The sequence below is a fragment of the Lithobates pipiens genome, unplaced genomic scaffold (assembly GCF_037356315.1).
Source record: "Lithobates pipiens isolate NorthernLeopardFrog02 unplaced genomic scaffold, aLitPip1_a1.2 Scaffold_27, whole genome shotgun sequence".
Taxonomy (NCBI): Eukaryota; Metazoa; Chordata; class Amphibia; order Anura; family Ranidae; genus Lithobates; species Lithobates pipiens.
This window is the reverse complement of record NW_027507788.1, coordinates 132578713-132721203: the sequence shown is the minus strand read 5'-3', so window position 1 is coordinate 132721203 and position 142491 is coordinate 132578713. Positions and strand designations below refer to the sequence as shown.

The window sequence follows — 142491 nt, the reverse complement described above, 5'->3', positions numbered from 1 at the left end:
CGTGCCAGAGGGGGCCCCAAGAAGAGAAGCAGGGCTACTCTGTGCAAAACAATTGCACAGAGACAATAAGCATAACGTTTATTTTTTTATTTTAAAAATTTAGTCTAAGGTCTAATACCACTTTAAAGAGGAAATAAACCCTGATGAGTTTACTTCCTCTTTCATTCCCTGCAAAGGCAAATCATAATGGACTACTATGCATTGCATAGTAGCCCATTATGTGTCACTTACCTGACACAGGAGCCAGCGAAGTCACCGCTGTCCCCTGTAGTCCGCCGCATCCATCTTCTCGGTGGGTCTCGCAGCTTCGCTGCTGTCATTCGGCGAAGCATGCGCACGGGAGCCGAGACGCGCGGCATTGCGTGGCATCTTCGTTATTGAGGATGCCACGCTCAGTGCGCCTGCGCGCCGCTGTCTACGGTGCCCGTCTTCGGGCAAATATCTCCTAAACCGTATAGGTTTGGGAGATATTTCTTGGACCTACAGGTAAGCCTTAATCTAGGCTTACCTGTAGGTCAAAGTGGTTTGTAAGGGTTTACAACCACTTTAAACATTTCCCAACATTAGAACGCCCATGGTTGTCCTTGGGTTGAAGTGGTTATACCGGGAGGATGCCTGCAGCTACAGGAATAATTCCAGTATCAAAATTTGCCACCAGCGACTCCCTGTAAAGTAGAAGTGATTGAGTGGCTGAACACCCCACCACCACTGCCGCCTTTCCTGGGCTCTCCCATATGTTCTTCTCTGTGACCCCAGAAACTGGCTCTTTGTTCGCCTGCCCGTTCGTGGCCAGGAAAGCAGCCAATCAGACCAATCTGTCTCTAATTGGCTGCATTGGAGGCCAGAGGAAACATCCGTAAAAAGGATCTGTCACTGCCCATGCTGTCACAAGCGATGTTGTTCATCCCTTGTGATAGCAAAGTTAATTTAAAAAAAATAACAGTAAAAAAACTGTAAAAGTTTTAGATAAAATAAATAGTAATAATAAAAAAATTAAAGCGCCCCTGTCTCCTCATGCTTATGCACAAATGCAAACACATACGTAAGTCCTGTATGCATATGTAAAGGTGATCGCATCACGCTTGTGCGGTATCGTCGCAAATGTCAGAGCGAGAGCAATAATTGCAGCTGCCGGTTCGCTTGATCAAATACCTGTTTGTTCAGCCATTCACACAGGATTCTCCATGGATTGTATATAGTGCCCTCATAGTATTTCCCAGCTGGTTGAATGTTCTTAGACTATAGAGTTAGGCTATTTTCTCTATTGGTGAATAATAACTGTAAAGAAAGGCATTCTGTGCACAGGCTAAAACAGATTCCATCTCGTGCTCGTAAGAATTGGGCATTGGCTAATACATATGCACGTGCACACGAGCCACGGCGCATTCTCATGTGCAACGGCACACACGTGCACCTGTGACAAATGTTGGTGCCAACCGGTCTATTTAAACTCAGCCAGGGCTCAGGTTCAGTGCTGCTTTGTCTTTCAACCATCTGTGTATCCTGTGTCCCTGTTATCCTGTATCCTGATTCCAGTTACTGACCCAACTTGTCTGACCACTCTCTGAATTCCATCTGCACTGACCCCCACTTGTCTTTGACCTCCACTTCTGTCTGCTCCATTGGCTTCTATTGCATGGATTGGCTTCTGACCTGGCTTGTATCCAGACCAGGCTATTGTCTGCTCTTCTGTACCTGATCTGTCCTGCCAGTGTATGACCCGGCTTGCCTGACTCTGCTTCCGGACACATCCTGCTGTGCCTGCTATTCTTCAGTCTGCAACCAGTGCATGCCTTGTCTGCCTGCTGTATCCAGTACAAGCCTGCTTCAGTCTGCTCACCTGCTTACCTGCTTGTTGGAGCCATTTGAATTCCCCTGCCCTGCTGCTAGCAAGACTTACAGGCACTTGTGCCACTTTGCACTCCTGCGCCTCCTTTCTACACTATCAGGGTCCCGAGTCAGATGTGTAAGAGAGGCCTTCCTCATCGTATCAGGCTCTGCTACCAGGTAAGTGATAACTCTCATGGCTGAATGTTCTTAAGTCTGTTTTTCTCTTATGCTGCGTACATACGAGCGGACTTTTCAACAGCAAAGGTCCGACAGAATGAATCCGTCTGACAATTTGACCGTGTGTAGGCTTCATCGGACCTTTGCTGTCTAAAAATCAGATGAACTTTAGATTTAGAACATGTTTCAAATCTTTCAGACGGACTCAAGTCTGGTTGAAAAATCTGTTCGTCTGTATGCTAGTTCGACGGACAAAAACCTAGAGCAGCTATTGGCTACTGGCTATAAACTTCCTTGTTCTAGTCTGGTTGTACATCATCACATTCAAATCCGTCAGACTTTGGTGTGCTTGTGTGTGGCCAAGTCCGTTCATTTGGAAAGTCAGTCGGAACGCCGCCGAAAGTCCGTCGGGAAGACCATCAAAGTCTGGTCGTGTGTACGCGGCATAAGGGTTGAACATTAGGAATGTTAGACCTGCTCAGCAAAAGGCAACAAAGAAACAATTAGACACATTGTGGCAGACCTAACCAGGGCAGGTCCTTTTTTAGAGAGGACTAGGAGCAAGCCTCTTAGCCACTTACTATGGGCCCTGGCTTTTAAGGGAACACTACTCTTTGGGAGGTGTATGCCTGGGGGTCCCTTGGAGTAATGTTACTTTGGATTCAAGTCCATGTTCCCCCAAGACACACAGACTCTGCGAAGCTAGGCCCTATTCTCTGCAGCCGAGAATGGACATAATTTGTCCTAGTATATATGGGCCCTGGCTTTTAAGGGAACACTACTCTTTGGGAGGTGTATGCCTGGGGGTCCCTTGGAGTAATGTTACTTTGGATTCAAGTCCATGTTCCCCCAAGACACACAGACTCTGGGAAGCTAGGCCCTATTCTCTGCAGCCGAGAATGGACATAACTTGTCCTAGTATATACCAGCAACCTGGAAGGCTCCAAACCAGAGCTCCACCCAAATCTGCTGCCTGAGCTCCAGGTATTGATCCGCAGACACAGTCCTAGGGTATACTGAAAGGGCGATCTACAGCATCCCCTCAAACTCTAATGCCAGGTCCATATCTTCACAGGGGCGACCAAAATCTGCTATCCTGATTTTGGTGGTTTGGACATGTTCACAGCAAGGAAGCACTATCCCATCGCTGACACCAAATGTAATGGAACCGATTGGCACCCTGATTAGGTGCTTCCTGCCCCCCAAACCGAGCAGACCGAGAGCTAACACCAGCCCTTTTTACCCCAAACATCGTACACAGACAAGAGGTGAGATAAAATCAAATAGAATGGCTGTTTTGTCAGGTCACCTGAGACCAGGTGACAGATGCACTCCGTAGGAGTCGGAAGTGCACCGCTAGGTAGTGGACCTTAGGACTGACTGCTGCGGATTGTACCCAGGGAGATTCAGGACACAGGTCTACAGGATCACTAGCACAGATCCCAATGGGAGCTGGAGCATAGATTCCCCATGGTGCGGAGTCTAAGAGCCAGCGGGTGTTCGCCAGAGCCTCCAGTGGTGAGGATGGACTTCAATGCAGTCTGGCTCCAGGTTGCAGCCCCTAGGGTCTCACAGCTCATGCTCACAGTAGACTACAGGAGAAGGAAGCAGCAGGCTGGAATGACAAGGATGGTAAGGGGATACGGCAGAGGTCAGGGCAACTAGCAGACAGGAACAACAGAGTTCACGCCAAAGGTCCAGGGTCACAGGCAGACAGGGATGGTCAGGGACATGCAAAGGTCAAGGTCACAAGCAGACAGGAATCGTTGAGAACACACCAAGGTCAGTAACAGAGTCAAACATAGAGCACACGGCAAGCAGGAACCAGGAAGCGAAACACACAATGAATACACAATGGTTGTTCAGCACTGTTGGCTTGCAGTGCACAGGTTAATATAGGGTTCCCTGATAGGGCCTGGGGTGGAGCCATGCTTAGAGGAGAGGTTATAAAAACCACCAGGTGGAAGTGGCTGGCCTCTTAGCCAGAACACATGAGGGGAGGTAAGCAACCAGAGGAAGGTCACTGCATAACCATGACAGTACCCTCCCTCTTACGAGGCCTTCCCCTCCCCCGCCTGGATCCAGGCTTAAAGGGAAACTCCAGATAGAACCTCCTCAACAGACGAGGAGCAAGGACCTCAGATGCAGCGATCCAAGACCTCTCCTTAGGGCCAAACCCTTTCCAGTGTACGAGGTACTGAAAAATGCCTTTACGGAGCCGGGAATCCAAAACTTGACTAACCTCGTATTTTAGATTATCCTCAGAGACCGGAACTGAGGTAGGGAGAGGACGAGAGGACTTGAGGACTAAAGGCTTTTTAGGAATGGGTAAGGGCATGAGAAGATCAGGAGTCTGAGCAGGGTCATCCAGCACAGGACCATCAGACTGGGCAGGGGTCAGTGGATCCCTGAGGTCAGGTTGGTTAGAAGGTGACATGTCACAAGAGTCAAGCTGGATAGCTGAAACACAAACAAAATGCAGAGAGCCCTGAGAAAAAGATTGAAAACCCCACCTGGCCGGATGAGGCAGTCTATCCAAAGGATGGATTGAGCCTCTTAAACGGGTTTGAACGGACATAGTAGCAGTAGGGTGAGGCCAGGTTACAGAAGGTCCTGAACAAGAAGCAGGAAGCTCATTGGGCATGGGCTAGACTGGCATAACTGGTGCAGAGGCCGACTGAATAGTATTGTCAGGTGTAGCGACCATCTGAATCGCATCACAGGGCATAGCGACTCTGGAACTTGCAGACAAGTTAGCCTGGCTGTGCGTCCAAGGGAGATTAGGGACAGGCAAAGGTAAATGGCCATGCAAACTGGAGTGAAAGATCGACTCAGGTTCACAGGTGGGCCCCTCATCCAGAGTACCACATGACCCAGAGAGTGCACCAGTCCGACTATTGCAGGACACATCCCAGAGATCGCTATATACAGCGGGAAGAGCAGAAGATACTGGGATGGTGGCAACAGGAAGTTTCTCTTTTGGGGTACCCTTGAGTAGGCAGAAAGACCAGTAGACCAGTCAACGTGTGGAGAATGGAGCCGTAACCAAGGAAGACCCAATATGATAGGAGATGAAGCCTTAGGTAAGACAAGGAAGAATATCCACTCCTGGTGGAGTGTCCCTACTGACATCTTAGCAGGAAGGGTCTGGAAGCAGATAGGGCCCCCTGGGAGAACAGTGCCATCAATCACCAAGACCACCAATGGCGTTGTAAGGGGCAAAAGGGTAAGTTTCATGGAGGATGCAGTTTCCCAATCCATGAAATTGGCAGCGGCTCCGGAATCCAGATGTGCTGAGACCGAACGAGAGGAAACACCGACATAAAGCAACACAGAAAAAAGAAGACGAGACGGTGAAGGTGATATTTCAGGGTCTAATACTCCACCTTCCAGATATATTAGCCCTGAGCGTTTTTCCGGACGAAGAGAACAAGTGTCACGGAAATGACCTTTGGCCCCACAATAGAGGCATAGGCCCAGAGTTCTGCGCCTAGCGCGTTCTTCGGGAGATAACTTGGTCCAGCCCAACTGCATAGGTTCCTCAGCAGGCAGGGGGTGCTCCTCGGCTCGAAGAGAAGGGACTGGGAGCTCAGGCTGCCTAAAGAACGGGGAGTGCTGGTGTCGTTTTTCCAGGGCCCTCTCCTGAAAGCGAATAACGATCTGGTTACACAAGGTGGTCATCCTATCACTCTATCAGAGAGGCCATGTAAAAAGGTTGCAACTAGGGCCTCATTATTCCAGCTCAATTCAGCTGTGAGGATACGGAACTGAAGAGCATACTGTCCCACAGAAGCGGACTCTTGACGGAGACGTAAAAGAGCGCTAGCCGCTGAGGAAACACGACCCAGTTCCTCGAAGATATTCCGAAAAAGTTTCAAGAAATCAGACAGGCTAGAAACCACTGGATCATTCAGTTCCCACAGAGGGGCAGCCCAAGCTAGCGCCTCACCGGACAGGAGGGATATAATATATGCTACTTTCGCCCGATCGGACAGGAAGTTTTGGGGCTGAAGTTCAAAATGAATTGTGCACTGGCTAAGGAACCCCCTGCAAGCCTTGGAGTCCCCAGAGAAACGGGCCGGAGCTGGTAATTGTAATGAATGTGTAGCTGCGACTGATGCGATAGGTGCATCGGCAGATAGCGGTTGAGGTTGTTGAACCGAGGGTCCTAATGAGGCCTGAACCTGTTCAACACGGGATGCCAAATCCTGAAGGAATCGCATCACCTGGGTCTGATGCGATTCTTGGGTCTCAAGTCTGCGAACGAAACCCTGCAATGGATCATCTGCGGGTAGCGGCACATCAGCTGGGTCCATGGCTGATCAAACTTTCAGGTCACCCGAGACCAGGTGACAGATGCACTCTGTAGGAGTCGGAAGTGCACTGCTAGGTAGTGGACCTTAGGACTGACTGCTGCGGATTGTACCCAGGGAGACTCAGGACACAGGTCTACAGGATCACTAGCACAGATCCCAATGGGAGCTGGGGCATAGATTCCCCAGGGCGCGGAGTCTAAGAGCCAGCGGGTGTTCGCCAGAGCCTCCAGTGGTGAGGATGGACTTCAATGCAGTCTGGCTCCAGGTTGCAGCCCCTAGGGTCTCACAGCTCATGCTCACAGTAGACTACAGGAGAAGGAAGCAGCAGGCTGGAATGACAAGGATGGTAAGGGGATACGGCAGAGGTCAGGGCAACTAGCAGACAGGAACAACAGAGTTCACGCCAAAGGTCCAGGGTCACAGGCAGACAGGGATGGTCAGGGACATGCAAAGGTCAAGGTCACAACCAGACAGGAATCGTTGAGAACACACCAAGGTCAGTAACAGAGTCAAACATAGAGCACACGGCGAGCAGGAACCAGGAAGCCAAACACACAATGAATACACAATGGTTGTTCAGCACTGTTGGCTTGCAGTGCACAGGTTAATATAGGGTTCCCTGATAGGGCCTGGGGTGGAGCCATGCTTAGAGGAGAGGTTATAAAAACCACCAGGTGGAAGTGGCTGGCCTCTTAGTCAGAACACATAAGGGGAGGTAAGCAACCAGAGGAAGATCACTGAATAACCATGACATGTTTATTGAAACTCAGACACATACTTTATACCCCACAGAAAGATATTCACCTCCTAATCATTTTATCCTAACAATACAAACTGTAAACAGGAATATAACTACCATAGCTAAATGTAGCGGATGACATTTTGGACAAAATTTCATATGAATGTAAATTTAGTTTTTGCCTCAGAACAGTAGGGATTCTGAGGGTTGATTACATAGGTTGGCCTTAACATCAGTCTGGCCAGGCTGTGTTAGGAAGTTCTGCCTGGTCATGTGAACGGTAAGGTGCACATGACAGGCCAGAACCAGGCCTGGTTGGATGTTTAGGTATCAGCCTTCTCGGGAACCAATCAGTGGGAGTGCTGGGGCCCGCTGAGGAGTCTAGGAAGGCGTACTTAAGAGGTGTGGGTCACGTGTTTAAAGGAGAGGAGTTTGTGAGACCCATGTGGTCTGTTCTGGTTCCAGGACTGGGGTAGCCTGTGAGGGGTCCTGGTCATGGGGTGACCCCCGCAACATGTTCCTGTTGAAGGCCCCTGATAGACCCGTTTGGTCTGGGGTAGGGATCCATCTGTTCCCGAGTCTCGGACCAGGCTGGTCCGAGGCGCAGTAACTGAGGGAGGATTTAAGGTGTCCAGGTGTACTCTCGGCTTGGAGAGGCAACACAGCTTGTGGAAGTGACCGGGGGAGGACTCTTCGGAGGAGGGCCAGCAAGTGGCATCCTGGGAAGTGCCTGGTTACTGAGTTGGGAAGGACATTGACAAATTCACGCTTTTCCAGTACCATTGAGGAGACGGGAAATGTTCCAGGTACTGAGGAAGAGGTTCCTGTTCACCTTCAGTTACAACTCGTCCACGTTAATAGGATTGCTTCAAGTTTTTGAGTCAATGTGCTGACTGCCATGATCTCTGGCTAGAGATCTGTTCAGCCTTGAGGCACCCAGCTGCGAGTGGCTACTCTCTGGGTGGATTTGGAGACTTTGCTAGACCTGCAGTTCAAGGTGCCTGAGTTCTTCACCCGTGGCCTCTATTCCCACAAGAGACTGTGTTATTGGATGTTATTACTGCAAAATAAAACCTTTGTTAAAGGACTTCGTCTGTGTCAGTGTTCAAGTTGTTGGGTATCAACCCTGGGAACCCCTAGACCTGGAAGAGCAGGCCGAGAGAAGGTAACTGGTAAGCCCAACAAGTCAAGGCCGCCTAGCAAGGGTGGTGGCCACTACATAAACAACAGCCAACATAAATTATGCTTTCCCTCTAGCATCTAATAACTTACAGTGATATACTAAACACAAGCTAATTAACTAGTCACTTAAACCAGCCTAGATGACCAGACTATTTGGCCCCTACAATACTGAATACACAGTACTGTACAATACAGATTATTCCAAGTATAAACATATCCCACAATAGTTTGCTAGCAGACAGACAAAAACAACAAAGGTCTTAATTAACACAATTAACCATTTTAGGACTGGGCCTCTTTTTTAGATGTGGTGTTTACAAGTTAAAGACATTTTTTTTGCTAGAAAATTACTTAGAACCCCCAAACATTATACATTTTTTTTCTAACATCCTAGAGAGTAAAATGGCAGTCTTTGCAATACTTTCTGCCACACTGTATTTGTGCAGTGGTCTTACAAGCACACTTTTTTTTCAAAAAATACACTTTTTTGAATTAAAACATAAGACAACAGTAAAGTTAGCCCAATTTTTTTTATATTGTGAAAGATAATGTTACGCAGAGTAAACTGATTCCCACCATGTCACGCTTCAAAATTGCGCCCACTTGTGGATTGGCGACAACCTTTTACTCTTAAAAATCTCCATAGGCGACATTTAAAAAATTCTACCAGTTGCATGTTTTGCGCTACAGAGGAGGTCTAGGGCTAGAATTATTGCTCTCACTCTACCGGTGATACCTCACATGTGTGGTTTGTACACCGTTTTCATATGCGAGTGCTACTCACGTATGCGTTCGCTTCTGCACACGAGCACTGGGGGCGTGTTTAAAAAAATAATTCTTATTTATTTTACCTTTTACTTTTTATTTTTATACTACTTTAAAAAAAAACTGTCACTTTTATTCCTATTACAAGGAATGTAAACATCCCTTGTAATAGAAAAAAAGCATGACAGGACCTCTTAAATATGAAATCCTGGGTCAAAAAGTCCTCAGATCTCATATTTACACTAAAATGCAAAAAAAAAATAAAAAATGTTGTCATTCAAAAAAATAAAAAAAATAAAATGCACCTAAGAGCTATGGGCGGAAGTGACGTTATGATGTCGCTTTCACCCTGCAGGGTCATGGAGATGGGTGTAGATAGGTGGCCATAGATAAAAGTGATAACCAAGCCTCCTTCTCAATCCAACATTTCTATGGCAACCCTGCTTCCCTGTTCATAGTTGACTTGTTTTATTTCATAGTATTTACTTGTCCCGATTATCTAGTGTTTGCCTTTGTCAGTCTTAGCAGCTTCAGCTGATAAGACTGCAGTAATGCTGTCCGATGCCCTGGTTTACACTCCAGTGTGAGGGCTTTCACACTGGAGTGGTGCGCTTGAAGGACAGTCAAAAAGGTCCTGCAAACTGCATCTTAGCAGCACTATAGGAGCGGTGTATTCACAAAAACAATGGGGCAGCGCTGCAAACCCGCCAGCAAAGCGCCACTGCAGCAACGCTTTGCGGGGGGTTTTAACCCTTTTTCAGCCATTAGCAGGGGTTAAAACCACCCCGCTAGTGGCCGAATAATGCCGCTAAAATGACGGTAAAGTGGAGCTAAAAATAGCGCTGCTTTACCGCCAGTGTAGGGATTGGAGGAGAGGGTTGGCAGACACTGAGCAGTTGGTAAGGTGGATAAGTCTGGCAGCAGCATTCATGATAGACTGAAGAGGGGATAGCCTATGAAGAGGCAGGTCAATGAGAAGGGAGTTGCAATAGTCAAGGCGAGATATAACAAGGGAGTGAATGAGGAGCTTGATGGTTTCATTTGTTAAAAAGGGGCGAATTTTGGAGATGTTACGGAGGTGAAATCTACAAACTTTTGACAACAATTGTACTTGGGGCTGAAATGACAAGTCAGAGTCAAGGGTTACACCTATTACCCTAGCGTGAGGGGAGGGCCTGATGGTTGCATTGTTGATTTTGATGGAAAAGTCATGGAGGGGGGCATGTGCAGGGGGGAATATTAACCCTTTCCCGCCGAGCGTACGCACATCTGCGTACTCGGCTTCCGAGGGTTATACCGGGATGATGCCCGCACCTGCAGGCATCATCCCGGTACCGTTTTTTACAGCAGGCGATTGGCTATCCAGGCATAACAACCGATGCGGCTAAAAGCCGCTCGGCTGTTATGCCGGAGGAGCGGGAGGGGACGTCCCCCCCTCCCGCCGCCTCTCGCCGCTGTTACCGGTGCTCCCGCTCGATCGGGAGCACCGATTTGCGATCCGTCGGCTCTGGCTGCTGGGGAGGAACTGGAACGAAGCCGTAATCGGCTTCGTTCCAGTCTCCTCATCGTAAACACGGAAGCGACGTCATGACGTCACTTCCCGTTTACTCGGCTGCCAATGGCGCCGGTTTTAAAAAAATATCCGGTATTCAGAATCGCCGTTTTCGGCGATCTGAATACATTGAAGTGTAAAGGAGGGGTGGGGGGTCTTTTAGACCCCCGATCCCTCCATAAAGAGTACCTGTCACCACCTATTACTGTCACAAGGGATGTTTACATTCCTTGTGACAGCAATAAAAGTGATCAAATTTTTTATTTTTTTTTTTAAACAATTTAGTCATTTAAAAATAAATAAAAAAAAAAAAAAAATAAAAAAAAAAATTTCAAAGCGCCCGCCGTCCCCGCGAGCTCGCGAAGCAAAGAAAACGCATACGGAAGTCGCGCCCGCGTATGTAAACGGTGTTCAAATCACACATGTGAGGTATCGCCGCGATCGTCAGAGCGAGAGCAATAATTCTAGCAGTAGACCTCCTCTGTAACGCTAACCTGGTAACCGTAAAAAAATTTTAAAGCGTCGCCTATTGAGATTTTTAGGTACCGTACTTTGTCGTCAATCTACAAGTGCGCGCAATTATAAAGTGTGACATGTTTGGTATCTATTTACTCGGCGTAACATTATCTTTCACATTTCGCAAAAAAATTGGGCTAATTTTACTGTTTTGTTTTTTTTTTATTCATGAAAGTGTCCCTTTTCCCAAAAAGTTGCGTTTAAAACACCACTGCGCAAATACCGTGTGACATAAAATATTGCAACAATCGCCGTTTTATTCTCTAGAGCCTCTGCTAAAAAAATATATATAATGTTTGGGGGTTCCAAGTAATTTTCTAGCAAAAAATATGGATTTTAACTTGTAAACACCAAATTCCAAAAATAGGCTTAGTCATGAAAGGGTTAATAGCTCAGTTTTAGAGAGGTTTAGTTTAAGGAAGTGGTGTGACATCCATGCTGATATGTCAGTTAGCAGGTTGGTAATGCGAGAGGAGACTGAAGGAGTGAGGTGAGGAGTAGACAGATAGATTTGGGTGTCATCGGCGTATAAGTGGTATTGGAAGCTGTGGGCGGTTATCAAGTGACCAAGGGAGGAGGTGTAAATAGAGAAGAGAAGGAGTCCAAGAACAGAGCCTTGGGGGACCCCCACAGAAAGAGGCAATGGAGAGGAGGAGACAGAGTTGTACGTGACACTGAAGGAGCGCTGTGATAGATAGGCAGAGAACCAGGAAAGAGCAGAATCTCTGAGGTCAAGGGAATGTAGTTTGTAGAGATAATTTAATAATAAGAAATTTTTGTATAAAAGTGGGTACTCACAAAATGCAACTGACAAAAGGCCATAAATACAGTGCATGGACATACACAGAACACAGGGTACAGATAACGCATTTCGAGGCACACCCACTTCCTCAGAGCTAGGCTAGTCTCATACACTATGGGCAAGCGCTTTTATAGGGAGTGATGGAATTGAAAATTTTGTGTCAAAAAGAGCCATGCACTCAAAGGGGCGGGGAAGACAACAGAAACCATATCAAAAACCTATATCCAACACATCATATGTTCCATATCCAATATTTGGAATGCAATATTTGGAATGCAAAATTCTGCAGTTACTGACAAAGCTAATAAGGACTAGGCCAGCTCCTCACATCCCAATTGCTTCAATAGGATGTTGTCCATTGATATTCATCTTTTAAAGGAAACCCATTGTGAGTTAAATATAAGTACAGCCATTGCTGATCTCCTTCTGAAAATGTTAGCTTCATGGATATCATGATGGTGAGTCACTGGCCTCAGACAAATATGCAGGACAGGACTTCTGACTTCACCTGCTGCATGCTTGCCCATGGCACAGGCGATGAGCTAACAGGCCAACCAGATGAAAACACAATGGTCTCATCTCATGTGTATGTGCACAACCACTGGCCAACTGCTCTTGGATGAGATAATTTATTGGGCAGGTTAGAAAACCTAACTTGATAGCTAACTGTAATAATAATCATTTCCCAGCAACCCCCTTCCTCCTCCTCTGTCCAATCACATTGCACACATATTCACATATTTTTGCTGAACCTGTGAAAGAACACAGAACATGCATGAACACTTGTCAAAGGAAGCCTATGGCCAATTTAAGACATTAAAAAAGAAATAAGATCTAATACAATAATGTCTACAACAAAGTTTTCAACAACGATCACATTTCCTGAGCCTATATTTACAGTAAATCAATACTATGGGCATTGCGGGTGAGCAAATGGTTGTACAATGTGATAACGCAGATAAGATGAGGCTGATTTAACAAAAAAGCTGAGAATTTTCCCACAACAAATTATTATAATCATGCAAACACGCAGGGCTTTTTTTCTTGGAGAAAAGATGCAGGATTTCACCCTTCCCCAGGTCACACTTGTCTCTGCCCCTAGAGCCTCCCCCTTTATAGAACAGGGAACCAAGTATAATTTAGGGGGCTAGCATGAGCCCTCAGAGTCTGTTATTGAAGAAACATCCCCAATCTAGCAAAGAGATCCCCATGGGATCAGCATGGGGCACAGAAGCTGCATATGGTGGGCACAGAAGCTGCATATGGTGGGCACAGAAGCCGCACATAATGAGAACAATGGCTGCACATGATGGGCACAGAAGCTGCATATGATGGGCACAGAAGCTGCATATGGTGGGAACAGAAGCTGCATATAATGGGCACAGGCTTCATATGATGGGCACAGAAGCTGCATATGGTGGGCACAGAAGCTTCATATGATGGGTACAGAGGTTGCATATGGTGGACACTGAAGCTGCATATGGTGGGCACAGAGGTTCCATATGATGGGCACAGAGGCTGTATATCATGGGCACAATGGCTATATATGATGGGCACAGAGGCTGCATATGATGGGCACAGTGGCCTAGTAAGGCTGCAATTGATGGTTTTTTTTTCAGTGTTTTTCAGAATTTCTCAGTTTGTTTGCGCCCCCCCCCCCCCAAAAAAAGAAAAAATTTTGAGCACCAGTCGCCACTGTTATCCAGTGATGTCCACGGGTGCCTCAGCCATCCAGGATTGGCTGAGACACAGCAGCGGCGCCATTGTCTCCCACTGCTGTCAATAACAGTCAGTTGGCCAGTGAGGAGAGAGAGGGGTTGGAGCCAAACCACGACTCCAATTCTGAATGGATATAGGAGAGCCGAAGAGGGACCCGAGAATAGGAGGATCCGGGCTTCCCTATGCAAATCTACTACACAGAGCAAGTAAGTATAACATGTTATTCACTACACAACACTTGTATTTAAAGCGGGAGTCCGCCGTTTTTTTTTTTTTTTTAAAGCCAGCAGCTACAAATACTGCAGCTGCTGACTTTTAAAATAATGACACTTACCCGCCCAGCGCGGCCGCGATGTCAGCACCCGAAACCGATCGTCTCTCGGGTGCTGCCGCCGCCATCTTGGGTATGGGAATCAGGAAGTGGAGCCTTTCGGCTTCATTTCCCGGTTCCCTACTGCGCATGCGCGAGTCGCGCTTCGCAATAAGGATGGTCCCCGCTGTCTCTGGGATCCGTGTGTTTCCCAGCAGGCAGCGGGGGACCTTCGGAAAGGGGCGTAGATTCTGCAGAAAGGGGCGTACCTTCTGCAGAATCTACGCTGGAAGTGGGTGCAGATACCTGTACTGTACAGGTACCTGCACCCCCTCCCCCCTGAAAGGTGCCAATTGTGGCGCCGGAGGGGGGGGAGGGTTCCAATGAGCGGAAGGTCCACTTTAGGGTGGACCTCCGCTTTAACACTGGATTGCATGAAATCTAAATGTCACTTAATTTGAAGAACTATTCCTGCACTTTATAAAGAACTTTATTCACCTTTTGTGTGGTTCACACAGCACTGGATCTTGGATGCGCTGCCCCTTAGGGCTCACATGAACTGATAACCATTTTTTTGAGCATTGTTAATGGATATATTATTTATATATTATGTTTTAAATATTATTTTATGTAAATGTTATATGTTACTAACTGGGAATCTATGTAGGTGTTCAAGCACTTTTTTGTGTTTTATTATTAAATAGTATGGATTTATTCTAGGATTTAGCGCCACTTCATTCATGTTATAACTATTTATCGAGTATGTGGTGACACTTAGCCCCTGCACACACGGTCGGAAATTTCGACAACCAAATCCGTCGGATTTTGTCCGTCGGATTTTGTCCATCGGATCTTGTCCGCAACTGTTGCATACACACGGTCAGACTAAGTTGTCGAATAATCCAATCATTCAGAACGTGATGACGTAATTTCGTTACGACGGGACTACGTTCACGCTAGTAGCCAATAGCTTTGATGTAGGAATTTGATCTGAGCATGCGTGGCACTTGGTCCGATCAAAATTCTCTACACATGATCGGAGTATGTCCGATCGAACCAGTTGGTCGGGAAATATTTCCAACATGTTGGAAAATTGGGTCCGACGGATATTCCGACGGAATCAGTCCGATGCATACCACACACAGTCGGATTATCCGACAACACGGTCCGATAGGACACATTCTGACGGATTGTCCGACCGTGTGTACAAGGGCTTACAGGTGTTGACAGCATTATCTGTTTATCAGTTAGGTCTCTATTTTCATTGCTTGTGATATTTCTTTTCACATTTTCACTTCATTTGTTTATATTTCTTATTCCTTGGCACACATTTACTATTATTATAACACAGTGTAGCGCATGAGTTATAATACTCCTCTATCTTTTTACTGTATATGCTGCATACCACAAAAAAAAAAAAAACACAGGGTAAAAAGCCTAATGCCGTGTACACACGGTCGTAATTCCGGCCAGAAAAAGACCGATGAGAGCTTTTCATTGGAAAATGCGACCGTGTGTATACTCCATTGGAACTTAGCTGTCAGAATTTCTGCCAGCCAAAAATTGATAGCATGTTCTCAATTTTCCAGACGGAAAAACTTTCTATCGGTAATTCCGATCGTGTGTATGACACTCCAAAAAATCACGCATGCTCAGATTCAACTACGAGACAGAAGCTATTGGCTACTGGCTATTGAACTTCTAGTCATGTCGTAAGTGTTGTACGTCACCATGTTCTAAATTATCGGAATTTGGTGTGAACGTGTGTAGGCAAGACAGCTTGAGCGGAATTCAGTCGGGAAAACCATCAGAGCTTCTTCCGACGAGAATTCCGATCGTGTGTACGCGGCATTAGAAAAGAAAACGGTTGCAGCCACCACATCTACTGGTATGTTTCAATATATTACATTTTTGGTTTTGTGTTTAATACAACTTTAAGCTTCAAATATAGTTTAATTTTATGTTTTTGAGTGTAGATATACTTTAAGAAATTTATTGGTGTTTTTATCTTCCTGCAACCTGACTGGTCAGTGAAGGAAAGGCAGCATACTAATAAGCTTCTCTCTCGTTCTCTCTCTGTGGTGTAATAGAACCTGGCTGACTGATGACTGATAAAACGGGTAATTGTAGTTATTCGGTGGATTTCTTTGTGTTTAATTGCAGTGGCCACACATGGATCGAACTTTATCTAGTCACTGCTGAACTAGCGATTTTTTGATCCATCTATGGCCACTTTTAAATCATGATTCAAATAGACCCTTAGCCCTTGTACACACTGTCGGACATTCCGACAACAAAATCCATCGGATTTTGTCCGAAACTTGTGTTCCATACACACGGTCGGACAGAGTTGTCGGAAAATCCGATCGTATGTAACGTGATGACGTTATTTTGTTACGACGGGACTACATTCAGGCTAGTAGCCAATAGCTTTGGTCTAGGAATTTGATCTAGGAATTTGATCTGAGCATGCGTGCGGAATTCTCTACACACAATCGGACAAAGTCCGATCGGATCATGTTGTCGGAAAGTTTTATAGCCCAGTTCTAAAGCTTTGTCCGTCGGATATTCCGACGGAAACAGTCCGATGGAGCCCACACACAGTCGGATTATCCGACAACACGGTCCGATCGGACATTTTCCATTGAAATGTCTGACCGTGTGTACAAGGGCTTACAGATAAAGGTGATGAACTAATTATACATCAGATTGAAATGGTGTATTTATTTCCATGGTTTGAATGAAAAGTGGGAAGTGGGGCAAAACTGTCCCCCCAACCACCTATGGGAACGAGTCAGGCATTAAAAAATGAATTTGATAGGCTAAAATTTTAATTGATTTTATTGGTTTAATTTTTAATACTTAATTTAAATATAAACGGTTCAGCTTGTGCAAGAGGGTATAAAAGCTACTGAATTAACTGAAAATTTGCAGACGACGCTACTACACAGAAGAAGATCGTTGATTGCAACTGATTACCTTACAGATGGAATCCATGCTGCGTCAACTAATGGAGCGGGCTGGTTTGGCGGGCGGCGAAGAGTGGATGAGGCAATGTTTAGCGTTGCACTGCCTGTGTTACCGGTTTCTCCCCCTGCATTTTCTAAGGCTGAGGCTGTTCCTGCATTGTTCGTGGGGCCCGTTTCATCTGAGCATTTGTTCCGTCCCGCTGGACTGCTTCCTTTTCCGGGCCAAGCAATGAGCATTGATTGTACTGCGCAAGCTCCACTTGCGGCTGTCAATCAAGAGACTTTCACTGGACATCGGAGACTGTCGCCACAGCGGAACACGGACGCATGCGCAGTTGCGCAGTCTAATCTATGGAGTTCAACAAAGAGACCACGTAGGTTTGAACCCTGGTCACCACCTAAGGTATTGAAAAAACACATATGGCAAAGGAGAAAATTCCATAAAAATTCTGCTCCAGTGCAAAAAACCTTTAAAAGTAAAAAAATCGAATTTTACATTGGATAATGCTCACACTGGGGATGTTATTATACCTGTGGAGCCCCCTGTACTGGCAAGAAATGTGTGTGACAAGACTGTGTCTGTTGATGTGGTTACTGATGATAATGCTGTTGCCGTGGAAGCACAAGCTCTGCCTGTAAATGCAGTGGCGTTGCCGGCCAATTTACCGCTTGATGCTGCTACGTCATCTATTACGGCGGTGTCAGCTGAGTCTGTTGCTATTACTATGTTGTGTGACTTGGCTAAACAATTTAATACGATTGTTGATAAGTTGAAATCACCTGTTAATGATACTGCGGTTGCGTCAGCATGGCGAATTGAGCCTTCTCATTCCTCGCTGGCTCAACCTGTTCATTATATTGCTTTGTCTGCATCTGATGTTCGTCCGTCTGTATCTATGTTGTCCATCAATGAATGTTCTACGCAAGTGCCTGAAAGTTGTTTGAAAGAAGCATTGTCTTACGAGATTTCACCTTTAGGTTTTCATCTTAGTGCTGCTTGTAAAGACAAGATCTGGAGAGGTGAATATATAGATATATTTTCCTTACTGCCTTTGTCATCAGAACATCGTTTTCATTAAAAAAAATAAAAAAATGGTTGTAGTAAGGAATTCCTCTGTGCCAAGATCATTCAATAATTGGTTACAATCTTTTTGCATTTACGCTAGTGTTCTTGGTGAAAAATGTCCTGATCGCTGTAGCGGGCTTTTCCGCCATGTAGAGATTATTTTGGAGGCCTATAAAAAAATTTATGGACAAGCTAATTATTATTACGATGAGTTGTTTAGACAGAAATTGGCAGTCTATGGTTCCCTTAAATGGGGGATGAAAGATGTGGGTCTCTGGTTTAATTTATTATTGCCGCAAAAACAGCAGTTTTCTAAACCTAATGTTGCAAGCCCTGTTGGGTTTCGTAAGGGTTTCTGCTTTAATTTTAATGATGGTCAGTGTAAATGGCCTGTCACTTGTAAATACAAACAATAGTGTGCGTTTTGCTCTGGTGCTCATTCTGCTGCTCGGTGTTTCAAAAAGATGAATATTGCTGACAATGTCCCTACTAAGGAGTCCTTTCTTAAAAGCAGCGACTCCTGTGAGGTTAGAAAAAATGCTGCCGTGGCTTATTCGTTACCCAAACAGAATGTCAGCGGAGTTTCTAATTGATGGTTTTAAGGAAGGTTTTCCATTACCTACATTTTCAGGTTTTGGCTGCACCATTTATGAAAATTTGTCTTCAGTTAATATTTATGAAGATGTGGTTTATGACAAATTGATGAATGAAGTTGATGCAGATTGCATGGAAGGCCCTTTTTCAGAGCCTCCGTTTATTAATTTTCGTATTTCCCTGTTAGGGGTTATTCCCAAAAAGGTAGCTAATTCTTTTAGACTGATTCACCATCTGTCATACCCGATTGGTATGTCTTTAAATGATGAAATAGATCCAGAGTTTTGTTCAGTATCTTATTCTACATTTGATGATGCCTTAGCCCTTGTACACACGGTCGGAGAATCCGTCGGAATGTGCCCTATCGGACCGTGTTGTCGGATAATCCGACTGTGTGTGGTATGCATCGGACTGATTCCGTCGGAATATCCATCTGACCCAATTTTCCAACTTGTTGGAAATATATTTTCCGACCAACTGGTTCGATCGGACATACTCCAATCATGTGTAGAGAATTTTGATCGGACCAAGTGCCACGCATGCTCAGATCAAATTCCTACATCAAAGCTATTGGCTACTAGCCTGAACGTAGTTCTATCGTAACGAAATTACGTCATCACGTTCTGAATGATCGGATTTTTCGACAACTTAGTCCGACCGTGTGTATGCAACAGTTTCGGACAAGATCCGACGGAAAAAATCCGACGGACAAAATCCAACGGATTTGATTGTCGAAATCTCCGACCGTGTGTACAGGGGCTTAGACATTATTAGGTCTGTGGGTGGCTCTCCTCTTTTAGCTAAGGCTGATATAAAATCGGCTTTTAGATTATTGCCGATTCATCCAACGGCATTCAATTTGTTAGGTATTTATTTTCAAGGGCATTTCTATTTTGATAAGTGCCTACCTATGGGCTGTTCATTGTCGTGTAGGTATTTTGAATTGTTTTCTAAGTTTTTGGAGTGGGTCGTTAGTTCGCAGTCAGGCTCTGTGCATTTACTACATTATTTGGATGATTTTGTATTTGTGGGCAAGGATAATTCTTTGGATTGTTTTTATCTGTTTACTGAATTTAAAATTATTTGTAATAATTTTGGGGTCCCACTGGCGCCTGAAAAATTAGTCCCTCCTATGCATTGTTTGGAATTTTTGGGAGTTACTATAGACACTAAGCGTATGGAATTTCGCCTGCCTTTAGCTAAAGTTCAGAAGCTTTGTTTTTTGATAAACTTTGTCCTTTCTAAACAAAAAGTTTGTTTGCGGACAGTTCAGTCTTTATTGGGTCTTTTGGCGTTTGCTTCCAGGGTTATCCCTATGGGTAAGGTTTTTTTCCAAACGTTTATACAGGGCTACTGCTGGAGTTGCTTCTCCGTGGCATTTCGTGCATTTAACAGTGTCTATTAAAGAGGATTTATCTATTTGGAAGCGTTTTTGGGGTTTGTTTAATGGGCACTCTGCTTGGCAGACCCCTTTTTGTTCGTCTTCTGCTTTGAATTTATTCACTGATGCATCTGGGGAAATTGGTTATGGTGCTTTTTGGCATGGTAAATGGTCAGCGGAATCTTGGCCCTTGGGTTGGCGTGCTAAAGAATTTACGAATATTATAGTTCTCCTGGAATTATTCCCTGTTGTGGTGGCATTGGAATTGTGGGGTGAGTTTTTTCGTAATCATCGCATTTTGCTTCATTCAGATAAGAAAGGCGTAGTCTATGAAATAAATTGTTTGTCTTCAAAGTCCTTGCCTGTCATTGCTTTGTTGCGTCACTTAGTTTTTAAGTGTTTAACATTGAATATATGGTTGAAAGCTGAATATATTCCCAGTACTTTTAATAATGTGGCTGACGCATTGTCACGTTTACAGTTGGATCGGTTTCGTGCTTTGGTGCTGGAGGCGGATGTGGATGGTACCCCTTGCCCGGATTTTGGCTGTTCGGCTGTTCGTAATTCTGTTGCTAAAAGTACGTGGGCAGGTTATGAAGCCGCGTGGTCTCTATGGATTTGTTTTTTGAACAACTCTGGTAATTTAAGTGCTTTATTTTCAGAAAATCTGGTGTTGACATTTTTGGATTATTTATTATCTTGTAATTATTTCTATTCTCATGTGTATAAGACATGGTGTGGTGTTTCATTTTTCTTAAAGTTGAAAGGTTTTCCTTCTTGTCAGATTAAAAAAATTTTCGGTCCAACAGGTGTTGAAAGGATATCGCAAAAATATTGTTGTCTCTGACCTTTTGGGTCGTCTTTTTTTGGCTACGGAATCTATTTGTTATTCTAGCTACGAATCCCTGCTGTTTAACCACTTCAATACCGGGCACTTAAACACCTTCCTGCCCAGGCCAATTTTGAGCTTTCAGCGCTGTCGCACTTTGAATGACAATTGCGCGGTCATGCTACACTGTACCCAAATGAAATTTTTATCATTTTTTTCCCACAAATAGAGCTTTCTTTTGGTGGTATTTGATCACCTCTACGGTTTTTTTTTTTGCGCTACAAATAAAAAAATACCGAAAATTTTGAAAAAAAATGTTTTTTTTGGTTTCAGTTTCAAAACTTTGTAAATAAGTATGTTTTCTCCTTCACTGATGGGCACTGATGGGGCTACACTGATGGGCACTGATAAGGCGGCACTGATGGGCATCAATGATGTGGCACCAGTGAAGTGGCACTGATGAGTTGGCATTGATGGACACTGATAGGCGGCACTGACAGACGGCACTGATGGGCGACACGGATGGGCGACACGGATGGACACTGATAGGTGGCACAAATTGGCACTGATAGCTGGCATGGATTGGCATGGATGGGCGGCACAGATGGGCATGGATAGGCGGCACAGATGGGCATGGATAGGCGACACAGATGGGCATGGGTGGGCACTGATAGGCGGCACAGGTGGGCACTGATAGGCGGCACAGGTGGGCACTGATAGGCAGCATTGGTGTTATACTGTACTAATGGATGCCAATCAGTGCCAAACAATAATGCATGCCAATCAGTGATGCCCATTGTGGGCACCGATTGGCATCCATTATGGGCACTGATTGGCATCCATTGTGCTGACTGGCATCCCTGGTGGTCTAGGGAGGATTACCTTTTGCTTAGCATCCCTGGTGGTCTGGTGGCGTCCCTGGTGGTCCAGTGTGGGCATCCTCGGGGGGGCTGTGCTGATAATCGATCAGCACAGACCCTCCTGTCAGAGGAGCAGCCGATCGGCTCTCCTCTACTCGCGTCTGACAGACGCGAGTGAGGAAAAGCCAATCACCGGCTCTTCCTATTTACACTGTGATCAGCCGTGATTGGACGCGGCTGATCACGTGGTAAAGAGTCTCCGTCGGAGACTCTTTACCGAGATCGTAGTTGCCGGGTGTCAGACTGACACCCCGCAACAACGATCGCCGCGATGCGCGCCCCCAGGGGCGCTCAGCGGCTCATAATCCTGATCACGTCATATGACGTCCGATCAGGATTATGAAACCACTTTGCCACCGTCAATTTGTAATAGGGCGGACGGCAAGTGGTTAAATCTGCGTTTAGTCTTTGTTTGTTTTTTGTGCTTTCAGGGTATCTGAATTGGTGCCTCATTCTCCTTGGGATGCATTAGGGTTATTATTTGAGGATTTGTTGTGGGGTCAGGATGGTTTTAATGTTTTTCTTTGACGTAGTAAAACAGATCAATTGGGTAGAGGTCGTTGGATCATGATCTGTAGGATTTCTAATCCACTTATATGTGCTGTTTCATTGATTCAGCAATTTCTGTCAGTTAGGGATTGTTCGTCTAAGCATTTGTTCTTGCACCAATCCTCTTTACCTTTGACTGTTTTTCAATTTAAGTCTGTGCTGAAGAAATGTTTACAATTTCTTCAGCTCGGCCACCTTTATATCGCATCGCATTCGTTTAGAATCGGTGCTGCTACTGAGGCGGTCGAATTGGGTTTCTCTAGTTCTGACAAACAATTGGGTAGATGGAAATCGGATTGTTATTTATCCTATGTATGCCCTAATGTTTCATTTTGATTCACAGGTTCCAAATTACATGTTTGGGTGGTTGGACATTCGTATATATATTGGTCGCACCATTGAGCATGCAGGAGGATTTACGGATCTAATTTAGGTTTTCCATTATCTGACTTTCAAATTTGGTGGTATGGTAAATGGGGTATGAGATGGTCCTCTTTGAAAGAAACTTTGTCTTTGTTGTACTCTTCTTGGCCCTCTCCTAACATCATTGTTTTGCATCTGTCTGGCAATGATGTCAGTCGTTTAAAGACATTTGATCTTATTTCTCAAATTAGACTTGATTTCGTGCCTGTTCATTCAGTTTTTCCTGAACCAATCTTGGTCTTTTCTGAGATTGTTCCTTGATTGAATTGGCTGATTTCGCAGGAAGTCAAGTTTTGTGATAAAATTAGGAAACAAATTAATAGAGCGATTGCAAAATTTATTCCTTCTGTGAATGGCATGTCTTTTAGACATGTTGATCTGGAAGCTGGCTTTCCTGGATTTTATAGATCGGATGGTACTCATCTATCTGATATCGCTTTGGACATATTTAATTTGGATCTACAGACTTGTATTGAATTAGCCTCATTGAAGGTGGGGAGGTGCCAGGATCCTAAGTGATCCTGGCGTATGGATTGACTTCGTTACCATGAAAAGTGGGAAGTGGGGCAAAACTGTCCCCACATCCACCTACGGGAGTCAGGCATTAAAAAATTTATTTGATAGGCTAAAATTTTAATTGATTTTATTGGTTTAATTTTAATACTTAATTTAAATATAAACGGTTCAGCTCGTGCAAGAAGGTATAAAAGCTACTGAATTAACTGAAACTTTGCAGACGACGCTACTACACAGAAGAAGATCGTCCCCCCTCCCTGTCACAGTTGGTTTATGAGGCGGTGTGTCTCTCACGTTTGAGAGGCGATTGTTATTGTATGTGGATTGATATTATATTTCTTTATAACCTGAGCTTGGATAGCTAGGTTAATATTTAAATTTATTATTATTATTATTATTATTATTATTAGGTATTGTAATGTTGAACGAATTCAGTTATTTATATATAGTATAGATTATTAAAATATATAAGTTATTATTAAGCCTATAAATAAAACTGCAGCGTTATTCAATCCAAGTCAATGTGTCTATAGTAATTTATTTAATTTAATAGCTATAGTTATACAGTCCTGACTTCGTTACCATTAACAAAATATAAGAGTAAATGCACCCTTACATTTACCATTAGTTCAAATCCATATTAAGTGCAAATTACTAGAACAGGTGGAACCTGTGTTATTTATACCACAAGTATCTAGGGTCCTGTTTTCTTTTACTATTGACATGTGTGGTGTAATAATACCAGGATCAGTAGAACTCTCTAAGGCCCTGAGAAAATAAATTGTAGATAAGTATGAATCGGGCAAGGGGTTTTAAAAAAAACACCAAATTATTTCAAATCAATCATTCCATTGCAAGAAAAATAGTCTACAAGTGAAATAGATTTCAAACAGCTGCTAATTTGTCAAGGACTGACCAGCCCAACAAATTTATCCCAAGACCAGACTGACTGTATGATGCTAAAAATGTCTCCAAAAAGCCCAAAATCTCATTGTAGGTGTTCAGGTAAGTTTTGCAACAGTTGGGTCACAGTGCACACATCTACAATTAGAAAGAGATTGTTCTAATTCAACCTGCTCTAGAGCTATGTTAAAATGCCCTTGCTGTCCAAAAAGAGCATTATTACAGTTTGCTACTGAACATTGGGGCAAAGACCAGGCCTTCTGGAACAATGTACCTGTAGCCAGGGGCAGTCTACTTTCTCCACTGTAGGTGGCGCTCAGCCACAGCAGCATTGAAGAGGGAGAGGAATTTGAGAGGAACATGGTTCCGCTATGGTTTTCTGGGTCACGCAGGAAGCCATCTAACTGGATACTTGTGGCCCATGTGACTCTGACAGCCATCTTGGGTAGGGCAAAATTTATTTAGGAGCCTGGCCCCCAGGCTTGGCGCAATTTAGGGACAGGCCCCCCCCCCCCCTATCTGTCAGGTACAATAATTAAAGGCAGGGAGAGGGACAGGCCATCCTTCTTGAAAGCCTCCCTGTATGGGTACGGACCAGCCAAGCCACATTCCACCCTTCAAGACAGATGCTGTCGATACACCTGAGGCCTACTGCAATACTCTTCTGTGAGTGGGCCTGGTCAAGGTTGTCTTCCCACTGGGTAGTTGTGCCTTACTGAACTTTAACTTCAATACAGTATTGTTACTGCAACTGGACTGAGTGTTTACTGCCACCGCACCTCCTCACATGCTGATCAAAGATAGAGCTTTGAGTCACAAAAGAGTAGACAGGTTTGCAGCAAACTGAAAACTGTATTCCAGGATTTTTTTCATTTTTTTTTATTGGATGTGTTTTATAGCAGAAAGTAGAAAATGTTTTTTTTTTTCAAAGCTGTCGCTCTTTTTTTTTGTTCATAGCGCATAAAATAAAAACCACAGAGCTGAGCAAATACCACCAAAACAAAGCTCTATTTGGGTAAAAAAAAAAAAGGACATGCATTTTATTTGGGTACATCGTCGCACAACTGAGCAATTAAAGTGGTTCTGCACCTAAAATAAAAATATTAAAAGCCAGCAGCTACTAATATTGCAGCTGCTGACTTTTAATAAATGGACACTTACCTGTCCCAGGGTCCAGCGATGTCAGCGGCAGATGACGAGCGATCGCTCGTCTCACTGCTGCCCCCGCCGCCATCTTCTGTCAGGGAATCGGGAAGTGAAGCATTACAGCTTCACTGCCCGGTTCCCTACTGCGCATGCGCGAGTCACGCTGCGCGTCTCTTATGGTCCCCCGCTGTGTCTCTGGGAACTGTGTGTTTCCCAGAACACAAGGGGGGGGCGGGGCGTCTGCGGGGGTCTGCGGCAGTCTGGCCGGAAGTGGATGCAGTTACCTGGATTATCCAGGTAACTGCACCCCCCTCCCCCCTGAAAGGTGCCGATTGTGGCACCGGAGGGGGGGAGGGATCAGATTAGCGGAACTTCCCCTTTAGGGTGAAGAACCGCTTTAAAATAACGCAGTGCATCCTGCTCATTAAGAGGGAAAAACCTTTTCGGAGCTGCAGTGGTTAAGGTAAAAAAAATCTACCTTTAGACCCCTTTCACGCTGCCAGTGTTTTTCAGGCATTACATCGCTAAAAATAGCACCTGCATAGCGCCTGAAAGCAGCTCCTTTCACTCCAGTGTGAAAGCCAGAGGGCTTTCACACTGGAGCAGTGCGCTGGCAGGGCATCACAAAAAGTCCTGCTAGCAGCTTCTTTGGAGCGGTGAAGGAGCGGTGAATTCACCGCTCCTCTATCACTGCTCCCCATTGAAATGATTGGGGCAGCGATGCGATACCGATGGCAAAGCGCTGCTCAGTGTGAAAGGGCTCTTAGAATCACTTTAATTTACTAAGGGTAAATAGACTGTTCACTTTGCAAGGGAAGTTGCACTTTGCAAGGAAATTTGCGCCAGGGCTTAATGAATGTGGTGAAATTGCACTTTGCAAAGAATACCCAATCATAGCCAAGGAAAAAAAAACATGTTTTGCTTGCACATGATTGGATGACAGAAGTCTGCAGAGCTTCACCTCATTCACTCCAGACACTTCTTGAATGAAAAAGAGATGTTTATTTCTCTTTCAAACTTTTATGGGGAAAAGAGGGTTAGGGCCAGGACACCCTTAAGTAGTTGCAAGTTCAATTAGCAGACTCCGAGACTTCAATAGGAAGACAGCTGTGCAGGGGAAGGCCTCCAGCAAGATGCCACATATTCATGTGCAGGAATGCTGTCTCCTATGGCAACAGTCTTGAACAGTTCCTAACACAGAGCGTAACAGTTCCTTTTCCTTCTCTACAACTTCTCCTTGTAGTTCTTCAGCACACTGAGTGACAGGTCTCTCACTAGACCTTCTGATTCACTGACACGGAATCTCTTGAGCTCCTGCAATCTTCACGGTGGTATCTTCCTCAAGCATCACCCCCTGTTTCTCTGCTGGGTCCCTAACTTGGCACTCAAGATACCTCTCAAGCTGGCCTGCTCAGTCCCTGGCTTGACACACAAGGCTGTTCTGCAAACTTCACCTCCATTGGCTGGGTCCCTGACTTGAATCCCACTGAAGTCTCCCGATTTTTCACCATCCCCGGTTGGTGAGAATACTAATCCAGTACTTGCTTCAGTTACTCACTGTGGTCCCTGGTAATAAGGTGGTTGGTCCCTTAGTGGAAACAGCTTCCCCTCTACCTCCGACCATGACAGGTTCTCCGGCCAACAGAACCGTCGCTTTTGTTTGGATTGCCAGACGCATTTCCAACCCTGTGCTGCTCTCTTGCTTCTGGATAGGCCCTAAGACAGCCTAGCAGCCGGATTTGCCCCATCTCCGGTCTAGCAGCCTGGGCAAAATGATGCACGTAAACCCAGACAGCCATCCAGTTGGCACAGAACATCGATCACTTGACTTCCCCCAAATATATAGGCCAATCCATGTAGACCATGGGATTCAAAGAACCCCTTGCCCATTGGCTGAGATACCCACATACCCATAACTTGACCTTGCGTTGCCCTTCTCATATCTAGTACCACCAAGTACCCGGCCACCTAGTGGTAGTAGAGACAAGTGCAACCAGGCCAAACTTAGGGAGGAATCAGTAGATCCCTAACAATCAACCAGGGCAACTACTCCTGGCAAGTAGATTTGTGAGGAGCATCCCTGCCTAAACTCCACGGTGCTACAAAAGCATGGCTGCTATACCTCCTGGTATTTTCTCTACTGTTTTTTATATCGATTGTGTACCCTAGTGTAAAACATAAACGTATAGATATGTAGTGCTATATACCCCGATTTTCCATTTTAAAATTGTCCCTATTTATACTTGTGCATGTGTTGTCACAATATTGTCAATTTATTTTTATTATTTCAGCGCAGTGCAAGGCATGTGTTCTTTATTACATTGGTCCATATACTGTACGTGAATTAAGCTGCCATTGAAAATGTGAATGATAACACACTGCCATGCACATATGCCATGCGTTAACACACATAACAGTGTGAATGTAGTGTGAACAGCCATACCTTGTAATGAGTATGAAAATAATGACACAGACAAAGATTCCTCTGCCTGCATCTGATGAAAGTGAAAACAGCTCTCTCAGGGGAGACAGGCTTCAATATATAATTCTAGTTCAGGTCCCCAGAGGTGAACCGTCTCTCCAAATCTGTGGTCATAAGGGGGTGTAAAGTATAAAGAAATAAATATGACATGTATCCACTTATGCACCTGTTGTGTACTTTTGAGATCAGCATAGGTGTGCCCCCAGAAAGCATATTTATAGCTCTCACTACAGGATGCTCTTAAGGCTTTTAGTCTTCTCTACCATGTAAACCATAGATTCCAATGAGAGCCCACAAGCCAGAAACAACTGCTGGCCACAGCAACATAAAGAAATAGATTACATGTCTCCTCTTGCAAAAAATGAATATCCTTGTTCTTTGGATTTGGATGGAAATTCTGCTGCAGTGCTTTAGGCCTCATCCACACTAGGCATCAAAAATGCCGCTTTTAACTGCTTCCCTACCGCTTCACGCACATACACTGCTGCAGAATCAAAAATGCCACTTTTAACTGCTTCCCTACCGCTTCACGCACATACAGGCAGAATCATGTACCTGTATGTTGCCCTTTAAGAAGCAGCTTGCGGGAGCGCGCCCGCCGCAAGCTCCGTGAGTGTGATTGCGGGTCCCGCAGACTCGATATCCGTGGGGGATACCCACGATAATCTCACGGAGAGGAAGAACAGGGAAATGCTAATGTAAACAAGCATTTCCCTGTTCTACCTACTGACACCGATCACAGCTCCCTGTAATCAGGAACGGTGATCAGTGTCATGTCACACATAGCCCCTCCCCCCCACAGTTAGAATCACCCCCTAGGACACACTTAACCCCTACAGAGCCACCTAGTGGTTAACCCCTTCACTGCCAGTCACATTTACACAGTAATCAGTGCATTTTTAATTGCACTGATCGCTGTATAAATGTTAATGGTCCCAAAATCGTGCTTAAAGTGTCAGATCTGTCCGCCATAATGTCGCAGTCATGAAAAAAATCGCTGATCGCCGCCATTACTAGTAAAAAAAAAATATTAATAAAAATGCCATAGAACTATCCCCTATATTTGTAGATGCTATAACTTTTGTGCAAACCAATCAATAAACGCGTACTTTACCAAAAATATGTAGAAGAATATATATCGGCCCGAACTGAGGAAAAAACATTTTTTATATATATTTTTGGGGGATATTTATTATAGCAAAAAGTAAAAAATAATGTGTTTTTTTTTTTTCAAAATTGGCGCTATTTTTTGTTTATAGTGCAAAAAATAAAAACCGCAGAGGTGATCAAATACCATCAAAAGAAAGTTCTATTTGTGGGGAAAAAAGGACGTTTGTTTAGGAGACCGCGCAATTGTTAGTTAAAGCGACGCAGTGCCGAACCGCAAAAAAAAAATTCTGGTCTTTGGCCAGCCAAATGGTCCAGGGCTTAAGTGGTTATGGGCGTTTGACTTTTTTTTTTGCTTCTAAACGCCCCTCTATACTAGCTTATGTGTCCATGCACGCATAGGCCTTCATGGGAATTTAGAAGCAGAGAAAAAAACTTGCTTTGTCTCAAATAAAATGCCTGATTCACCTAAAGCTTGTAAATGTGTTTAAACATGCTTGAACATTGGTATGTTTAGCAATTGAGCATTAATTTATTTTAATGTCTAAAATTATTTAATATTCTGATCAATGGAATGAACGCCAAAACGCTTGACACGCCTGAATGCATCTAAACTTGCCTAAGGCTGGATTCACACCTATGCAGTTTTAGTGCTTTTTGCATTTTGCAGATTTGCACTACAGTCCATTTAACCTGGTTTCCTATGGAACACGATCTGTAGTGCAAATCTGCAAAATGCAAAAAGCACAAAAACAGCCTTAACGTGTTTTTTTTTTTTTTTTTAAACGGAGAAAGGCATTTAGAAGAGTTGCAGTGTGCATAAGGCCTTAGGCTGGATTCACACCTATGCATTTTTAGTGCTTTTTGCATTTTGCAGATTTGCACTACAGAATATGTTCCATAGGAAACAATGTTAAATGGACTGTAGTGCAAATCTGCAAACTGCAAAAAGCACTAAAACTGCATGTGTGTGAATCCAGGCTTAGTGCCAAAGTTTACTAAGTGAACCTAAGATTATAAGGGCACACAGAAGCATGACTAGGTTAGATTAGAGGTCACCCCAAAACTCCCAAACAACCCTCTAAAAAACTCCACCACCCTTTAACCACTTGGCATCCGCGCTATAGCCCAATGATGGCGCTATAGCCGAATGTATTTCTGGGAGGCCGTCATGTGACAGCATACTCTTTGCACACTCTCTGCGTACCCCCTGCAGGGTGCATGCGGCACGCGATGTGATCACCAAGTCACAGAGACTTGGGTGATCACAGATCCGAGTAAGGGGCCGGTCCCGCACCATTACAACGTGATCAGCTGTCAGGCAATGATAGCTGATCACGTGTGTAAACAAAAGCTTGTTAATCGTTTTTTTTTCTCCTCATGCTGACAGCGTGAGGAGAAAAAAAGACAATCACCGGTTTATGTGCAAGGGACATCAGTCCCTAAGAGGAAGGAGGCACATCTACCTCATCTGTGCCAATCAGTACCCCCTGCCAGTGCCACCTGCCATTGCCACCTGCAGGTGCCCCCAGTGCCCACCAGTGCCACCTATCAATGCCCATGAGTGCCACCTATCAATGCCCACAAGTGCCACCTATCAATGCCCACCAGTGGTGCCAATCAGTGCCTCATCAGTGCCACCTAGCAGTACTGCCTATCAGTGTAACCTACCAGTATTGATCAGTGTCCATTATTGCCACCTATCAGTGCCCATCGCTGCTAGTTATCAGTGCCACTTCTCAGTGCGCACCAGTGCCACCTATCAATGCCCTTCAGTGCCACCTCTCAGTGTCACCTCTCAGTACCCATCAGTGCAGCCCATAGGTTCCCATCAGTGCAGCATATTGGTGCCCATCAGTACAGCCTCGTCAGCGTACATCAATGAAGGAGAAAAACTACCTGTTTGCAAAATTTTATAACAAAAAAATAAAGAAAAAAAAATATATTTTTTTTTCAATTCAGTCTTTTTACATTTTTTTAACAAAAAATAAAAGCCGCAGAGGTGATCAAATACCATAAGAAAGCTCTATTTGTGGGAAAAAACAGCGACAGCGCTGAAAGCTGAAAATTGGTCTGCACAGGAGGGGGGTTTAAGTGCCCAGTAAGCAAGTGCTTAACCCCAATAAAACATTTAACATGCAATGGAATTAAAATAGCCATCAGGCCTTTTATTAAACAAAATAACAATAAATCGTGATTTAACACTACAACAAATATATATGCCCCCAGCCGCAAGACACCGCCTTGGAGACATTACCACCCACCCACAGATCTTACAGATCTAGCACAACCTGGTCCCTATTATTGGTTGGATCACACCCAACCAGAGGACACCATATCAACCGATTGTTCCCCACAAACAGATTTTAACCACATTCAAGGGGTCCCAACTGCCAACCCTAACCCTGTAAGACTTATACACCTCCTGCCTATATAGCCAATACCAGAGAGGGAGGGAGGAACGTTCATCCAATGGCTTCCAAGTTCCAACTGTTACAGTCCAACCCCTCCATGCAGTCTAATCTCCTATGCTCTTCCCCATCACCCTGTCTCCTTGGCCAATCCTACGTCTCCCTTTGAACACTTTTAAGTCTATGCTTCCTGGTTACCCTTCCACCCTGTCATGCCAGCCCTACACTTCAATCGTTCCTCGTAGCTCCAGGCCTTTTTTTATGATTTATGGTTCTTTGATATGCTTGCTCCTAAGGCCTGAGTCACACCAATACAAGTTGCGGTTTGCATATTCCATGTGCATTTTACATTTTTCAATACCTGTTTTTCATCCATTGAAGTCTATGGTACCAAAAACCAGAAGAAAAGGTCCCTGGCCCTTTCCATAAAATGCACAGATGTGAACGTGACCCACAGGAAACCATGTTAAATGGATTGTAGTGTGTGCAGTCTTCAAGTCATTCCACAGATTTTAAATGGGGTTTAAGGCTGGATTCACATCTATGCATTTTTTGTGCTTTTTGCATTTTGCAGATTTGCTCTACAGAATTTGTTCCATAGGAAACAATGTTAAGCTGGCTGTAGTGCAAATCTGCAAAATGCAAAAAGCACAAAAAATGCATAGGTGGGAATTCAGCCTAAGTCTGGTGGTATTGACACAGCCCTAAATGATCCACATTGGCTCAAAAGTGATATGGTCCAGAAATATGTAGACAGAATAAGGCTCGATTCACATCTATGCATGTTGCTTCTGAGCGTTTTTGCAGTGCTTTTTGCGGTGCTTGTTGCGTTTTTGGACACGCGTTTTTACCATGATTTTGCCACGATTTTGTGTTTTTTTTTACACTGTTGTTGCTTAGCAACCAGATATATACAGTGAAAAAAAACCCCAAAAAAACGCAAAACGCAAATCACGGCAAAATCGCGGCAAAAATGTGGTAAAAAAGTGGTACTTGCGTTTTTGATGCAGGTCCATTGACTTCTATTACATGCAAAACGCTGCATTTTGCATGAATAAAGTCCCCGACCTTTTCCAAAAACGCAGAGGCACAAAAATGCATTGATGTGAACATGTTCCATAGGAACCCATGTTAAAAAATTTCCTTGCAATCCTGCAAAATGCAAAATGCATCAAAAAACGCGCTAGTGTGAATCGAGCCTTAAGGTGGATAAAGCTCCTGGACCTGATGGCATCCACCCACGGATCCTGAAAGAATTGAGCTCTGTAATTTCAAAGCCATTGTATTTAATTTTCAGGGACTCATTAATGACGGGAATAGTACCACTGGATTGGCGCAGGGCGGATGTGGTGCCTATATTTAAATAGGGATCAAAGTCTTTACCGAGTGACTATAGACCTGTTAGTTTAACTTCTATAGTCAGGAAGATACTGGAGCATTTAATAAAAGACCAAATAGACGAGTTCTTGCTGGAAAAAAAAAACATTTTAACCAACAGACAGCATGGATTCATGAAAGACAGAAGTTGTCAAATAAAGCTGATTTCTTTTTATGAAGAGGTAAGTAAAACCTTGGACAGAGGGGTGGCTGTGGACGTGGTATACTTGGATTTTGCAAAAGCGTTCGATACAGTTCTGCACACACAGCTCATGTCTAAGGTAAAGTGTACAGGTTTGGAAATATAAGTTTGCAAATGGATAGATAACTGGCTAAAAGACAGAATTCAGAGAGTAGTGATTAATGATTCTTACTCTGAATGGGAAAGGATGCTGCGTGGAGCAGGTACAGTCAGTTTAATCACTAGCTATTATTATTAGGTCCACAAAAGTACAGGACAGCCAATTGAGACATTTCAGCACATGGACATACCCCCTACCTTTTAAATAGACCTGATCTGGCGGCCATTTTACATTCTGTCTTTTGTCAGTGTAGGGAAAGGACGCTGTGTGGAGCAGGGACAGTCAGTCTGTTACTATTAGGTCCACAAAATTCCTTTTAAGAACTGGAATAGGTGTACAGTATATAGGGTTGTAATACACTTATAATATACTTTCTTTCAAATATAGAAAGCATATTATAGTGCACTGCAGTGCTGACCGATTCTGCAGCTGTCTTTTCTCAGTGTAGGGACAGTTTGGTGTTTGGAGCAGGGACAGTCTGCAATTCACTAGCTACTAGCTAGCTACTATTAGGTCCACAAAGGTCCTTTTAAGGACTGGTATAGGTGTACAGTATATAGGGTTGTACACGTATAATATACTTTCTTTCAAATATAGAAAGTATATTATGGTGCACTGCTGACTGCTGTGCTGCTGAGTGCTGACCGATTCTGCAGCTGTCTTTTATCAGTGTAGGGACTGAGGGACAGTTTGGTGTTTGGAGCAGGGACAGTCTGCAAATCACTAGATACTAGGTCCACAAAGGTCCTTTTAAGGACTGGTATAGGTGTACAGTATATAGGGTTGTAATACACGTATAATATACTTTCTTTCAAATATAGAAAGCATATTATAGTGCACTGCATGCAGTGCTGCTGACCTATTCTGCAGCTGTTGTTTCTCAGTGTAAGGAGGGACAGTTTGGTGTTTGGAGCAGGGACAGTCTGCAATTCACTAGCTACTAGCTAGCTACTACTAGGTCCACAAAGGTCCTTTTAAGGACTGGTATAGTTGTACAGTATATAGGGTTGTACACGTATAATATGCTTTCTTTCAAATATAGAAAGTATATTATGGTGCACTGCTGACTGCTGTGCTATTGAGTGCTGACCGATTCTGCAGCTTTCTTTTATCAGTGTAGGGACTGAGGGACAGTTTGGTGTTTGGAGCAGGGACAGTCTGCCAATCACTAGCTACTAGGTCCACAAAGGTCCTTTTAAGGACTGGTATAGGTGAGCTATAGCTGGGTTTATGGTACAGATCAGTCACTAGATCACCCTTATTGATCATGATAGTAAGATCAAGAAAGGAGATTTGACTTGAGCTAAAGCTGTGGTTAAATTTCAGATTGAATTTGTTAATATTTAGAGCATCCAAAAAGGATAATAATTCATCCTTGGAGCCTATCCAAATAATAAGCAAGTCATCAATGTAACAGAACAAGTAGAGTACCTTAGCCAGGGAGAAAATCGCTCATCAGCAAAGATCCATCTCTCCCAGCCTCCCAAATAAAGATTTGCATAAGACAACAAGTGCCCATCACGACTCCTTGCCTTTGTAGGTATAGCTGATCCATAAAAGTGAAATGATTATGAGCCAAAATAAATCGAAGTAAATCCAACATAAAACGGTTATGTGGCCAGGTGGTCCTGTCCTGCTCCATAAGGAATGACCAGATCACCTGGATGCCCAGCTTGTGTGGGATACTGGAGTACAAAGCCTCTATATACACTGCCACTGCCATGAGCAGAGCATCCGGGGGAGCATGGGTCCTCTCTATATGTCGCAGGAGATCAGATGACTCCCATCTTATACCTGGGACACAGGTCACATGAGGCATTAACACACAGTCATCATATCTGCTGGCTTTTTCTGTAAGGGATTCATTCCCAGAAATGGTGGGTCTACCTGGGGGGTTGGAAAGATCTTTATGCACTTTGGGAAGTGCATAGAATGTTCCCAAATGTGTAAACTTAGGATTAAGATAATCAAAGGTTTTGAGATCGATCAAAGCCTCCAGGTAGGCATCCGTGAATAATGATCGCAATTCATTCACATAAAGAGGAATTTCATCATTCCCAATACAACAATACCAGCCACTGTTCTTAAGGATATTCAAGCACATCTTCTGATATTGAGAGTGGGACATGATGACAATGTACCCACCTTTATCAGGGGGCTTGATTACAATGTTATTATGAGATTGGAGTGACTTTAGGGCTTCTGATTATTCCTACGTCAAGTTCGTCTTGGGTCTGGACCATTGTCGGGATTTCAAATCCCTAATAGTGAGTTGAAGGCATTCTCACATATTAGGGCAGGTCAATAGGTCGGAGGAATGACGGGACTTGGGTTTAAAACGAGTCTCGGCAGTAGTGCATGTCAACTCCTGGGTGGCTGTCTCAATGGAGGGAGCAGGGGGATCATCAGAGCTTTCTTCATATAGGAGCATAAAGTCCCTGAGTGCTCTAAACTGGTCCATGGTGAAGTGCTTAATTTGTTCTGTAAGGTCTTTTTCCAATTTTTTCTGATTACACTCAGAGTCAAAAATAAATTTGTAGATCGGTCTACAAGCAAATATATATAGATCTTTAATAGTTTCAGATAGATTAATAGGTTGCACAGGACAAAACCCTAGTCCAAGCTGTAATACAGATATTTGTACAGAATTAAATTTGCTAGTAGTTAAGTTTATGATATTTAATTCAGATTGACTTGTGGAGTCTGTGGATTCCCTAGATGAAGGACAAAAGCGCTCAGATTCCCCTGTTTTTTGGCCTCCAAGAGGTCCAAAGCTGGGTCTAAAAAATCTTCTACAGGTACAGATGGTCGATTAGGGCCCCCAGAGTTGGAGATACCCTTAGATAGAATATGCTGTAGTACTGGTTTTACCACTTGTGGCCTGCTCCCTTGATTGAGAAAACACCTTGTTTTTCAAGTCAGAGGGTGAATACCCACCACCATGCAGTGTGCACCTGACCAGACGTGATGCATGTGCTCCGAAGGAACGATTGTGCACCTGCGAAAGAGAAAACATAGATAGTGATGAATCTGACTCAGTTGATACTGCTCATTCAAAGATTAAATTTCTTTAACAGATTCATATCAAGAGTATACTGTTGAACAAGCAGTGTCATACGTTTTTTTACTGCTGGTTATCAAGACTTCCCAAGATTTTTTAAAATCTTCGGTAGGATTTTTTATTTATTAGCTCTGTAATGTTCGGGGGATCAGGTAGATCGCAGGACACAGGCTTTTCACACAGCAAAGGGTTTATTAAACTTAAATAGCTTACAGCAGCCAAAAACAAAAGGAAAAAGGTCTGTAGTCTCACCGACTTGCAAAGTCCAGAATAGCTGTCTTTATCAAAAACAGAGCTTGGTCTTGATGGCAGATAGCTTCCCCTGCCAGGAGCCTTCCAAACAGGACACTGCTGTTCACTTCAGTTTCTGCAATCCAAACATAAACACCATCCACCATCCACCATGTCTTCTCCACTCCTCCACACCCATCTAGCACTTCCTGTCTTGTTTTTTTAAAGACACTTCCTTAACAGGTGGATTAATCAATTTTTTATTCCTTTAAAGAGACCACAACCCAAACAGAGGGGAAATATAACGTCCTTCCAGGACCCAGCCACGGCATCCTGTACATATCCCCCCCCCCTGTGCCCCAACGCCAAGGAGATGGAGGCAACAGTGGAGCTCAAACAATGGACTCGGGAGAGGGCATCTGCATTTTGATGCAGTCTCCCGGGCCTATGCTCCACTACAAACTTAAATTCCTGGAGTGCCAGGAACCACCGGGTAATCCTGGCATTAGTCCCTTTTCCCTGTCTCAGCCACGTTAAAGGGGCATGGTCAGAAATCAACCTAAACTTCCTCCCCAACAGGTAATATCTGAGGGATTCCAGAGCCCACTTAATGGCCAGACACTCTCGTTCAATTATGGCATAGTTTTTCTCCGCTGGTGTTAACTTCCTGCTGAGGAAGACTATTGGGTGTTCCTCGCCATGAATAACCTGTGACAACACCGCTCCCAATCCTACATCGGAAGCATCAGTCTGGACAACAAACTCTTTTGAAAAATTGGGTGCTACCAGGACAGGGTGTTGGCACAGCGCCGACTTGAGCTCCAAAAAAGCCTTCTCAGCGTCTGCATTCCACTCCACCATGACCGATTTCCGACCCTTAGTCAGATCGGTCAACGGGGCCGCCAACGTGGCAAAGTTGGGTACAAACCTCCTGTAGTATCCCACCATGCCCAGGAATGCACGTACCTGCTTTTTTGTGAGGGGGCGGGGTCAATTCTGTATAGCCTCTATCTTGTTGACCTGCGGTTTCACTACCCCTCTACCCACGATATAACCCAGGTATTTCACCTCCTCCATTCCCAAAGCACATTTTTCAGGCTTTATTGTAAACCCCTCCTTCCAAAGAGAGTCCAGCACTGCCTGCACTTTGGGCAAATGTGATTCCCAGTCTTTGCTAAAAATGACTATATCGTCCAAGTATACTGAGGCATACTTCCGGTGAGGTCGTAAAATCCTATCCATTGCTCTCTGGAACGTGGCTGGAGCAGTTTGCAATCCAAAAGGCATCCTTTTGTACTGAAAACTCCCCTCTGGGGTAGAAAAAGCAGTTTTCTCTCTAGCGGCCTTAGTCAACGGTATTTGCCAATACCCCTTGGTAAGGTCTAACGTAGTGATATACCTGGCTGGACCTAGTCTCTCGATAAGCTCATCTACCTGGAGTATGGGGTAGGCATCAAACCGGGAAACTTCATTAAGTTTCCGGAAATCATTGCAAAATCGCAGAGTCCCGTTGGGCTTCGGTACCAACACAATCGGGCTCGACCACTCACTCTGCGATTCCTCAATAATCCCTAGGTCTAACATCTTTTTTACTTCCTCTGAAACGGCCTTCCTTTGAGCCTCTGGGATGCGGTAGGGCCGGACAAAAACTTTGACTCCTGGTTCTGTGATAATATCATGCTCTATGACACTAGTGAGCCCTGGCAAGCCTGAAAATTTTTCTTTATTTCTCTGCAAGAACTCCTTTGCCTGCTGACTTTGGGTTTTAGACAGGGTATTTGCTACTTGGACACTCTCCACCCCAACCCGAGGCTCAAGTTTTATACTAGCCAGGGAGGTCGCTGGTTCCCTGTCTGTCCAGGGCTTTAACAAGTTTACATGATATATCTGGAAGGGTTTCCTCTTGCCTGGCTGGTGGACTCTATAATTTACCTCTCCCACTTTTTCTACAACCTCGAAAGGGCCTTGCCATCTGGCCAAGAATTTACTTTCCACAGTGGGAATTAACACTGCTACTCGATCCCCCACTTGGAAGTTCCTAATTTTGGCTGCCCTATTATAGACCCGTCGTTGAGCCTCCTGGGCTTTTTGTAAGTGTTCCTTAACTAGCGGCATCACAGTTCGTATCCTCTCCTGCATTTGAGAGACATATTCAAGAACACTTTTATGCTGAATTGGTTCACTTTCCCATTCTTCTTTAACAAAGTCCAGTAATCCACAAGGTCTCCGCCCATATACCAATTCAAAGGGCGAAAACCCAGTGGAGGCCTGGGGCACTTCTCGGATAGCAAACAGGAGAGCTGGTAACAGGCAGTCCCAGTCTTTCCCATCCCTTTGTACCACTCTCTTGAGCATAGACTTAAGGGTCTTATTAAAACGTTCTACCAATCCATCTGTTTGGGGATGGTAGACCGATGTGCGCAGCTGTTTAATCCGGAACAGTTTGCATACATCAGCCAACATTGTACATCTCCTCCTCTTCGATCAGGAACAGGTCGCTGAGGGGGTAACGGGTGTGACTCTTGGCCTTCCGGGGTGTTGGTTCCAGGGCTCCTGGGGACCTCCTTTCGAAGGACAGCAGTTGGTCGGGAAGGCCGTGGCAGACTGGGCCCTTGACGCTTGGTGGGGCCAAGCAGATCCTCCACCACTGTATATCGTTCCACCATCTCGACAAGGCAGTTCACGGTTTTGGGGTCTCCATGGCTGACCCACCGTTGAAGGTCGTCTGGCAGTGACCTTAAGTATCGGTCCAGCACGACCCGCTCCACAATTTGGGGGCCAGACAACACTTCGGGCTGCAGCCATTTTTTTACTAGTTGCACCAGGTCATGCATTTGAGATCGCGGTGGCCGGTTCAAACGATACTTCCATTGGTGCACTCGTTGGGCCCGAACAGCCGTAGTCACCCCCAACCGAGCCAGTATTTCTGCTTTTAGTTTTTGATAATCTTTAGCATCTTCTGGTGGTAGGTCAAAATAGGCTTTTTGAGGATCTCCGGTGAGGAAAGGAGCAATTAAGCCGGCCCACTGGTCCTGGGGCCACCCTTCTCTCTCTGCCGTCCTCTCAAATGTAGCCAGAAACTCCTCTACATCATCACTCAGGGACAATTTCTGCAAAAAATGGCTTGCCCTTATGGTCACCTGGTTGCCAGGGGCAACGGCCACTTGTTCACGGCCCTGAGAAAGCTGTTGCACTGCTTCTTTTAAGGCAGCTATCTGAGCCTGCATAACCCCTTGTTGGGTCGCTTGCTGGGCTGCTAACTGGGCCACCAACAGGCGAGTATTTTCTTGCTGCAGAGCCAGCGCCTCGTTGTGGTGCGTTTTTTGTACCTCCAGCTGGGTTGATAAGCGCTGATTAGCTTCCTCATGGCGAGTCTGCGCTTGCATATTAGCCAAGGACAGCTGTTTAATTAGCTCCTCCATTGTTTCAGCTTTCAACAGTTGTGCAGCTTTAACCCAGGACATAAATTCACTGTACTGTCCCTTTAAATGTCAGTTCAAATCCAATGCAAAAAAAAAGAAATAGCAAGAAAAACGCCTGTTACTTTGTCCTGCCCGCATTCGAGCACCACTTGTAATGTTCGGGGGATCAGGTAGATCGCAGGACACAGGCTTTTCACACAGCAAAGGGTTTATTAAACTTAAAGCGGGAGTCCACCGGGACTCCGCGTTTTTTTTTTTTTTTTTAAAAGCCAGCAGCTACAAATACTGCAGCTGCTGACTTTTAAATAGTGACACTTACCTGTCCAGCGCGCCCGCGATGTCGGCACCCGAAGCCGATCGCTCGCTCGGCTGCCGGGTCCCGCCGCCATCTTGGGTATGGGAATCAGGAAATGGAGCCTTTCGGCTTCATTTCCCGGTTCCCTACTGCGCATGCGCGAGCCGCGCGGCGCAATCCGGACGGTCCCCGCTGCCTCTGGGAGCTGCGTGTTTCCCAGCAGGCAGCGGGGCACTTGCTGAAGGTGGCGGGCGCTTGCGGAACGGGGGCGTAACCTACGCTCGTTCCGCAGAGAGCTAGCCCGGAAGTGGGTGCAGTTACCTGGATTATCCAGGTAACTGCACCCCCCTCCCCCCTGAAAGGTGCCGATTGTGGCGCCGGAGGGGGGGGGGATTCCGATGAGCGGAGGTCCATTTTAGGGTGGACCTCCGCTTTAAATAGCTTACAGCAGCCAAAAACAAAAGGAAAAAGGTCTGTAGTCTCACCGACTTGCAAAGTCCAGAATAGCTGTCTTTATCAAAAACAGAGCTTGGTCTTGATGGCAGATAGCTTCCCCTGCCAGGAGCCTTCCAAACAGGACACTGCTGTTCACTTCAGTTGCTGCAATCCAAACATAAACACCATCCACCATGTCTTCTCCACTCCTCCACACCCATCTAGCACTTCCTGTCTTGTTTTTTTAAAGACACTTCCTTAACAGGTGGGTTAATCAATTTTTTATTCCTTTAAAGAGACCACAACCCAAACAGAGGGGAAATATAGCGTCCTTCCAGGACCCAGCCACGGCGTCCTGTACAGCTCATATAATTGTTTGTTCTTTATAGAGATATCTACACATATAAAAGAACTCTGAAGTACACTCCTGAAGAAGCGGTCTCCTGGCGAAACATGTAGAGGCTGAACTGTTAAAGGACGAGTATCTGAACCCACCTTCACAGATGGATATACGTTTACTCTTTCAGTTCTTTTTCAGAGATTCAAGCTTAATGTGTATTGTATTTTCTCCCTAAAGGACTATTTTAATCATGTTCTGTCTTAAATAAATATATAATTACGTATGTGAGTCTTTACTGTACCATGAAAGTCCATAGCTGCTTCAAATTTGCTGCCTCTTGTTTCTTCAAAATCTCAATTGTCCACACTGATACGGCAGATCTCCAGCCATCACTGTCCCTCTTTACTTGATCCTTATAATTGAGATCACTTTTGTCATTAAGGACGCTGTACGCTTCCTCACGAGCCTAATGAGAGCCTCATTGTCAATGGGCTCTGTACATAACCTCCTTGTGGGCTCTGGTAGACATTGTATACAATCAAAATATAGCATACAGGTTGGCCAGAGCATACAGAGATAATGGCATACAGGAAGTGCTCTGTGGAAAGGAGGGGGCTGCCTGTGTGTAAATATGGGGAGTACCTGGGTAAATTATTTTCTTTTTCCTGTAAAGTCACTTCAATATAGATGGAGATCTGACTTAGAGGCGACTTCCATTGAAATCTATGGGTACAAGTCGCCTTGAAGTAGTACAGGAATCTTTTTCTGAAGTCAGAGCGACTTCAGTAGTGTGCAGTAAGACGGCTCTCATTCACTAGAATGACATTTCTTATGTCCAGCGGCTTGGGCCGACTTGAGTTCAAGTCAGATCCCAAGTCGCTGTAGTGTGAATGGCCACTAAGGCTTCATGTTCATGAGACATTTTTTAACCTCTCCTGAACGATTTAACTTGACAGCTAGATTCCAACGTTTAAAAATGTCCGTTCAGCCGCGTTTTGCATTTAGGAGGTTTTTTTTTTTTTATAATTTTTGTTAAAATGAAAAAAGTCTATAAACGAAACGCTGCTAGATGAGAGTTACTGCGTTTACAAGCTGTTACAGGCATTTGGTGTTTCAAATGCCTCTGAACATCGGTCCTGAAAGCATTTTTTTACATTCCAAAAAAAGCTTCTGAACTCAACTGCCTAGACTACTATAAACGACCCTGTGTACATGTACTAATAAGATAACATATGAAGGAGGAGAAAGTTAACATGACTGAAACTTGAATAGCTGACAGAGGAATATTTCTTATTTTAGAGTCTTGATTTTCATGATGAGCACAGTATAGATAAGGTCTGGTAAAAACTGGTTTTGAAATTATTTCTTCAAAGTCAGACATCAGCATTACTTAGTTAAATTATGTTTTCAGGTAATATCAACCGTCAGCTAAAATAGCCAAGTATTCAGTGAATGACTCTTGTCTGCATTGAATGCTTCTGGAGCTCCGAAAGAATTCTTGATTGTCCCAGGTCTAAGCAGAATTAACCCTTATAACATAGAGGAGCATTCGGGGCAGCTAAAAAAAAATGCCCAACTGCTCCTAAACATTAACTAATAACACGCAGAACTACACTGTACTCCTGAAACCAGCGCTCAAAGGAACACAATTCACTGCACTTTTAGCTGCTGTTATCAAATGAAATAAAAACGAATAAACATATATATATGTAAGAAGGCCAGTATGGTGGCCTGAATTTATGGGAGGAGCCCGGGGGGTATTTAACCAGCCCACTCTCCTGTGGTCTTTGTCAGTTTCCTGTGTGCAATACTACGTCACTAGGCCGACTACTCGAATTTCGTTGCCATTCGGAAAACTTCTCTCTACCAGAAGTCTCGTGGTTTTCGTTCCCGTTCGTGTTTTGTACAACGTCTCTGGCTCGACTGCCGCAGGTAAGGGTCTCGATTGACCTTCCTTTACTAAAACATTTTATTTTTGAGTATCGTAAAACTTGAAATATCTCGAGTCATTCGTTACGAAACCGGGTCGTTTATCACTCAAAACGCACCATTTTCACAGCGCCCTTCATTTCACGGGCCTCATTTCAGTAGGAATTGCTCGAAGAAAAAACTGCACTGTTTTCGTAAATTGTTGTGTTGTCTGCCTCATCACTGTGTTCCACAGACAAATCGTTGCCAGTCGCATCACACGGCACAACGATTCGTACTTCTGCCACAGCTGGCTCACGTAGGTCATTTCATCATTTCACTCATTTCTGTCACTCACTGCGCCCCGATTCGAATCCAGTCGCATGCTTAATGCGCCGATTCGTTCCGGTGTGCCCCAGTTGCTCGGCCTCATTTCGGTACATGCTCCAGAGCCCGCTCGTTGCTAATCGATCCGGGTCTCTGTCATGGGAATCATTTCACTGTCACCTATTACGTTCAGAATCGAAACCAGTCACATTTCTCAAAACGCACAGGTTCGATCGACGTGTCCCAGTTGCGTTGGCCTCATTTCAGTACATGCTCTAGAGCCCGCTCGTTGACGGTCGCAGGCTGCGTCCTCTCCGATTCGTAGCTCTATCATGGGAAACATTTCATTGTCACATAGTGCGTTCAGTTCGAATCCGGTTGCATCCCTGTGCATCGATTCGTCCGGACGGCCCCAGGTATTTTTTCAGCCTCATTTCAGTGCATGCTCCAGAGACCGGTTCGGTTCCAGTCTCAGTTTGTGGCCAGCCGATCCAGGCCTCTGTCATAACAGAAGTTGTTCATTTCATTTCACTGTCACGCTCCGCGCTCCGGTTCGAATCCAGTCGCACATACACATGCACCGATTCGTTCTGGTTCGCCCCAGGTTATTTCCCACATTTCAGTACGTGCTCCAGAGTCCGCTTTGTTGTCAGTCGCACTTGCGACGCGACCATTTCGTGCCTCTGTCATGGCAATCATGCTTCATTTCACTGTCACTTACAGCGCTCCGACTCGAATCCAGTAGCATCCGTGATGCATCGATTCGGTTCGGCGTGCCCCAGAGGGAACGGCCACATTTCCCTTTTTCCAACAGGTTGCCTTATTGTACGGTCACAATTACAGCACTTATTCACGCTCCCGCATTGGACACGGGTCATCCCACACTTCGTCCTTTACGCAAATGATACGTCGGATTGGGACAGCAAAAAAAAAAAAAAAAAGGGAAAAAAAAATGATGATGATAAATAAATGGCAGTGATAAAAAAGGAGTGGTGGCGAAAAATGTCTACTCACCGGTGCACTTCGGTCGTGTTAGCCAGCCGTTTACGTCACTCTTCAGTTTACTTGTTAGGCTCCTCACCAATTGTCATCTGTTGTTTCTCTCTCCAGGTGGTCAGTCAAGTTCAGTAGGTCCACCCTGCACTAGCTTGGACGTTATCTTCCCAGGTAAAAAAAAAGAAAAGAAAGGGGAGAGAAGGGAAGGCGTGGAAAATGTGACAGCAACCATGCTGGCATACATATATATGTATGTGAAGGCTTGTGACAATATATATATATATGTATACACGTTCGCTCCCGCCTTAGTGCTCAGCAATAGGTGGATTCGCTTGGTAAAATAGAGAAATAGTCTTGACTTATGTCACCCTCTATAGGTTCCGGTCGTCCTTCCTTCGTCCCCAAAAAAATAGGACATCACTCCTAGGGCACGATTCACCTGGAGCCATGTCCCAACTCGGCAGCGAAGACCTTACCGCCCCCTTGTCTCCTCGCCCGCCTTCAGTGAGCGACAGCATACAGTCCTTCAGGGGTTGGACTATCCCCAGGCTGACAGCGGAGCTGAGACGCAGGGGCATTCCCTTCCCCGCTACGGCTAGGAAGGCAGAGCTTTTCAGGCTCCTCTCTACCCCACCAGCTACGGCCGGGCCTAGTACCCCGCCTCAGGCTACGCTCCAGTCCATCTCAGCGGCTATAGGCCAACTGCATGCTATGGTGTCGTCCCTAACCAATACGGTCACGGACGTCCAGGCCAGAGTGACGCTCCTAGAAACTCTCCCAGCCACAACCACCCCTGTTCCGGTTCCAGTCCCGTCACCACTGCCGACAGGTAACGAAGGAACATGTCCCGTGGTCTGTCCAGCACATCTGGTGCCGGCCGGCATAAGGAAGGACATCTTGGACGGCAAGGATGTCAACCTTGCCTCCCTGCTTATTTCGGTACATGACCTTGCAGAGAACAAGGCTTACACCTGGGGAGATGTCTCCGTACTCCTCAAAGCTAAGGACCCCAGGCTGAATCGTAAACTTTCCATCCCAGAGTTTGCCCTAGCCTTTGGGATGCTGAGAGACGTAATTTGCTCAGCATCCCCTGCCAGGAGGGAAGAGCTGGATTTGTACCTCCACACGGTAGTGGACCTAGGATACAAATACGGAAGCTTCTCCTTTTACGACTATCATCGGTCGTTCTCAGCCAAGGCAGCCGCTAAACTGGCACAGTTCCAGTCACCCACAGACTGGAGCCTTATGGACACCGAACTGTTCTGCCGGCATTTTGCCGGCCTTCGTTCACCCCTGTGTGCCATCTGCCAGTCCTCCACCCATACCGCTTCCTGGTGCGCCAACATAGAGTTCCCCTCCACCTCTGGTGCAGCCCTAGGCCCATCAGGCCCTGCGCCAAAGAATCAAGTAGACAAATTTGGACGTACGGTCCGAACCGTAGGGGGAGCGGCCATCTGCAATAATTATAACTATGGCTCGTGCAATTTTAGCCAGTGCCGCCTACTGCACATCTGTGTCGTATGTCACAGAGCGCACCCCAGAAATTTGTGCGAGGTCAAAGCACACAAGGGCTCATGACTGAGCCGCATAGACGTCCTATGCTTGGGCTTCTACCTCACTATGCACCCCACTCCTTCACTAGCCACCTTCCTCATCGGTGGCTTCACGACAGGCTTCCACACCGGCCTCATCTCCCTACCCCACCAGACCTACGAGTGCAGAAACCTCCGCTCAGCAGCCTCTGACGAGCAGGCCATTGACCAACTGCTGCAGAACGAGGTGGAACGAGGCTTTGTCATAGGTCCCTTCACACAGCCCCCCTTCAATACGTGGAGAGTTAGCCCTATTGGGCTTGTCAAGGGCAAATTTTCTAATAAAAATCGTTTGGTGTACGACCTGTCTGCGCCTCGTTCTTCCCACATTCCCAGCTTAAACTCCTTGATTCCTTCCGAAGAGTTCTCATTAAAATACGCCTCTGTGGACATGGCGATTCAGGCCATCCTTAAAGTAGGCACAGGTGCGTGGCTGGCCAAAGCCGACATATCCGACGCCTTTAAACTATTGCCTATCCACCCGTCCCTCTGGTGCTGGCACGGAATTAAATGGAGAGATCAATATTATTTCGCCACTAAGTTAACGTTTGGCTCCAAAAGCAGCCCGTGGCTGTTCGACACGTTCGCTCAGTCTCTTGAGTGGATTCTCCTGCACAAAGTTGGTTGTCAGCAAGTTATCCACTACTTGGATGACTTCCTGTTGATTGAACAGCCGGGCACACCTCCAAGGGACCTCGACAAATTAAGGACCGTCTTTGGGAACCTCAATGTTCCCATCGCTGAACATAAGGTGGACGGGCCCGCGCAATCAATCACCTTCCTTGGAGTCAATCTAGACACCAGCTCCATGCAGGCCAGCCTGCCCCTCGACAAACTGACCCGCATCAGGGCAGTTCTCCACGAGTTCACCCGCACCAGGGGATGTACAAAGAGGCAGCTACAGTCGCTATTGGGCATGCTCAACTATGCCATGCGTATAATTCCACAAGGTCGCTCCTTTGTCTCACGCCTGTTGGTCTACCTTTCTCAGGCACAAGACCCGGATCAAATCCTATGCCTAGATACCGCAGCCTTAGCAGGCCTGTCGATGTGGGACGAGTTCCTGTCCACCTGGAACGGTATCTCTCTGTTCATCCCGTATATCTCACCTCTCTCGCCACAGGTAGTGACAGATGCCGCAGCCTCCACAGGGTTTGCGGCAATTTTTGGCCACCATTGGTTCGCCGGACCCTGTCAACATTGTCAACAAGGGCAGGTCCAAATCTCTCTCCGTGATGTCCTTCCTACGCAGGCTGGTGCAGCTGTCTCTGCAGCATCAGTTTAATGTTTACTGCACGTTTATCCCAGGAAAGTACAACCGTGCAGCTGACGCATTGTCCCGCTTTAATTTCCTGTCCTTCTTTCAGCAGGTTCCCAGTGCAGATACGGTCTCAGCTCCTATCCCGCATTGGTCTCAGTTGACCCTGGACTAGAGCCGCATCTACATAGAGCCACTCAGCTCATCAACCGTTCACTATCGGACAATACTCTGAAAGCCTACCGGGTAGCCTGGAGGGCGTTCAATACATTTCTGGTTGCCTCCACAGTAGGCACCCCCACAGATGCTAGGCACATACTAGCCTTCACCTCATACTGCCATAATCAACTGGCCTTGTCATTCAACACCATCCGCTTATACTTAGCTGGCATACAGCACTTCATCTCACTTCAGGATCCTACCAAACCGTCCATCTTCTCGTCCCACGCGATCCGAGCCATCCTGCGCGGCATCCAGAAGCAACAGCCGCCATTAAAAGTCAAACGGCTCCCCATCACCAGTTCCATCTTCAGGGACATGTCCACTATGCTTACCAGCTACCCCTTCGGTGTTCTCCCCAGTCTGGTCATACAGGCAGCCATTTACCTGGCCTACTATGGCTTCCTACGGCCCAGCGAGTTCACTCATAACAGCCCACACACTCCAGTCCTTCGCAGACGTCATCTGCTCCGTCACCAGGACCACTTCATCCTCCACCTCTCGGTAACCAAGACCCAGCAGACAGGCACCGGCGTAGATATCCACCTCTACAAAACCAACAACGCCTGGTGCCCGGTCGCTGTGCTTACACAGTTACTCTCTCGGCTACCCGAGCTCCCGGACTCTAGCCCTCTTTTGCCCTTCCCGGTCAAACCATTAACGAACTGCCAGTTCATTAAACATGTTAGGATTCTCCTCCGCAACTTGCTCCTCAATCCCGGTGAGTATTCCGGCCACTCCTTCCGCATCCGAGCAGCTTCATCCGCATCCCGACATGGGGTCCCGGACCACGTCATCAAAAGATTGGGCAGGTGGAAATCGGCCTGCTTCACTCGGTACATCCCTAACCAACAGGTAGAGATGTCTCGGGCATTCACTCAACTTGCTCAATAAAGGTTAAGCTGGAAACAATAAAACTCTCTTATCCCTACCTAAGTGTTTTGCCCCCTTATTTTGGTATACCGTCCATTAGACCAGGGCACACTTTCAGGTCCATTTCATATAGGGTATCTCATGATAAGTTTGTATTGTTCGGATACGTATCGGTCATAGGGCTTCAGCCATAAGTAAGAAGGCCAGTATGGTGGCCTGAATTTATGGGAGGAGCTCGGGGGGTATTTAACCAGCCCACTTGCCTGTGGTCTTTGTCGGTTTCCTGTGCGCAATACCCACCCTCCCATCCCCTTTTTTAGGGCATTTATCAAAACATTTCTCTTCAAACACATTCATTTCTAATTACTGGGTATGCCCCCTTATTTTGGTATACCGTCCATTAGACCAGGGCACACTTTCAGGTCCATTTCATATAGGGTATCTCATGATAAGATTGTATTGTTCGGATACGTATCGGTCATAGGGCTTCAGCCATATATATATATATATATATATATATATATATATATATATATATATATATATATATATATATGCCTGATTTAAAATCAAACATTAACAGCGCTTCTTATGAATACACTATATCCACTCAAATAGTGTTTCATATGGTGCAATTAACCGCCTGCAGTTTGCTTGACACAAACCAAATGTTTGCTTATTCTATACATATTTAATGGGAATCCGATTCCTACTGAAACTGTTCATCAGTCCATCTATATATTTAGGGGGAAAAAAACAAAAGGCACGCAATGAGTCCTTTCCTCCAGTTGGTAGTTCAGTTAGGAAGAGGGAAAAAAAGGGAACAAAAAATAACTTCAAATCCACCAGTGATTTAAAACAAAAAGTTCCTTCCACTGCTATACCTTCACTGGTCCACCTCGTGCAAACCCCTTAGTGCTTCTGCTTACCAGAGGTACTATTTATATAGGGCCTGTATGATCCTTTCACCTTTTGCATCTATCGCTCTCTTAATGGGCACATCAGCACTCAATAACAGGTTCAGGACACACTGCAGTCTATGGGAAGCTTTCCAGCTTACAATCAGCTGATTGCAAGCTGGGAAGCTGATTTGCCCCTGTTTAGGGAGTGTTCAGGGCGCAAGCGACCCGAACAATCCCCACTCTACACTCATTGGTCTCTGTCCTCCTTTCCTATCTTTTAATAGGCAGGGACAGGAGGACGGTGGTCACTAGGTGGTGCTTTTTGTGTCATCACTTCTGGTTACGGGCTTACTGTTGTCCTGGGTGGACTCCTGTTCCATCGCCCTGATCACTGGGAACAGTCAGTTTGTGTTTTCCCTGGGCTGTGTACCATGTCTTGGAGCACTTGGGCTCCCTTCAACCCTCCTCCATCAGGCTTATTGGCATGCTGAGATCGGGAACCTGAGATCGGTGTGTGGCAGCCATCCATCCCTCCGGGACTGCAGAAGACAATGTGCTGGCCATGAGTCACTGTGTGCTTCCTATGTACTTTCCCCTTTGATCATTTGTTCTTGTTTATAAATGTATATATCGGCAGCCACTGTAAGGGGGTCCTAAGGTAGGTTCCCAGAGTGCGTGTTCCAGAGAGACATGGACCCGAATCCAAAGCAAAACCACTCCAAAGGTCCCCCAGGCACACACCTCCCAAACAATAGAGTCCCCTCAAATGCCAGGGCCCATACTCAGTAGGCAAGAGTCTACCCTGTAGCCTCCTCCAAGAGCCCCTGTCCTGGTTTTGTCTGTCACAATGGCAAACCACAACACTTAAAAAATCTGCATAGGCAATGCTTTATATTTTTTTACAGGTTACCGGTTTAGAATTACAGAGGAGATATAGTGCTAGAATTATTGCTCGCACTATAACATTTGCGGTCATGCCTCACATGTCTGGTGTGAACACTGTTTACATATGTGTATGCGTTTGCTTCTGCACATGAGCACGGAGGGGTGGAGAAAAAAAAAACAATCCAAGTGGCTGTGCTTACTGTTCTCACCAGCAAGCCTGGGAATCTATTGGGTGGTTGGCGCGACTAGACACAGAAGTGAGGGGAGACCAGATTGTCTCTCCTCACCTCTATGATCTAGGAGAACCAGCGCAATGCCATGACATCACTTCTGCTGCAGGGCAGATGTAAAAAAAAAAATTTTATTAAAGCCTCAAATCAATGGCTTTTTTGATGTTTTCAAGGGTAGAGAATAGATTTTATATACCCCAGATGTCTCCATAAAGAGGAAAAGTGATTTGAAAAAAATTAAAAGGGACAGTGTATAAATGAAAAATCTTAAAATTTGTGGAATACCCCTAATGGTGGACTTTTAAGGCACTTACAGACTCCTTTCACACCACACCGCCCATAGCGTGGGTGGTAAAACACCGCTATATTGTTGCGGCGCATTTCGGCCGCTAGCGGGGCGCTTTTACCCCCGCTAGCGGCCGAGAAAGGGTTAAAACCGCTGGCAATACGCCAAAATAGAGGCGTTTTGCCGGCGGTATTACAGCGCTGCCCCATTGATTTGAATGGGGAGCAGCGGTGGAGAAGCGGTTAACACACCGCTCCTTCACCGCTCCAAAGAAGCTGCTGGCAGGACTTTTCCCTGACGTCATGCCAACGCACCACTGTAGTGTGAAAGCCCTCGGGCTTTCACACTACAGACAATGGTGCAGCTTTTTTTGGGCGGATTGCAGGCGCTATTTCTAACGCTATAGCGCCTGGTGTGAAAGGGGTCTAAGTATCGAATTTTGAAAATACAGAAAAAAATGTTTTTATTGAAAAAACGTATTAAAAGAATACATAAAACAATGAATGCATAAATACACTGATGATCTGTACATATATTGGTTATTCTAAATACCCTCTGTGTGTCAGAGAGACTAAATCTCCTTCTTCAGGGAATATGTACATTGATAAGTGATAATCTATTGAAACAGGAAATAAAATGTATATTAGAGAGCAATTCCTATCTTCAAAAATGCACATATGTGATATATTTACTAATACTTTACTTACATAATCATAACAGTGTGTTGAATAGACATTCCATCAGAGTTATGATTAAAAACACGACAGAAAACCAGGGAAGATTTTACCGATGGTTGTTGTGCCCCCCTGAATCCTTCAAATGTGATCACTCTGACAGTAGAGGCCAAAACACCAACAGGATGTTATAAAGAGACCAACCCTCTAGCACGTGTGGGCAGATTGGAGCTAAAAGCTCCCAACCCGGGAGAGACACTGGGGCAATGCAACCGGTCCTAAGTAGAAAAGTGTAGGACAAGTTAAAGTGTAATTTTTTTCCACACATGGGGAAGGATTATTAGGTATATCACTACATAAAATAATGACCTATAAAGAATTAAATGAAACAAAAAAGCAAAAGACATCATACCTGGGAATAAATGAATAGTTCTAGAGGTGATGATAACACATAGAGCAGCACCTAAAAAAGTTTATATTTATAATAGTGTTCTTTAACATTAAACTTTTTTAGGTGCTAAATCCAAGACTACTTAGCTAAGAGTGGACTCCCCAATCTGGGAGACATGGAACTGGCTGCATTGGAGAATAAGATCTTCCTGACGGAAATTGAGGTGGCAATTACGGATCTTAAATCAGGGAAAAATCCAGGACCAGATGGCTTTACATCCATCAATTATAAAACGTTCAGTGACATACTATCAGCCCCCTTGACCAGAGCCCTGAACTCCTTGTCCTCTTCCAGACCTGTGCCACCTGAATTTCTCTCAGTCTATATTACAGCAATGTGAAATAAAAAGGTTATGGCGCTAAACCCTATTAGTGATGAGATGAGTTAACTTATCAAATCCTAGTGTTTATTTTTTTATATATAAAAAGAAAAAGAAAAAACTGTTGGTGATACCGTGCAGAGATATCCTAAAGCAATTTATCCAAAACAAATTGTGTGTGATTAATGTGGAGTCAACATTCATGTTCCATTATAATTAAAACCAAAAATGGGTGTTAAATTATCCTATACGTATCAACCTACTAAAAACATGTAAAACTTCATTAAATGTGCAAATAATGTTAATATTCGACAATATGTTAGTTTAAAACAGATTGTGCAAACATGTGCAAAAAAATGTGCAGAAAAGCAACTAAAGGTCAGAACAACCAAGAATCAAAAATAATTCAACCATAAAATCGCATGAAGGCGCTAAATGTGCAAATAGACAATATTTTCAACCAATAATCGCATGAAGACGCATCTGTGTCCAATATAAGTCCAAAATTAATATTTGGCTTGATAGTACTGCCTCTTCAGATTATTGTTGTAATTGTTACAAAAAGTCAATGGGGGGTGTTTGATTCACTCGTGCAAATAGTGCAGGCTTTCAATTAGAGAACTTCATCCCCGGTGCGCCACTCTGTGCTATAGTATGTAAATGCTCTCACCAGAGTTAATGCCCCTGTGGGGCTAGATGGACCTTCACAATGTAAGCCACTGTGTCGCTCTCTGGCTGCTGCTGGTGCACTGGGTGAAGCTTCGTTATTCCGTCCGTATGGTATCCAACGTTAATTATATAAGGGAAGACATATCCATAGTGTAATACGTTCTTAACCAAATCGTTCGTTTATTAATATTAAAATCTACTCACATTTTACATTAAAAGCATATGCGTATAGAAAAAACTCCGCCGTTCGTCTCAAACGAGTGCACACAACGTGGCCACGCCCTACGCGTTTCGTCACTGCGACGTCCTCTGGAGCGGCCATATTGGTGCACCTTATTGCTTAAATAGGGTGCAGTGCTCCACTACGCCTGCGCTGAAATAACAGCGCCATTTTGGGTGTGGGATGCCCTTACTCTGCTGGGGATGAATACCATTACTCCCCCTAGCGCCCTTAGGGAAGACGGATGTAATTAGCCTTGGAGCACTGCAGCCTACCCATAAACCATACTCAATTTAGATGACATTCCTTAGTCTTTTCCCATTTAACCGGACTTTTATAATTAAGAAAACAAAAATGACACTAAAAATACAGTAAATAAATATATGTATAGGAATACATATATAAAATTCACATATATAAGATTCATACATATATAAAAAATTCTTACATAAAAATTCATACATAAAAAAGGGGGGTACACATTAATACTGGAGAAAACGCATGAAAATTTATAAAGATTATAAAAATTATAAAAATTATTTAAGGGGTTTTAATATGTTTAAAAAAGTTTTTTTGTGCATACTAATATGCAAATATAAATGAAGAAATTATTCCAGAGGAAAGTTTTTCAAGAGGAAAGTTTTTTGGGGAGGAATTAAATAAAATTCTTAAAAAATATAGATGTATATGGAGGTGCTAAGGAGGTCTATTTAACATCGTCCTATAGGTGATTGTAATATTTGTGACTGTATGTTTGGTTCCTACAGGGGAACTTTTAGATAATTTAGATAAGTCTTGTTGTAATTCCGACACATCTAATGTGTTTTGAATGAATAACATTCGACCTGAACCCGAAGGTGTGGGCCATAAGGTGTTATGTTGGGGTAAATAGGCTACTTATATATGTGGTTAGGTCTTGTCGGGATCCTGTAACGTTATGTATGTGTATGGATAACATTCGACTACGGAATGTTCGTCCAGCATTATCCAATGCTGAGGCAAACAGTTGACTATTAAAAGTTAGTTAAGAAGCAATTGAGGTCTAATTCTATGTTCATTCCCCTTGGCTGGAGGGTATCTAAATTAAAAATCCATTTCGTTTCGTTCCTGGATATTTTGATCGTTTTGTCTTCCCCTCTCCAGTGGCCTCTTATTTTGTCTATTCCGTAGAAAATCATTTGTCCAGGGTCCCGGTTATGGAAATCCCTAAAGTGTTTGGAAACACTGTGTTTCTGGAAGCCTTTTTTGATATTTGCAATATGTTCCCTTATCCTGACTTTTAACTCCCTGGTGGTCCTTCCCACATATTGCTTATGGCAAGGACATTCAATGACGTAAGTGACGTGGGAGCTGTTACAAGTAATCAATTCTTTGATTTTATATTCTTTTCCATTAGAGGTGGAATTAAAAGTAGTTTTCTTTTTTTTTATTTTTTTATTTTTTTTTTCGGTCTTTTTACTATTTCTGCATGGGAGGCAGTTTCCGCACTTATAGAATCCTTTTAGGGTCTCAGAGATTCTTATTTGTTTTGGTGGGTCCACCACATTTTTTACTAATTTGTTTCGGAGTGTTGGAGCCCTCCTGTAGATGAACCGTGGTTTGTTCGGCAACATGGCCTGGAGTGAGCTGTCTGCTTGTAAAATCGGCCAGTGTTTTTTGATGATACGCTCATCAAATTTTACAAGAACACATAAAAAAGTATGATTAGGAAATACAACAAAAGAAACAAAAGAAATTCAAGAGGGATGTGCTGGATTACAAAAACCAGCAAGTTTACAAATGGCAAATAGAGGGCAACTATAACGAGGAAGACAATGAACTATCCATAATGGAAGAATCCAGGGAAAACCCAACCCAAGACACAGAACAGGAGTGGAACCAACCCACACACACACAAGATGGAACAGTAAGAAATGACATTCCACACACACCAGGGTATAGGAGACCCGAAGGGAGGACAGTAGGGGAATATGAGCAAGGCAGATATAGGGGGAATCATACTCCCTATACACCCAACATTCCGAGACATCACAACAGATACTCTCCTCTAAGGGAATACCCCCAACACACCCCATTTAGAAACCGGAGATTTGAAAGAGATTTTTTTCCCAGGGGACAGGAACACAGACCACCAGGCCCGAGAGATACGAGACATGGTCCCCAGAGAGAATGGAGACCATTTCGATATCCAATAAGGAATCAACAGTACGGGCCCCCCAGAAGAAATGGTGGATGGAACCCGAGATGGACCAGAGAAGACAATACGAGAAGGAACTATGGGGGAAACGGCCATCATCGGAATCAAAGAGGGGAAGAAACACACTGGATACAAGACAGAAGAGCAGAAAACGCATACGAGGAAAGAGAGGAGGCCTCCAGAAAAAGAAGAAGGGAACAATAGGGGAGGGCATTTATAATTTAAGTAAGGTGGTTTTTACGGAGGAAGAACTCAGGGTGCTGGACATGGGCTTAAAGTTTGCCCCAGATAAGGGACTAGATAAATTTGAAACATATATAGACCTCCAAAGATTTGTGAGGAAACTTAACATCAAAAATTTTTTTGCAACCAGGAATCCACATACGAAGGAAGATACTAATACATTTTACCAGCACTCGCAATTAAGAAATAACTCAACCTTCAATCCCAAAGTCCAGCAGGATGAAAACATTAAGGTCTTCAAGAAGATGGTCGAACATGACCTAAGGAATATAGAGGTGAGGAAAACCAAAGGAAAAGGAATATGGGACACCATTAAATCAATAGAAAAGAGAAAGGGGATCATCATCAGACCCGCAGACAAGGGAGGCGGCCTTGTCATTTTGGATAGACAAGACTATGAGAAAGAAATGGAGAACTTGTTGAATATACCTGACACATACAAGAAGTTGAAGAAAAACCCGAAATCAGAATATGAAACTAAACTTAAGAAATATATTAAAAAAGGCAAAGATCTAGGCATTTTGAATAAAAAAGAGGTGAAATACCTATTTCCAAAGGCGGCAAAGACCCCAGTCATTTATTACGTCCCTAAGATCCACAAAAATCAAACTCACCCACCTGGGAGACCCATAATAAGTGGAATCGATTCTTTGTTTTCCAGGTTAGGGGCATATGTGGATGGTTTCCTACAGCCCCTGGTGACAAAAGGAAGGTCATACTTAAGGGACAGTAAGCAATTACTAGAGGACTTGAATGGAATCCCCATTAGTGAAAGTGACATACTGGTGACGATAGACGTGGAATCGCTATACACAAATATAAAACAAGAGGATGGCATCAGCAGTGTCGAGTGGGCATTACAACGACTATCGGATTTAAAACAGGAACAAATAAAATACATCATTGAAGGCCTAAGGATGGCAATGACTTCGAACTATTTCTGGTACAATGGAACTTTCTATACACAGACGAAAGGCGTGGCAATGGGGGCAAAGTACGCTCCAAGTGTGGCGAACTTGTTTTTGAACCGATGGGAGGAAGAACAAATCTATGGAGTGCATAGGCAAAATTTGAAATTTTACCGTCGATATATAGACGATATTGTATTGGTATGGGGAGGCACGGTAGAACAACTGCAAGACTTTTTTGGAGAAATCAATGACAATATATATCACATCAAATTCACAGGAAAGTTTAACACCCAGACTGTAGATTACCTGGACCTCCAAATTTACAAACATGAAGGAAATCTTGGCACCCGCACCTTCTTCAAGACCACGGATCGCAATGGGTACATCCCCACAAATAGCTGCCACCATTCTAGGTGGCTAGGGAACATACCCAAAGGCCAGCTTCTACGGCTACACAGGAACTGTAGCAAAATTGACGACTTTGACAAGCAGGCGGAAATCGTCATCGAAAGGTTTAGGAAGAAAGGATATAAAGAAGAAAATCTCCGTAAATTAAAAAATGAAGTAAAATATATGGATAGGAAAAAATTAATTGAAGGCAAGAAAGCAAAACCAAAACAAAACCTCCATGACATCACGTTCCTTACAGGGTATAACAGACAACATAAAGATGCGGAGCGTATCATCAAAAAACACTGGCCGATTTTACAAGCAGACAGCTCACTCCAGGCCATGTTGCCGAACAAACCACGGTTCATCTACAGGAGGGCTCCAACACTCCGAAACAAATTAGTAAAAAATGTGGTGGACCCACCAAAACAAATAAGAATCTCTGAGACCCTAAAAGGATTCTATAAGTGCGGAAACTGCCTCCCATGCAGAAATAGTAAAAAGACCGAAAAAAAGAAAACTACTTTTAATTCCACCTCTAATGGAAAAGAATATAAAATCAAAGAATTGATTACTTGTAACAGCTCCCACGTCACTTACGTCATTGAATGTCCTTGCCATAAGCAATATGTGGGAAGGACCACCAGGGAGTTAAAAGTCAGGATAAGGGAACATATTGCAAATATCAAAAAAGGCTTCCAGAAACACAGTGTTTCCAAACACTTTAGGGATTTCCATAACCGGGACCCTGGACAAATGATTTTCTACGGAATAGACAAAATAAGAGGCCACTGGAGAGGGGAAGACAAAACGATCAAAATATCCAGGAACGAAACGAAATGGATTTTTAATTTAGATACCCTCCAGCCAAGGGGAATGAACATAGAATTAGACCTCAATTGCTTCTTAACTAACTTTTAATAGTCAACTGTTTGCCTCAGCATTGGATAATGCTGGACGAACATTCCGTAGTCGAATGTTATCCATACACATACATAACGTTACAGGATCCCGACAAGACCTAACCACATATATAAGTAGCCTATTTACCCCAACATAACACCTTATGGCCCACACCTTCGGGTTCAGGTCGAATGTTATTCATTCAAAACACATTAGATGTGTCGGAATTACAACAAGACTTATCTAAATTATCTAAAAGTTCCCCTGTAGGAACCAAACATACAGTCACAAATATTACAATCACCTATAGGACGATGTTAAATAGACCTCCTTAGCACCTCCATATACATCTATATTTTTTAAGAATTTTATTTAATTCCTCCCCAAAAAACTTTCCTCTTGAAAAACTTTCCTCTGGAATAATTTCTTCATTTATATTTGCATATTAGTATGCACAAAAAAACTTTTTTAAACATATTAAAACCCCTTAAATAATTTTTATAATTTTTATAATCTTTATAAATTTTCATGCGTTTTCTCCAGTATTAATGTGTACCCCCCTTTTTTATGTATGAATTTTTATGTAAGAATTTTTTATATATGTATGAATCTTATATATGTGAATTTTATATATGTATTCCTATACATATATTTATTTACTGTATTTTTAGTGTCATTTTTGTTTTCTTAATTATAAAAGTCCGGTTAAATGGGAAAAGACTAAGGAATGTCATCTAAATTGAGTATGGTTTATGGGTAGGCTGCAGTGCTCCAAGGCTAATTACATCTGTCTTCCCTAAGGGCGCTAGGGGGAGTAATGGTATTCATCCCCAGCAGAGTAAGGGCATCCCACACCCAAAATGGCGCTGTTATTTCAGCGCAGGCGTAGTGGAGCACTGCACCCTATTTAAGCAATAAGGTGCACCAATATGGCCGCTCCAGAGGACGTCGCAGTGACGAAACGCGTAGGGCGTGGCCACGTTGTGTGCACTCGTTTGAGACGAACGGCGGAGTTTTTTCTATACGCATATGCTTTTAATGTAAAATGTGAGTAGATTTTAATATTAATAAACGAACGATTTGGTTAAGAACGTATTACACTATGGATATGTCTTCCCTTATATAATTAACGTTGGATACCATACGGACGGAATAACGAAGCTTCACCCAGTGCACCAGCAGCAGCCAGAGAGCGACACAGTGGCTTACATTGTGAAGGTCCATCTAGCCCCACAGGGGCATTAACTCTGGTGAGAGCATTTACATACTATAGCACAGAGTGGCGCACCGGGGATGAAGTTCTCTAATTGAAAGCCCGCACTATTTGCACGAGTGAATCAAACACCCCCCATTGACTTTTTGTAACAATTACAACAATAATCTGAAGAGGCAGTACTATCAAGCCAAATATTAATTTTGGACTTATATTGGACACAGATGCGTCTTCATGCGATTATTGGTTGAAAATATTGTCTATTTGCACATTTAGCGCCTTCATGCGATTTTATGGTTGAATTATTTTTGATTCTTGGTTGTTCTGACCTTTAGTTGCTTTTCTGCACATTTTTTTGCACATGTTTGCACAATCTGTTTTAAACTAACATATTGTCGAATATTAACATTATTTGCACATTTAATGAAGTTTTACATGTTTTTAGTAGGTTGATACGTATAGGATAATTTAACACCCATTTTTGGTTTTAATTATAATGGAACATGAATGTTGACTCCACATTAATCACACACAATTTGTTTTGGATAAATTGCTTTAGGATATCTCTGCACGGTATCACCAACAGTTTTTTCTTTTTCTTTTTATATATAAAAAAATAAACACTAGGATTTGATAAGTTAACTCATCTCATCACTAATAGGGTTTAGCGCCATAACCTTTTTATTTCACATTTTTCATTTCCCTCTCCTCCCCAATAAGGAAGTGAGGGCTTCAGGCACAGGCAGCTCTAACCCAGTATATTTCCTTTTCTCTCTCCATTCTTTAATTTTAATTTATTTCACATATTTCTATCACATTGGAGATTTGATTTTTCCATAGCGCGACTTTATTTATTTATTTATCTATATTACAGCAATACCTAAACCCATAAAGGACCCTGCTGAATGTTCTAGCTATAGGCCAATCTCCTTATTAAACCTAGACCTCAAGTTACTAGCAAAAGTTATGGCCAACAGGCTGAAACCACTTCTGTCTGACTTGATAGGCCCGGAACAAGTGGGCGTTATGCCCTGCAGTAAGGCAAAGGATGATGTGACCAAGACCCTCCTCTCAAAAAATGCTGCACACATTCAGATATTTAAAGGCCTGTCTACAGATGCAGAGAAGGCCTTCAATAGGGTCTCATGTGACTATATGCTGGACACATGTAAACATGTCGGCTTGGGACCATGTATTTCTGCCCTATACCATCACCCCTCAGCTAGGTTAAAGATAAATGGCACTCTATCAGATAAGGTCACTATAACAAATGGAACACGGCAAAGGTGCCCTTTATCACCACTATTGTTCATTCTATCCCTAGGACCATTCACCAGAATTATCAACAATGACAAATCAATCGAAGGTTTTACAATAGCTGAGAGGGAGTACAAGATAGCAGCTTATGCTGATGACCTGCTGTTCTTCCTGAACCTCCCACACACCACTGTGCCCAACTTAGTAAAGGAAATGAACCATTATGAATATGTATCCAACCTTAAAATTAATTTCTCAATATCTGAAGCCGTGAATATCACCCTGTCAGATGCAACCCTAAAAAAACACTAAAGATTACTGCCCCTTTCGATGGATTTCTAAGGCCCTTAATATCTTGGAGTGTGACTGACCCCACAATTAACCAATATCTATGCTCAAAACTTTGCACAATTGCTACAGGGGACACTGAAGGACCCCCGGACCTGGCACTCAAGATATTTCTCGTGGTTCGGTAGAGCCGCTATTATAAAGATGACCATCCTCTCCAGACTATTGTACCTACTGATAACGATACCAATTAAAATTCCACAAAGCTTTTTTAAGGAGTTGCAATCAATGCTATTGCAGTTTATCTGGGGACACAAAAAAGCGAGAATCAAATTTTCACTACTTACTAGACCAAAGGATCTTGTTGGTATGGGCCTACCACACTTTCACAACTACTACCTGGCCTCACACCTAATAAGAGTGATTGACTGACACTGCCATGGTCATACCAAGGATTGGTTAGCATTGGAATCGTCCTTGAGCTCTATTCCTTTCAATTTCTCCCCCTGGAGAGTCATAACCAATCCATGAAACATCCAGTGACGGGAGCTACCTTATGTGAGTTTCACACGGTGACCAAAAAATCCAACCTAACCTCTCCACTCAGTCCACTAACCCCACTGAAAAACAATCCTGACTTCATCTTAGGACTGAGAACATAGGCTTACTTACCCAAGACCCCATGCGACAGTTTCATTAAGAGACTGCTTCCACAATGGCCGAATTAAAGAATATCCTCATACCTTCTTACATCCACCTGATAAAATTTTGTCAATGTATGCACTAAAGACCAAGTTGCAGCCTTACAGATTTGAGCCATGGAGGCCTGGTAAAAGCACTGCCCAAGAAGCACTAACTGACCTGGTGAAGTGTGCCTTAACTTGAATATGGGGACTCTTACCCCTTAAAACCAAAAGTTTGAATTATAACTTGCCGAATCCACTTAGACAGTGGATTTCGATGCTGCCTGTCCTTTCTTAGGACCCTCTGGCAGAATAAATAAGACAGTCTTACGAATCTGAGCAGTTGCTTTAAATAGATTTTCACTACTCTCACCACATCAAGACAATGTAGTGACTTTTCTTCCCTGGAACATGGTTTTGTAAAAAAAAAAAAAAAAAAACGATGGCAGGACAATATCTTGGTTCAGGTGAAAACCTGAGACTACTTTTGGTAAAAAACCCAGACAAGGGCGTAACACCACTGTCCTTATGAAAAATCAAATATGGCTCTTTACAAGAAAGAGCAGCCAATTCCGAAACCCCCCTTGCTGAGGATATAGCAACCAAAAATACCAGCTTCCAAAAAGGACTAGGGGAATAAGCTGTATCGGTTCAAATGGCTGTTTCTGTAACACTGACAAAACGAAGTTCAAGTCCCAAGGTCTCAAAAGTGATTTAACTGGCTGATTAATCCGCATCACCCCTTACATGAAACCCCGGACTAAAGAATACATAGCAAGCGCTCTTTGAAATAAAATCAATAAGTCTGAGACCTGGCCCTTAATAGTACTCAGGGCCAACTTCATCTCTACACCTAATTGTAGAAAGGCAAGAATTCTGCCTATGATATATCTCCGAGGGTGTCAACCCTTGGATTCACACCAGGAAACATAAGCCTTCCAGACTCTATAATATATAGTTGTGGAATCTGGTTTCCTTTCATCAAAGTAGAGATAACTGACCCGGAAAGCCCACGTTTCTTCAGAATGTGGGTTTCAATAGCCAGGCTGTTAAACTTAGCGTTTGTAAAGTAGGATGGACTATCGGCCCCTGTGAGAGCAGGTCTGGCCTTAGTGGAAGGGACCATGGATCCTCCACTGCCATCTTTACGATTTCTGCATACCATAACCTTCTGGGCCATGCTGGTGCTGCCAGAATTACTGTTTTTCTTTCCAGCTGGATCCTGCAAAGAAGTCGAGGAAGCAATTGAATAGGGGTAAATGCATAGATCAGTGAGAACTGATCCCATGGTATCACCATGCGTGCGAGGGGATCCTTTGTTCTGGACGCAAAGTTGACTAACCTTATGTTAAACTGGACACTAGAAGATCTATATCCGGTGTCCCCCATCTTTGACAAACAGCCCAAAAATATGTTGGGGTGAAGAGACCATTCCCTTGGGAATAATCTTCTGGTGGCACAAGTAGTCCGTCTGCCAATTCTCTAATGCCAGACTGCCGATAGAAATATTCCATGCCTTTCCGGTGTCAGACGACATCGGATATGACGAAACGTATCAGGTCGTGACCCACCGGAAGTGACGCCTGCAGATAAAGATCGTTTTATGAGGCACAGTGCACTTTTAACATATTACAAGCTCTAAGATTTTGTGTTTGGTACGCATATTTTAAAAAGGGGATAATGGGCGATATATAAATACAATCTTTTAAACGGGATCACACTATGTGGATTTTGTTTTTGTTTTTATATATATCTTCTGGAGCCCTGAAAGAAATCAATCCTGACATCTAGTGGACTGAGCAGGGCTCGAGTCCTGCGGGAACGCATGGGAACGGAGTTCCCATACTATTTCCACGACGGAAACGCCGTTCCCATTAGCCACCTGAGGCTATTCAGCGCGTAGTCCGCCGCTCCTCGGCAACCTGAGTGACTGGTTGCTAGGCTAGGGCCGCTCCGCGTCTAGCAAACGGCCGTACACGTGGGCACGCACTGGCAGGAGTCAGTGGGCAGTGCGCATACAGCCTCCGGCGCAGCCAGCGACAGACACACGCCGCTTGGATCCGGACTGTACCCTCCCTCCCCTCTACCCAGTGACAGACAGTCCTGGCCTCCTGGGGCCACAGCCGCTGCACTGCTTCCAGTTTACTTCTCTCCTGAGAAGGGAAGAGGATACCAGGTTAGTCACTAGTGTGTTATTAAGTTGCACTCTGCAATACCCTGCCAATAATCTGCAATACCCTGCCAATACTCTGCAATACATACCCTGCCAATACTCTGCAATACCCTGCCAATACTCTGCAATACATACCCTGCCAATACTCTGCAATACCCTGCCAATACTCTGCAATACCCTATCAATACTCTGCAATGCAATACCCTATCAATACTCTGCAATACCCTGCCAATACTCTGCAATACCCTGCCAATACTCTGCAATACATACTCTGCCAATACTCTGCAATACCCTGCCAATACTCTGCAATACATGCCCTGCCAATACTCTGCAATACCCCACCAATACTCTGCAATACATACCCTGCCAATACTCTGCAATACCCTGACAATACTCTGCAATACCCCACCACTACTCTGCAATACATACCCGGCCAATACTCTGCAATACCCCGCCAATACTCTGCAATACCCCACCAATACTCTGCAGTACATACCCTGCCAATACTCTGCAATACCCTGCCAATACTATGCAATACCCTGCCAATACTCTGCAATACATACACTGCCAATACTCTGCAATACATACCCTGCCAATACTCTGCAATACATACACTGCCAATACTACTCTGCAATACTACATACCCTGCCAATACTCTGCAATACATACCCTGCCAATACTCTGCAATACATACCCTGCCAATACTCTGCAATACCCTGCTAATACTCTGCAATACATACCCTGCCAAAACTCCACAAAACATACCCTGCCAATACTCTGCAATACCCTACCAATACTATGCAATACCCTGCCAATACTCTGCAATACATACCCTGCCAATACTCTGCAATACATACCCTGCCGATACTTACTCTGCAATACTTACCCTGCCAATACTCTGCAATACATACCCTGCCGATACTTACTCTGCAATACTTACCCTGACAATACTCTGCAATACTTACCCTGCAATACCCAGCAATGCCCTGCCAATAATCTGCAATACCCAGCAATAATCTGCCATACCCTGACAATACTCTGCAATACCCAGCCAATACTTATCCTGCCAATATTCTGCAATACCCTGCCAATACATATTCTGCTAATACCCAGCCATACCCATCCATTCTCAGCCAAAATATTATTGGGGGAGATGACGTGGATATTACAGTGGGGGAGATGTATATTACAGTGTGGGAGATGTATATTGCAGTGGGGACTATATGGTGGTGACATTTTCACAGGTTTTTGCAAATTCAATTATTATTTGCTGATCCGATCCGTATCTCTGATCCAAGGCATGATCCGATCCGTGAGTTTTTTGATCCGTTGCCGATAATCTTGCACGGCAAGGGCAACGTTATTCCAGTTTGTGGGATATTTTATTATTTGCTGTATATGAATTTGGAACAGGGGGTATTTGTGTTAGAAATTCCCTGCAAGGGAAACATCATCACCCATTGTGTTGATTATTCTGTTTGACAAGTTAACTTATTTTGTTTTTGTAAACTGGCACTTTACAATAAATTTTGTACTGTATTTTCTGTAAAATATATATGCATATGAGCGTACCTTTTTTTTTTTTGGTGGGGGAGTGGATCTTGGGTGGGAGTTCCCACACTTTTTTCCCCAGGACTTGACCCCTGGGATGGAGGGGGTTTTCTGGAGAGTGGTGTGTCCAAGCCTGGGTATTCAAAGTGCATTAACTCTTTGAGGTCTGGTGAGTGTATCCCCATAAGGGGATTGGTTTATCCCACGTGGTGAATGGTGATGGAAGCTACTGATATCACAAAGAGACTGTCATATGCCGTATTGGATCACCTCTGTTTGAACACAGTTTATTTGAAAAAAAGTTATAGCGTTGCTGCAATTTCATAGAGACGTTTTATCAGTGTGGACTCTGCGATTATAAGTTTCTTGTTGATTGCTAATATGGTAATGTGCTTCGGTTGACCAAATTTTTCAACCACAGAGGCATGTGTTTTAGCACAAGCACAAGCGGAACGCTTGGTGAATAGAGTCTTTCATGGCATCTATGGCAAAACATAGTGCCTTTGGTAGTTCAGCTAACTCATGGGCCTGTTGTGCAGGGACCTCCCTAAGGACCTCTTTGAAATGGTCCTTTAGGGACTGACAGATGCTTATTGCAGTGACTGCAGGCTGAGAAACGGCACCTGCTAAGGAAAAAAGATTTTAACAGAAATTCTAAAAAAAAATTGATCTTTAAGCATTTGTGCATTGTCTAATGGACAAGTTAAATTTTTATTGATGCTGGAATTTGCAGCATCTACTGCTGGTTCTTTCCATCTTTTGTGAATTGTTCCTCCATGGGATAGGGAACTGAGAATCTCTTTGGAAGGAAAAAAATTCTTATCAGGATGATCTCATTCAGCATAAATAAGCTTTTCTAGTAATGTATGGTCCGGAAACGCATGAAAAGGTTAAGAGACCGAACTTTCAGCTGGCTCTGTTAGGGGCAGCATGAAAGTAGAACGAACCATCTCCGTAAGAGTTTTTACCATCAATCTCTCAGACTGCAAGGTTGTAAAAGGTTCATCAACTGTTTCCGCCCCAGAGGAATAATCGGCTTGTTCTTCTACGTGATTACCTGTGGGTAATACCTCAACCTGTGCCAACTGTTCCCTTGGTAAAGGGTTTGAAGTGGGGGAAGGGGATCTAGCATGCTTTCTATCCACTTGGATGGAGGATGCGATTAAAGCTGCTAATCTTTCTTCTAAGTCCTGCAGGGCAGAGGAAATGCATCTTTAGTCACATATACAGGGGCTGAAGTGTGAGAAGCAGTTGCACAACCAATAGGTTCCAATGACTCACTCTGGCTTGCCATATCTGGTATCTCCGGAGAGGATGATAGTGTGGAGGCATGACTGGAGTTCCCAGCACCTGGGGGTGGAATTTTTGGTACCTTTGTGGTAGTTCAAGTCATAATGCTAAGCACAAAAGCAGAGGCACTTTTAAGACAAATATACTATTTGCTGAGCAATAGTCTAGCAGCAAATGCTACCATACAGATCAGCTTTTGATGCTGAACAACAATTGTATTTTCCTGTACTGGAAATGCCTGATACACCACTTACATTCCCCAGCACTCCTGTGTCCTGTGTGACAGCCTCTACCCTTCGGCTGCTCTGATAGAGACTGTTTGTCCTAAGAGTGCCAGCTTTATAGAAGAGACTTCAGGTGTGAGACAGATTACTTCCCAATGCGCGCACCACGTGGACGCTGAGTCCTGCACATGGCGCCACCTGACTTAGCCACACCCCTTCAGTGACCCGCCCTCCTCCTTTCAAATGACCTTAGCGTGTGCATGGGCGGCACGGCATTCGGGTCTGAATGCAGACCCGGAGGAAAGGAGGCTGCAGTTGCCATCTGGCTTTCCTGGCAGGTTTACTATATGCATGGGTGCAACAAGACTTAAAAGGCAGGTAAAACACAAAAATGTTTTAAATCTTTTAAATTCTCATCAACTCTCTGGTTGTCTAAAGCCCCTAACCTCAAGATGTATAAGCCTCCATGCACTTCTCTTTTTTTTTTTTCATTACATTTAGCAGTTGAGGCTTATATTCTGTTTTCATAAGTGTAAATTAAACTAGCGCTGTCATTTTTGCCGATTCAATGTAATGATATATTCAGACATGCTTTTACATAAAAAATGATGTACCCCCGTCCCCTTAGTTTCCCTACTTGGGGGGGGAGGGGGAACATTTAGTTCAATTACAAACCCTCACCTGCTACTGGGACACACACTGCTGTTTGTAGCTGGACACAGAGCTGCTGAGAAGCACAAGGTATTATTACTCCCTCTAGAGGGGATTAAGGCATTTACAATGTTTTCATATGGAAGAAAGGAAGGAATGGGTGGACTTTGCAGTTCCTAAGCTTCTTCCCTTACTTTTTCCTCACTGCAGGATACTACTGAAACAGACAGATCCAGACTTCACCCATCACGGTGGGCAGCGTTAGTAACCTTCAAAGACTGGGTCCCTATTATAGGGGTTCCACTCCTTTGGACCTGTATAGCACCCCTCAGGAAAATCTTTAGGTGATGTAGCATGACCAAAAAGAGTCCTGGTTCCTAGGGTCCAGCCCTCAAAAGAAAGGCTTACAGGCAAAACCTCATTCTTCTATGCGAGGCCCGGGTACCATCCTATGGCCTCAGTGGCGTGGATGGATCCGGTCAAATGGAGGAATTTGAATCCAGCACGGATACCTCCTGGAGCTCCTCAGAGCATATCTTCACACGTGACCAATAGCTTACACACTAGCGCAAAAAACTGATGTGATCCTGCAAGGAGGAGGGGTTATATAGGGGAGTGAACTTCCTGTATTGGGTATACCAGTGTTCATCACCTGAAGGTGGCCTATAACCCATTAAGTAATTACTTAGGCTCTGTGTCCCATGATGTACGATAAAGAAAATTCCCCATCATTGGTGTCAGTGGAAGGAATAGTGTCCCATCATTGGTGTCAGTTAGAAGAATAGTGCCCCATCATTGGTGTCAGTGGGAGGAATAGTGCCCCATCATTGGTGTCAGTGGGAGTAATAGTGCCCAATTATTGGTGTCAGTGGGAGGAATAGTGCTCCATCATTGGTGTCTGTGGGAGGAATAGTACCTCATCATTGTTGTCAGTGGGAGGAATAGTACCCCATCATTGGTGTCAGCGGGAGGAATAATACCCCATCATTGGTGCCAGTGGGTAGTGATGGACGAACTTCCGACGGGACGTTTCGCGAAAGCGAAATGCGAACGGACCCAAACGTTCGCGAAACCGAACGTTCGCCGCGGGCCCCATTGACTTCAATGGGAGGCGAACTTTGCAAACCTTCATGTCGAATTTGCGGCCACGTGGTAATTATTAGGGGGTAAAACGTAGTCCCACCATCTGGACAATGACATAATACATGTATGAGGTGAATTTGGGATCGATAACTACAAGCATTTTTATTTTATTTGGGAAATTGTTCTAACAATTCAGGACTATGGAGCTAATGAAGGCAATGGAGGAGAGGGAAGGTCAGGGACCAGGGTAGGCAAAGAAGAGGGTGCAGGAGATGATCACCAGCAGCGTGACATACCGGAATGACACATGCACCGTGATAGAGGCATCTGACAGCAGCACCGTAATACAGAGCACTGACAGCAGCACCGTGACATACAGCGCTGACAGCAGCACCGTGACATACAGCGCTGACAGCAGCACCGTGACATACAGCGCTGACAGCAGCACCGTGACATACAGCGCTGACAGCAGCACCGTGACATACAGCACTGACAGCAGCACCGTAAGCAGCCCCAGGAGGAAGTCAGCACAGCACAGGGATGGTGTGATCCCCTCATAATAAGAACCCCCAGGAGGAAGTCAGCACAGCACAGGGATAGTGTGATCCCTTCATAATAAGAACCCCCAGGAGGAAGTCAGCACAGCACAGGGATATCATAAGCAGCCCCAGTAGAAATATGACACCGCTCAACCTCTTCAAAGAGGAGGGTAGGGGCATATAGTACGGTGTGCTTTTTTGGGTCAAGGAAGTGAGCAGACTGTACGTCAGTCCCTATACCGCTGAAGGACTGCTGCAGTATAGGGCAGCGGTCAGCAGTGGTGCACGTCAACCCTATCTATTGTGGACCGATAGCGGTCCTTACAGAACAGCAGACTGTACCGCACTCAAGCCTATGTACCGTAGCACCCTATACCAAGTTACCAGTCCTTATAAGAACTTTTGTGGACCAAGCAGGTTGTGTATTAGTGTTTAGCAGACTGTACGTCAGTCCCTATACCGCTGAAGGACTGCTGCAGTATAGGGCAGCGGTCAGCAGTGGTGCACGTCAACCCTATCTATTGTGGACCGATAGCGGTCCTTACAGAACAGCAGACTGTACCGCACTCAAGCCTATGTACCGTAGCACCCTATACCAAGTTACCAGTCCTTATAAGAACTTTTGTGGACCAAGCAGGTTGTGTGTTAGTGTTTAGCAGACTGTACGTCAGTCCCTATACCGCTGAAGGACTGCTGCAGTATAGGGCAGCGGTCAGCAGTGGTGCACGTCAACCCTATCTATTGTGGACCGATAGCGGTCCTTACAGAACAGCAGACTGTACCGCACTCAAGCCTATGTACCGTAGCACCCTATACCAAGTTACCAGTCCTTATAAGAACTTTTGTGGAACAAGTGAGTTGTGAATGTTTAGCAGACTGCAGCAGAAGGGCAGCAGTCAAGTATAATATCCTTTCTATATTTGGAAGAAAGAATATTATACATGTACAAGCCTATTACTGTACCACTGATACCAGTCCTGAAAAGAACCTTTGTGGAACTAATAATAACAGCAAGTCTTTAAAATTACCCTCACTGCCTGACAACACTGCTTCCTTCCTGTCCCTATACAAATTGGCAAAAAAAGAGAACGATTAGTGGTTACTGGAACAGCTCTTTTGTGGACCTTGATAGTAACAGCTAATGATGATGATGATGATGATGATGATGAAAGACTAATCTGGCTGTCCCTGTAGCATACACCGTCCTTTCCCTTTCTCTAAACTAACAAAAGACACTCAGGCTGCTGCAAGAATCAGCAGCACAGCAAACCTATCAACACCTAACACCTATACCAGTCCTGAAAAGAACTTTTGTGTACCAAATAGCTAGTGGTTTATCTCTCCCTACTCCACACAGGAACCTGTCCCTATCGTAACAGAAGAAAGAATGTAAAATGGCCACCGGATCGGGTGTATTTATAGGTTAGGGGGAATGTCCAAGTGTCCATGTGCTGTCATGTCTCAATTGGCTGTCCTGTATCACATGATAAACGTGTCACCAAAGGTTAAAGTTCTTGTATACATTAAACACGTAAGTCCGCCGCGGCGAACGACGGAAAAAGGCGTTCGAACGTGCGGACCGCGAATGTCGGAAATTCGCCGCGAAACGACCGCCGGGCGAAACGTTCGTCCATCACTACCAGTGGGAGGAATAGTACCCCATCATTGTTGTCAGTGGGAGGAATAGTACCCCATCATTGGTGTCAGTGGGAGGAATAGTGCCCCATCATTGTTGCCAGTGGGAGGAATAGTACCCCATCATTGGTGTCAGTGGGAGGAATAGTGCGAGGAATAGTGCCCCATCATTGGTGTCAGTGGGAGGAATAGTGTCCCATCATTGGTGTCAGTGGAATGAATAGTGAGGATGTTTTCTGCATAGGAAAGGAAGGTGAGGGGTTTGATCTCCCAGACATCTTTCCAGTGCCCCATGAAAGAATTAAGATTCTAGGCATTGAATTTGGACCCGGTGATTATGGCCTCAAAAAATGGGAAGGCAGACTGGAAATTGCCAATACTAAAGTGGTCAGCTGGAAGAGATGGAAGTTATCTCTGAAGGAAAGGGTTGATTTGATTAAGACTTACCTGATTCCGATCTTCTTGTATGTCATCTTTGTCTATATCTTGCCAGTGTCTCTCTATGCTAGGGTCAGTATTGTGTTCTTCCAGATGCTGTGGGGGAACAGACTGAATAACATCAAGAGGAATGTCACCTACCTATCCAGGAGGGAGGGTGGCTTAGGTATGGTCAACCCAGTTCATTTCTTTTCACTGCTATTTCTCAAATTTAACATTGGTAATATGTTTGCAGTGGAACCTACTGGATGGGTAGGCATATTTAGATCTTGGTTTAAGCCTTTTCTACGACTTTGGGAAGAAGGTGGCCAAGTGAAGAATCTCAGGGGTCATCGTGGTCAGCTACCAGCCTATGTTTCTCCAGGCTGAAGTTACTTGCGGCAGTGGCGATTGTTGGCTGAAGATCTCAGATCGGTTCAGAGGAAAGTCCTTATGAGTCGAGTCTTGAGCGAAGTCTTTCATGACCCACTGGCCTTAAGGGATTGCCCATGCCCAGTTTTGAGGGTAGGGTTAAGATTGATTAATTTGGACAGAGTACCCCCTAAATTTAGGGATCTGGCCTGGTTGTGCTTCCATGGGAGGCTCTATGTTTGGGGCAATGTGAAATTCCGCAGTGGGGTGGATCGTAGCTGTCCTTGGGAGGAGTGTGCAGATGAGGAGGAGACTATGGACCATTTTCTGCTTCATTGCCCCTTTAACATAGAGGTGTACAAATAGGTGGGGTGGGCCCTTTGTGTTCCTTTCCTCTCCAGGCTGGGTTATGCTGAGTGGGTGTACGGAGCATTCAATACTGGTGGGGTTTTTTGTTTGGATACACTTTTTCTAGTTAGCCTAGTAGTCCATTATTTCACCTGGAACGCATGGTGTCAGGTCTGCACTCGGCATAAAATCCTTCCTGTTGAGGTGGTGGTGTATGACATTCTGCATGAGGTGGAGAAGATTCGGGTGCTTGAGAGAGACAAGCGGAGTCAGGGGGCTTGGTTGAAGGCGTGGAGGGGTTTCAAGCCTCCCCGACTGCCAGGAGTTTCTTTCCTGGGTGTGGCTGTCTGTCTCTTATCACCCTAGATTTTAGAACTTATGATTAGGGATTAACCGAACACCCCCCCCCCCGGTTCGGTTCGCACCAGAACTTTCGAACGGACCGCAAATTTGTACGAACATTAGAACCCCATTTAAGTCTATGGGACTCGAACGTTCGAAATAAAAAGTGCTAATTTTAATGGCTAATATGCAAGATACTAAACGTAAGGAGGAAAAAAGTGCATAAATGTAAATAAATGAATGAAAAACGAGCTAGATGCACACCCCTAAATATTCGAGAGAGGATAAAAAAAGAAGAGTTCCCCTTGGGGTTTTCAGGCAGCAACAAGAAGCAGAGATAAATCCGTAAAAAGTTATATTTATTTTATTGATTCAACGGCTTATTTGCCATCATAGATTTAAAAATACAGGCTCTGGTATATAATATTATAGCATATCAGTGGATAAACAGTATATGCAACATTTAATACAAAATAGGTTACAGGAACAATTTACAAGTACAGCACTTTTTCAAAAGTTGCAAAATAGCACCCGGGCTGCCCCAATGCATTTCGACCTTCAGGGAGTCAGGGTCTTCTTCAGGGAGTAAAAAGCAACAAAGCCCTGGCGAAAGGAGTAGTTATATTGTATATTCTGCAGGTAATCAAAGAAAACACAATTCCCCCATTTTTTTGTGCATATGAGCTTGAATACGGTCTCTGGTATTTGAGGTGGGGAGGGGGGAGGGGTGTGCGGGTTGTGGGAGGGGATGGGAGGGGGAGTGGGGGAGGGGGATGATATATGCAGTGACTGTGTATAATTGTTATGGCATTTCTGTGAAAACTATATTCCACTTTACCTCATTGCTGTTAATCTGCTTCATCTATGATGAGTGCCTTTCAGGGTGACGAATGGACCCAGCTCATGTCCGGTTATGAGACTGATTTTGAACAAAGCGATCAGGTAGAAACTCAAATTTCTTCATTAATACCTAAATTTACACGTTTATAGAAAAAAAGTCTGCTCTTTTTTGGCATATGAAATCGTTTGACCGATACATTAAAGAAAATATCAATCCGTATGGATTGAGGATCCAAATTTTTCCCAATTTGGAACAAATAAGTGACGAGTGTAAAAAGAAGTGGGAAAGCAATTTACAGGACTGCTCACGGATCATGATGACCATATTGATCAAAGAGTATACTAAACTAATAGCTCTTATTGATCGGGAAATTATTATTTTGGAGAAATATAAAATAAATCCCACTATTGTTACAGTGTGGGTTCAGTCACTGTCTCTCTGCTTTCCCTTTCTCCCCTCCCTTCCCTCCTCTCATCCTTTGTCCCGGCCCTCTCCCTACCCTTCGTTCCCCTCTCTCCCAGGATCGTAACCGAATTATTATTATTAATCTATACCATAGCATGAAGCAGTGAAACAATAATGATGGTATTTATTATTCCGACAATACTATGTATCACTAGCGATAGCTATATTGTATTATTGATGTACTGTCACTTTATGTAATTCCTCTTGGGCGTTTATGGATCTGTTGTTCTGATTGGGGTTGGACCATGTCGGGGGTTTCGCTGGCTTCCCGGCACGGGGAGGGGACGTTGGAGCACTTTTTTATTGCTTCCCGTCCCCAATCTCCCTAGGCTAGGTTGGGCTGGGGGTGGTAAATCCCGTGCCGGCGGCATTCCGTGATCGCCGCCAGACGTCACGGTCTGCGCAGTGCGCCTGCGCGGGCTCTCCCCGGGTCCTTTGGGGGGTTCTGCACTGCGCAGGCGCACGCGTATCATCACAACGTCACGCGGGTTGCATCGGAGGCGACGGGAATTCCGGGGCATTATGTGCCTTCCGGAACGCCGAGGAATTGACAGGAGCCATAAATATGGCTCTGATGGTTGAGAGCAGCAGATGGGTGGAGAGCTGACACACCCATAAATAGGAGGAGAATCCCACCTGTATCTAATCTAACAAACAAGTAAGTGCTATAAATAAGGTGTATGAGCCAGGACCTTTTCATTTGAGTCCTGCAACACCACTCAAACAGATCATTGAAACAGGTATGGAGTATGCTGAAGAGAGATATCTCTTTTCGCTGCATCTTTTTATTGATACAATATGAAGTTTGGTAACTTTATCACTTTTGATTTAGCTTTAGGGCCGTTGAAGGGCACTGGGGGCTTTTCGCTATTCGTTTTAAGGGGCTATTTACTTATCTGCAGACTACAATATAAGTGCGGCAGATACAATACACAGGTAATACATTATTATTCACTGACGCTCTTAATATATTTTTTATCACTATTCATACTATCACTTTTTTAGGCATCACCACATGTTTATGGGGTCATTGATTCAATACACACATTTATGGGGGTTTTTTATTTTTTTATTTATTTTCTTTTACACAGTCACACATTTTTGGTTTATTTGCATCACTAGTTTATTATTATTATTATTATTATTGTCATTTTTGAACTACATCGCATTATTCAGCATAATACCGATTGTCACAATATGGAATATCACACCTGTTTATTATTTGTTTAAACATTACTTGGGAAACAAAGTGGCATTCCCTCTCATTTCACTATTCCCATTTATCTATGCTTTTGTAGATTAACACAATATACGCAATACTCCAGTCAAACAACTAGTTATAATACATTTTTTGTGATGTATTTGCTCCATATCATATCATATTGTATTTCATTATTTTTAGGTGTGGCCACCTTGGGTGTGCCAAGAACCTCCTCCTCTGTTCCTCTGATCACCCTGGGGAAACTCCAGACACTGTCAATTCTTGTAAGCTAGCATTTGATGCCCCCGTGAAGTCGTGTTCCGCCTTTTTTCTCCCCTTCTTTTGTCCCCCCCCCCCCTCCCCCCCCCTGTGTCCATCTTGGTGGGTGGTTGAGGTGGGGCAGCGGATCCAGGATGACCCTTTGAGGGAAGGCACTGTTCCGTTTTTCAGATTTTATTAGAAGTCTCTGGTTGAAAAGCATTGGTTCGGTGGAACTGGTAAATATTATCTAAATAAGTTTTGATATTACATTAATTTTTCGGTTAAAACCTATTATATTGAAAGTCTTTTTTCTTTGATTACCTGCAGAATATACAATATAACTACTCCTTTCGCCAGGGCTTTGTTGCTTTTTACCCCCTGAAGAAGACCCTGACTCCCTGAAGGTCGAAATGCATTGGGGCAGCCCGGGTGCTATTTTGCAACTTTTGAAAAAGTGCTGTACTTGTAAATTGTTACTGTAACCTATTTTGTATTAAATGTTGCATATACTGTTTATCCACTGATATGCTATAATATTATATACCAGAGCCTGTATTTTTAAATCTATGATGGCAAATAAGCCGTTGAATCAATAAAATAAATATAACTTTTTACGGATTTATCTCTGCTTCTTGTTGCTGCCTGAAAACCCCAAGGGGAACTCTTCTTCTTTTTTTTTATTCTCTCTCGAATATGCAAGATACTGTCCTAAAAAGGGTTTGGGGGCGTGGCTCCTGCCCCAGGGGACATGGGTCAATGCCTAAAATGTTTTTAAAAATGGCCGTTTTGGCGGGAGCACTGATTTTAATGACGATTAAAGTGGAAAAAAAGTGAAATATTCCTTTAAATATCATGCCTGGGAGGTGTCTATAGTATGCCTGTGAAGTGCCACGTGTTTCCCGTGTTTAGAACAGTCCCTGCACAAAATGACATTTAACAGGAAAAAAAATCATTTTAAACTGCTTGCGTTTTTAATGTAATATCTGGTTCCGGCAATATGGATGAAAATCATTGAGAAAAATGGCATGGGTAGCCCCCCCTGCCCATTACCAGCCCCTTTGGGTCTTGTACGGATATTAAGGGGAACCCCGTACCCATATTAAAAAAAGGAAAGACTGGTACATTTTTAAAGTGTAGCTCCAGTCAAAAAATCTATTTTTAAGCTTTTTGGAAAACATAGGGAAGGGTTATCACCCCTATATAATTTGTTTTGCCGTCCGTGTCTTTTCATCTCATTTCCTGTTGTCTCCTTCCGTTTGCAAGTAGGAGACGTTTGTAAGTTGGATGTTTGAAAGTAGGGGCCTGCCCTATATGCTCTGCAGAAATGGCGGAACAAGGTGTTGGTGTTGCCACAACATTGTAAGCCCTCAAAGTGACTCTTAGTAGGCGCTGGAGCGCCCCGCTGTGAACGATTATATCAAGAATTGTAATTACATGCCATTGTTGAACAGTGGTAGAAAAATTGACCTTTGGTGGTTGTGGTGCTGGTGCCACAACACTATAAGTCCTCAGTTACTCTGGGTGGGCACAGGAACGGGCCCTCCTGTGAACTATTAAATCAAGAATTGTAATTACATGCCCCTGTTAAACAGGGGCTGAAAAATTGGGCTGGTGGCACGCAGGCATCTCCTACAACTGACTGCAAGCTGTATTTAAAAAGAGCAATATAGCTAGCTATGTAGGTGGATATAACGGTGTATACTGCGGTCAGGGCACGCAGACAGCACGCACAATCTCCTACAACTGACTGCAAGCTCTATTAAAAAAGAGAAATATAAGTGGATATAACAATGTATACTGCGGTCAGGGCACGCAGACAGCATGCACAATCTCCTACAACTGACTGCAAGCTCTATTAAAAAAGAGCAATACAGCTAGCTATATAGGTGGATATAACGGTGTATACTGCGGTCAGGGCACGCAGACAACACGCACAATCTCCTACAACTGACTGCAAGCTCTACTAAAAAAGAGCACTACAGCTAGCTATATAGGTGGATATAACGGTGTATACTGCGGTCAGAGCACGCAGACAGCACGCACAATCTCCTACAACTGACTGCAAGCTCTATTAAAAAAGAGCAAGATAGCTAGCTATATAAGTGGATATAGCGGTGTATACTGGGTTCAGGGCATGCAGACAGCACACACAATCTCCTACAACTGACTGCAAGCTCTATTAAAAAAGAGAAATATAGGTGGATATAGCGGTGTATACTGCGGTCAGGGCACGCAGACAACAACCACTACAGATGAGCAGTGTATACTGTGTTGAAGGTACACAGAACACCCACTAACTCCTACAGACGCCAACACACTACACAAGGCCGCACTGGTGGCCTTATATAGTGTGGGGCGTGTACTACACAGCCTGAGCTATGATTGGCCACAGGCATCCTGCCTGTGGCCAATCATGGCTCTACTTGCTGCCGGCGCTGTGACTGGCCAAGCATGCGGGGTCACAGTGCATGCTTGGACAATCATGAGCCAGCAATGCACTGCGATGGCGCAGTGCATTGTGGGCCGTGAGCGCTACATGAATTTGGCGCGAACGGCCCATAACGTTCGGTATTCGCCGAACGGGCGAACAGCCGGTGTTCGAGTTGAACGTATGTTCGACTCGAACATGAAGCTCATCCCTACTTATGATTCATTTTTGATAAATGGCTGCGTACATAGGTGATGGCTGGTGCCTCTTAGGCCCTCTCTGCTGCTTTATGTAAATAGTTTTCTAAAAATGTTTTGGTAATGGACTATGTATATATTTTATATATTCTGAATATGGATGTATATCCCTTTGTTTTCTGTTGAAGTTTTATACTATGGTTTTGTTTTTTTACTTTTGTATAAAACTGGTCGTTTGATTCTTTTTTTAATAAAAGATCAATAGTGCCCCATCGTTGGCGTCAGTGGGAGGAATAGTGCCCCATCGTTGGCGTCAGTGGAAGGAATAGTGCCCCATCGTTGGCGTCAGTGGGAGGAATAGTGCCCCATCGTTGGCGTCAGTTGGAGGAATAGTGCCCCATCATTGGCGTTAGCGAGAGGAATAGTGCCCCATCATTGGTGTCAGTGGGTGAAGAATAGTGCCCCATCATTGGTGTCAATGGGAGGAATAGTGCCCCAAGGGCCGGATAAAGGAAAGCAAAGATCTGGCACCACATTTGGTGCAGAGATTCATACGCCTGTGTAAATGAGGCCTTATAATTGCACTAATACATTTGTCTTGCGGTTGCAGCAAGGCCCGCACTGAGCTGATGTGGGCAGATGGTGCTGGGTCACATTTGCTATCAGGCGTGTTGTGTGAGCGCCCCCTTCTGGCTGTATTGTACACTCAGGAGAAGGGACAGTTCTTTGGGGCCCATTCCTCCCCCGGGCCCCTCCAGTGAGCTCTGTGCCTCCTCTCTATCACCAGCAATGAGTGTGATAAGGAATGCTCCTCACACAGACACGCTCGTTATTTCCTACGCCTAATCCCAGTCATGGAACGTTCAGTGAAAACATTCAGAAGCGGAAACGTTCCACATGACCGCCAGTTACCCGGGTAACAGTATGGACATCCGCCGCATGGCTACAATCTACACACTGCGGGAGAACCCTGTCACCCCCTGTGGGTGGAGTTCATAGCCTTAGACAGACGTGTGCATCTACCAATAAAAGGGATAAGACTGGTTTGATGGGCAGGATCATTAACCTATGGTTAAAGGCGTTGAGGAAGCTCTCAACCAATGGAAAGGACGGTCTAGCTGATCTAGGCGGGACAAGATTATAGAGAGAAAAAAAAAAAAAAAAGAAGAGGCGGGGGCAGCGGAAGCGGGTCGGTGAATTACGGGCGGAGGAGAGTGGAGGAGCGCTAAGGTTCGGTAAGACGTGTGAATGGGTATATAGCGGCGTAGATATGGCTGGGTCAGCTCAGGCTAAGCGCGCCTCGCAAGGCATTGTGGGAGCGGAAACGTGAGGTGCCGGGCGCGGGAGGGAGGAAGGGGTTTCCTGCCAGCAGGGATCTCCCCGGTAAGAGAAGTGAGGGGGAGGGGGTGTCATAGATAGAAGAGATCCTCGGCCGGCTCACTCCGCCACACGCCGTATACGGGCCCGTCCGGGAGACTCTGCGCGGGGGGTACACAAGGGGCACATCATGGTATTGATGGAGGAGGGGGCAAGGCACATCGTGCTTGTGAGAAGGGAGGGTGATAATGCAAAGGACACATGGCGTATCTTGGTATTTATCAAAGTATTGTTGGGAGGAGGGCATCATGGCATTACTGGAAGAGGCGGGGGCACATCATGGCATTGTTAGAAGAGGGGGGCACTGCTGGGAGAGGGGGGGCAAACATCGTGGCATTGCTGGAAGAGGAGGATGAAGGCACATGGCATTGTTAGAAGAGAGGGGCTCTTCATGGCACTGCTCGGAGAGTTGGGGGAGGGGGGCACATCATGGCATTGCTGGGAGAGGCGGGGGCACATCAAGTCATTGCTGGGGAGGGGGCACACATCATGGCATTGCTGGAAGACGAGTATGAGGGGGGCACATTGTGGCATTGCTGGGTGAGGGGGGCACATCATGGCATTGCTGGGAGAGGGGGTACTTCATGGCATTGCTGGGAGAGAAGGGGGGACATTATGGTACTGCTGAGGGAAGGGGGGGGGGGGGGGAACAACATTAGAGTTTTGCTGCGTATGGAGGGGGCACATTCATTTATACTTGTATATTTGTCTTTTTTGTCCCCCCCGAATTGTTGTGCTGACACACACACACTAAGGGCTCATTCACACTACGTATGCCCTAAAGTACTACTTAAGCCCTCAGTATAACTCTTTTCATTAAAGTTCACCCATCTGGCATCTTTTTCCCTCCTTTAACCAAGTGACCTCTGGAAATGTACCCACAAATAGAGCTTTCTATGCTGGCTTTTAGGGGAGAGAGAAAAGTCCTGTGTGCATAAGGCAAAATACTAAACAACGGACACAATTCACGAAAGCTTATCGCATGTGTTATGTATGTCACGTGGTCACTTACCGCACGCGATAACGAAAATATCAATTCCTTTTTTATGTTGTGTAATATGTTATCGCTTAGTGAATTGTGCCCAGTGTCTTTTTCTGTGCCCCGTTTCTTACCTTTTTATTGTCACTGTTTTCCTCTTCTGTTTCTCTTCTTTCCCAGAAACGTCTGCTCACTCCCCCAGCACATCAGAAATTATCTTTAGGACTCGGACTACAGTTCCCTGTGCGCTGCATTCACTCAACACGCGCAGTACTGTGCTCTGATGTGTGTGGCTTAAACCTGCACAGGTAGCCGCTGCAGCAAAAGAGCACTGGCGGCCAGTGCTGCGGGAATGTTGGGCAAACTCTGAGCCTGCAGTATATGCCTTGCTTGAGAATGGCACCAAGCAGCATGTGTATAATACAGTACTTGTCAGGAGTGGCATATTGGTTGCTCCTGGAAGATTCTGCAAGGCAAAGGAGCCACCCTATAGGTAGAAACTTCACATACCAGATTTTCAAAGCTAATTTTGCTGTAAAGGTGACATGAGGTTTGCTGCTACATTTAAGGAGATTTTAATAACGCTTTAAAGTGGTTGTAAACCCTTACAAACCACTTAGACCAACAGGTAAGCCTAGATTAAGGCTTACCTGTAGGTCCAAGAAATATCTCCTAAACCTACATCGTTTAGGAGATATTTGCCCAAAGACAGGCACCTCTGTCTACGGCGCGTGCGCCATAGACAGCTGCGTGCAGGCGTACTGAGCGCGGCATCGTCCATGACGAAGATGCCGCCCGTGTCGGCTCCCGTGCGCGGGAGTGTTGTCATCGCAGCTTCGCCGAATGACAGCGGCAGAGCTGCGAGACCCCACCGAGAAGACGGATGCGTTGGACTACAGGGGGACAGCGGTGACATCGCTGGCTTCTGTGTCAGGTAAGCGATGCATATTAGTCCATTATGCTTTGCCTTTGCAGGGAATGAAAGAGGAAGTAAACCCATTAGGGTTTACTTCCTCTTTAAGGCATACTGTGTTAAGGCATCCCATTTAGAGCTTTAATGCACAAAAAGTACCCACTAATGCATAGTACACATTTGCTTGTTACAATGTGCTATATAGCACAGGTGCATTCTGCTCTCCTGTGTATGTGTTGGCTAATTAGCCATGCAGACTGATATGACAATACATCCATACTTGTGTGTTAACATTGCAGTATGTGTGAATAGGCTCTTAACCACTTCAGCCCCGGACCATTTGGATGGCCAAAGACCAGAGCGTTTTTTGCAATTCGGCACTGCTTTGCTTTAACTGACAATTGCGCGGTTGTTGTGCGACATGGCTCTCAAACAAAATAGACAGCTGTTTTTTCCCCACAAATGGAGCTTTCTTTTGGTTGTATTTGATCACCTCCTGTGGTTTTTATTTTTTGTGCTATAAACAAAACAAGCGACAATTTTGAAAAAAAATACTATTTATTTTGCCATCAGAAATATTATATATATATTGCAATAAGCGCTTGGTTTTGCGCAAAAGTTAAAGAAGCATCTACAAAATAGGGGATAGTTTTATTTATTTATTTATTTATTTTTGTGACTACAACATGGTGGACAGATCGTTCACTTTTTGCACTATTTTGGGACCATTCACATTTATACAGCGATCAGTGCAATTACAAATTCACTGTTTAATTTGTAAATGTGACTGGCAGTGAAGGGGTTAAGTGTGTTCTAACTGTTGGGGGGGGGTGGACTACGTGTGTCACGACACTAATCACCACTCTCGATCACAGGGAGCTGTGATCAGTGTCCTGTCACTAGGAAGAATGGGGAAATGCTTGTTTACATCAGCGTTTCCCCGTTTTTCCTCTCCATGAGATAATCACAGGTATCCCTGCAGACATCGAGTCCGCGGGCCTGTGATCACACTCGTGGCACTTGCGGCTGTATGCCCACAATGCCACATCTTAACCACTTCCCGACCAGCGCACGACGATGTACGTCGACAGAATGGCACGGGCAGGCATATTGGCGTACAGGTACGTCCAATATTTGATGCCGCCCTGCCATCGGGAGCGCGCCGCCGCCGGCGCGCTGGTCGGGACCCCCGTGAGTCCGGTCGCGGGACCCGCGGACTCTATCGCCGCGGGCATCCCCGCGATCGTCTCACGGAGCGGCCGAATGGAGGAAATGCTGTGTAAACAAAATTTTTCCATTCTGCCTAGCAACTAGTGACGCTGATCTCTGCTCCATGTGATTGGAGCAGAGATCAGTGTACACTAAATGAAAGCCCAACCCCCCCACAGTTAGTAACACACCCCTAGGAACACTTAACCCCTACACTGCCACCCACTGGTTAACCCCTTCACTGCCAGTGTCATTTGCACAGGAATCACTGCATTTATATAGCAGTGATTACTGTATAAATGACAATGGTCCCAAAAATGTGTCAAAAATGTCTGATGGGTCCCCGACAATGTCGCAGTCACAATAAAAATCGCAGATCGCCGCCATTACTAGTAAAAAAAAAAATAATAAAAAATTATTAATAAAAATGCTATAAAACTATCCCTATTTTGTAAACGCTATAACTTTTGCGCAAACCAATCAATAATCGCTTATTGCGATTTTTTTTTTTTTTTTTTTTACCAAAAATATGTAGAAGAATACGTATCGGCCTAAATTGAGGGAAAAAAATGTTTTTTTATATATTTTTGGGTGATATTTATTATAACAAAAAGTAAAAAATAATGCGTTTTTTTTCAAAATTGTCGCTCTATTTTTGTTTATAGCGCAAAAAATAAAAACCGCAGGGGTGATCAAATACCACCAAAAGAAAGCTCTATTTGTGGGAAAAAAAGGACGTCAATTTTGTTTGGGAGCCACGTCGCACGACCGCGCAATTGTCAGTTAAAGAGACACAGTGCCGAATCGCAAAAAGTGGTCTGGTCTTTGACCAGCAAATTGGTCCGGTCTGAAAGTGGTTAAAGGACCAGGTACGTTAATATGCCTGTACGTACCAGTCTGCCGATGTATATCGGCGCAAGCCCATCGGCAAGGGATTAAAGGATAAGTTCAGCTTTCATAACCTGTTGTGCGTTACTAATATCCAGGTTGCTCCTTAAGAATCAGATGGATAGGAAGGCCGACTCCTTATTACGTAAGGCCTGGGATGCCTCTGCTTTTTTTTTTTTCTTTAGGACCAGCTCTAGCATCCACCTATGTTGCTAGGAATTTAGACATCTGGGTGCAATGTCTAAAAAGACCTTCTCTCCTCCCTCACCCCCATAGAGGAGATCAGGGAATCTCTACCCCTTATTGGCAAGTCAGTTGCTTTTTTTGGCTGATGCGGCTGGAGATTCTGTAAAATCTGTTGCCAGAACATCAGCACTCATTCAGCTAGACGGGCCATCTAGCTAAAATCTTGGGAAGGCGATCTTGCCTCCAAAAATAAACTTTGCTGCATACCCTTTAAGGACACGCTCTTATTTGGTTCTTCCTTAGAGAAGAGTAAACGGTTTCCATCTTCTCAGAAGGATGAGCTCCAGAATAAGAGGCCTTTTTGTGGCTTTCAGAACAAAGTTAACTTTAAGACCAATAGGCAACTAAGAAGTCTATTTAACAAAGACAAGCAAAAAGGGGGGTAGGAGGGAGGTTGTCCCATTTCATCAAGGTATGGGCAGAGATCACCAGCAATCCTTTTATCCTCCCAATGATAGAGGTTACAGGTTGGAATTCAAACCCCCACCATAGGGGTTTTTTCTTACCCATCTGCCGAGGGACCAAGAGACTGCAGGCTATGGTGAATCTGATTGCGATGTGGGAAATGGAGGGCTTTATTTCTCCCATTCCAGAAGATCAAAGATTTCCAAGGATTTTATTCTCGTGGTTTTTGGATGGTCATCAATTTAAGCATCCTGAACAGATTCATAGTCTACAGACTATTCTGGATAGAAAACATTTATTCTGTAAGGAATTTGTTATTAGCAGGAGTGCTAATGGATGCTTGCCTTCATGTACAAATTTGCCAGAATCATCAAAAGTTCCTCCGATTTGCAGTTCTCATGGCGAACGGTCCAAGTTATTGGCAGTTCTGAGCCCTTCATTTTGGTCTCTCGGCAGCACCAAGGATTTTCGCAAAAATCATAGCCGACGTCGTGGCCTAATTTCAAATACACGGTATCGATGGTTCCATATTTAGAGGATTTCTTTGGTCTTTGCCCAAGAGAGAGAGCCTTGTTCAGGATTTACAATTTTTGATCTTGTGGACCTTTCAAAAATTGAGATGGAAGGTCAATCAGCAAAAGTCTTGTCTGGTTGCCTAATAGACACAGTTGTCCAAAAGATTTTAAAGATTCTTCCCTCCATGCAGAACTTCAGGTTGTTTCCCTAGACCTCACTTCATCGTATCATGCAGTTATTGGGCTTAATGACTGCAGCCGGGCCCCTTCAGGCGTTTCTTCTGCATCATTGAGATTGCAGAAAAAGCTTTCGGCTTGTACAGCTTCCAAGAGGATTTTCTCAATCTGTCCTGGTGGGAGCAACGAAAACATCTGCAGGAAGGGAAGGACTGGGCACAGTATTTCCCAATGAAAATTACTACAGATGCCAGTCTGTGGGGCTAGGGAGCCTGGCTGCTAGAGGAGGCATTCCAGTCATCAAATTTTGGAGAACTGTTAGCAGTGGGAAAGGCTTTAATTGTTCCGGAGGAGAGGATCAATTTAAAAGACTTGTTAACTTTTTTTTTTTTTCAGACCATGCCATGACCATGGCGTACCTAAACAAGGCACTCGCTCTGATACTTTTCTATTGTTATGCCAGCAGATTCTGTCCTGGGCAGAGATCAATGTTTCGTCAGGCTGGTGCACATCAGTGGAACAGCGAATGTTCTGGCGCTCTATCTGAGCAGAGTAAACATGAGTGCCAGCAGTTGGGAACTGAATCAAGATGCGTTCCAGGAGATCGTGTTATGGTGGGGTGTTCCCAGAGTGGATCTTTTGCATCCAGTCTCCACGACTGTCTTTCTTCTCGCTGGAAAGAGAGACTGAGTCCTTAGAGACAGATGCACTCTTTCCCATGGAATTTCACTCTAGCCTATGCCTTCCCTCCATTTCCTCTTACCACTGGTAGTTCAGAAGATTGTTCAGGATCAAGCAGAAGTTATCCTGTTTGCCAAGGAGGATTTGGTTCTTGCTGAGAGCTCTCTCAATAGAACCCCCCTGGTCCCTGCCAGAGGAGAGGGATCTTCTCAATCAGGGGCCAGTACTCCGTCCAATCCCTCAGACCTTCCATTTGATGGCCTGGCGGCTGAGCGGCGTATCCTACAGCTAAGGGGATGCTCGGAGGGGGTTATTGAGACTATTCTGGACAGCCGTAAGTTAGTCACAAGAAAGTTCTATGGGAAAGTTTGGAAAACTTTTGTTTCCTGGCAGAAACTCCCTGTATACTATACTTTATACTCTCAAGAGTGGAGAAATTACTTTCTGTCAGCACCCTTGGTTCAGGTTGCTGCCCTGTCTCTGTTTGCAGAAAGAAGACTGGCTGAGGACCCTTTGCTCAAGAGGTTCCTTTTAGCCAGAACTAGGCGTATACCCAGGGCTGTTACACAGATTCCTCCCTGGGATCTGTCGTCTAACTAGGGCTCCTTTTGAGCCATTGCATGAGGCCCCTCTGAAATAAATTTCCTTAAAGATTACCTGGCTAGAACGTCAGGGAGAAGGATTTCTGATCTAGAATCTTTCCTGAGGATTTTAGAGATCAGAGTAGTGATTGGGCCCGATCCTTTGTACTTGCCTAAAGTTTCTTCCAGCTTTCTCAGGTCTCGAGTGGTGGTTCTTCCTAGTTTTTGTTCATCCAAAAACATTTTATTAAAATAAATTTGATAAAAATCAAAAAAAATCTGATTTAAAAAAAAAAAAAAAAAAAAAAAAGTTTATTCAGCCTGTAATCTGACTAGTGAGACCCTGAGTGGCCGGCCATGTGAAATTCAGTGTATTTCTATGAGAGACTTTCCAATTGACACTGCTGAAGTTGCTACTACTTTATAAAAGGTTACAGCATGCCTTTGATCTGATGTAGACACAGCTTCAATGCCAGAGAGTGAAAAAGTCATATCAAAGTCCGACTCTAACGTTCCAGTGAAAATCGCACAACTTTGGAGTCGGCTAGTGTGAAGAGCCAAATTTCATAGGCATTTTTTGCTCTGAGCAGAAGCGGCTTTTTCCTATTTGCCCTGCATGTGATTGAAATATATGGACCTGTTTCCTCTCGCCACCTAGGAAGGGCAGAGCTATGTATGTTCTATACATGGCTATCAAACTAGTGAACATACCATCACAGTGAGTTTGTTCACACACATGACACAGCCTAAACTCTGTGATGTAAAATATAATTGTTTTGAATAATGTAACATTTTTATGTTTGTTTTATCTTTTGAAGAATCGGGTATAATGGACTGTGGTATACCTTTCTGTGTAAAGAAAATGAGTATGGAGTCTCACAAATTAATTGTTATGAAAGACGATCTGTGCTCTAATTACACATATGAAACATTTTCTGTTCCTCGTGTGTAGAGGTGTGTATGGATTCCTAGAGGATTTTAACAGCAGCAGGTGTAATCATGATCATGTAGCCCACTGAGCTATTTTTAATGAGACGTTTCTAATGAGATGCAGTGGGTGTTGGATTTAATTGAAGCCCCAGAGTTTTAAAGAAGCAGTAACTGCAAAAAAGAAAAGAAATGCAGGCTGTTTCCACATCCCAGACAAAGCATGAAAATGACTGCAGGAATAGTTTCCAGAAAGCATTTTAGGGTGATCGTTGAGAAGTACACAATCCTAAGGCTTAGTTAAAGTGATATTAAAGGTAAAAAATAAACCCTGGCCCCAGAGCAAGTAGCTGGCAAAAGCAGGAGGTTGAGCCACATTTCTACTGCCCATGCTGCAATGGCAGCCATATGGGGGGGGGGGGGGGTACATATGCTGCAGCCCCGATGTCTTGCCTTGTGGCACAGCAGACATTAACGTGGAACTTTACTCTCTCAATCAACATTGACCATTTTAAATTCTAATGCTATTAGCATTAGGAAAGTATATCATTTTACTTATTTTAAAACAACTTTTTATGTTTCTTCAGTTACTTCCTGGCTTCTTACCTAAAGTAAATGTCCTACATCCCAGGAGTCTTCAGCATGGGAGGAGGGGTTTTCTCAACTAAGCATGCCTGAACTAAGATTTATTCCTGGAAGTCAGTGCTACATGAATCATCTGCCCTTACTCAAGATGACCACGGCCAGATATACTAGGGGGTGTTTATTGAAAGTGTTTTTTTTTCTTCTGCTTAAAGCGGGAGTCCACCGGGACTCCGCGTTTTTTTTTTTTTTTTTTTTTTTTTTTTAAAAGCCAGCAGCTACAAATACTGCAGCTGCTGACTTTTAAATAGTGACACTTACCTGTCCAGCGCGCCCGCGATGTCGGCACCCGAAGCCGATCGCTCGCTCGGCTGCCGGGTCCCGCCGCCATCTTGGGTATGGGAATCAGGAAATGGAGCCTTTCGGCTTCATTTCCCGGTTCCCTACTGCGCATGCGCGAGCCGCGCGGCGCAATCCGGACGGTCCCCGCTGCCTCTGGGAGCTGTGGGTTTCCCAGCAGGCAGCGGGGCACTTGCTGAAGGGGGCGGGCGCTAGGTTACGCCCCCGTTCCGCAGAGAGCTAGCCCGGAAGTGGGTGCAGTTACCTGGATTATCCAGGTAACTGCACCCCCCTCCCCCCTGAAAGGTGCCGATTGTGGCGCCGGAGGGGGGGGGGATTCCGATGAGCGGAGGTCCATTTTAGGGTGCACCTCCGCTTTAAAAACAAAACAAAAAAAAACCCTGTAGAGCAGTGGTTCTCAACTCCTATCCTGAGGGCCCACTAACAGGACCGATTTTAAGTATTACCCTGGGGAGATGCAGACTAGAATACTGCAATCCCTGAGCAGCAAATTATATCACCTGTGATTGTATTTCAGTTATCCTGCAAACTTGGCCTGTTAGTGGGTCCTGAGGACAGCAGTTGATAACCACTACTGTAAGACAAAGGCATAATGAGCTAGCATGCATTGCATACTAGCTCATTATGAAATGCTTATCTTAGAACAAAGCCTTCCAGTGGCTCCTGCACACTGCTGACATCTTCCCTGGTGTTTCTTCCGGTTTCGCAGGCTCCGACGCTGTGAGTGGCCGGAGCCGCGATGATGTCATGTTTATGGCACGGGCTCTGATGACATCATCGGCTTCATACACTCAATTGCCAGTTTGAGACATTCACAGTACATACAGGTTAAGCCTATAATAAGGATTACCTGTAGGTACTAGAGGTCGACCGATATGGCGTTTTCTCTGGCCGATGCCGATATTTCGAGATCATGGCGGCCGATATATGATGCCTATATGTTAGGCCGATTTTTTTTTTTGTTTGTTTTGTTTTTTTATTTTTTTTATCCCCCTTCATCTCATAAAACCAACCTTTCCCACTGGGGCGTTTTTTTTTTTAGGCACTTTTGGGCTAAAAATAGCGCCTGTAAAGTGCCTGCAAAACGGCTCCCCTGCAGTCTGTGTGAAAGACACAGTGCTTTCTCACTGAGGCGATGCGCTGGCAGGATGTTAAAAAAAAGTCCTGCAAGCAGCACGTTTGGAGTGGTGTATACCGCTCCTCCACCATTCCTGCCCATTGATATTAATTGGCACCACTGCTGAAGCGCATGCAATGCGATTTGGCAGCGGTGCTTCACGGGCGCATTTAACCTCTTCTTCGGCCGCTAGCTGGGTTATATGCATACCACTAGCAGCCGAATAGCACCGCTAAAATGATGGTAAAGCGCTGCTAAGACTAGCAGCATTTTACCATCAACGCCTGCCCGCTCCAGTGTGAAAGCGGCCTATAAAATAAAGACAGGTAGTCAAAACTTTTGGATGAAAAAAAAAAAAAATGGGCTAACTTTACTCTTTTAGGTTTTATTTTTTTAAAATCATTTAGTGTATCCCCCCCCCCCCCCCCCAAAAATGCATTTGAAAGACCTCTGCGCAAATGCCGTGTGACATGAAATGTTGCAACAACCGCTATTTTATTCCCTAGGATCTCTGCTAAAAAAATATATAATTTTTTGGGAGTCCAAGTGATTTTTCTGGCAGAAAATACAGGACTTTTACTTTCTAAGCAACAAGTGTCAGAAAAGATTTAGTCTTTAAATGGTTAAACTGAGAACTCTACACACTGAGTTGAATTCATTCATTCAAGTGTAAGGCCTCATGCACACGAGACGCAGTTAAACGCGCGTTCAGATGCAGTTGGACAGTTTTTTCAACTGCACCTGAACTCATTCAATGTTATCCTATGTGTCCATGCACACAGTCTCGTTTTTTTCCGTTTTTTATGCAGTTGCGTTTAATCTCGTTTTTCCAGAAGCAAAAAAATGCGTTCAGAAACAAAAATTTCTGCATTTCAGACGCAAAACGCGGCACCCGCGTTTAGCCGCGTTTGCGTTTATATGCGTTTTTTAAAGGTGACCTTTTTTTTTTTACATTAAAAATCTCAAAAATGATTGCAAATGATGAAAAACCATTAAAAAAATATTTTAAACAATTGCAATTGCAAGTGGACAATCCACAACTTGTGGCAAGTGACAAGGCAGGTGGCAAGTGGACAATCCACAACTTGTGGCAAGTGACATGGCAGGTGAAGTGGCAAGTGACGTGGAAAGTGGACAATCCACAACTTGTGGCAGGTGACGCGGCAAGTGACCTGGCAGGTGACGCGGCAAGTGACCTGGCAGGTGACGCGGCAAGTGACCTGGCAGGTGACGCGGCAAGTGACCTGGCAGGTGACGCGGCAAGTGACCTGGCAGGTGACGCGGCAAGTGACCTGGCAGGTGACGCGGCAAGTGACCTGGCAGGTGACGCGGCAAGTGGAAAATCAACAACTTGTGGCAGGTGACTGGCATGTGACGTGGCAAGTGGACAATCCACTTGTGGCAGGGGACGTGGCAAGTGACGTGGCAGGGGACGTGGCAAGTGGACAATCCACTTGTGGCAGGGGACGTGGCAGGGGACGTGGCAAGTGGACAATCCACTTGTGGCAGGGGACGTGGCAAGTGGACAATCCACTTGTGGCAGGGGACGTGGCAAGTGGACAATCCACTTGTGGCAGGGGACGTGGCAAGTGACGGGGCAAGTGGACAATCCACTTGTGGCAGGGGACGTGGCAAGTGGACAATCCACTTGTGGCAGGGGACGTGGCAAGTGACGGGGCGAGTGGACAATCCACAACTTGTGTCAGGTGACGTGGCAAGTGGACAATCCACAACTTGTGGCAGGTGATGGGGCAAGTGGACAATCCACTTGTGGCAGGGGATGTGGCAAGTGACGTGGCGAGTGGACAATCCACAACTTGTGTCAGGTGACGTGGCAAGTGGACAATCCACAACTTGTGGCAAGTGGACAATCCACTTGTGACAAGGGACGTGGCAAGTGGACAATCCACAACTTGTGGCAGATGGCATGGCAGGTGACGTGGAAAGTGGACAATCCACATCTTGTGGCAGGTGATGTGGCAAGTGACGTGGCAAGTGGACAATCCACAACTTGTGGCAAGTGACGTGGCAGCTGACGTGGCAAGTGGACAATCCACATCTCGTGGCAAGTGACGTGGCAGGTGATGTGGCAAGTGGACAATCCACAGCTTGTGGCAAGTAGACAATCCACAACTTGTGGCAGGTGATGTGGCAGGTGACGTGGCAAGTGAACAATCCACAACTTGTGGCAGGTGACGTGGCAGGTGAAGTGGCAAGTGACGCGGCAAGTAGACAATCCACAACTTGTGGCAGGTGATGTGGCAAGTGACGTGGCAGGTGATGTGGCAAGTGGACAATCCACAACTTGTGGCAGGTGATGTGGCTGGTGACGTGGCAAGTGGACAATCCACAGCTTGTGGCAGGTGGCATGGCAGCTGATGTGGCAAGTGACGTGGCAAGTGGACAATCCAAAACTTGTGGCAAGTGGACAATCCACAACTTGTGGCAGGTGATGTGGCTGGTGACGTGGCAAGTGGACAATCCACAATTTGTGGCAGGTGACGTGGCAAGTGGACAATCCCCAACTTGTGGCAAGTGGACAATACCCAACTTGTGGCAGGTGCCGTGGCAAGTGACACGGCAAATGCAAGTGTACAACTGCTCTCTATGCTGCTGCTGCTCACTCTGATCAAAATAGCAGAAATAGTTAAAAAAAATGCTTTGAGAGCTTGGGGAGGGTCTACATGATGTTATCTTTATAAACGCAAACGCGTCTAAACGCGGCAAAACGCGCGTTTCAGCTTTTTTTTAACAGAGGTTTCATCTGCGTCTCGTGTGCATGAGGCCTAAACATCTTTTTGCTCTTTTCTTGGCAGACTGTCCGGAGAGGAAACAAGTGGTTTCTATGAAGACTCAGGCAACTTGCATTGACTTCTATTACAGAAGTCATTTCAAAGTCGCGCTGTAGTTCTAAATCGGCCTTTTTATCAGCTCAATCGGCCAATGCCGATTAATTAAAAAACTGCAAATATCGGCCAAAATATCGGTCGACCTCTAGTAGGTACAGTTAAAAAATAAGACTACTTCTGCTTTAATGTACCCCCCCCCAGCCATCCATGTCTCCATCTAAAAAAATGCAAGAAAAGAGAAACACAACAAAAGGGGGGGGGGGGGGGGAATCTAAGTAGAACGAACAAACCTACACCTTTTTGGATTGGTTTAAAATTCCATTTATATTATACAATTCTCATCATCTTTGTTATAGATCAATCTCCTCACTCACCGTCTACCCCCCCCCACCCCTCCTCTTCCTCTCACCAGCCCCTCCACATGAACAATCGTGGAATAAGTTACCTGAGTCAAGCCAATAATACCATATTTTATTACATTTTTGAGGGATTCCTCTGTCTATGTGCTAGTCTGTCTTTTCTTGGTATGCCACCCACCATCACTAGTTACTAGGTCACGGTTGGCTGCAGCTTCATTGGCTGCTACAAAGCAGGACGCCAGCATCCTAACAACCAAAGACTGGGGACATGAACACTCAGTGGGCGAAACCCTATGGGGATGCTGAGACAGGTTCTCCTTAAGGTCACCCTTCCTTATGATTGACAGGGGATGGTAATGGGTGAATTGCATGCTATGCAATCTACCCACTGCTGTCTACTGAAAATCACAAGGGAGGGGGACCTACCAGTCTCAGAACCCCCCCATCAGCCTTGTTGTGCCTGTTTGTGGACTTACTCTGGCTGGACATGCAGCTTGGTGTTACTGAGCCACCCTGAGGACAGTCTCTACTACACACTATGAATTCCAGAGAATGTTTTATTAGAGATTTTTTTTTTTTTTCTGTGTGTGTGTTGCAGGGATGTTTTTACCCCTCCCCCTCCTCCCAGAATTATACTTGATGATCTTATTTATTTTTTTGTTTCTTTTTGCATAATAGGTAATAACAGCATGATACACAATCCAACGGTACTATGGGTTCCAACCGAGTGACCGCAAGAGAACTCTGTGAGAATGATGACCTGGCAACCAGCTTGGTGCTTGATCCTTTAGTGGGATTCCGAACCCACAAAATGAACGTCGGGTGAGTGCCCTGCTATGCTGTGTATATTTACAACATTTTAGATCCCTTTTTATTTGTACGTCAAAGTCTCTAGTATACTTCTGTTTTGTGAGATTTTGTTTAGAAGAACCGAGCTGTGTTCAGCAGCCATGTTTGGTGCAGTGTCAGATCTGAGTTTGCATACACATTGGTTTTGTCATGCCCCTACTTTAACATTTAACAGATTCAGAGGCTACATCTATTTCTCAATTCAACTCTGAATGTCACTTGTATACATGAACATTGCAAGTAATAGGACAGCAGCATAAGGGTCCCCATGTTCTATCGCCTATTGTCAACTCTCTCATACTTATCCTTGAACTACCCATAAGACTTAAATCTAACCCCCAAGCTAAGTAGGCAGAGAATTAACTTAAGTTAAAGCGCTGAGTGTTTAATACTTCTGCATTAACATATTAAGTACAATAAAAATACTTTCCCCCAGTAAATTTGTTTTATTAAAATTCGTACCCTGGTACTTGCGGTTTACAACTCTTGTCAGTGTTTACTGATTCCTGCTCTCTGAGCTACATCCGTGAACCTGCAGTCTTCACAGCAAAGATGTCAGGAGGATACACTAGAACAGTGTGGTCTCCAGTCAGTCTTACTTTTGTAGAAAGAAGGGAGGAGCAGGCAAATACCTTGCAATCCTAGGCTTTGGGGCTGTGCGTTTCTGTTGATGCACACAGTGTAGTGTCTACATGCAAGTGTGGCTCCATAGAATGCTGCAAAAGAAAGGAACCACCATGAGAAGGAAAACCTGAGGCAGCAGTCGCCACCTGCTTGTAAATGAAATCCAGTGGCTAGTTGGCTGCTAGGATTGCTTTTACAAGCAAGCCGACCGCTGGCTCAAAAAAAAAAAAAAAAAAGTACCGGGATGATGCTTGCAGCTGCACAAATGGGCCTTTTCAGTCTAAGAGCCTCAGTGTCTGTGTGAATGAGGCCTTCTAAATCTAACAGGTGAGTTTTAGCATTAACAGTGGCAGCAGTGGAACCTAAGTAGGTGTAATTTTCCAGGCTATTGCTGGCCATACACTGACCAAATTTCGGACGATTTTTTTGTATATTTAGACAGTTTGTTTTTTTGGCCAGTTAATGGGCACAAAATCACTAATCGTTAGTTTTTGAGCTTGAAAAAAACGAAGGACAAGTTTGGAAATTTTCTAACGAACAATTAATTGAAAGGTTAATGTGTTTCCCGTCCAAACTGTCTGCAATAGGTATATGTAAAAAAAAAAAAAAAAAATGAACAAAAAATGCATTTATTTATATCCACTGAGCGATTTATCGGTCATTACATGATAGCGCTATTGTTTGTGCTCACGCCGATTGTTTTTTTATTTTTTGTTTGTGTATGGCCAGCATTGGTGCGCACATGTAAGTAATATTTCAGCCCTGCAATCTTGTAACTTTTTGTCTTACATATTTGGGATATAAAGCTGAAGGCATTTTTTTTTTTTTTTTTTTTTTTTTTTTTTTTTATATTGATAAAAAAAAATTAAATGAGCAGAAGAGAAAATCAAATCCTTTATTTGGTGCGACCACCCTTTTTCTTCAAAGCAGCATCAATTCTTCTAGGCACTCTTGCCCACAGGTTTTGAAGGATTTGAGGCAGCCTACATCCACAAGAGATCTATGGTTAGTTCTCCAAGATGTTGAAACTGTGCTAGTGTCCCCAGAAGAATTAATGCTGGCTTAAAGAAAAAAGGGTGGTCACACTTATATATTTTGGTTTTCTCTTCTGTAAATTCACTTTCATTTTGTTTGATAAAAAGAAACTTTTAACACTTCTAGTTCTGAAAGCATTCTTATAGAAATTTTTTTTTTTTCACACCTGCCTAAAAGTGTGTTGTGCGCACACGTGGTGGAGTACACATGGGATTCACTGGGTAAAAGTTGGAGGCTCCCATGAGGAAAAAATTGTTTATGCACATTGAGGTAAAGGGGACCATTAGTTTTGTGGAATTTACTCATTAATCTTAACCACTTCAGCCTCGGAAGATTTTACTCCTTCCTGACCAGAGCACTTTCTTTATAGTACATCAAGGGACACAAATCCACAGTAACTTACTGTATGGGTTATATGGCACCTTCAGGTGATGGACACCGGCACACCCTAGACAGGAAGTTCAATTCCCTGTATATACCCCTCCCGTTACTGGGAGTACCTCAGTTTTTTTCGCCAGTGTCTTAGGTGTTGGTCACGAGTAAAGATGTGCTTTGCTCTGCTGGAATATTCCTTACTGGGGCAAGTCATGCAACCGGATCCATTAAGTGTCTTTTCCAGACCTAATTGAATGGTACCTGGGCCTCGTGTCTGAAGAAACAAGGTTTTACCTATAACGCTTCTCTTTTTAGATAACTGGACCCCAGGATCCAGTATTTGTGTGTGTGTTTTTTGTTTTGTTTTTTGCCATATTCCTGGCGGGTGCTTCTTGCAGGCCCAGGGCTGTGGATCCCCTGATTTTTAAAAAGGGGGCTCCAGTTCCTGAAGGTTTAACGGAGCCCACCGTGAGAAGTGAAGATTTGGTCTGTTACCACAGAACCCTGCAGCTGGATAAGGTAAGGGAGATGCCTAATGAATTTTTAATTCTTGCAGGTATTTCTCCTTTTAAAGTAAATGTTGTCATGCCTATAGTCGCCACCGGGGGCATGTCTCGCCTCTGTTTCAAGCTGCATGCCTCCTCCAGCCCAAGCCACTAGTAAGACTTGGAAGGGGTTTTTTTTTTTTCCTGGACAGCTTCACCCCAGGAGGCGGAGGGAGCTTCGCTCAGTCGGTGGTGTGCCACGTCGCTTCCACCGTCCGGCAGCTCTCCTCCTCCCCAGCCCTGCATATACGATCTGGTGGATCGGAGCCCATTCCTGCAGGAAAGCTGCATCTTTGAAAAAGATGAGAGAAGGGGGCACAGTGGGTGGTCAGAGGTAAGGGGGTGGGGCTTGTTGGCACGCTCACGCCGCGGCCTTTGTAGCTATAAAGTGCACCTTTTTTCAGGTACATACAGCTAAAGGAGGGACAGAGCAGACGGGTCGCATGTGAGTATTGGTTGACACAGGCATTCCCAGGACAAATTTACATTGCATCAGGCTGAGCTTAAAAGCAGTGGCAGTTGCTTGACTGTTGCTCAGCAGTGGGTGCATTTTCTTGGCTGTACCTCTGCGTTTGTGCTCAGCACTATAACCAGAAGGAATGGTACAAATACCGCAAAAGATAAGGGCACAAAAGGGTCACCCTAAGGACCGCCTGAAAGAGATCTAGGGAGGCTGGTCAGAGTGAGCCATCGGGGTAATCGGGGGGGGGGGGGGGGGGGTGGGGGGGGGGGCTGCAATTGCTTGCAACACTTCAGCCCCTGTCTATGTAACAGAGGAGGTTTTTTCCTCAACTATCAGTGGATTGGAGGAAAAGTTAATGACTTTAATCGCATCTTCAGAGTGGAAGAAAGCGCATTAGGTCCCCTTCTACCACCTAGGATCCTTAAACAGAGGAACAGTGGGAGGGGGAAAAATGACTCCCCCCTCAGGGGACCATGGAGAGACTGACTCCTCTTCTGAGGGATCAAGTGAGGAAGGACCTTCTTCAGCTTCACATGCTGAGAAGTTGCTGGTGCATGCTCTTACTGAAATGGTCCGCTCCACATTTAAGCTACCCTTAACTCGGTTGAAGAGCCCACTTCTTGTTTGGGTTCACTAAAGCCGCCTCAAGCCTTGCATGCCTTTCCTTTTCATGGTTTGCCAGAAAAGCTTATATATTCTTAGAGTGGGATCACCCAGATGAGCATTTCAACCCCCCCCCTCCTAAAAAGTTTTCAACACTTTATCCTGTGGAGAAAAAATTCAGGAAGATGTGGCGTATACCAGCAATTAATGCTGCTATATCCTCTGTGAATTAAGTTTGACTTGTCCGGTTGACAATGCGCAAATGTTTACGGATTCAACTAATAAAAATTGGAATTCCTGTTTTAAAAGATTTTGTTCTTGGCAGGTTCAGTGGTGGCAATTGGGAAATCCTTGAGACCATTTGGAACAGGTACTCAAGGTTTTCCCTGAACAGCAAGCCAGCAGCTTTGTGTTTTGCAATTGACGCAATCGGAGGTTCTATTCTTCAAATCTCCTTGCCTTATGCTTGGGTTGATGCATATGCTTAGAATCTTATGGTTGAGATGTTGGTCAGCCGAAGCGCCATGCAAAAAGTTCTTGGCTGGTTTTCCTTTCCGTGGTGAAAAGCTGTATTGGAATGATTTGGACAAATATATTAAAAAATATTAAGTGGGGAAAAGTACCCTTTTGCCCGTTAAGGAAAGGATTGAATGTCCCTAATTAAACGGGCTCTTTCTCCAGTTCCGGGGCATCGGCCTCCAGGCAGTCCTCATGGCCTCCTCCGCCCGGTTGAAGAAGTAAACCTTGGGATCAACCCTGGGGACAAGATAAATCCTGAGGGACGAAACCCACAAGACAAAACACTAAAGCCTCTTTATGAAGGGGCACTCACAATAGCTCTAGCTTACAAACTAGAGTTTGTAACCCAGAGAAAAAAAGTCTTTATAGTGTTATGGTGGTCCCCATGGAAGAGCAGGGGTTGGGGTTTTCTTCAAACCTTTTCATGGTACCAAAACCAAATGGAGATATCGGGCCCATTCTAGATCTGAAAGATTTAAACCAGTTCCTGAAAATTTGCTCTTTTCGCATGGAATCAATCCGATCAGTAGTCTCTGTCCTACAAAGAGGAGAACTTATGACACCAATCGACCTGCATGTACCCATTTTCCCTGCTCACCAGAAATATCTGCGTTTCGAAGTAGAAAAACGTAATTTTCAGTTTGTAGCTTTGCCTTTCGGTCTAGCTACGGCACCTCGGGTGTTTACAAAACTGGCCAGATTAAGGACTCTAGGTATAACGATAATGGCATACCTAGACAACCTGCTCTTTATAGACCACTTGGTAGCCCACCTGGACCAAAGCATGGTCACCACAGTCAACTACCTGGAATACCTAGGTTAGGTCCTCAACCTAGAGAAATCTTCTTTAAAACCAGTAAGAAGATTAGGGTCTGTTTGATACAGACCTGAAGAGGGTGTTCTTACCCCAGTCAAAAATCAGCGCCATTAAGGAGCTGGTTCAGGTGGTCAGGGCAGGGAAGGGTCCTTCTATCTGCCTTTGTATGAGGTTGTTGGGAAGATGGTGGCTTAATTCAAAGCAGTTCCCTATGCTCAGTTTCATTCGAGACTGCTTCAAAACAGTATCCTGTCGACTTGGAACAAGAAGATCCAAGCACTGGTTTTTCCAACATGTTTTTTGCTAAAAATTGCATCAGAGCCTCAGTTGGTGGAGTATACCCAAGAATCTGCAGAAGGGGAAATCCTCCTTGCTCATTACCTGGAAGGGTGGTAACAGATGCCAGTATTTCAGGAGCAGTCCTCGAAGAGACATCGGTCCAAGGGAAATGGTCCAGAAACGAAGGACTTTGCCCATCAACGTCTTAGAGATTCGGGCAGTGTACCTAGCTCTAAGGGCCTGGACATTCAGGTTGCGAAATGCTCCTGTCAGGATTCAATCCGACAATGCCACAGCAGTGGCTTATATCAATCACCAGGGGTGCACCAGAAGTCAGACAGCCCAGGGAGAAGTAAACCAGATCCTAACCTGGGCAGAAAAGCATGTGCCATGCATATTGGCAATTCATTTCAGGTGTAGAGAACCGGCAGATGGACTACTTACAGTAGTCGGCAGCTTTTGTTCCCGGGGGAATGATCCCTACATCTTCCTGGCTATATGCCAAAGATGGGGATCCCGGATGGAGATCTGTTTCTGTCAAGGTTCACCAACAAAGTCAACGACTTTGTGTCAAGAACAAGGGATCCACTCGCATGCGGAACAGATGTGTTGGTGACCCTATGGGGTCAGTTCTCACTGATTTATGCATTCCCTCCTATTCTGATGCTACCTCAACTTTACAGGATCAAGCAGGCAAAGAAGTCGATGGTTCTTGTGGCCCAGAATATCTTGGTATGCAGAAACTGTAAAGATGGTGGTAGGGGCCCCATGACCCATACCACCACGTCCGGACCTGCTATCGCAGGGACCAGTGTTCCATCCTATTTTACAAGTGCTAAATTTAACGGTTTGGCTGTTGAAACCCACATTCCACATTCTGAAGAATTGTGGGCTTTCAGGCTCAGTAATGCCTACTTTGATTAATGCAAGGAAGCCAGCTTCCAGAGTCATTTTATTATAGAGTCTGGAAGGCATACGTTTCCTGATGTGAATCCAGGGGTTGGCATCCTAGAAAGTACCGTATTTGCCGGTGTATAAGACGACCCGGCATATAAGATGACCCCCTAAGTGTACAGGTTTTAAAAATGTTTTGCCAGTACTCACCGTTTAAGACGACCCCCCCCCCCCATTCCAACGCTTCATATCCCTCTTCTTCGTTCTTGCTGGAGCCATTTCCTTCTTCCTTCTTATGGTGCTGGAGCCAATCACGGCGAGCAATGTATTCTTTTAATGAATACAAAGCCTGCTGGGATTGGCAGAGGCTGTAACATCATCAGCCCGCGCCACTCTCACTCTCAAAGCCAATCTGAGCAGGCTACTGTGTGTAGCCTGCTCGGATTGGCAGAGATTGCTACTCCAATCCGAGCAGGCTCTGTATTCATTTGAATACATCGCTCACTGGGATTGGCTCAGTGGTACATACTGTATGTAGCCGAAGCTACATACAGTATTACCGGACATCCAGAAGGCATCCCAGCAGCTGACCCGGCGTATAAGACGACCCCTGCTTTTTGCCCAGTTTTTTTTTTTAAGTGTAAAAGGTCGTCTTATACGCCGGAAAATACGGTATGTCATGGGTAGTATACTCGACTTTCTGCAGATGGGGTTAGAGATGAAACTGGCCTTGAGTGCTATCAAGGGCCAAGTCTCTGCCTTATCGGTATTGTTGGAATGTCCGCTTGCTTCGCATTCTTTGATACAAAGTTTTTTTATTCCAGGGGGTAACGTGGCTTAATCCACCGGTTAGGGCACCCCTGAACCCTTGGGACTTGAATTTAGTTCTATTGGCGTTACAGAAACAGCCCTTTGAGCTGATACCGCATGCTACTTTAGTCCTTTTGGCAAGGAAGCTAGTTTTTTCTGGTAGCCATTTCTTCTGCAAGAAGGGTATCAGAATTGTCTACTTTCTTGTAACGAGCCATATTTAATCATTCACAAGGATAGAGTATTGCGTCCTCATCCTAGCTTGCCAAAGGTGTTTTTAGGTTTTTACCTTCATTTTTTTTCCCAGAACCCTATTTATAAGGAAGAAAAGTCACCACATTCTTTGAATGTAGTGAGAGCAGTCAAAATCTATTGAAGGCGACTGGTCAGGTTCACAAAACAATGTTTTTTTTGTGTTACCTGAATCTCCTAGGAAAGGACAGGCAGTGCCGGTCCACTATTGCAAAATAGTTTTGGCAAGTAATTATTCAAGCTTATGGTTTGAAGAGGAAAGTTCCACCTTTTCAAATCAAAGTGCACTCCACCAGGGCTGTTAGTACTTCATGGGCAGTGCATCACCAAGCCTCCCATGACTCAAATCTGCAAAGACGCAACTTGGTCTTCAGTCCATACATTTACCAGATTCTATCGGGTGGATGTAAGAAGGCATCAGTATAGGGAATCGGGTCTGATTGCACCCTACTTTTGTTTGTGTCCCCCTCCCCTCAGGTGGCATTGCTCGAGGACATCCCATACAGTAATGACTGTGGCTCTGTGTCCCGTGATGTACGATAAAGAATATAGGATTTTTATAATGGCTTACCTGTAAAATCCTTTTCTTGGAGTAAATCACGGGACACGGAGGTCCTTTCCCCTCTTTGGCTACTTGTGTATTGCTTTGCTACAAAACTGAGGTATTGCCAGTAAGGGAAGGGGTTACGTGGGGAATTGAATTTCCTGTCTATGGTGTGTCAGTGTCATCACCTGAAGATGGCGTATAACCCATACAGTAATTACTGTGGCTGTGTCCCGTGATGTACTCCCAAGAAAAGGATTTTACAAGTAAGCTGTTCTAAAAATCATGTTTTTTATAATTTGGCACTGCATCAATATAAATGACAATTGCGCAGTCATGCGACGTTTTACAAAAACAAAACTTATGTCCTTCTCTCCCCCCCCACAAATAGAGCTTCCTTTTGGTTGTATTTGATCACTTCTGCAGGTTTTATTTTTTTATGCTATAACCAAAAAAAACCTGAATTAAAAAAAAAAATAAATCTTCCTCAGGCTGATATGTACCGTATATTCTCGGGTATAAGCAGCGTTTTTCAGCACACAAAAAATTCCCCTCGGCTTATACTCAAGTCTCCCTGCCTCACTGTGCCCATCTTCTGCAGCCTCATGCACCTGATCTCCCGGCGCTGTGACATGCAGTCTAGTCGGCAGCCATCCAGTGTAACAAAGCCCCACCTTCTCCTCGTCTGTGATAGGCGGAACACTGACTCACTGGGAAACGGTGTTCCATCACGGGGGAGGCAGGGTTATGTTACACTGGATGACCGCCGACTAGACTGCATGTCACAGCGCCGGTGTTCTGGAGATCAGGTACGTGAGGCATACAGATGAGCATTGTTCCACTTGCAGTAGCTGCTGCATTTCTCACCCTAGGATTATACTCGAGTCCAATACGTTTTTGATTTTTTTTGTGGTAAAATTAGGTGCCTCGGCTTATATTCGGGTTGGCTATTACTCTAGTATATATGGTTTTCTTCTACATCTTTTTGGTAAAAAAAAAAAAAAAAAAATGGCAATAAGTGTATATTGATTGGTTTGCACAAGTTATAGGGAATAGATTCATGGCTATTATTATTATTAGTGATCTGGCAATCTGATTTTTTTTAATTTTTTTTATCGGGACTGCGAAATTGCGGCGGACAGATCGGACACTTTAGACACTATTTTGGGACCATTGACATCTATACAGCGATCGGCGCTAAAAAATAGCCACTGATTACCATATAAATGTCACTGGCAGGGAAACACTAGGGGGTTGATCAAGGGGTTAAGTGTGTTCCCTCTGCATGTTCTAACTGTACCGGGGATAGGCTTTCACTGACATGACAGAGATCGATGTTCCTGATGACAGGGAACAGAAGATCTGTCATGTTACTAGGCAGAACAGGGAAACTCCTTGTTTCCTCGCCGTGATTGCGGGCCACCGGTGGACATCAAGGCCGCTGGCATGCCTGCTATCCTGCTTTTGCGGACTGGCATACAGGTACATCAGTTTGCACAGGAGTGTCGTTTTGCAGAAGTATATCGGTGTGAGCTGGTTGACAAGCGGTTAATTACTGTAGTGGACTATGGACATGCAATTCTAGCGTGGAGTTATCTGTTTAGTTTTGCTTTAATATCACGTACAGTATTTTGTCGTAATTACATTTTATGCTTGATATATGAAGTAGCGGTACCATTTTTCTTAAATGGTGGATTATGTACACCAGCTTTTTTCTCAAAAGAAATGGTGCAAACCCCATAGTGTAGTAAATAATAAAATTGTACTCACAAGTGATGTCACGTGCCAAGCAGGACTGTTCTAAAAGCTTTTGGACTTGGGTTTACCAGATTAGCCAGAAACTTCTCCCGGGACACCCAGTCCAAAACCACCTTAGGCAGTCCCACTTGGTATGTTCCTTTTCTCTTGAGTGCAATTTTATTGACTCTTTTTCTCGTTTAATTGCTACTCTGTGGGGTTTGTATACATTTTTTTGCAGTCATGGAAGCTGGCACCCACTCAATTTGTTCACTTTATTTTGTATATTGGTCTTTATTAGCAATTCTGCTCCCACATTTTCTTTAAGCTAGGTACTATATTGGTGTTGATTGCTGTGTTTTTTCAAAAGTTGCCTTTAATCTTTTTAATCGCCATGTGGTTTCGCTGTACTTTAAGCCCCCCTTCACACCTGTGCGACATTTCTTGCACTTTGATGGTTCCCGATCGCAAAAAGTCCCACCCGATTGCCAGCAGCTCTTCATATCGCTGTTACTCATGTCTCTGCGATTATGAAAAAGGATCCTGCACTGCTTTTTGCGGGTTTCATTGTGACTTGAATAGACTTCTGTTAAATGAAGTCGCAAGCTGCAATGAAATCGGCAGACCTGAAGTAGCACGATTTCAAGGCTGCACCGGTGTGAATGGGGGGCTTGTGTGGCAACACCTGTCCATGTTGGCATCAACTGGAGGGTTTATGCAAAGCTTTGTGTGTGTTTTGTTTCTCTTGTTAAGACCCCTTTCACACTGAAGGCGCGTTTTTAGAGGTAAAAATAGTGCCTGAAGTGTCTCTCAAGCCTCCCCAGTGTGAGCCTGAGTGCTTTTGCGCTGGGGCGGTTCCCTTGCAGGCCCGAAAGTTCTGCATGCAGAGTCTTTGGGGCAGTGCAGGAGCAATGTATACACTGCTCCTGCACTGCCCCTACCATTGAAATCAATGGGCAGCGCTGCTGAAATGCCTGCAAAGCTTTTCAACAGCAGCGCTTTGCGTGGGGTTGTAACCCTTTCCTTGGCTGCTAGCGGGGTTAAAAGCGGTAAAACGTTGCTAAAACTAGCAGCGCTTTACCACTAAAGCGGCTCCGCTAGCAGTGTGAAAGGAGTCTAATGGACAAGGATATTGATTGCACAGAGGGGGGGGTCACTTGGTTATTTGCATGTTATCACTGTTCAGATAAATTGAGGTTACCTTAAGCTGTTTATATGTTCTACATATTTAATGTATTTCTTTTTATGTTCTAGTCCACTGCCTTCTATAAGGAGACAGCATCATTTGAGAGAGGCACTGCACACATTCCGTAAGAAGCGAGACCTGGAGGCAGCATTCCGAGCTCTTATAACAGGGGCTAAGCATTACCTCAAAAACCAAATAACACAGCAGGAAGCTACACTGAAGGCACATGTAATGGACTTTTTTTTTTATTATTTTTTTTCCTTGTGTATATTCTGTAGCAAGGTATTACCAGGCTTGACTAAGGGGTGTAAATCTGCATCTTAACCCTTTCATGCCTAAACCTATTTATATTTAAAAATTTTTTTTTTTAAGTAGAGACCCTAGAGAATAAAATGGTGATTGTTGTAATATTTTATGTCACACGGTATTTGCACAGAGGTCTTTCAAACATTAGCCAGCTTTAGTCCCCAAAGCCAAAACAAGCCCTTGGGTACTATGAGACTGGAAAATCAAAAGATTTTTCCCATCTTACACAAATTTAAAGTGTATTACATGAGGTTTGGCCTTATCCTGAAAGAATGTTCACTTCTAAAGCTTTTTGTTTAACTTTATCCTATGAAGGAGGATTTTTAAGAAAAGTTGCTCTATTCAGTAGATGATCCTCAATAAACTTGGTTGACTTTTGAGGGCATTCCCTTTATTTTAGTGATTTTTGTTGATAGCTGTTTTGAAATCCTCAAAGTCAAAATTCACTCTTAATCAACGTGGATATTTTTAATCCTTATGCTGCCAGTAATCGTAAATAGACAGGTATATTTTCCTGTTTTTAACCACTTGCTTACTGGGCACTTAAACCCCCCTCAGTCCCAGACCAATTTTCAGCTTTCAGCGCTGATGCACTTTGAATGACAATTGCGCGGGCATACAACACTGTACCCAAATTAAATTTTTATCATTTTTTTCCCACAAATAGAGCTTTCTTTTGGTGGTATTTAGTTACAGCTGGGAGTTTTATTTTTTGCTAAACAAACAAAAAAAGATGCAAAAAAAAATAAAAAATCATGTTTTAATAGTTTGTTATAAAATTTTGCAAACAGGTCATTTTTCTCCTTCATTGAAGTGCGCTGATTAGGCGGCACTGATGGGCTGCATTGGTGGGCACTGATGGGCTGCATTGGTGGGCACTGATGGGCTGCATTGGTGGGCACTGATGGGCATAGTTAAGGCGGCACTAATGGGCAAAGATGGGCACAGATAAGATGGCACGGATGGGTGGCACGGATGGGCACTGATAGGTACCACTGATGGGCGGCACTGCTGGGCACTAATGGGCAGCACTGGGGTGCAGCACCTTTGAGGCAGATTGTGGGCACTGTGGGTGGCACTGACGGGGGGCACTTTTATTCAGGATGGCACTGCAGGTGGGCACTGGCAGGGGGCAGGTGGTCACTTGCATTGCTGGCCGTGATCGGGACTGATGTCCCGATCACGGCCGCCGGTGATCGGCTTTTTTTTTTTTTTTTTCTCCTCGCGCTGTCAGCGCGAGGAGGAATACTAGCCGATTACCGGCTCCGTTATATCACATGATCAGCTGTCATTGGCTGACAGCTGATCACGTGATAAGGGGTCGGGATCGACCCCTTGCACGGATCGGTGATCAGGCGAGTCTCATGGACTCGCCGATCACAGAGCGCGCCGCGCGTGCCCCTCAGGGGGCGCGCAGGCCGCTCGTACACGGGACTACGTCTATTGACGTCGTCCCGGAAAAGGAGATCCGTGCTGTAGCCGTCATTTGGCTATAGCGCGGATCTCAAGTGGTTAAACTCCCTCACCCCCCCCCCCCCCCCCCCTATTTTTTTCCATTTAAGTTATTTCCTGGTTTCTATAGGCAAATGTCATACATCCCAGGAGTGTTCAGGAGGTGAGGGGATTTCTCAGCTAAGCACGCCCTCCTTCCTGCATGCCAGAGCTAAGGGCAGGGGCATTCCAGGAAGTAAATGCTACATGAATTATTTGCCTGTACTCAAGACAGCTAGATGGTAGGAGTCCCCCTGTCAGAATACAATAAAGCAGTGGGGGAGATTCTTGTTTCAAAATCGCTTGCGTTAATGCAGGGATATGAAAGTGTGTGTGTGTGTGTGTGTGTGTGTGTGTGTGTGTGTGTGTTTTATTTTATTTATTTTTTTTTTTTTCTCCACTCCACTGGTATACAAAAAAGAAAACTGTACCCTTGCCTAGAAAAATTGAAATTCAAATACTGTGTGGTGGTGTGTGGGTTTTTTATTTGTTTGTTTTTGAGGTGGGATGTTATTAGCATTTATATAACTGATGGGGAAGGGCTGGGTGTATTGTGTTTAAAGCGGAGGTCCACCCTAAAGTGGACCTCCGCTCATCGGAACCCTCCCCCCCTCCGGCGCCACAATTGGCACCTTTCAGGGGGGTGCAGATACCTGTACAGTACAGGTATTCTGCACCCACTTCCGGGATAGCTCTCTGCGGAAAGGGGCGTAGATTACGCCCCTTTCCGCAAGTGCCCTGCTGCCTGCTGGGAAACACACAGATCCCAGAGGCAGCGGGGACCATCCTTATTGCGCAGCGTGATTCGCGCATGCGCAGTTGGGAACCGGGAAATGAAGCCGAAAGGCTCCATTTCCTGATTCCCATACCCAAGATGCCGGCGGCAGCACCTTACAGACGATCTAGAGATCGGCTTCGGGTGCCGACATCGCGGGCGTGCTGGACAGGTAAGTGTCACTATTTTAAAAGTCAGCAGCTGCAGTATTTGTAGCTGCTGGCTTTAAAAAAAAAAAAAAAAAAACGCGGAGTCCCGGTGGACTCCCGCTTTAAGGTCAGGGCTGTCACCATGCTTGCATCATAAAGCTTAAAACCACAACAAATCGTCTTTTTATATTTGGATGTTGATGAACGAGTCTTTAAAATTTTACTCCTGCTCTTCACTCCCAGATATTCCGGTACCTGCGAATGTTCCTGCCAGAGAGTGGCTTCATGATTCTGCCTTGCAATCGATACTCTCTGGAAACCAATGGAGCTAAAGTAGTTGCTACAAAACCTTGGTAAGTAGGTAAGGGTTTATAATCGCAGCCAGAAAAAGTGCACCCATTTTGTTACAGGCTGGATATAGAAGGGTGTGTACCTGCAGTGGCTGAGAGCACGGAAGGATTTTCCACTACGACGAAGAGCACAGAAGTGTGCAATTTACAGTAGTGGTGAGTGCCAAGGCATCGATGTGTGGTGAGCCCAAAGGTGGATGTTGGTGCAATGATGAGTGAAGTGGGAGAGGATTGGGAGTCGGGTGCACTGGTGAGAGGGGCTTTGGGGGTGGCTGTGTGTGTGTGTGTGGAGAGAAGGGGTGGAGGGAGCTTCTGTGATAAGTGTGCTGTGTTATGTTGTGAACATGCAGTAATGTGGAGAGATTTCAGGCATGGTGGGGGTGAGAGGGTGGTTGAAGGTGTGGTGAGTAGTGTCTCCAGAAGAGGTAATTTGCTATTGTTCCAGATACAGTCCTCCCAGTCATCAGTAGTTTACTAGTGGTTGGAGGTGTGAGCAGTCAGGGCTGACTGATGAATGTGTAAGTTGCAGCACAAGCCAGGGGTAGGGAGGTGATGCAAGTTGACCAGAAATTAGAAGGCAATTTCCAATTTTATTGCAGACTTGCCTGCAGCCAAGGACCACTTTGGATATGCTTCCTGCCTGGTATTGTGCTTGTGGGTGGTGCTGGTCTACATTTAAACATTGATGCTACTGCACATGTAAAGTTGCCTTCTTGCGCATTTGCCATTTTGTGTTATCCCAGACACTTTACAGTCCCCCAGGGCGACCTGGCGTTTAGTGCTTTTGATCTCTAACCTGCAGTGAGCCACTCTCCAGCACAAGAGGTCTCTTGTCACAAATTAATTATTTGTGGTTCCTGCAGGTCACATGATCTATTAACCTCCCTGGCGGTACGATTATTTCGGATTTTTAGGTGCTAAAAGCGGTACCATTATTTTGCATGAAAATTTGGCGTTTTATATTGTAGTCCTGCAATTCTTAGGAATAACTCTTAAATCTGTCCAAACCAGAGTCTAGCAGACATCCCCGGTATGATAAAGTTTGAAAAATTAAATCATAAATTATAATATAATAAATAATTATAAATAATTGTACCAAATAATAATATAACAATAATAAAATTATTCAATAATGTAATCAAATCAAAAACACTGAAATTTGCTCAGTTGCAGAATTGTCACTGTCATTACTTTTCAGTATTTGATGACGGATCTCCCCACAAATCGCTATCGCTCAATTCTGCGAGTGATTCTAATTTATTATCGCTGTTTTCTAGCTGGTCTAAAATCATTTTTGATGTACAGTGACAGTTTTGGTTGCTATGGACAATCTCCAGTTTCCAGGCATAAAGAACAGTTTTTATTATATAAAACTGCATGCAGGACACTGGGCAGACCACTAGGGACAACGGGGATGTGAAATATTTACATACAGCAATGTAATCTGTAAGATTACATTATACTGTATGTATACTGTGTGTTTCACTTTTTGAATTTGGCCCCGATCTCCGTGCCCGTGCGTCGCAACGCTCGCAGGGCACGGAGATCGGCGATGTAATGCATCGAGCGAGACACGTCTCCCCGCTGTACGAGCGAGCCAACGCTGGATCCGAGGGAGAAGGTAAGTAAACCTCCTCCTGGATCCAGCGATGCAGTCCCGAGTCTGGCTCGGGGATACCGCTTTTGGTATGAAAAATCCACCCCGAGTCAGACTCGGGAATACCGTCAGGGGGGTTAAAGAGCTGCAAATGAGTTCTTATTTTTGGCGTCTTCCTGTGCTGGAAGCTAATTGCTGGTATGTGTGGGGGTTGTTGATCAGAAGAATAAAATGCCAGGTCTGGATCCTGCTTCCTGTGCATGGCTGGTGGAGCTATTATGTTATGTTTTATATATTCTGTTCTACTGCACATATACAGGTATTGGGAAGTAGAAGACTCACTGAGCACAGGTAAACATTGCAACAGAACACTGGTGACTGTCGTAACTGCACAAGTATATTGGGGAGGGTGTGGGTGTTGGATTAATAGTTGGTTCAGCACAGTGGGGGGGTGAAAGTGACGAAATGTTCAGAAAAATGCTGCTTGAAAGTTTCTTAATGCTTCAAGTGTAAAGCTGGAAATGTGCTAATAAAAATGTATTTTTAACCACTTAAGCCCCAGACCATTTGGCTGGCCAAAGACCAGAGCACTTTTGCGATTCAGCACTAACAGTTGCGCGGTCGTGCGACGAGGCTACCCCCCCACAAATAGAGCTTTCTTTTGGTGGTATTTGATCACCTCTGCGGTTTTTATTTTTTGTGGTATAAACAAAAAAGCGAAAAATTTAAAAAAGCATTTTTACTTTTTGCTATATCACCAAAACGTGGGTTTAGGCCAATATTGCGATTTAAATTTATTTATTTTTTTTAACCACTTGCCGACCGCCGCACGACGATGTACGTCGACAGAATGGCACGGGCAGGCATAAGGGCTTACATGTACGTCCTTGCCTGCCCGCGGGTCGGGTGCCCGAACGGGCCCCCGCCCGGTGCCTGCGGCGGTCGGTATTCGTTCGGGAGCGATCCCGGACGAGGGGACGGCCATTCATTCATGGCCACCCCCTCGCGATCGCTCCCGACGAATGAAAATGTCCCGTGACATCACTTCCTCTCCTGTAATGTAAACACAGGAGAGGAAGTGATGTATTCTCTCCTCCGTGTCGGTATTTTTCGTTCCGGCACCGAGGAGAGAGCATCGGTGAGTTGCACCAACACTCTACACACACAGTAGAACATGCCAGGCACACTCACACCCCCCCTTTACCCCCCGATCACCCCCTAATTACCCCTGCCCCCCCAGTCACAGTGACACCAATTGCTTTTTTTTTTTTGCATTGGTGTCATTTGTGACTGTAATAACTGTTAGGGCAGTTAGGGTTAGCCCCCTTTAGTTCTAATGTGCCCCCCTAACCCCCCAATAAAGGTTTAACCCCCTGATCACCCGGCGGGTGTCATTTGTGACTGTAATAACTGTTAGGGCAGTTAGGGTTAGCCCCTTTTAGTTCTAAGGTACCCCCCTAACCCCCCCAATAAAGGTTTAACCCCGTGATCACCCCCCGTCGCCAGTGTCACTAAGGCTGGGTTCACATTGCAGCGGTTTATGAGAACGGATGTGATTCGCACTGCAGTGCAAATCACATCCGATCTCTGTGCGATTCGAGTTCAGCCATACAGATAGTATGGCTGAATTCGTGTCGCACCCGCCGCAAACTCGCACGGGACCCTTTTTTTGGTCCGCAGCAGAATCGGATCGCATGGGTGTTCACACCATGCGATCCGAGTTTGCAGATCGCACTGCGATATGCGAACTGATCTGGGGGTGTCATTAACATTTCACTGACACTCCCAGCAGTTCGCATAGGGCAGTGTGAACTGCCGCCGGGAGGCATGTGATGCGGGAACCCGCCGCGCATTCGTGGCGTTCCCACATCGCTCCAGTGTGAACCCAGCCTAATAAGCGATCGTTTTTCTGATCACTGTATTAGTGTCACAGGTGACGCTAGTTAGGCAGGTAGGTATTTAGGTTCGCCGCAGCTTTTTATAGCGCCAGGGACCCCCATATACTACCGCATAAAGCCCCCTGATTGCCCCCTAGTTAACCCTTTCACCAGTGATCACCATATAACTGTTACAGGTGACGCTGGTTGGTTAGTTATTTTTTTTATAGTTTCAGGGCACCCGCCATTTATTACCTAGTCTCACTAGTGTACCCCTAAATTTAGGGGTGTCTACTTTCCAAAATGGGGTCATTTGGGGGGGGTTTGTGCCATCTTGGCATTTTATGGCCTTCAAAACTGTAACGCCCTTAGAAAGCCTGAAGGAGGTGCTTGGTTTTCGGGGCCCCGTACGCGGCTAGGCTCCCAAAAAGTCCCACATATGTGGTATCCCCGTACTCAGGAGAAGCAGCAGAATTTATTTTGGGGTGTCATTTCACATATGCCCATGGCATGCGTGAGCAATATATCATTTAGTGACAACTTTGTGAGAGAAAAAAAAAAAAAAAAGTTTGTAATTTTCCCGCAACTTGTGGCAAAATATAAAATATTCCATGGACTCAACATGCCTCTCAGCAAATAGCTTGGGGTGTCTACTTTCTAAAATGGGGTCATTTGTGGGGGTTTTGTGCCATCTTGGCATTTTATGGCCTTCAAAACTGTAATAGGTAGTGAGGAGTGAAGTCAAATATTTACGCCCTTAGAAAACCTGAAGGCGGTTCTTGGTTTTCGGGGCCCCGTACGCGGCTAGGCTCCCAAAAAGTCCCACATATGTGGTATCCCCGTACTCAGGAGAAGCAGCAGAATTTATTTTGGGGTGTCATTTCACATATGCCCATAGCATGTGTGAGCAATATATCATTTAGTGACAACTTTGTGTAAAAAAAAAAAAAAAAATTATTTTTTGTCATTATTCAATCGCTTGAGGCAAAAAAATAAAATATTCAATGGGCTCAACATGCCTCTTATCAATTTCCTTAGGGGGTCTACTTTCCAAAATGGGGTCATTTGGGGGGGTTTTGTACTGCCCTGCCATTTTAGCACCTCAAGAAATGAGATAGGCAGTCGTAAACTAAAAGCTGCGTAAATTCCAGAAAACGTACCTTAGTTTGTAGATGTGACAACTTTTGCGCAAACCAATAAATATACAATTGACTTTTTTTTTTACCAAAGACATGTGGCTGAATACATTTTGGCCTAAATGTATGACTAAAATTGAGTTTATTGGATTTTTCTAATAACAAAAAGTAGAAAATATCTTTTTTTTTTCAAAATTTGCGGTCTTTTTACGTTTATCGCAAAAAATAAAAATCGCAGAGTCAGTCAAATACCATCAAAAGAAAGCTCTATTTGTGGGAAGAAAAGGACGCAAATTTTGTTTGGGTACAACATTGCATGACCGCGCAATTACCAGTTAAAGCAGCGCAGTGCCAAATTGTAAAAAGACCTCTGGTCATTTACCAGCAAAATGGTCCGGTCTGAAGGTGGTTAATGACTACGACATGGTGGACACATCAGACAAATTTGACACATTTGTGGGACCATTGTCATTTTTACAGCAATCAGTGCTATAAAATTGCACTGATTGCTGTAAAAATGACACTGGCAGTAAAGGGGTTAAGTGTGTCCTAGGGAGTGATTCTAACTGGTAGGGGGCGTGGCTACGAGTGACGTGTCACTGATGACTGCTGCCGATCACAGGGAGCTGTGATCAGTGACAGTGTCACTAGGCAGAACGGGGAGAAGATGCTTGTTTACATTAGCATCTCCCCGTTCTTCCTCTCTGTGAGACGATCACGGGGAGCCACAATCCTGCTCGCGGCAGGTGCGCACGATGGTATGGGAGGAAATTCGAAGGGACAAGCAGGTACGCCCATTTGCGCAGCCGTGCAAAAAAATCAACTCTTGACCGCAGTGATGGGAACATTCTAATGATGAGCACAATGAATTTGAATTATTATTTTTTTTCCCCCTCCCTTGAACAAACACATTTATCGACTAGTACAATTTTCGTGATAAGTCAGTACATTTTAAAATTGAATGTTTACAGCAAATAGATTTTTCAAGTACTTTTGAACAACATTCTTTAAAGTCATGGTATCCAATCTGTCGGTGTACATTGCAAGGATTTTTAAAAAAAAATTGTTGCAGATTGCTACCTTTATTTGTTTTGAAGATTGTTTCACCTTGTTGTTTCTAGACCGATAAGGCTCGGTTCACACCAGACAAGGCACGACTTGCCGCGCCGCGACCTGACAAGTCGCCCCCGTTCTGTACTACGGAACCGTTCTAGTAGGAGTGACTCGAGTCGCTCCGACTTAGAAAAAAGGTTCCTGTACTACTTAAGCGGCGACCTCGGGCGACTTGCATTGACTTCTATAAAGAAGTCATTTTGCAAGTCGCGGCGCTGCAAGTCGTGCCGCGTCCTGTGTGAACCTGATTGGGTGGCTCTGTGTTCATTATCAGTTAAGTAGAATGTTCTCATCGCACATGTTCCTGAAAATGGCTGGAAGCAAGTAGGTGCTGTATTAACACTGGTTCCCAGCCAGTAGTTAATACAAGTTGTCAAAGCATAGATCACTAGCACACCACAGCTCTTCAAAATGGCGTATAGAAATTTATTAAAGGGATCACATCAGCGCAGTAAATTAGAAAGTTTTGGGTCCATGTAGGACTCCTCCATCAGGCATGATTCCCCTAAACATCGAAATTTACTTCTGTGATTTGATTGCATTATTATATTTTTGGATGCTTTTTTGAAGATCTCTTCTGTGCTGACAATCAACCTAATACCCCTTCAGTGAAAGCTACAGAGTCTGCACCACTTTTTTAGAAGTACTGAACCCTTTTAGAGTAACTTGCCAAAACAGAAAATTATTGCAGGGGGATGCATAACATTTGACTTATATCATTGCAGACTTCTGAGAAAATCAGTGAGCCAATCGCACAAGCAGGAAATTACATTTCTGGTGCAATTGTGTACACCAACCGTGTACAGAATGCGTCCAGGTTGCCATATTGCATTGAATTTGTAGACCTTTTTTCAAAATTACAACACCTGCATATTGAAATTGAAGGGTAACGTTTTTTTTTTTTTTTTTTTTTTTTTATTACAAAATGGCTTGTGTTCCGTCTGCATATGCTTTTAATTTTTAACAAAAGTTTAAAAAAAGTTTCAGTGTATTACATCATGATTTCATTCTTTTAACAGCCTTTGTGCATCCTAGATGTCATTCTAAATGAATGGCACCATACAGTGCGCCTTGTATTTCTGACTAGTGATGGACGAACTTCCGACGGGACGTTTCGCGAACGCGAACGGGCACAAACGTTCGCGAAAACGACCGTTCGCCGCGGGCTCCATTGACTTCAATGGGAGGCGAATTTCGCAAACCTTTAGGTCGAATTTGCGGCCACGGGGTAATTATTAGGGGGTAGCACGTAGTCCCACCACCTGGACAATAGCATAATACATGTATGAGGTGAATTTGGGATCGATAACTACAAGCATTTTTTTTTTATTTGGGAAATTGTTCTGACAATTCAGGACTATGGAGCTAATGAAGGCAATGGAGGAGAGGGAAGGTCAGGGACCAGGGTAGGCAAACAAGAGGGTGCAGGAGATACAGAGCACTGACAGCAGCACCGTAATACAGAGCACTGACATCAGCACCGTGACATACAGCGCTGACAGCAGCTCCGTGACATACAGCGCTGACAGCAGCTCCGTGACATACAGCGCTGACAGCAGCTCCGTGACATACAGCGCTGACAGCAGCTCCGTGACATACAGCGCTGACAGCAGCTCCGTGACATACAGCGCTGACAGCAGCACCGTGACATACAGCGCTGACAGCAGCTCCGTGACATACAGCGCTGACAGCAGCTCCGTGACATACAGCGCTGACAGCAGCTCCGTGACATACAGCGCTGACAGCAGCTCCGTGACATACAGCGCTGACAGCAGCTCCGTGACATACAGCGCTGACAGCAGCTCCGTGACATACAGCGCTGACAGCAGCTCCGTGACATACAGCGCTGACAGCAGCTCCGTGACATACAGCGCTGACAGCAGCTCCGTGACATACAGCACTGACAGCAGCTCCGTGACATACAGCGCTGACAGCAGCTCCGTGACATACAGCGCTGACAGCAGCACCGTGACATACAGCGCTGACAGCAGCTCCGTGACATACAGCGCTGACAGCAGCTCCGTGACATACAGCGCTGACAGCAGCTCCGTGACATACAGCGCTGACAGCAGCTCCGTGACATACAGCGCTGACAGCAGCTCCGTGACATACAGCGCTGACAGCAGCTCCGTGACATACAGCGCTGACAGCAGCTCCGTGACATACAGCGCTGACAGCAGCACCGTAAGCAGCCCCAGGAGGAAGTCAGCACAGCACAGGGATGGTGTGATCCCCTCATAATAAGAACCCCCAGGAGGAAGTCAGCACAGCACAGGGATGGTGGGAGCCCCTCATAATAAGAACACCCAGGAGGAAGTCAGCACAGCACAGGGATGGTGGGAACCCCTCATAATAAGCAGCCCCAGTAGAAATATGACACCGCTCAACCTCTTCAAAGAGGAGGGTAGGGGCATATAGTACGGTGTGCTTTTTTGGGTCAGGGAAGTGAGCCAAATGAATTAAGAAGGTCTGTGTGCTTGATTCCAAAAATTGTTTATAGACATATACATGGTCTACTGATCACATGTGTTGAATTCCTCCGAGATCCATGCCTCATTCATTTTTAGAAATGTGAGGTAGTTAACACTGTGGTGAGCTAGGCGAGTACGCTTATCGGTCACAATCCCCCCTGCTGCGCTGAACGTCCTTTCGGACAGGACACTGGATGAGGGGCAAGCCAACAGTTCGATTGCAAATTGGGCAAGCTCTGGCCAGAGGTCAAGCCTGCCCACCCAGTAGTCTAGGGGTTCATCACTCCTCAGAGCGTCCACATCGGCCGTTAACCCAATGTAGTCGGACACCTGACGGTCTAGGCGTTCCCTGATGCTGGATCCGGATGACACCTGTCGATGGGTCGGCTGAAAGAATGACCTCATATCCGAAGTCACCAACACATCTTCAAACCGGCCTCTTCTTGCAGGCGCTGTTGGATTGGTACCCGCAAATCCTTCTCTGGGAGTGGGAATTGCTCCTCTGCCAGCGCACGCAAAAGCAGAATGCAGCATTTCTCGAAGCAAGGCCTGGAAGTGCTGCATTCTGACAGCCCTCTGCGACGGCGGTAACATTTCCGCCATTTTGTGTTTGTACCGGGGGTCTAAGTACGTTGCCACCCAGTACTGGTCCTTGACCCTCATGCTTTTTATACGGGGGTCCCTATTAAAACACTGGAGCATGAAGGCCCCCATTTGCACTAAAGTGGAAGCGGTGTGGTGGCCTGGCTCCTGCTCATCATCCAGGATAATGTCGTCCTCTTCATTCTCCTCTCCCCATCCTCGCACAACAGGGATCCCAGAAAGGTTTAAAGCATGCTCTTCTTGCTCCTGCTCATCCGCCCCGGCACCATCCTCCTCTGACTCCTCATCAGACTCCTGTTGTTGACTTGTCTCAGATAGAGTAGCCCCCCCTGGGAATTCATCCAGCATTGCGACTTCCTCATCTTCCCGCTCCTGCTCCTCCACAGCCTGATCAATGACACGACGCAATGCACGCTCCAGAAAGAAGGCATAAGGTACCATGTCACTGATGGCGCCATGGCTGCGACTGACCAGTTTGGTGATCTCCTCAAATGGCCGCAGAAGTCTGCATGTGTCGCGCATGAGCAGCCACTGGCGCGGTGAAAAAAAACCCAGCTCCCCAGAACCGTTTCTTTCGCAGAGTTCATACAGGTAGACGTTAACTGCACGTTTCTGCTGGAGCAGCCTATCAAGCATATAGAAGGTTGAGTTCCATCGCGTCGGGCAATCGCAAATAAGACGTCTGACCGGCAGATGGTGTCGCCGCTGAATGTCAGCAAGGCGAGCCATGGCCGTGTAAGATCTTCTGAAATGGGCCGAGATTTTCCTTGCCTGCCGCAAGATGTCCTGGACCCCAGGGTATTTGACAAGGAATCGCTGCACGACCAAGTTTAAGACGTGTGCCATGCACGGCACGTGCGTGATTTTGCCCTGTTTCAATGCGCTAAGCAGATTGGCACCGTTGTCACACACCACTTTACCAACTGTCAAATTGAGCGGTGTTAGCCACTCATCTGCCTGTGAACGCAAAGCTGAAAGGAGTGCCGGGCCAGTGTGGCTCTTTGCTTCCAGGCACAACAGACGCAGCACGGCATGGCAACGTCTCACCTGGCATGTGGAATAGGTTCTGGGGAGCTTGGGCGGTGCAGTGGAAGAGACGCTAGCAGCGGAAAAGGAGGAGGCAGCTGAGGAGGAGAGGGAGGAGGATGGAGTAGGAGGAGGAGAAGAAGAGTCAGGCCTGCATGCAATCCGTGGCGGTAAAACCAAATCTACACGGGTGCCACGGGTTACATGCTTGACGGCCGTCAGAAGGTTCACCCAGTGGGCAGTAAAACTGATATACCTTCCCTGCCCGTGTTTGCTAGACCACGTGTCTGTGGTCAGATGTATCTTGGCACCGACACTGTGTGCCAGAGATACATTCACTTGCCGCTGAACATGGCCATATAGCTCTGGGATGCCCTTCTCTGAGAAATACTTCCTTCCTGGGACCTTCCATTGTGGTGTTCCAATGGCCACAAATTTGCGAAAGGCCTCCGAGTCCACCAGTTTATATGGCAGTAGTTGGCGGGCTATGAGTTCTGACAAGCCAGCCGCCAACCGTTGGGCAAGAGGGTTATCCGGCGTCATCATTTTTTTACGCTCAAACATTAGGCCCACGGAAGCCTGCCTTTTTGCAGAAAAATGTGAGCTTGGCGTGATGGAAGGTGGAGTGGAGGACAATTGTGAGGAGAGAGGAGAAGGAGAAGTAGAAGACGAGGCTGGACGGTGAGAGCCTGCAGTGTGGCTTTGTGTGTTCCGTTGCTCCCACTGGGCTCGGTGATGGCTGCTCATGTGCCTTCTTAAGGCGGTCGTCCCTAGGTGAGTATTGGGCTTACCGCGACTAACGCGTTGACTGCAAAGATTGCAGATGGCAACGCTATTGTCAGCAGCGGACACGTTAAAAAAAGCCCACACTGCGGAGCCATGTGCCGGTGTCCTGGGAGCGCCAGATGTGACCGTACATGGTCGATGACTCGCTCCTGATACATTTGCAGTCTGCTTTGTCCCTGCTGTGCAATGTAAGTCATTGCTGCTTCTCCTCCCTATCTGCTGGTCCATATCTCCCTCTGAACTCCCCTCCTCTTCCTCTCTTGTGGGCACCCACGTGACATCACTAGACACGTCATCATCAACGTCACCTTCCCCACCGCTATAAGTAGAGATCTCGGAGTAGGCAGCAACACCGGGGACCAACCTCCTCCTTGGGCTGATCTGGGTACTGGCGTCAGACTGCTGAGTAGCGCTTGTTGCTACCTCCTCTTCCTGATCCAATACCAAGAGTGGCTGCGCATCAGAAATGTCCTCTTGATATGGATCGGAAAATAATTCCAGTGACTCAAGCGGAAGGTATGTGGTGGTGGTGGTGGTGGTCGTGTTGTTGGTGGTAGTGTCTTTGGGGGTGCACATAGCAGAGAGTGAAGAAGAGGGTGCAGATCGAGAGGATGAGGAGGGTGCAGAAGAGTAAGGCTGAGCGAGCCACTCAACCAAGTCTGGTGCATCCTTTAAAGTAATTGAACGCACCTTCTGCAACTTCCCACTTTGGCTCAAGCCTGTTGCTCCTGCCCTACCCCTACCACCCCTGCGGAAGGGCCTGCCTCTTCCTCTGCCTGTCATTTTTTAAATGACCCTGTGACAAAACTCTTAGTCCCTATACCGATGAAGGACTGCTGCAGTATAGGGCAGCGGTCAGCAGTGGTGCACGTCAACCCTATCTATTGTGGACCTATAGCGGTCCTTACAGAACAGCAGACTGTACCGCACTCAAGCCTATGTACCGTAGCACCCTATACCAAGTTACCAGTCCTTATAAGAACTTTTGTGGACCAAGCAGGTTGTGTATTAGTGTTTAGCAGACTGTACGTCAGTCCCTATACCGCTGAAGGACTGCTGCAGTATAGGGCAGCGGTCAGCAGTGGTGCACGTCAACCCTATCTATTGTGGACCGATAGCGGTCCTTACAGAACAGCAGACTGTACCGCACTCAAGCCTATGTACCGTAGCACCCTATACCAAGTTACCAGTCCTTATAAGAACTTTTGTGGAACAAGCAGGTTGTGTGTTAGTGATTAGCAGACTGTACGTCAGTCCCTATACCAATGAAGGACTGCTGCAGTATAGGGCAGCGGTCAGCAGTAGTGCACGGCAACCCTATGTATTGTGGACCGATAGCGGTCCTTACAGAACAGCAGACTGTAACGCACTCAGGCCTATGTACCGTAGCACCCTATACCAAGTTACCAGTCCTTATAAGAACTTTTGTGGACCAAGCAGGTTGTGTGTTAGTGATTAGCAGACTGTACGTCAGTCCCTATACCAATGAAGGACTGCTGCAGTATAGGGCAGCGGTCAGCAGTAGTGCACGGCAACCCTATGTATTGTGGACCGATAGCGGTCCTTACAGAACAGCAGACTGTAACGCACTCAGGCCTATGTACCGTAGCACCCTATACCAAGTTACCAGTCCTTATAAGAACTTTTGTGGACCAAGCAGGTTGTGTGTTAGTGATTAGCAGACTGTACGTCAGTCCCTATACCAATGAAGGACTGCTGCAGTATAGGGCAGCGGTCAGCAGTAGTGCACGGCAACCCTATGTATTGTGGACCGATAGCGGTCCTTACAGAACAGCAGACTGTACTGCACTCAGGCCTATGTACCGTAGCACCCTATACCAAGTTACCAGTCCTTATAAAAACTTTTGTGGACCAAGCAGGTTGTGTGTTAGTGTTTAGCAGACTGTGCGTCAGTCCCTATACCGCTGAAGGACTGCTGCAGTATAGGGCAGCGGTCAGCAGTAGTGCACGGCAACCCTATGTATTGTGGACCGATAGCGGTCCTTACAGAACAGCAGACTGTAACGCACTCAGGCCTATGTACCGTAGCACCCTATACCAAGTTACCAGTCCTTATAAGAACTTTTGTGGACCAAGCAGGTTGTGTGTTAGTGATTAGCAGACTGTGCGTCAGTCCCTATACCGCTGAAGGACTGCTGCAGTATAGGGCAGCGGTCAGCAGTAGTGCACGTCAACCCTATGTATTGTGGACCGATAGCGGTCCTTACAGAACAGCAGACTGTACTGCACTCAGGCCTATGTACCGTAGCACCCTATACCAAGTTACCAGTCCTTATAAAAACTTTTGTGGACCAAGCAGGTTGTGTGTTAGTGATTAGCAGACTGTACGTCAGTCCCTATACCAATGAAGGACTGCTGCAGTATAGGGCAGCGGTCAGCAGTAGTGCACGGCAACCCTATGTATTGTGGACCGATAGCGGTCCTTACAGAACAGCAGACTGTACTGCACTCAGGCCTATGTACCGTAGCACCCTATACCAAGTTACCAGTCCTTATAAAAACTTTTGTGGACCAAGCAGGTTGTGTGTTAGTGATTAGCAGACTGTACGTCAGTCCCTATACCAATGAAGGACTGCTGCAGTATAGGGCAGCGGTCAGCAGTAGTGCACGGCAACCCTATGTATTGTGGACCGATAGCGGTCCTTACAGAACAGCAGACTGTAACGCACTCAGGCCTATGTACCGTAGCACCCTATACCAAGTTACCAGTCCTTATAAGAACTTTTGTGGACCAAGCAGGTTGTGTGTTAGTGATTAGCAGACTGTACGTCAGTCCCTATACCAATGAAGGACTGCTGCAGTATAGGGCAGCGGTCAGCAGTAGTGCACGGCAACCCTATGTATTGTGGACCGATAGCGGTCCTTACAGAACAGCAGACTGTACTGCACTCAGGCCTATGTACCGTAGCACCCTATACCAAGTTACCAGTCCTTATAAGAACTTTTGTGGACCAAGCAGGTTGTGTGTTAGTGTTTAGCAGACTGTGCGTCAGTCCCTATACCGCTGAAGGACTGCTGCAGTATAGGGCAGCGGTCAGCAGTAGTGCACGGCAACCCTATGTATTGTGGACCGATAGCGGTCCTTACAGAACAGCAGACTGTAACGCACTCAGGCCTATGTACCGTAGCACCCTATACCAAGTTACCAGTCCTTATAAGAACTTTTGTGGACCAAGCAGGTTGTGTGTTAGTGATTAGCAGACTGTACGTCAGTCCCTATACCAATGAAGGACTGCTGCAGTATAGGGCAGCGGTCAGCAGTAGTGCACGGCAACCCTATGTATTGTGGACCGATAGCGGTCCTTACAGAACAGCAGACTGTAACGCACTCAGGCCTATGTACCGTAGCACCCTATACCAAGTTACCAGTCCTTATAAGAACTTTTGTGGACCAAGCAGGTTGTGTGTTAGTGATTAGCAGACTGTACGTCAGTCCCTATACCAATGAAGGACTGCTGCAGTATAGGGCAGCGGTCAGCAGTAGTGCACGGCAACCCTATGTATTGTGGACCGATAGCGGTCCTTACAGAACAGCAGACTGTAACGCACTCAGGCCTATGTACCGTAGCACCCTATACCAAGTTACCAGTCCTTATAAGAACTTTTGTGGACCAAGCAGGTTGTGTATTAGTGTTTAGCAGACTGTGCGTCAGTCCCTATACCGCTGAAGGACTGCTGCAGTATAGGGCAGCGGTCAGCAGTAGTGCACGGCAACCCTATCTATTGTGGACCGATAGCGGTCCTTACAGAACAGCAGACTGTACCGCACCCAAGCCTATGTACCGTAGCACCCTAGACAGACCAAGTTACCAGTCCTTATAAGAACTTTTGTGGAACAAGTGAGTTGTGAATGATTAGCAGACTGCAGCAGAAGGGCAGCAGTCAAGTATAATATTCTTTCTATATTTGGAAGAAAGAATATTATACGTGTACAAGCCTATTACCGTACCACTGATACCAGTCCTGAAAAGAACCTTTGTGGAACTAATAGTAACAGCAAGTCTTTAAAATTATCCTCACTGCCTGACACACTGCTTCCTGCCTGTCCCTATACAAATTGGCAAAAAAGAGTAGGCTGGAACGATTAGCTGGAACAGCTCTTTTGTGGACCTGATAGTAACAGCTAATGATGATGATGATGATGATGATGATGAAGAAAGACTAATCTGGCTGAGCTGTCCCTAAAATAGCAGCATACAGCGCTCTGTCCCTTTATCTAAACTGACAAAAGAAACTCAGGCTGCTGACCTAACACCTATACCAGTCCTGAAAAGAACTTTTGTGTACCAAATAGCTAGCGTTTTCTCTGTCCCTACTCCACACAGGATCCTTTCCCTACAGTGACAGAAGAAAGAATGTAAAATGGCCACCGGATCGGGTGTATTTATAGGTTAGGGGGAATGTCCAAGTGTCCATGAGCTGTCATGTCTCAATTGGTTGTCCTGTAACACATGATAAACGTGTCACGAAAGGTTAAAGTTCTTGTATACATTAAACACGTAAGTCCGCCGGGGCGAACGACGGAAAAAGGCGTTCGAACCCGCGGACGGCGAAAGTCGGAAATTCGCCGCGAAACGACCGCCGGGCGAACCGTTCGGCCATCACTATTTCTGACACTGTAAAATTGACATTACTGGAACACATAGGGCTGAAGCAGGCCTCTAAAGGCCAAATATAGTTTCAATTGACCTTAACCATAATGTCTGTCTCTCATGCTAACTAAACCCCTTTATTGCTTGCATTCTTGACCATATTGAGTGGCGCTCAGTCAGAGAAGCCTCCCTGCAGGCTTACAAGTAGACTTCTTTTGTCTTCTAGCCTATGAAGCATCTAGTACCCCTGGCATGCTGCACCTTGATATTGCATCTGCCTACCACCTAGCTTCGCTGGCTCTGCTGTTTGGGGTTCAGTGACAAGACACTGGGCTGATTGGACACGCACCTTTCTACCAGCCACCACTGCCCCTTACCACCTTTCCAAGAGAGGCAGTGTCTGGACATTTTGGGTTCATACTTCTGGTTATAGAACGTTCTCCCCAGTGCAGCCTGTAGGGGCAAGTCAGTCATCTGGTCCCTGGGCGCTCTGTGCACTGTTTGTTCCTGGGGAATGGGGTGCACAGTTCTGGGCTGGATGGAGGACTCAAACTAAGGCCTAAGACTCCCACTGCCTACTTTTCCTACATAACCTTTCCAAGCACAGCAGCCATTTTCTAATAGTAAAGCATACAAAATAATTCTAATATTTTACCTGCAAGGTAAGTTTTTTTATTTTTTTATTTAAAAGAAAACATGTTTTATCACTCGTCCTTCCTAAAGTATTGAAATCATATTAACATGCAAACTTTATCAGTCTGAAACAAAGGGGGAACTAGACCTCCATCTTCCTGGATTCCTCTTTTAGAATAAGTATATGATGTAGATCTGTATTACTAATATAACATTTTGCTTTGAGGGTGTGGGTTTTTTATTTTTTGTTTTTTTTATTTTTATTTTAACTGCTATGGATTATTTTTCAGGTCAAAGAATGAGAAAATTGCTCTGCTTGTTGGCTGCATAGCTGAGTTAACCAAAGCTGATGAAAGCCTCCTACGCTTTGGTGAGAATGACTTCAGTGTTATGTACTCCACCAGGAAGAAGTGTGCACAGCTTTGGCTGGGGCCGGCTGCTTTTATTAATCACGGTAAACCATCCTGCCTAAGATTATACATTGTTGTTTTAGCCAGATAAGTGGTTATGATCAGTATTTGTAGACTGATGGGTGCTTTTAAACTATGCGACTGAAATGGACATGTATTCTCTTGTGCAAAATGCGTGCACACCATGCCATTTGAGTAAGGCCCTTTTCACACGGGACGGATCCGTGATGATCCGCTTGATCGCTCCGCTTATCCCCGCTGAGCCAACGGATGACAGGGCGGTCTCTGCACACTCTCCGCTCTCATCTATGGGGGATCCGTCTGTCCATGTTCATCCGCTCTGCAGATGGATAGAAAAATAGGATTTTTCTCCGTCTGTAGAATCGGACCATAGTGGAGACGGGCGATATCGGGTGTCACCGGATTTTCATCTGCAGACACCCACTATCCCATAGGGATGCATGTATGTCCGTATTTCATCCGCAAACGGATGGATGAAATACGGACATACTGTCCGCATGTGTGAAAGGGGTCTAATACGTTTTTTGGCAGCTCCAAGGTCCCACTTGGGCTTAATAAGGCACTAGGCTTGATGGTAAAAGTAGCTTACTAAAACCTACACAAAGGTTTCTGCAGAATGGCAGCTTAACTTCTCAACCATGCTACATCAACTGCCTCCCCTTCCCCCAGCCCATTGAGAGCATTGGTATTGGCCTCTGAGGAAGGCTTGTTGGACAATGGATAGGAGTCAATGAAGCTTGGTCATAATCGGGAAAGTTAGGCAATGGTATTATGAACACAGATTTTTTTTGGGCTAACACAGGTAATAATGGGCATCTTGAACTTTTTAAACGTTTTTTTCAAATGAAACACTGGTTCAATTTCTGAAACCATTGCAGAGTTTTCCAGCCCATTGCAACTAGTCAGTCATGTCACAAGAGAAGGAAAAATACAGTAGGCTATTTGCTTTGGTTACTGAAATTCTGTCCATACAGTGTCTACGACCAGTAGCTTGTGACTGTAGACTTGGCTTGTAGATCATAGATGTTATGTGCATAGTTTGTTTTGCAGGTGTCATTTTGTTGTTTTTGTATAATTCAGGTTTGATTACTTTTTATTCAATGGTTTCTTTTTTCTTCTATGTTTTCATTATTTCGATGAACATAAGACTGTCGGCCCAACTGCAAGGTAAATTTAAATTACACAAAGTAAATGGTGTCTTGTGAGTTTATTTTTTTCTTTTATTTTTTTTCTTTCTGCAAAACCAGTTTTAAAATTGTGTTTTCCCATTTTTTGCAAGCCAAATTGGGATAAAACCCTGCTTTTTATTTATTACTCGTCTCCATTCACAAAGCAAAACCCAATGAAGATTTCAAAATGACAGCTTACCTTTTTTTTAGATGCTCTTATTCTGGACCCTCCAGCAAGGAAAAATCCTACTAGTTTGTTTTTGTTTGAGGGAAGTGGGGAAATTGTTTGCCATAATGAACACTGTATGCACTGGCAGGCAGCTCTTCATAGTCAGGTGTAACTAGGCTTGAACACTGGTGGAAGGAAAGAAAATGATCTAAGCCAGCAGCTTTACAGTGCTGATTGCAGAACAGACCTACCGTATATACTCGAGTATAGGCCGACCCGAATATAAGCCGAGGCCCCCAATTTACCCCCAAAAAAACTGGCAAACTTATTGACTCGTGTATAAGCCGAGGGTGAGACATGCCTGTCCATCCCTGTGTGTGTGTCCGTCCATCCCTGTGTGTCCGTCCATCCCTGTGTGTCCGTCCATCCCTGTGTGTCCGTCCATCCATCCCTGTGTGTGTGTGTCCATCCATCCATCCATCCCTGTGTGTGTGTGTCTCCATCCATCCATCCATGTGTGTGTGTGTCTCCATCCATCCATCCCTGTGTGTGTGTGTCTCCATCCATCCATCCATCCCTGTGTGTGTATCCATCCATCCCTGTGTGTGTGTGTGTGTATCCATCCATCCCTGTGTGTGTGTGTGTGTCTCCATCCATCCCTGTGTGTTTGTGTGTGTCTCCATCCATCCCTGTGTGTCTCCATCCATCCCTGTGTGTGTGTGTGTGTGTCTCCATCCATCCGTGTGTGTGTGTGTGTGTGTGTGTGTGTGTGTGTGTCCAGCCTACCTGTGTCCCGAGCCTTTGTCCCGAGCCTCCGTCCCGTGTCGTGCCTTGCCTTCGTCCCGTCCCGTCCCGTGCCGTGCCTTGCCTTGCCTCCGTCCCGTGCCCTCTTCTTCGGCGGCCATTGTAAAATTCAAAAGCCGCGCCTCCTCCTTCGCCTGTGATAGGCGGAACACTGAATTTCCCAGCAGCCTGTGTTCCGCCTATCACGGACGTCGTATCATCCTCGTCCGTAGTACGAGGATGAGACGACGCCCGTGATAGGCGGAACACAGGCTGCTGGGAAATTCAGTGTTCCGCCTATCACAGGCGAAGGCGGAGCCGGAGGTGCGGCTTTTGAATCATAGAATGGCCGCTGTCTGTCTGCTCGACACGCTGATCGAGCGGGCAGACAGCGATGACTCGAGTATAAGCCGAGGGGGGCACTTTCAGCCTCAAAAAAGAGGCTGAAAATCTCGGCTTATACTCGAGTATATACGGTATATATATTGAAGTTGTAAATGGGTTACCTGAGTAACTTCATCCTAGTCTTCTTCAAATACAAAGTCATCGGACCTGGAGTGGGAAGAGGAGTGTGAAAATGAACCTTTTAAGAAATTGTTTTTTTAGATTATTTTCAAGCTTTTTTTTTTTTTCCCATGTGTAATATAAGTGCTCTTACCAAATTCCCTTTTCTGTGGTTCAGTTTGTTCCTACAGATGGAAATGCAGCTTGTGTAAAAGTTCTCAGGGACATTAAGCCAGACGATGAAATCACCTGCTTCTACGGAGACAGTTTTTTCGGAGAAAAGAATGAGATGTGCGAGTGCTGCACTTGTGAAAGGTGAGTGTTCTGTTAAAGTCCAGTCTATAGGAAGCACCACTCTGATGCAGTCACTATGGCAGATTGTGTGTAAAATATATATATCAATTTAAATTTATATCAAAACCTAACCGAGACCATTTAAGCTTCACTAAAAATAAAGTGAAACTTGGGTTAATGGCTAGAGATTTCTTGCCTTGGTTACTTACATATGAATAGTCTTAGACCATTCAGAGAGATTTAGGCTCAGAGCTAGTAACTTACAAGTTATTCTTTGTAATATCACAACTGGTTTGTAATATGCAAGAAAAGTCCTTGAGCGAGCACCTCCTTCATTCCCTCCCTGACCTGTGCTGAGACATGCAGAATTGTTTGACACTATTAGGACTGAAAGCAAAGGAGATGTTCACACTTTGACCAGAGTTGCAAAGGCTACTTTTCACCTGTATACATCCAGTGTATAAATGCTTGTATTTGCGAAGTAGTTGAATAGGCCTCTAACTATAAAGTAAGGTCTGAGCTTGCAGCCTTATCTTCTAAAGAGCCCTCTCTGACCTTACACAAGGGATGAGCTTGTGTTTTAAAGTAGAACTAAAGGCAATATTTTATTTATATATATATATATATATATATATATATATATATATATATATATATATATATATATATATATATATATATATATATATATATATATATATATATAAATGTATTTCATTTTGGATAGAGCAAGTGAGTTTGTAACCCCTGTAGGTCTCCCATTGTGGAAATTTTCACTTCCTGTCCCATAGCTAAACAGGAGATGAAAGGAAATCCCTGAAAATTAAGGAACTTCTTGGGTACCGCCAGGTCACAAAAACTAGTGTCCCCATTGGTAGATTTTCCCCTTTATTTTCTTGGTACAACTCAAAATTTGGGCATTTTATTTTACCTTTACTTTCAATGATGATGGTAAACGGGACAAATGGAGGGGGAATCTACCTGATGGGGACACAGATGGCAATTAAAAGGGACAGGGGTTCTAAACCCTCTCCACTCTATCCAAAACTAAAAAGTAGTTTTGCCTTTAGTTATTCTTTAAGGCCAGGATCTTCCCGCCTCTCTCCTCAACTAAAACCATTCTTCTGTCCCTTTTTCGTCTTTAGAAGCAGATATTCATACATTTTGTGGAAGCTGTAATAGACTTGCCTTCCATTTCTCAGAGACTCAAACAGGTCCTTATTTAACCACTTCAGCCCCGGAAGGATTTACCCCCTTCCTGACCAGAGCACTTTTTGCGATTCAACACTGCGTCGCTTTAACTGACAATTGCGCAGTCGTGCGATGTTACACCAAAACAAAATTGACGTCCTCCCCCACCCACAAATGGAGCTTTCTTTTGGTGGTATTTGATCACCTGTGTGTGTTTATAGCGCAAAATATTAAAGTGACAATTTTGAAAAGGCAATTTTTTATTTATTTTTTTTAATTTTTTTTAATTTGCTATAATATCCCAAAAAATATATATTTTAGTTTAGGCCGATATGTATTCTACAGATTTTTGGTAACAAATTGCAATAAGCGTATATTGATTGGTTTGCACAAAGGTTATAGCGTCTACAAAATTGGGGATTTAGGTGTGTGTTTTTATTTTTTTTTAATTTTTTTTTTTATCGTGACTGCGACACCATTTTGGGAACATTGTCATTTATACAGCGATCAGTGCTATAAAAATGCACCGATTACTCTGTCACGGAAGGGTTTAAACACTAGGGGGCGATCAACGGATGAAGATATTGTCCTGGCAGGGTTTTTTCCCCCCAAGACCTTGTTCCAGGGAAGAAAGGTCACTACATTGTCTTGATGTAGTGAGAGCAGTGAATGTAGTTAAGAAAACTGCTTTTCCGATTTTTACGACTGATGTCTTATTTATTCTGCCAGAGGGTCCTAAGAAGGGACAGGCAGCGTCAAAATCCACTGTCGCTAAGTGCATTTGGCAATTTATAATTAAAACTTACGATTTAAAGGGAAAGATTCCCCCTTTTCAAGTTAAGGCGCACTCTACCAGAGCGGTTGGTGCTTCTTGGGCAGTGCGTCACCGGGCCTCCAGGTCTCAAATCTGCAAAGCCGCGACTTGGAATTGTACATTTTGTAAAATTTTATCAAGTGCATGTAAGATGGAATGAGGATATCACCTTCGGGCGCAGTGTGCTGCAGGCAGCAGTATAAGTCCTCAGGTCTGGGGGTTACCCTACGGGTTGTGTTTCCCTCCCCTCAAGTAGCATTGCTATGGGACATCCCACCAAGCAATTACTTGAGACTCTGTGTCCTATGATGTACGATAAAGAAAATAGGATTTTTAAAACTGCTTTTCTTGGAGTACATCATAGGACACAGAGCTCCCGCCCCTCTGTTTTATGGGGTGAGAGTACCGTATATGCCGGTGTATAAGACGACCCCCTAATCTTACTGTTTAAGCATTTTTTTATTGTACTTACTGTATAAGACGACCCTCTTCCAAGGCTTCCGACGCTTGATATTTCGTCCTTCTTGCTGGAGCAGGAGCTGGCGCCATATCCTTCTTCCTGCTTTTTGCTGGAACCAATCACGGCGAGCGATGTATTAATGAATACAAAGCCTGCTTGGATTGGCAGAGGCTGTATCATCATCAGCCCGCGCCTCTCTGACTCTCAAAGCCAATCCGAGCAGGCTACAGAGTAGCCTGCTCGGATTGGCAGAGGTTGTTACTCCAATCCGAGTAGGCTCTGTATTCATTTGAATACATCGCTTGCTGGGATTGGCTCAGCGGTATATACTGTATGTAGCTGAAGCTACATACAGTATTACCGAACCCTCAGCAGGCATCGGAGGGGCTGATCCGGCGTATAAGACGACCCCCGCATTTCGGCCAGTTTTTTTAAGTGTAAAAGGTCGTCTTATACGCCGGCAAATACGGTATATTACTTATATTGCTTGGCTACAAAAACGGAGTGCTCCTGGAAGGAGGATGGGTTATATAGGGGAGTCAACTTCCTGTATTGGTTATATCAGTGTCAACACCTGAAGGTAGGCCTATAACCCACCAAGTAATTACTTGACGCTGTGTCCTATGATGTACTCCAAGAAAAGGATTTTACAGGTAATCTGTTTTAAAAATCCTATTTTCAAAATTTTATAATGGAAAATAAAACTTATTTTTTTCTTTTGTAGCAAAAAAAACCCCCAGAGGTGATTAAATACCACCAAAAGAAAGCTCTATTTGTGTGAAGAAAAATGATAAAAAATTGTATATGTCTGCAGTGTAGCATGACCGCACAATTGTCATTCAAAGTGTGACCGTGGTGAAAGCTGAAAATTTTTGGTCTAGGAAGGAAGGTGGTGAAAGTGCCCAGTATTGAAGTGGTTAAGCCTTATCTGATGCCAGCTTCGGGCATAAGGTCTCCCGTAAGTAAGATTGAATTTTAGGCTGTAACCCCAGATATGTGATTTGTGGGCCGAACAGTGTTTTTTGCTGCTTCTCACACTTGGCTTAACTGCTTTTGGACATCTAAAAAGGAATTGAATAACTGGGTCCCTCCAAGAAGGCTGAAGATGGTGGAATTTTTGTACTTGTAATGCAAAAATCAGTTTCTAGTAGTCTGTTGATGGCCAGTTCCCACCCCTATTGTATCTGGTCATACTCTTGGTACTGCTTTTACCCAAAACTAAGGAATGTATGGAATAGGAGGCTATATAGGGGTTTGTTTTTTGACGGTGTCCAAATCCTGTAAGTGGCAGTCATTGCATTCTTATGGGTCCAAGAAGGAAGCGAGCACTGGGGGGGGGTCCGCCCTGCTCCACTGATAATTGCAGGGTGGACAGTGCCGGAAGTGGCACCTTGCCCAGCCATACAAAGGAGGTGACTATAGACTTTATTTTGTTAAAGTAAAACACTGGGATCTCAATTGGGCTATTTCTGAATAGGTAAATTAACTTTGGTAGGAAAACCATTTTAATAAGGTTTACTCTACCTACTGGGGTCAGGGGCAGCGACTTCCAATCCGAGCATCTTTTTGAGAAATTAAGCAACAATGGAGTCAAATTTGAGTTCCATGTACCTGGCTGTCGGTCCACCCATACATATCCCCAAGTATTTAAAATCATCTACCAAAACTAGCGGGTTCTGCATAGGAGGCCTAGCTCTGTTAAGGTTTAGGGGATAGATTAATGACTTCTCCCAATTGACCCTGGCAATTTTGCACATCAATTGCTGATGATGGTTTTTTTTGGTAAATTTATTTATGTATATTTTTATTAATTTTAGACAGATTTACCTTGCACCTGAGCACTTTACCTGAAACTTTGTGATAAATTTTCTTTTAAACTATTTAAACAAGGATACATCTTTGTGAGATATATCATTTTTTCTCCCCATATTTTTATTTATTCGTGGGAGCGCAGCACCAATTCTTTTACCAATAGACTTGGGTAGTACCCCACCCTCATGTGCCCGCATCAAGACTTCTCTAAAAATGGGTAGGATATCATCCTAGCCCAATTCTAACTGGTGGCGTCAGTAAGACGCGGAAGGTCCACCCGGTCCAAATCACTTAGTTCCTGATCGATATACTGGGCTCTAGGGCTATAAAGATCTTGATAGTAGGAAGCAAACCGGGCATTCATTTGAGACGAATCAGTAAGGATTTCCCCACTAGGTGGCTGGATTCTCGATATGGAGACCGGGGAGGAGTGCTCCTGGGACAACCATGCCAACAATCTGCCATTCTGCTCGCCCTGCTCAAAAATCCTCTGGCTCTGGTGTAGCAAGCGTATCTTTGTAGCAGAGGCACGTATAAGGTTGACATATCTCTCTGGGCTTCTCTAAAGCGTGAGTACGTCTGAGGGGTACGGTCCCCAACATACATAGACTCCAAGGACCTAACCCTGTCCTTGGCTCTCAGTAGATCTCCATGAGCTTCCCTATGGACATTACCAATGTGAGTCTGAAGCTGCCCCCACATGCAAACCTTAAAGGCATCCCATGACTCCGAGACAGGAACATCTGACTCCCGTATTCCAGAAGGTGCCTATATCGGCCCTACCCGGGATGTCTACTTGTGGGTTAGAGAGCCAGAACCGAGAGCGACGCCACAAACTTGCTGATGGTGGACCGGATAATTCCAGTGTCAGGGAGACCGGGGCATGGTCTGAGACCCCCCTAGGAAGAATAGTAATGTCTAGGGCTGAAACAACTAATCGATTATGAAATTAATCGATTAGTATTTTCATAATCGATTAATCGGCCAGTAACATAATGGGGTAAAAAAAAAACTAAAATGAGCCCTATAGTAAAAAAAGAGCAAATCACTACTGTAAATATTACTTTCACTGTTCTACAGTAAAAAAAATAACCCCTTACAGTAGTGATTATCTGCTTTTTTTTTCTACTATAAAGGGCTCATTTTAGTTTTTGTTAACCCCATTATGTTACTAAACGTCTTAGATCTGGTTCACATCTATGCGTTTTATGGTGCTTTTTGCAGAAATGCACTACAGTTCATTTACATGGTTTCTTATGGGACATGTTCACATCTGAAAGGGTCAGGAACTTTTAAATCTAAATGGTGCTTTATTGGTTCAATACACTTCCATGGAGAACCTGCAGAAAAGCATTTGTGTTTTTTAATCTGCCCAAAAAAATGCAAATTGCAGTAAAATCATGTGCGCAAAAATCAAAACGCACAGCAAAAAGCACTGCAGAAACAGATCAAAAGCAAACTGTATAGGTGTGTACCGAGCCTTATGCTGGCCACACAGATCAATTTTCAGATGAGAATATTCAGACGAAAAATCTTTGTACATTCCCTGAATGAAAGAATTTTGTTTGAAATTTTAACTTGTTTTTAACATTCTGTTTTTAAAATGAAAACCACATACACTGTCTGAAAATTCCTTTGACTAAGAAGTTTTCTATTTCCAAATTTTCCCGTCACTGTGGTTGAAAATGAACGCCAATTTGACCCACTTTTTATTTTTTAAGGTTATTAACCTATTAATCGAAACAATAATCGGCCAACTAATCGATTATGAAAATAATCGTTAGTTGCAGCCCTAGTAATGTCCCTCACCCTAGAAAGGACGGGACCCCCCAAAAACACCAGGTCAAGCCTGGAAAATGTTTTGTATGACTGAGTGGCAGGTAAATAAAAGTAGAGGGTGTCGCCAATGCCAGACATCAGTGAAGTTAAACGCCTCCACCCAGGCCCTCAATTCTGTAGTAGAGCCGGAGGACGGAGTCAGTCTGTCCATTGCGGGGTCCGGGACGATGTTGAAATCCCCCATCACCAGGATATTATCCGTGTCGTACTGCGTAATTTTTTTTACAATCTGGTATAACAGGGATATGGAGGCCGGCGGGGGGACATACAAACCCACTATTACTACCACTAGAGACATGACATTTGTGTGAATAATAACAAAACGCCCACCCGGGTCTACCTGCAAAGCTAAAAGTTGGAAGGGCAGAGACTTGCGTATAAGAAAACTTGCTCCCCTCGCTAGATTTGAGTAGGTTGAGTGATAGGAGTGACCCACCCAAGGTCTACGCAAGCTCATAACTCTACCCCCTGTCGGGTGCGTCTCCTGGAGAATACAAACATGGGGGGGGGGGGGGTGTTTCTGCAAGAACTGGACACAATCTTACAGTAAGACATTAAGCTCTTCATACTACCACTCTGCAGGGTTAAGAAACATTAGGGGCCACCAAGCTCCCACCACACTGCCAGTTCGTACCACCTGTACCATAACTCCTGTGCAAGGCATAAAGCAGTTAGGACATATAGCAAGCTGACTCGTATAAACAATAACCTGAGTGAACAAAATAAAAACCCCAACCCCACCACCCCCGCAAACAATCGGAGGGGGCCTTACTCCCAAAACAGAAAGGGGCAACCGGCCCCTGTGGGGGTGTGTGCTGCAAGAAGACACCAGAGTCCCGTCCTCTGAAACACAGTACATCAATCGGGTATTGGAGTCTGGCAGGTTATTCAAAAAAGGTCTCCCGGCGTGAGCCGGGGGCATTGGGCTTGGGTTACAAACCTAAATAGAAGGGATCCTAGGACAACTTGCCAACGGGGCAACGCTTGTACCTCAGTTTTGCAGCTGCGGAGGGTAAGGAGATCCATGAGACGTGTGAGCCTGTTGGGTGGTCATGCACACTTGGTCAGGAGCTACATTCCATCGCCAGGCAAGGCCAGGTATCATGTTATCAAGTCTCAGTCCATATGCCCTCCACCCCTCTGTGATCCTTGTTGCACCCGTGGCAGATCATCTACTTCCCACTGGGGGGACATAAAAGGAGGGAGGAAAGATACCCCTGCCTTGGGGGACCACTCATGGGAAACGATGAACCAACCATACTATGTGGAGAGTGACATCAGTTTGCTGGCTTGAGGACGTAAACACTGTTGATCTAGCATTCCAGGGTGTCTTTTGGTGCAGGCAGGTTGTCAGAACATTTCCATATGGCAGACTGGACATCAATAAAATTCAAGCATGTAGGTAGTTCAATGTCTACGTATCGTTTCAATCCAGAATAAGGCCTCTGCAGGCGATCTAAAAAATCGTGTGGACTCCCCATCCTCCGCTCGCATTTGGGCCGGGAAAAGCGTACTATACTTGAGCCGTTTAGCACGGACTGGATCAAATGACTTGCGTTGACGCTGTGTCTCCAAAGTGTAATCTGTAAATATCATTAATCTTGCATTTTCAAATTTGAGCTCCTGGAGCGCCCTAGCCTCCCTCAGCACCACATCTGTGTAATGTAAAAGTTTAAATATAAAGGTGCGGGGGAGGGGAGAGACCGGCTGGCCACGTGTAGCCGGCATGCGGTGGGCCCGTTCAACAGTGAAGAAGGGAGAGAAGTGTGCCGTGGCAAAAGTTCCTTAAGCAGGCGTTCTATAAAAGTAATAGGGTCATTACCTTCGGATCCCTTCGGGCGGCCAACGATGTGCAGATTATTGCGCAAAATTCCAGTTCTCCGTGTCCTCAGCATTGCTCTCCAGGGCCTTGACTCTGGCCTTCAGGGTGTGCAGGTCGCCGGTGTGTTCCCGCACTGTGTCCTCCGTCTGCAGGGCTGTGGCGGGATCCATCGCGGGAGGGGAGTCCGCGGTGTCCGTCTGGGACGCCATGTGGGCTGAGAAGGCGGCCTGGCCCTTGGTGTTGGCCCTGTCCCCGCGCGGCTGCTGCTGGCGTTGACCTCCGGGCATGTCCCGGGGGATCACGCTGTTAGCAGGGGGTGTTTCCACCGTTCGTTTCGTCCCAGAAGCCACAGTAGGAGGATTTATGCCCGGACTCCAGGAGCTCTGTTAGTGAGCGTCCTCTCCCGTCGCCATCTTGGACATGCCCCCGACAGGACCATGTTTATACCATGGTGTAGCATCTCCTTTTACTGGGGAGACCGGTTGCTGGAGTTTTGGGGGAGAAATGTCCTATTCTTGATATAAGATTCTAACTGCTCAACAATCCTGAATCATCTGTTGTATTTCTTGTTTCAAGATGCGCCAAACTTTTTCAGTTAGTGAAAGGTCTGGACAGTTAAGCACCCAAAGTTTTACTATGAAGCCTTGCTGTTTAGCATTGTCTATATGCAAGGCCTTCCCTGCAAAAGAAAATTCTGAATGTAAACGCATTGCTCTAAAACCTGGATGTATTTTTCAACATTAATGGTGTCCAGATGTGCATTCTTCATATGCATGAATGCCCCCCCATATCGGAGATGCAGGTTTTTAAACTTGAACACTGATAACTAGCCAGAAAATCCCTCTTTTCTGTAGTCCTGAGGAGGCGACACCCATTGTTGCCTAAAATGTCACTTTTCAATTTGTCTGACCACAGAATAGCTTTCCACTTTTGACAGACCACTTTAAATGAGCTTTCAGCCAGAGAAGACAGCTGTTTTCTGGCTCATGTTCATATGTGGCTGCTTCTTTGTATGACAGCTTTCCTTGCTATTTTGGATGGCATGGGGAACTGTTCAGACAGTGATTTTTGGAAGTATTCCTGAGCCCATGTAGTGATGTCCCTTACAGAATCATGCCTGTTTTTAATGCTGTGCAGTTTTGAAGGCCCGAAGATCATGAGCATCCATGTTGCGTTTTTGTCCCCTTCAGTTAGACAAATTTCTTCAGATTCCATACATTTTTTTTTTTTTTTTATGTCCTGTAGGTGATGATATATTTAAAGTCTTTGCAGTTTTATGTTGAGAAACATTATTTTGAAACTGCTTCAACCATTTCTGAATACAGTTTTAACATTTGTTGAACCTCTGTCCATCTACTTCTGAGAGACTGACTTGTTAAGGTGCAATTTGTTTATTTTTTTTATACTCAATCGCGTTACTGATCTGTTGCCAATTACCATAAATAGTTGCAAAATGTTGTTCCAGCTCTTCCTTGTTGGTACCACTTAGCCATCATGTTGTTGCTCTGGCCTAACTTTTTTTGAGATGTATTGCTGCTAACAATTTCACAAGTATCATTTTATTTTTTAAATTTTTCTTAAAATGGTACATTCTGTTTAAAATTTGAGATGTTTTCTTTTGTAAAGAATAAAATATGGGTTTATTTGGTTTGCAAATCCTTGAATTCTGTATTTATGTAGACTTTACACCCTATCTCAAGTTCTTTTGGAATTGGTGTGTGTGTGTGTGTGTGTGTGTGTGTGTGTGTGTGTGTGTGTGTGTGTGCATTCAAAAACCATTATTATTGCAGTGCAAGGTATATGTATCTTTCCCACGATCATACTTTTAAGGTCTTCTAAACTGGTGCAAAGATTCCAATCCTTTTATTGCATACATGTGCATTTCAAGATGTGTTCCTTTCAGAAAAGGGGAGGGAGCATTCAGACTGCTGAAGAAAGATCTCAGTGAATCTACCTCATCAGAGAAATACCAGCTCAGAGAAACTGATGGTCGTCTGCAAAGGTTGCAAGGTCAAAGCGACAAGCAAACCCAGCACGGCAATAAACGAAAACGTGTTTCAAGTAAGATATTTTTTTTTTTTTTTTTTTGGTATTTAAATATCTTTTTGATTTGCTCTGTAATGTTGAAGTTTTGTAGCAGGTCCAAGGCACTTTGTCAGTTTTAATGGGTGTGAGGAAAATTGCCCAGTATCTCTATCCAAACAGGTAGTGCCAACTCCTTGATCCTATCACCATGGAAAGGCAGATGTTGTCCAAAGACCGGATGGGAGGTTTGAGAATTGTAGAATCGCCTTGTAATCACCTTCCTTTGTGACAGGAAGACTTTTGTATAGATGATAAAGGGGTTATAAAACCTCACGTGTGGTGTGTTTGTTTTTATTTTATTTTTTTTTATGTTTTTTTTTTTTTTAATTCTATTAATAGTCATACTTGCCTCCACTGTGCAGTTCGTTTTCCACAGAGTGGCCCCAGTCGTCGTCCTACTTTGGGGTCCCTCAGCAGTGCTGGTCACTGCTCCCTGCATAGTGTCCACATTGGAGAAGACTCTCCTAAGGTGGACACCCTTGTTTCTGAATCATGCATCTATGTCCATTCGCACAGAATGCAGGACTCAGCCCTGGCACTGCGCCATTGGATTTGATTGACAGCAGCTGGAGCCAATGGCTGCGCTGCTATCAGTCTATCCAATCAGGACATCAGACACCAGCTACATCTGGTGTGCTCATTCCCAGCCAAAGGATGACAGCGTTCAGGTAAGTTAAAACTGGGGGACTTCAGGACTACAGAAGGTTTTTCACATTAAAGTGATTGTAAGGCTTCATCAATTTTTTATTCCCCTCCACTGTGCATTTCGTTTTGCACAGAGTGGCCCCAATCCTCGTATTTTGGGGTCCCTGGCAGCTCCCCCCTGCATCGTATAACCCCCTAGGAGAAGCTCTCTCCTGGGGGATTTACCTTGTGGGCGTGCTCCCAAGTCTAGCATTCATAGACGCGGAATGTAGGACTTGGCCTCAACGTCATTGGATTTGATTGGCAACAGTGGGAGCCGATGGCTGCCTTGCTGTCTATCCAATTAGGACACAAGACACTGGCCAGAGCTGGTGTGCTCGTTCTTGTCGTGGGAATTTCGCGGCTCAGGTACACATAAGGGGGGTGCTGCTGCAGTAAAGGTTTTTCATCTTAATGCATTAAGGTGAAAAAACAGCAAGGGTTTGCAACCCCCTTCTAATGCATAGAATGCATTAAGTTAAAAAGCCATGAGGGTTTACAACCCCTTTAATCCTGGGGTTTACATCACTCAAGATGTGGTGTTTTTTTTTTTTTTTTTTTTGTTTGTTTTTTTTTTTTTGTTTTTCCCAAACGAGTACAGAATGGTTCCACAATGTTCACACCTCCCTATCCCGTCCTTGGACAAGAACATCTGCCTTTCCATGGTAATTGGTGGTCCAGTTGGTGCTACCTGTCCTGTTGAATGTAACAGACTACAAATGAGTACCTTCACAGGTTTACCTAAATGTATAATTTTGTTTCTATGCTTTTGTTCATTCTTTAGTTGTAATGTAAATATTTGAATTTGAAATTGTTTTTGTCCCAAACGTATGTCTGTATCATGATCTAGTTAGATTCATGCTCACCTAATTACATTTTTTTTTTTTTTTTTTCCAGGTTCAAGATGTAGATCATCACCAAGCCTCAAAAAGAGCCCTGTAAATTGCAAGAATAGCACTTTTCTGTCACGTCTCAGGTCGCCATTTTCATCTCCATATTCCCGTTCTTGCCATAGACCTCAGCGCTCTCCTATTAACAGGTCACAAATGCCAGTGAAGTTTGCATTGCCTCCAGGAACAATCATAAGAGACATACGCATAAACCTGCACAATCCCAAATGTAGTCGATACTCTTCACCTGCAGGAACACCTAGTGAAGTCCATGGCTGCAAATTGGGCAGAGAGCCTGTGGTGAGACTTAGACGGCAAAATGTAAGTCCTAATAAGCTAAGATTTTACCAGGGTTTGGATCAACCCCTTCACAATTCATCTCCAACATCTCTACAAGGCAAAACTAATGCCTTGGAGAAAAACGCCAAAGATCCTACTTTGAATTGTGCACTTTTTAATGAACCTAGTGTGGCGGAGGAGCATTTAGATCTTGAATACCTCTTAGCCACTACCGACTTGGGTATAGATGAACTGGATGTAGATGTCTATGAAAATCAAAACTCTGTATCTGATTCAATTTCAAACTCTGACAGACTGAGCACAAATGGCGCCGATATCTCCATGTTTCAACCAGAGTTGGATGTTCTTGTTTCTCCTTCCAGCTCTAATAGATTATGTTCAACTGTTGTATCACAAATGCAGGATGCTAACTTTCTACCCGCTGGATCCTTACCTGAAAACACTGTGAACCTAAACAATTCAAGCTTCAGATTCTTTTCAGATTCTATGTCACCTAAACAGCTTGGTTTAACACACTATATCACAGTCAACTTGAGCAAATCAAGAGTTTCCGATGCTGAATATTCAAATACACCAAGCTCTTTCCATTCCAATGTCAGAAAGCATAAGCGTAGTCGCAATCAAAAGCCATTTACTGAAATTGCACATGATCAGACAGTTGCAAAAAATGCTATTGAAAGTCAGGTCATGGATGCAAACAGCTCCTTAACGGAACTAGCTGATATAAATGTGAAACCTAGGACAAGGACATACACAAATGAAGTTTTATCTTTACGATCCAGACCTACATTGTGTAAAGTTCCAAACAACCGAAGAAAGACCACTTCTCATAAAAAGAGGCGGACAACCCATCTAGACTTTAATGGGCACATTAAAGTAACAGGCAAACATAGAAGAAGCAGACCTGAAAGACGTCACTCTGCTCCTCATACACTACTCAGTATCGAAATGCAGTCGGATCCCAAGTTATCTTTAAAGCCATACGTAGAACTTGGTTTAAACAACAATCTCAAAAGAGTCTCTGTTTCAAAAGCACAAACGTGTCCTGTGCCATTAACAGAGGGAGCTGCTGACAAGAGCATGTTCATCTCTTCACAGTCTGAGCTTTTGGCTAACGGCAGCAAGAAAAAAAATGTGACCTTTAGTCCTTTTACCCCTTCCAAAAGACTGCGTCTTGTTGTTAATAATGGTTCTATAGATCTGGACATTGCATCCTCTGCTAGTGATGAGTCCAACTGAAAAGCCCAAACCCAATAGCCCAATGTCATTCCCTTTTTGTCTTTTTTTTTTTTTTTTTTTTTTTCTCCTTGTCAGTAATTCCAAAGTTTAGATGAAGAAACTGCAGGATTTACAGTGGGTGTTTGTTTTTTTTTTTTTGTTTTTTCCGGGTCAAACATTTTGACTGTGGGTGCTGTTTGGTTTTATATATTTTTCAATGACTTTATCATCCCCTCCCAAGTTCCTCTTTGAATTAACACACCAGTTTGCCTTAGTCTCTAAAGCAGGTTGACATCCAATTTTATGTAGTGTCTTCATCCTCTATTTTTAAAAGGAAAAAAAAAACCTGGTGGACATCATTAGACATGCTTTGTCCGGGTTTTGATTCGCACTCCCATTAGTTAGCTTTTGTGTTTATCATGGGTTAATCTCTATGGTGCTATTTCTATTATCTAAAAGGTTATCCCTTTTAGAATTGGAGACTTCTTGCCACTAAACATTTCTTTATACGTAATGGCAAAGTTTCTGTATTGTATGATCTGTATTGTTTGATGCATCTTTTGTTGTAAAAAAAAAAAATACACAGGAAACTGACTGTACTAAATGTGGTACCAGCAGGATTAAACATCTTTATAAAAGTTCCAAGTTGTATAACTGATATAAAAAAAAAAAACCTTAAACTTTTTTTTCAATGTAAGTGCTCCTCCCCCAACCCCTCGCTCTGTTTTCACCGGTTGATCTGGCCAGTAAGACCGCTTGTATTAGGATGCCCCCACTCTGAATGAAGCACACGGGCACCTTTTTTGTTGAGCTGAAAATTGAGCTGTCAAGTTCATCTGGGACTACAGAATAACACTATTTGAGCACATTGTGACTCCTATTTAATTAAAAGTGACTTCATCTTTGTCCCCTACCCATGAGTGAACCCCTGCTAACAGCTTTCACTCGCAGGACTAAAGTGCTCTGTTTTTCGCCCATGGGCGCTTAACCACTGAAGCAGTTCTCCCATGGATGGGGGACGAAGCTGAAGCCACTTTTAATTAAGGTTCACAGAATGGACAGGTTCCACATAATGCCTTTGTTTACTTTTATTTATTTAACCACTTGACCACTGGGCGCTTAAACCCCCTTTCTGACCAGACTAATTTTAAACTTTCATTGCTCATTTTAAATGAGTCATGCAACACTGTACCTATAAAACAATTTTTTTTGTCTTTTTTTTTTTTTTTTTTTTTTCACACAAATAGAGCTTTCTTTTGGTAGCATTTAAGCACTGTTGGGTTTTTATTTTTATTTTATTTTTTATTTTTTGCTAAAAAAATTGTTAAAGCATTTTTCTTTGTTTCTGTTATAAAATTTAGCAAATTTAGTCATTTTTCTTCATAGGTTTTGCCCACAATTTATACTTTGTATATATCTTTGATAAAAAATAACCCAAATCAGTGTATATTTAGCCTTTGTGAAAGTTAGTTTCCGTAAGCTATGGTGCCAGTCTCTGAAAATTGATCACACCTGATGTACTGACGACCTACCTCATTTCTTGAGACCCTAACAAGCCAGGAAAGTACAAATGACCCCTTTTTGCAAAGTAGACATTCCAAGGTATTTAGAGGCATGGTGAGTTTTTTTGAAGTTGTAATTTTTTTTCCCACAATTATTTGCAAAATCAACTTTTTTTTTCACAAAATTGTTATTAGCATGTTTCGCACACACAGCATAGGCATAGCACAAATTACACCCTAAAACACATTCTACTATTCCGGAGTATGGCGATACCACATGTGAGACTTTTACACAGCATGGCCACATACAGAGACCCAACATGCAGGGAGCACTGTCAGATGTTCTTGGAGCATAAATTATACATAACATTTCTTGACTACCTCTTACACCTTTTGAAGGCCCTGGAGCACCTGGACAATGGAAACGCCCCAAAATTTACTCCATTTTGGAAAGAAAACAACCCAATGTATAATCTGAGCCATGAGTCTTTTTTTTTTTTTTTTTTTTACACAGTTGTCCATTTTATACAATATTTATAACACATAACATGTACTTGCCAAAAATTACACCCCAAAATAGATTCTCCTACTCCTGAGTATGGCGATACCACATGTGGGAGACTTTTCCAGTCTGGCCACATACAGAGGCCCCAACATGCAGGGAGCACTGTCAGGTGTTCTAGGGGCATACATTTCAAATCTAATTTGACTACCGATTACACTTTTGCGAGGCACTCTAGTGGCATGGATAGATGTCTGAGCATGGATGAGTATTCCTGATGGATGAGGCTGCTATGGGCACAGATCAGCGCTGTGGGCACTACAGATCCAGCCCACAGCACTGCTGCACCCAATCTCTCCGATTGGTACAGAGAGAAGAAAGGAACCTGGTTCCCGTTCCTCCCTTTCTTCCCCAGTGAATGTGATCAGACAGATGAGAACATGCAAAGCGTTAAAGCGGAGTTCCACCCAAAAATGGAACTTCTGCTTTTCCAATTCCCAAATCCAACCCCCCCCCCCACCTTCGTGTCACATTTGGCACCTTTTCGGGGGGGGGGGGGGGGGGAGTAGAAGATACCTGTATAATCCAGCTTTTCTTTCCCACTTCCGGGCATAGCCGTGGAGCCTGCGGTGATCTATCTACACTATGTCCAGTCCTTCCTCTGTGAAGTATAGTGTATACTCGGAGGGTTCAACATCAAAATTTGTGGTTGGTGCCAAGGTTGTTGAAAAAAAGATTGTGTGGCAATAATGGAAAAGGAAATGAGAAAGTTAGAAAAAACATAATTTCAGAAAGAGAATTGGTGTTTGTAAAGTTAGAAAAGCTTTTTTCTGAAATCGCCTTTCAGGACCACCGTGGAGAGAGAGCAGCTCTGCCCATTTTTTTTTCTGTTGGTCTTAGTCCCTGCTGCACTCTCTGCATGATGGAGGTAGGCACTGGTCAGGCCCAGGTAAGAGGGGCACAGTGGTGCTCTTTATTCTTCTCCTTATGGGCTGTATGTTTTTCTTATGTTGCCTCCTTTTGGGGAGCCTGCCACTGCAGTTTTCCAAAGTAATTCTTCTTGGATCTGTAGTCTTCTGGTGGTGGCACTGGGCTTTGGGGGCTGGTGTTTTTTTCTTCTGTGTGTTGATGATTGGGTAACACCATGGTTGGCGTTATTCGGCGGTTACAGTGGTAGTAATACTTTGTCCAGCTGTCTTTTAGGAAATTTGTCTCGGGGAAACCAAAACGTTCAAACCCGCCAAGCCAGAAGAAATGCCCCTCATGCAAGAATCCACTGCGTGAATCCTGGCAAAAAGCCTTATGCAGATCATTTATCAAGGAGGAGGAATCCTCCAACAGTACAAGGAACTGTTTTCCTCTGTTCAGGAGCTTGCAAGTTCCCTGAGCAGGCAGTAGTCAGCAACCACCAAGTCCCAGGGAATCTACCTCCAAATATGGGGAGCATTTGGACTCGGGACAAGGGGACAAGCACTCTTCCTTCCCTCGGATTCAGAGGATGAGGTGGAAGAGGAGGATGAAAGCCGTAGTTCCAAGTATAAATTGTCCTTGGAGGAAGTGGACGATCTTCTGAAAGCTATTTACACAACATTGGATATCCAAGAAGAGAAGGTCCAGTTGTCAATTCATGACTATGTACTAGGGATTGGACGACACCAAGTCTAGGGTGTTTCCAGTCCATAGGGTACTGTCTGATACAGTCAAAAGGGAGTGGAAGGATCTGGAAAGAGCTCCTTTCCAAAACCTTGAAAAGACTGTTTCCTTTTGACAATAATGACTCAGAAGTTTGGAACACAAAGCCATGGGTTGATGCCGCTTTTTCGCAGGTGGCACGCCGTACAGATTTAGCCTTTGAGGACATGGGCGTTTTCAAGGATGCAATGAACAAAAGGCAGAATCCCTCTTGAAAAAGGCATGGGATTCCGCGTCAGCTAGCCTCAAACCAGCTATGGCGTCAACAGTGGTGGTTAGAAATCTTGAATGTTGGGTGGAGAAACTAAAGTCACGTTGAGGCAGGAACATCCCGGGAAATATCTTCTAGAGTCTTTTTTCCATTGATCTTGAAGGCTGTAAAGTATATAGCGGACACTTCAGCTGAGTCCATCTTCGGCCCTGGTAAATTCTGCTAGGCGAGCGGTCTGGCTCAAAACTTGGTCAGGCGATACAGCTTCCAAGGTTAGACTGTGTGGGTTACTCTTCTCGGGGGGTTCTTCTTTTCGGTCTAGACCTAGAAACCATTCTAGATAGAATAGTGGACAAAAAGAAGCAGGCAGCTAGGAAAATTTTTCGTGCTGTTCAGCAGCCCCGAAAGGGTAGGGAGGACAGTAAAAGCCGTTGGGGGCCCCCAAAAGGGTAATGGTAGAGGAGGGGTTCTTTTCATATCCCCCTCCGAGCCACTTTCAAAAAGCAAATGACAGTCTGGTTCCAGTAGGAGGGAGGTTGTCTGCTTTCCTCCTGCAGTGGAACAAAACATCTTCAAGCCAGTTTGTGAGGAACATTATTGCCCAGGGTTACAGTTTGGAGTTCCTGGAGCCCCCTCCAAACAGGTTTTATGTTACGGCCCTTCCGAAAGACCCAGACACAGCCTCTGCAATGATGAACCTGTTACGGGATCTGATCCAGCAGGCGGTAGTTGTCCAGGTCCCAAGACATCAGGAAGGGCAAGGTTTTTACTCCCACATCTTCTTGGTGAAAAAACCCTCAGGAAAGTACCGGTTGATTCTGAATCTAAAGGTGTTGAACAGATCAGTCCGCTACAAACACTTTCGAATGGACACAATCCATTTGATAACAAAGTTGCTAACCCCAAACTGCTTCTCA

The 142491-nt window shown here is 44.7% G+C and overlaps 1 protein-coding gene across 5 annotated transcripts; it reads left to right on the top strand.

Moving 5' to 3' along the window:
* The first annotated feature begins 77712 nt into the window (after positions 1–77712).
* LOC143934132 (histone-lysine N-methyltransferase KMT5C-like) lies at positions 77713–138308 on the top strand. Of its 5 annotated transcripts, none has more exons than XM_077457475.1 (9): positions 77713–77814; positions 91423–91566; positions 102345–102504; positions 105241–105350; positions 121493–121656; positions 122781–122800; positions 124437–124573; positions 134394–134551; positions 136157–138308. In XM_077457475.1, the coding sequence occupies exons 2-9, from the start codon at positions 91457–91459 to the stop codon at positions 137686–137688; spliced, it is 2391 nt and encodes a 796-aa protein (XP_077313601.1). In that variant the 5' UTR covers positions 77713–77814; positions 91423–91456; the 3' UTR covers positions 137689–138308. The 5 variants fall into 5 exon arrangements, with proteins under 5 accessions (XP_077313601.1, XP_077313598.1, XP_077313600.1 ...); XM_077457472.1 differs by having other exon boundaries at positions 134379–134551; XM_077457474.1 differs by having other exon boundaries at positions 77747–77809; positions 134379–134551.
* The last annotated feature ends 4183 nt before the right edge of the window (positions 138309–142491 follow it).

Coding starts and splice junctions, on each gene's coding strand:
- LOC143934132 (XM_077457472.1), top strand. CDS start 91,457: ATGGGTTCCAACCGAGTGACCGCAAGAGAACTCTGTGAGAATGATGAC. Junction 121,657..122,780: donor GGCTGCTTTTATTAATCACG/GTAAACCATCCT, acceptor GATGAACATAAG/ACTGTCGGCCCAACTGCAAG. Junction 134,552..136,156: donor TAAACGAAAACGTGTTTCAA/GTAAGATATTTT, acceptor TTTTTTTTCCAG/GTTCAAGATGTAGATCATCA.